The sequence below is a fragment of the Lichenostomus cassidix genome, chromosome 8 (genome assembly GCF_008360975.1).
Source record: "Lichenostomus cassidix isolate B80296 chromosome 8, HeHo_3.0, whole genome shotgun sequence".
In the NCBI taxonomy this organism is placed as follows: Eukaryota; Metazoa; Chordata; class Aves; order Passeriformes; family Meliphagidae; genus Lichenostomus; species Lichenostomus cassidix.
Window position 1 is genome coordinate 28875465 of NC_139489.1, and position 144179 is coordinate 29019643.

Below are 144179 nucleotides of genomic sequence, written 5' to 3' on the forward strand. Positions count from 1 at the left end.
AAAAAAAAATTAAAATTAACTTATGCAGACAATTATATGTTTTTCAAAAGTAAGAATATTTAAATGAAGTGGGTGAATGTCCTAAGGTGGAATTGCAGAAGTATTAGTCAGCCATAATTTCATTTGAAAAGCCTAATAACACCTCTGGATTTAAATTCCATACATCATTCTGCTTTCATTTTGCAGTTGGAAATGCCATAGCAGGAAAACACTGTACACCATTACTAGTAGTACATATTTATAGTTTTTGGCTTCTTTATGCCAAGAAATTGCCATGCACATAAAGAAAATCAATCTTTTCGATTTCCAAACTGTTTTAGAATTTATGCTCATTTTGTATTACAAGCATTTGACCTGATCTGTGGAAAGTCAGATAAAAAAGTTTCTACCGTTATGAGTCAGGAAAAACATTTTCATGAGTATTTTTAGACTGCTATGTACATGCTTTTAAAACCTGAGATATCCCTTCACATTTTATTTCCTGATGCTTAATATCTTTTCAGTTGCCCATTTGTGATAACAACTCCTCTGGGGCATAATGAGGAAAAGGCAAAGTTTGTTCCACACAAATTCTTCCTTCCATTAATAACACTGACAGGGATATAGATACTGAGGCAGTTTCTGTGCATTCAACAAAATAAAAAAAAAAGAAAAAAAAAAAAAAGAAAAAAAAGAAAAAAAAGAGAAAAAAAGAAAAAAACAACCCTGACATGAAGCTGTAGAAGCATTTCTTGTATTTATCATCAGATGTTGCAATTAAAGACTGACAAGTTTGCAAAGCAAACAAAATAGAAGTAACAATTGAGGCCACATCTCCAGGGGGAAAGTAAAAATGAGGGTATAAAATTATCACCTCTTGAACCTGGTCAGCTTGGCTTAACACAGATCTGCAGGAAAATACAGGTATATGGTATAGTTATATATGAATTTAGGTGAAATTCAGCAATTAGCCCTTTTGCTAAAGACGCAGAACTTCTGCTCTGAGGCCAGAAATCTCAAAAAGTTGTGAGTCACTACCAAAACCAGCTCAGTCTATGCAACCACTTTCCATCCTTAAAGGCTCACACGACTCAGGACTGTTTCTCTGCCCTTTCCTCTTTGTCAAAAATGCAACTACTAATTAAAATCTTGAGTAGAAGCAATAACCAACCAAAAACCAGAGTGATGCTGCCAAAATTTTTGGAAAATGGGTCATCATTTTATTATTCCATTTAGGTGGTGACCAGCTCTGAGGGTTACATTCCTGCTGAGAGTAAGGAACCAGGAGATCCTGAAACTGTTGGGTTTTCCCTCTTTTAAATTAAAAATAAAATAGAACAACCATGTCTGAGAAGATGGTGACACCATTTAACAACCAGGGGAAAACAAGGCTGGGAAGTCACCTCCTATGGTTTAAACCATTACCTTGAAAATCAAAGGTGAAATTAAACAATGCATGGCACAACTTCCGAATGGTCTGCTGGGGACTTCTCACACAGGCAGGAAGGATTCCCCTCAAAAATGCCCCCAAAATGGATAAAAGGATATGGAGGAACTGTTTTTCTGTAAAATATTTCTGTTTTTCCTATCAGCACTGAAACTCTGCACCAAGAGAATCATCTGTGAGCAAGACGAGGACAGAAAAGTCTGGAACCTCAGTTCAGGACGTGAGAGGGGAGAAGTATTTCCCCAGGATTATATTTTGCTCAAAATTTAGTGTGTTCTGGTAAAATTAAAAAGTAAAACGAGCACGTGGAGTGGCATTTTGAGAGCCTGAAGGACCTGCTGTGTGACAGGAGTAACTCAGGGAGAAGTGGCAAAATGAACACGTTGTGCCAACTCTTCCTCCTTGAGGATTCAACAGCAGAATTCTTGGAGGACACAGGAAAAATTCAAGTCCACAGTGAATTTGAGAGGCTGCAACTCTCTGCCAACAAGTGACAGTGTCATTCTCCAGTATTATGCGGGGATTTTGTTTTTTGGAAATGTATAGCTTAGCAGGAATTCCAAAACTGTGTTGCATCTCAGGGATGAAGTGAGTCAGATCTAAACTAATATAAATCAAGGTCAACATGCAAACCTAGTTAGGCAGAAAGTACAGTTTGTCTCTATCCTACTTACACATTTCTGGGACTTTCTGTGCAGTTTCAATCACTTTTATTTTTTTTTAATGAGAAGAGAGGCCAGTCTTGCAGGAATTGCACTATAATTGTGAAATTTAAAGGTTACCACGCAAGCATATTTTCATTTATCCTCTTTAGCTCTGAAATATCCTACCAAGCTGCTAATATCTAATAATCCATTTAGAGGAGCTGAATGTTATCTGTAAAAATTAAATTGTTTACATTCACCATGGCTTACCATAAATAAAAATGCTCATTCATTATTTAAAATGCAGTACAGCATGGTGAATTTTGTGTTTTCCCTGCTTGTTTTCGGCTCTCACCAACTCCATAAATACTTTAGCACCATCTTTTGGCTAAACTGGGTCCTGACCTATATTTAAACCTTTTCCTTACCAGTGGGATTGTTGCATTTCCCATTATTTCCCATTCTGTGAACATGAAGAAGAGCCAAACTGGGAAGCAAAGCTCAGGCTCTGGCTGACAACCCAACCCAAACAAGCCTTTCTTATCTACACTGAGGTGCCTTTACAATGCTGCAGCTGTAAAACTGAATTTTCAAAATTATTTTCCTTCTCCTAGAATTGTGTAAAGGTGATTTTTTGTACGAATGCAGATCACCCCCACTAATTATTAATCAGATGCTTGTTTGCATCGGCTCTTTTCCATAAAACATGGAATGTGGGCTTGCTCTGGGGATTTGCTGCTACTTTGCCATTCACTTATACATTATGTTACCTGATATAAAAGGCTCTAAATTCAGACTTAATGTGGTTTGTAAAAAGTATTTTCCCTTCCTCATTTTACCTCACATTTTTTAATGTCTTTATTGAAATGAGTTGAAAAGCGGGATGAAAATGCAGTTTCTTGTTTAGGCAAAACTCTCTCTTCCCTTGTGTATTCCCTTTACCCTTCTGACATCCCATCAGGAAAACCATCTTAGGTCTCCACCAGCTAATGGTGCCTCAACAGGATCACACCAGAGCAAGGATGCAGTGACCAGGATGGAGGGAATACATGGCAAATATGGCATAAATTCAGGACTTCAGGAGATTGAACAAACTGGGCTGCTGGAATTTGAGAAGTAAGTTAAAAAATCCTGATTTTTTTTTCCTTTTCGTTTTTTTCTTTTCTGGATCTGAAGGGATTCCAGACAGACATTTCAAATATGAGCACCAGTGGAGCATGAAGGACCTTGGAAAAGGTGGAATTGTCTCCCTGTTAGACACAGAAGGTCCTCTAGGACCAGGTTCAGCCTCACCCCAGTGAGGTGCCACAATCTGCTTCCATGGAGCTTTCTGGAGTTTGGCCAAACACCTGTGGGATTTCCTGGACCTGCAAGGAAAGAGTGATGAGGATCCTCAACTCCTTAGTCTGACCTGGAGAGAACAAACACAACTCAAGGTCACTCTGGGGATTTCCATCCCCTGAATCCACCACACACAATGGGTGTGGGTGCAAAAGAAGGGTGATTGCAGAGAAGGCAAACTGCAAAGATGGGTGATTTCAGACATAAAGGACAGAATTTGCACAACTTTTGCTGAGTTTGCATCATCCATAGACCTATTAATGCCATCAGATTCCCATCTACACCTCATTTGCAAAAAAACATCCTCCCAGGGCAAACCAGCATGAATTATTGTGTCTTTTTAGCGATGTTATCTATATTGCAGCTGGGGAATGGGATCATTTGGACACTGGGCTCTGCAAAGCTCTCACCATTCATCACCACCCTGATCTGGGAGTGCAGAAACATCAGGATTTGCCCCTGGCACTGAGTGTTGCAGCTTTGTTAATCTAGAGCAGAAAAATAATTTCCTGCATGACAGCAGCAGATAGCAGAGCAGAACCTCACGTGAGAGGGAAGCAATGAGAAATACGTGCTATGTATATTTATATATTTAACATGGGCACTTAGAAATACATCTTTGGCAGTAACACCTACTGAAGGGGGGTCAGTGAAATAAAGTCAAAGAAATTTGCCTAAAACTGGCTGGAGCTGTCCAAACAGAAGGCACTTCTCCTTTCTTCCAGTTCTTCCTTTGCATTTGTTTAGCTGCAGTAAGAAAAATTTGTAATAATTGGCTAGATTATGACTTATGGCTAATGTCAGGCAGTCCAAAAATCTCCTGTGTGATACAATATTTATCTATATAATTTGTACCTATATAACACACATGCCCACACCTAAATATATTCTTTTATCCCTGCTGATGTAATTTTGTTATCAATTTAGCCTCATTATCCAATCAGAGACGTAGATCCAATTAAAAAAATTTATTAATTAAAAGCAAGCGGATATCAGTCAAGTCAGCGCTGGACGGGCAGAGATTCAAGCATATCTCTATGCACCGCGCCTCGGGCCTGCAGAGGACTGAATTTTATAACCCTTTAGTACCCCACTCCCCCCGTATGTCTTGATTGGCGTCTCTTCATGAATCCTTGATTGGCTGTTGAGACGTCTTGGGCTGGTGTGCTCTGCGTTGGGTGATGGTTACTGGGCCTCCTGGGATGGTCTCTCCGTGGGGGTTGCACAGGGGGAGGTTTTTATGGACCCCTGAACCACATTCCTTTTGTATCTGCCTCATAGGGGCTGCACAGGGGGAGGTTTTTTATGGCCCCTGAGCCAAATTCCTTTGTATCTGCCTCATGGGGGTTGGGCAGGGTTCCTAACAAGATTCGTTTTTATAACAGCAAAAAAAAAGAAAGAAAGAAAGAAAGAAAAAAAGAAAAATAAAAGGAAAGGCAATTTTAAGACTTATCACCTTTTTCAAACAGTTCGTGAACTAAACTGATTGTAATTTATTACAATTTCAGTCCTCAGGACTGAGAAATCTGGAAAGATTGCTTGGACTGGATGATCTGAGAGGTTCTCCACCTTGATGATTTTATTGTTCTGTGATTCTAAAAGAACATGTGTGTGAACAGGAATGTTTTAAGGCCACATGGAACAACAGCTGGAAATAGGAGGCAGATTATAGTGTCTTAAAGATAAAACTGCTGGAACTGAAAAATTAGGAATATGAGTTTCTCTTTTCACTTTGAAAGTCTCATCACATACCTAGTTGCATGAGGAAGTTTAAGTTCAGGAAGATGTCTTGGATAAATAAAAAGAGAAACTAAAACCTGTGAGTTCCTTTAAAGGTACTACCCCAACTTGTTCCAATTATTTAAAATCAATTCAGAAAGCATTTGAAACACACCAAAAACTAGTTTCTAAATAGAAATATGCTGAAATAAGGGGGAGTGAAGGGTTTGAACTTGCAGGAAGGATTTTTCTCCTTGTTGCACTGGATTTACTGGTCATTTCTTAAAACATCTCTAAGGCTTCTAAATCTACAGTTCACCCTTGTTACATTTTTTAAGTGCAAAAGCTTTGAAATTTCAACCTACAAAACATACCCATGGGGTTTTTTTACCTTCCCTATTTGATAATGGGCTATGAAACCACTTATTTGAACAGAACCCAGGCAGCCTCAAGGACTTTGGGTACCTGCATTAAAAGCAGTATTGTTCTACTCTTTACAAATGGCAATTTTCCCAAGCCCAACCACACATTATTTGGAATAGTCCTTTGGCACACTGTGCATGTATGTGCTGTACCATTATCTTGGGAAATGCTTTGTCTATTGAAAAACCACTCTCTCTGAGCCACTAAGCCAGCTGAAATTCTATATTTAAAGCACTGAACACGCTGAACCCCAAGCAAGGGCTGCTGCACTGAGGTATTCAAGCACTTCATTGCAAACAGCAGAAAATCAGCTCCTGCCAGACAAATATTCTCTTTTTAAATCACTTAAGAACATCAGATGGAAACTGGCTTGTTTAGAGATTTGATGTCACTGTTAGGAGCTGTTATCTTTCTCAAGAAGAAGGTAAAGCTGAGCACTTTTGGCAGGAAAGGATCCTTTTAAACAGCCCTTGCAGTCACGTGTCACTGCTCAACACTTGGATTTTCTTACCATATAAAACCATCCTAACAAATATCAAGCAGGCCAAATTCTCCCCGGCTCTTAAAAATCAGCCTCAATGTGAAAAAAGATATCAAACTTCTCACCAGCACTAAATCAGCACACCACAGGCTAAACCATAAATGTATTCAACCAAGTCAGCCTTGAAAACTTTTCATTTAGCTCTACAAAGATAACACTAGATCAGCATTTTCATTAAAAAGAAATGTCATGGCTCATTCCTTTCTGTGATTGAAGACGAAGCAGCAACATCTTCCAAAACTCAGGAGAGAAACATATGCTGCAATAAAAAATAAATAAAACTGTGATTGTTGTTCCATCAAATATTTCAGTCTATGACTATAATTACTTCCTGATTGGGAAGAATTCCCATGTTAAAAGCCCCATGTAGTGACAGCTCAAGTAGATCAACAAAAGCTGTGGCAGAACTCACAGGATCAGCCACGGACAAAGGACAGGGACAGAAACTTTACTGGTCTTCATTTGTTGAGGTTTTATCAGAACTGTGCACCTGAAGAACCTTTCACCCCCCAACACTCTCTGTTCCCTCTCCAACACATGCAATTTACCAAAGCCCTGGAATTAAACTACTGGAATACCTTAAGCTACAGCAGATTTGGTTGTGGCAGGTCAGCAAGTCCTTACCCAGGTCCTTCCCTTTGGTATCTGCAGGTATCAGAGTGGGATGGCCCAAAGACTGGATGTGAGTGAGTCACTGTCCTCAAAGGAAGCCGCTGTCACAGAGCAGTGTCACACTGTCACTGTCCCTGTGCTGGGCAGGCACAGACCCCTCAAACTGCTATGGTCTGTGGTTAAAGGCTCCTAAGACACAGACTAAGGAGTAAACATAGAGCAAAGCAAATGGGGAGGGTTTTGGCAAAACATTCTCCTTCCCTGCAGATCATTTTATATAAAACATTTCACTGGAGGGGGGATGAGTTTCAAGGAAGGATTTGTTCAGAAATCTGGAATGAAGGGCTAATGGAGAAAATGCGGGAGTAGGAAGGGGAAAGCCTCATGAAGCAGGTGCTGAGCTCCCAACATTGTGAGTGGCATATCTGGTTCAACCATGACCCATAACTGTAAGAAATCCGTAATCTGAAAAGCAGGAGGTGCAGCAAGGGTGCCTTGGAGCAGCACAGAGCTGTTCCCCAGGGTTTGTGGCAGGAGAGCATCAATGGGATGGAGCCAAGCCAGCACACTCAGCCTCCCCTCAGGAGTGCAACACCTCCATGCCATTTCCATTGCTCCCCTCCCAGCAAATCCCTCTGCTAAAGCCTGATGCAACTCAGCATGGGAGCTGTACTTGAGTCCCAGAATCCCAGACTGGTTTGGGTTGGAAGGGATCTTAATTCTCTTGTTCCACCCCCTGCCATGGGCAGGGACACCTTCCACTATCCCAGGCTGCTCCAAGCCCCAGTGTCCAGCCCGGCCTTGGACACTTGCAGGGATCCAGGGGCAGCCACAGCTTCTCTGGGTACCCTGTGCCAGTGAGCTGCTGGGTGTCCAGGTGGAAACAAATCCTCCAGATTCTTCTGTTTAAGAGTCGGCAAAACAGACACTGATAACTGGAGAGGTGATGATGAGCAGTCTGAAGCCAAAAGCAAGTTTCTAAAGTTCACACATTTTCCCTTTTACTGAAGGCTTCATGTATAAACTCCACCAGAGAACAGCAGTAATCTTTCTGCGAGGATCCAAGCACAAATTTGCAAACCAAAGTAAAGACCTGAAAGAGTCTTCTCATTGTTTATACAGCACTGTCCTCCAGCTCTTTAGTACCACAATGTAGAGCACAAGTAATTCAACATAAATACATAAGTGTACATAAGGAGCATACACAGAGTCACTCACAAACAGCATCCCCAAAACTCACAGACAAGGAGCTGGGAACCTTTGCTGTTGATCATGACTGCTTTCTTTGTGTTAACTTTAAAATAGTAATGATTTTCTTTTATCTTAAATACAAGAACAATGAAGTAAAACAATGTCAAGTCAGATGAGAGAACCCGAAGTCACTTCAAACAATCGAGATCTGATGCTCACTGTAAGTATAGTTCTGCTTTCAACAGATTAAAGTACTCTCAGATCTATTTTTTGTTCTAGTCAAAGGCAGACACGTTGCATAAAACATCAGGGGGCTTTCTTTGATCAGATGCATAACTTTACATTTCTTGTTAAACAGTTATAAAAATAAAAAGGCCTTACAAGAGGTAAACTCAGAGGATATTTATACTTTCTGAATGACAGCTCAATCGGGGTCTTGAGTTTAGCACCACTTTCAGGATATAAAAATAATTATTTGTAGAGTAAGTTTTCAAGTTACACCTCTAGAGGAGATAAAGGAATGATCCACAGCTCTGTGCAAAACAAGTCCCACTTGGAGAGGGTCGTTGCCTTCATTGAAATAAACCTCTGCTTAATATCACTGGATTAGAATAGAGAGACTTTCTGAGCATTAATAGGGCCTTTTTGTGCCACTCTGCAAGTTCACAGGAATGATAAAACTGTCTTAAGTCTAAAGATTTTCTCAGCATAAGAGATTATCCCTGGGAGAGGCTGCCAGAGTGGTTCTTTGTCTTCAACAATTAGATCAGATCTGAGGCACAAATGGCAAAGCCCAGAACAGGAGCAGCTAAAAATAAAGAATGGCAAGGACAGGGAGGTGCTCAGCCTCAACCTATAGCCTCGTTTACTGGGAGGTTTTAAGGCTTTTCCAAAAATAAAAATGAATTTGAGCTATCAAGTTTTTATATTGATTTTCCTCTGTGTCATAAAAAAAAGAAGGTTAATCAACTGCTGAGGAATTGGAAGGAGATTAACCATAGGAAAGAACTTGTAACACACAGGAAAATGGGGCTGTTAAGAGCCTCATACTGAAGGTGAGATAAAAACCACGCTGGGCTCAAGGTTGATTTCTCCAGTTTTTTTTTTGTCTTGCAGCTCTGCAGACTTTAACACCCAGGAAAATAAATCCAACCATGCAGCAAACGGCTGCTTTTCCTGGGAGCACATTTTCTGTTGGATCACCAAGGGAGCACCAGGGATGCACAGAACAGTTTTGGTTTCTGTGTCTCCCAGACAACTTAGTTTTAGCAGTCGGAGCAAAGAGAGAAGGAATTCTTCTTCAAACATCAAAAAAATCAAATAACCTGCTGGCAGATTAAAGTAGTTTTATCCTCATTTATCTAAACTCCTCATCAACATCCTCAAACTCAGAGGTATGTAGGTCAGCTTGGCTGTCCTTTTCTGAGTCACATCTGAAACCATGACAGGGTCCAACCACTTTGAACAGCATCATCTCCATGACTGCTGCCAATCCCACTGCCCCTCTCAGGAATCAGAACTTTCATCCTCTCAGACATTGTGTTTTAAAAGTGCATTTTTTTTTCTTGCCACAGAGACATGATAGCATTTCTAAAGTCTTGTTCTTTCCAGAAAAATGCTTACTGGTTATGGTTATGGAAATGAAGGCCAGTTTGATGCTTTGATTTGAGTTAATTGACACAGAGGTAGGGATTCATACAAACAACTTTTCCAGACTGCAGAAAGCCTTTTCACCCTGATTTGCAAGACAGCAGCTCAGGATCATTAAAGCTGGAAAAGACTCTAAGATCACATAACTGCAATCCTTTAGTGGCCACTCTGCACAATCCCTCACCTGTTTCACAGTGTGTGCAGAGGCATGATGGAAATACAGCAATTAAATTCCAGCTCCTGCCACTTTAAAATGACATAAATGTACCTTTGCTGTGTGCCTGCCAATGTATTATTTATTTATTATTATTTATTGTCCTTCCCAAAACTGGGATGGATTGTGCAGTTTTCCTTGAGGAGGTGCACAAGGAGCCAGGAGCACAGCCCAGAGAGCTGACCCACAGCTGGCCAGGGGAAATTCCATACCATGGAATGTCATGCCCAGTGCATAAACTGGGGGAGCTGACTGGGAGGGAACAATCACTGCTGGGAGACTTAGATATTGGGCATTGCTCATCTTTCTTCTTGTTTTCCTCTGTCTCTCTCCCTTTCATTACAATTATTATTGTATTTTAGTTTGTTTCAGTTATGAAACTGCTACTTCCTTCCAAATCCTCCTCCCCACCTTGGGAGGAGAGGTTCTCAACAGCAGAAGGATATTTTTATTATAGCTTTGTTATTCCCAGACAAGGCCTTCGGCCAGTCTGTGCCATCCCTGGTGGGATTTTTTTCACATCATTGAGGAGAGGATCCGAGAATTCCACTGAGGTTTTCAATTCATCTTTCAACTGTATATCAAGCATTTTAGGGTAAATATCCACCTGGCAAACAAGGAACTTTGGTAGCACAGATTGGGAAAAAGAGCTCTATGACAACTTTCGATATTAGACACTGTCCTGTCCACCTCTGTGCAAAATAATTTGCAAAGAACAGATACCACGAGATGGGGCAAGTGATGAGGAAAACTCCTTCCTTCCTTCAAAGGTCTCAGTGTATTCTTTTCCAGCAGTTCAGCTGGCTCTATGTTAAAATGCTAATGCAGTCATTTGCATAATCTTCTCTGAATAATAAATAACAAGACACTGAGTAAGAATCACAGAGTGAATTCTGTGTCTACACCAACATGGAGCTGCTGTCAACCTCACCTGCTGCTTTCAGGGCATTTTTGTTTCACTTTCGTGTGAGACCTAAAGCAACATTCTGCTTTTATTTCAGTGTCTATTCCTATGATTGCTCCTTCTTTGCACTGAGCCCCCCTGTGGGTGCTGCTCCACTGCTCAGAAAACATCTCTCCACCCACCATGATTTGGTTTTCACAGTGGTTTGGACAGTTCCAGACCAGGCTGGATGGAGCTTGGACCCCGTTTTTTAAATTATAAATTAAGCTAAATGAGAAGAATATTTCCTCACAGACTTCTCTTTTTATTTTTAAATTGAGGATGTTATTTTATACATTAGATTAGAAAGAATTGTTGACATAGAGTGGCTTCCAACAAAACATGTCCAGAAACTTTCCATTATTATCCCATTATGGTCAACTCTGAGCAAATATTTTCTGCCATGGAGTGCACCTTGCTTTAAGAAATTCCAGTCTTCCATACCAGAGATGTGTCATAGCTAAAACCTGATGTTTGCAAATGCACAACCACCACCATCTAAGACAAACTCCAGTGAGGCACCAAGAATGATGTTTTCTTTGCTTTGGAAAGAATTGCACATTTTACCATGGTCCAACACTGGAAAATCGTAGCACAAATCACTATCCTTAAACTTCCCCTTTAATTCAGGAGGAGGAAACACCAAGCTGGCCAAGTCCATCAAAATGCTCCATGGTTCTAAATAACAGAGCCAATGGCTGCTGAAGTTTGCAGTCAGGGCTTTAAAATCAGGACTATCCTAAGCAGAGGCACCAGGAAAGCTCAGCATGCTCATTTCAGGTGCAAAGCGAGCTGTTCCCAAAGGATTGCAAAAAAAAATAGTGAACAAAGGCTTGGCTGGCACTCAGCTTGAACCCTGGTTAGATCACATGCACAGACACAATGTTTGAGGGAAAATAAAAGGTATTGCTGACATCAGTACATCAGAGCCAAAGCTGCACAAGTCCCAGAACTGAAGGGCTCCTTGATATTGCCCAAATGGGGGAGCAGGAATTACAAATGGCCAACACCTGCTGCATTACTGATCTGGAGTCTCTTCTGCTGAGCCTGTGGGCATAATTTGAAATTTCTGTTCTATTTGTACTAGACCAAAGATTTCTGTCAAGGCACCATCTGTAGCAATGAAATCCCCATCCAATTCCAGTTCCTGACACAAGCCAAACCGAACCAAATGGAAATTAAACTGTAAAACACCTACATGAAAACACATCCCTTCAAACTATCGGAGTCCTCACCCATCAGATTGTATTTACACCCTGTGTAAAATCCCTTCTGGGACCACTTGGAACAGCCACAGCCAGGAAAAGCCTCCGTGAAAGCAAAAGCACAACAATCTGAAAAAGGCTGTGCCTTGGGGATGTGTCTCCAGAGCTGCTCTTTTCGTTCCTCTGGGAACAATTGGGGTGTTTGGGTCAGTCCTGCAGCTGCAGGTGCTCATCCCAGGACATGCAAGGGCCACATACACAATGCAGTCAGCACAGAGGAGCAGAAAAGGGAATTCTTTCTGATATAAAATCCACCTCTGAATTGCTCCGTTTTCTTTCTTTTATTTCATGTTCTGCTGAAGGAAGAGAATGCCTGGGGATATGACGAGATCCAGCACTTTTGCATAGTTTGGTTTTTTTTTTTTTCCGCCCAGGAGCATTCAGAAGAGAACTGGATTCTCAGCCAGGTAGCAAAAATAGAAATTAGTATCTTACAAGGAGCAGAAGATGAAGGGTTTGGGTTTGGGTTTGGAAGGAGCCTTAAAACTCATCCAGTTCCACCATGGGCAGGGACACCTTCCACTATCACAGGATGCTCCAAGCCCTGATATCCATGAGCCCTGGATGACTTTCCTGGGATAAGATCCCACATTTTAACACCAGCCCATCCGGATCCTGCTGTCCCCTTCCCTGGCAGCCCCAGGAACCCGAGGCAGAGGCTGGGGCAGGACAAGCACTCCCAGGCTGCTCTCACTGCTCATCCACAGCCAGCCCTGGATCTGCCAGATCTCACCTGCCTGGGGCTCCTTACAGACTGTAAATACCTTTTCAAGAGATGCAGTTGGCTGGGTCAAGACAATTTATTGAGCTGTTGCCACAGTTAAAATTTATGATGGGCTTCATATTAACTAGATTGTATATAAACATTTTAAAATGCTTCATGCTGAAATAACTGGAGTAACTCAGAGCTAAAACCACGGGGATTTGCTTTGAAAAATTTGCATTTTTCCTCTGAAAACGTTTACATGTGACCAGGAGTTTTACACCACAGCTGTGGCTACTGAGGGGGAATTTTGTGGCTTTTGTCCAAAGTCACTTTGAAACAGCTTTGCCACACCCCTCATCCTCTGAGGGGCTGGATGGTGGGTTTGGTGCTCCTGCCTTTTCTGACCTTTGAAAAGAACAGCCAAAACTGCACACAAGCAGCTCTTCCACAGGACAATTAATTAACACTCGTGCCACACCCGGCTAAGCCATTTTCCCTGGTCACTGCAGGCACTGACAAGGAAGGGAAGTTAAAAAATCAGCCTGGAGAGGCAAGGAAAGGCTGAGGCCACCCAGCAAATTCCTGGCACAGGAATACAACCTGGGAGTTAAACGTCCTAACCCTGTGAAGGCCAGGATCTGTCTGCAAATTCTCTGAATAACCCCAGAAGCTGTTGCTGCTCCCTCATGCTTCAGTTCCAGAGTTTGCCACTGATTTGTGATCCATGGATAACCCATGCAGCATCACCTTGCTGAACCTGCAGGCAGCCTGAGGCAATTTTGGCAATATTCAGGAGGATATATGGGAGGTGTAACCTTCCCGAGAGCCCTCGGTGTGATGCTAGATTGAAAACCTCCTCCTGACTTTCTGCACTAGGATGTTTTGCTGAAGGTCTCCCAGTCAGGTGGAAGGAAAAAGAGTAGAAATCATGGCTGTGAGATAAAACTCATTTTTACAATTAAATTGAGTGTGGGAATGCCTGGAGCTGTGTCAGGGGAGGGCTAGGCTGGGATTCAGGAAGAGGCTCTTCACCCAGAGGGTGGTCAGGCAAAAACACGACAGAAGAGACACAAAGACACACAAATTCTCTTAAAAAAGATATTTTCCTGAGTGCCAATGTAACAAAAGAACAGACAAAAACATGAGACCCCAAAATTAAAATTAATGGCAAACTTCACAACATATTCCTTTAATCCCTGTACTAATAACAGAGAGTGCAAAGCTCATTAGAGATTCCTAGCAGGACTGAACTCAGACTCAGGGAAGAGTTAAAATGGGCAGCCTTACTTTTTGCTGTTTTGCTCGCCAAAGCGTTGCCATGTGCTGGATGCATTTAATGTGCTGAGAGAAAGGGCGAGAGAGGTCCCTGCAACCAGAAGATTTCGAGGGAAATTGTCACTTTCTCCTCTTAAGTGACAATTTTGTAAATTCTCGATGTGACAGGAACAATCGAGAAAGCGAATTAGGGGAGGGGAGGGAAGTTGCTGGGGCTGGGTTTGGCACAGAAGGAGCTCCTCACTCAGTTGCTTGATTTGCTCAGGAATTTGGGATCCTGCAGAGCACGAGGAGCATCTAGTGGATGTCGGGAGAACTTCCAGAGCAGGGAAAGCTCACCCTCAGGAATGGGAACAGATTAACTGAGAAAATAAGGATGTATCCTTACTCCCTCCCCATTGTTTTCAGAGCTGCTGAAACAGCCCCAGTCAAATCCCACTTTGCCAAATTTAAATGGGATGTTATGGCATTTCTGCAGACAAAAGAGGTAAATTAACAACACACACACAAATATCCCACAAACCCCACAGCAGGTGGAGAAGCATGACAGGCTGCAGGGAGGAAGAGATAGTCCAGTGGAAGGTGAAACAAGTGGGGTGGAACAAGGTGAGTTTTAAGGTCCCTCCCATCCCAAACCAGTCAGGAATTCTGTGCTTAGAGGGTGAATTTTATTTCTCCATTCTGTTAGAGTTAATAGCCAGCAGTGGGCAGGGAGTGGTCACCCACCTCAGCCACCGAAATTCTGATCTCTGATGAGCAGAGATGGAAAACATCAGCTCTTGTAACAAAATATCTGAAAACTAAATCCAAACCAGGAAACTAAAGTAATACCTGGATATTAGCAAATCTTTTTGGAAACAAACAAACAAAAAAAAAAAACCCCAGCCTTTGGGGTTTTTTTCTCCTTCGGAAGTAGCTTTGATATCAGAGTCCAGTTTTCACTAAAAGTCACCAGTGAGTTTGGCTGTGCAGTCCAACCTGTGCTTTCCTGAGCAGGAAGGATAGTTTCCTATTGCCTGAAAGCAAACAGCCTTGGCTGGGGCTGCAACCTTGTCTGAACGTCTCTGTGCTAGAAGATATCCAACACGAGCTTTGGAAGGTCACCTTCTCCTCCTTTCCTATTTTATGACGCATTTACTAAAATCAGAGCTTTTTTTTTTTCCCTACAGCTGCAAAAAACAAACAAACAAACAAAACCCAAACAAACAAACAAACAAAAACCAGCAGCAAAAATCCAGACAGATTTCAATCAATCTCTCTCTCTCTTCCTTTACTGGAAGTCCACCTAAACCTGCAGCTGTTACCCCAATTTCTGCCCAAGGAACCACTTCTTCTGTTTGTTCTGGATACAGGAATATCGAGTCCAGGAGGGCTGGTATCTCCCCCATATGTGTTTTGATAAGATTAACAGCTTCCAGCAGCTTCTCCTGAAACCTGGATGTCACTTGTGGTGTCTTATCCTAACATCAGGAATTGGGAGCTGATTTTGCTGGGGGTCAAATCGATGGAGGGATTTGTTGCTTCTTGATAGTTTCTCATTTTTGGAGAGGTCAAAACACCTTGGTCTGGTTTTCCCACCAGCTCAAACACATGGGGTGGCTTCTCCTTCCCTCTACTCTCTTCTTGCCATCCGTGAAAATGTATTAGAGTAGCTCTGAATAAGTGATTGCTATTAAAAAAAAAAAACCAAAAAACATTTCCCAGAGGTAAAAAAAACCCCTCATTAAGTGTCCCACTAAATTTTTACTGCAGGGAATGAACTGGAAGTGGCATTCAGAAATAGCAACCAGCGATGCCAGGGACAGAGAGGGACAGAGAACTCTCCCCTGGATGTGATGTACAAACACACATGGCTCCTGGAGACCCCAAAAAAGGGGTCAGTAACAGCAGTGAGGTTAAAGACTGCCTGGAGAGAGAGACCCCGGGAAGAGGCTGCACATGCTCCTGGCTCCCACCTTAAAATATAAATTGCATGCCACAGTGTGCTAAGCAAGCAAATTGCTAGTAAATCTATTCCTGCAGAGCTCTTCCACCACCCCAATCCCCTAGGAAAGCAGGAAAGCTTTCTATCATCACCTCGGGTAGTTCATGCAGACCGGGATAACAGCCTCGAAAGCACAATTCCCCAGCACTTCATTTCAGGGCCATCCGACTTCATTTCCAGGGTTCTCCAGCTGAAATGCCTGCAGCCCCGAGGGACAGCAGTGTCGCATTTTACTCCTCTGCCTTTAGAGACAGATATGATCTCGAGGAGAGGCTAAATTCTCTTTTGCTGCAGGAGCAATTTAGCACCATAAATGTGCAATGAGAGTTTATCCGACAGCCTCTCTGTCCCAGGATTCAGGGAAGCTTGCTGGACCCCGAAGGGACACATCAGCATCATTCCCACCTCCACCTCCCCGGCTCCCTCCCCTCAAAGAAACAGAAAGATCTGCATTAACAAGGTGTTAAGTGCCGACATTACCCACAAAAGATACATTGCTTAAGACTAATTCAGTCTGTTCTTTACTGATCTCTTGGACTATTTGGTCTCTTTCAGTGCTAATCCATTTCTCTAATTTACTGTTTGTATTAAGTAATGACCCGGGGTCAAAACTGAGGCTGAGATTACAAAGGGAAATTCACTGCATTTTCAGACTGGTTTGGACATAAAACCACATTTTTTTCCTGGGTTACTCCCTTCACAATCCAGCTTTGCCAGGTCGGATCAAAGCGCCAAGCACTCCAATTGTCCTTTGAGCAACCTGCAGATTTCCTGACCCCTCACAGGAATAAATGAGTGGCAGAAGATTCCAGTCTCTATTCAGCCCAGAATATACGCCCATGCTTCCAAAATCCCACACTGCCAAAATAATTTCCTCAGTCTGTGCCTTGACTCTCATTTGCTCAAGACAGACATCACATGGAATCACAGAAAGGTTTGGGGGCTGGAAAGACCTTGAAGCCCACACAGTTCCACCCCCTGCCATGGGCAGGGACACCTTCCACTATCCCAGGCTGCTCCAAGCCCCAGTGTCCAGCCTGGCCTTGGACACTTCCATATCATGTATTTGGCATATTGACCTGAAATTTCTATTTCAAATGAATTGTTTTTCATTCATTTATCTCCAGATAAAACTGTTAGAATTAGAGATTTTACTTCAGCTTGTTTCCATGCTCCTGCCAAATAGGAGAGAAAACAGGAACCGCTTGTCTTATTTTTAGCAAACTCAGTTTCTACCTGTTTTTCTTTTCTTTCCCTTTTTCTCCAGACACCCAGGAAAACATGGCCATATTCTAGGCAAAGAAAAAAAACAAAGGAGATTCGATGGAATAATTCCAGTTTTACTGCTTAGAACACAGGAGCTGGAGGAGGATAAACTCAAATACTCAGAAATACAGTGCAGTGTTAGAAGCCTTATGAGTATCTGGGTGGCCTGATTGATGTCCCTGAGCCTCCAGCTCTGTCTGGGCCTGCCAGCCAAGGAGAACACGGATCCCTGGGATCCCAAATGGAAAATGGGCAATGACACACACCCTAAGGGTGGCCTGTAGGGTAAACAAGGTGAGTAAGGATCCCTGAGAGCTCCTTTCTGGTGCTGGAAACCAGTCTGCAGTTCCCACCTCGGTATTCAACTCCAAGTGTAACCCATTCACAACAATTTCAGCATCATGGAACAAAGCTGGGCCCTTGAATTATGGCTGGGACGGGGCAGGGGAGAATAGGAAAAAAAAATTTTATAGAGCTGACAGTCATCATTATGCACTTAAAATCATAAAACCATCAAGGTTGGTAAGGACCTGTAAGAGCATTGAGTCAAAATCCTGTGTTTGGCTGGGGAGGAAATTCGGGTGGATAGAGACCACCACATTCTGATTTAAGAAAAAAGATAGTAACAATTTTAAAAATGAAAATAAACCCTGGCACTTTGACCTCCAGTGTTTTGCTGCTGCCCACACAGTAAGAAACCTCTGCCCTATAACACGGGGGGAACATTTACACCAGATTTTCAGTAGTGCAGCTTAATCCAGTTTCTTTTTGCTTTAATTTCACCACCTGCAGTTTCCAGCCTGCTCTTTAAATACTCATGGACCTTCCTCCATTCCTTTAAAATTTACTACTTCTTGTTAACAATTTCTTAATACCTGTTTAAGATTACTGATGTGAAAGAATATCCTTGTGCTTCCAAGCCATCCCACAGCTGCACATTGTTGTGCTGTTCTCTCTCCACTTCCTGGCAATTAATGTTGGCTCCTGTGGGACACAGTGGGTTTCACTGGAAAATCTGGCATGGGCCACATGTAGGGATTAAAACCCCCCACAAAAAAAAATGACAAAAAGTAAAACAGCAACAAAGCCCAACCATACAAACCTGATCTGACCCAAAGCATTAAAATCCATTTCAGTTCACAGCTGTGTGGTTCACAGGGGCAGGTTTGGAATTGGTTTCAGAGATGCAGGTATTTCTCATTTCCTTGGGTGATGTTTCTAAACTTCCAGCTGCTGCTGCACGGATGTTTCAAATGAGCTGCTGCCCCTCACATTCGTGGCTTTCCTCACTAAAAAGCAGAAACTGGGGACAGCACCAAACAGAGGAGCTGTCCCAGCACCAAGAGGTGGCGCCCAGAAACCACGAGATGCTGTCCTGGGACTGGTTTGTGCTGGGATGGAGCACAGGAACCTGGAGATGCTGCCCTGGGACTGGAGCAGGGCGAGCAGGGGAGGTGGAAAACACCCATCAGGAGGGTGTAGATACTACAAACAGCGGAACAGCCCTTTCCAGCCTCGATTTCCAGCTTTCCAGACTCCTAATGCTGCAAGCACTAAGCTCAGGTTGTTGCAGATGTGCACACAGCAAATCAGCAATTTCTTCTTTCCCCACACCTTTGCTGTTGATTTATTCAAGACAAACCCTTTGGCTCTTTATCCTGTCCCCAGCTCGAGTTTTGTACACACGTTAACAGAGTAAATTGCAAAATTCCATATTAAAACCCTCACTGCATTTTCATTCCCTTTTCCAGTTTCCTTAAGCTAAAATTTCCTGGGTTTAAGGTGAGAAGTGAATGTTCAATATCCACCTTTTGAGCACAAATTACTGAATGAAGAAAAACATACCTTTCAGTGTAGACATTAATCAAATTAGGGAAAAACCTCAAAGTGCAAGTCTCGATCTTTCATTCCACAAACATAAGACGATGATCAGCAAGAGAACAAAAGAGAAAGAGGGAAGATCTGGTTAAAGTTTGCCATTGAAATTCACTGTGAAGAGATTTCACTGAGGCAAGACATAAGCATTTAAAAATAACTTTTCACACACACACACACACACACACACAGAAAAAAAAAAAAAAAAACCAACCCAACAACCAAAAATTTTTACATTTTGACACACTGATAAGCCAGTACTTCAGGGTACCCAGTCTGACTGAGTGCTATTAACTTATGGGCTGAGTTTTCTATGACTGATGTATTAAAGCTTTTCTGAACACTAATGAAGGACATAACAACTAGGAGCAAGGAAAACATCCTGTAAACCCATCCCATGGTTTTATCAAGGAAAAGGAGCCAAAGCTGAAACAATCTTCTAACCACTTTATTAAATGGTATTTGTCTGGGTTTTTTCTCCTAAGCATAAGTTCCTGTAGCAGAGCACTCTCTGTCTCCTCCATCAGATTTTTAGGGAAAATGAACCTCATACCCAGCCCAGTGTGTGCTCTGTATTTATTTACATAATCTCTTGTCAGTGCCAAGCAGAGCAACAGATAAACAAATTTCTTTAAAATGGTCCCCCCCAAAAAATGACATTTGAATTTAAACACTTCACCTACTGGAATGAAAAGAGTGTACAGTGCCTGGAATCAAATATTTTCCTCCCTATGCTGCTGGATCTGCCTAATAATTTTTGTCATTCTGATTTAGAGACAACGTACAGGGGAGAGCTCAACACTTTTGGAAGGGGCAAGTGGATAGATCTTCAAGTAAACATTTTATTTAGGGGACAAGGGACAAAATAAGAGCATTGCTGCAAATGCAGGATCTAAGTTAAATTTAAAAGGGTAAACATGGAAAAAATGTTGGACTTCTGGGCCACTCCATGGATTTTGTGCCCACTGAAACCACCCCATTTCCACAGCCAGATGTCCAAGAGCCACTAACCAGTGTTGGTTTTGTGCTGGAAGGAGCTGTCATTGAAAATTTACATTCCTGTCCATTTCAGAACAGCAACAAAATGTTTCCAGGATATTTTGTTATTTTTTGTTTTACATAAAAAAAGAATATCCTGTATTAATTCTAAACCAAGGAAGTGTTAAATTCATTGTTAACATTTCTCACCATTACAAATTCATAACTTTTGGAAATATTTCCTGTCGTTTTTACACAATTCTGAAAGTTTTCTTGAATTCTAAAAAGATATTTCTAGTAGTTTTTATACAATTCTGAAAGGTTCCTTGAGTTCCAAAACATCTCTCATTGTGGACTTATCTGGTGAATTCCAGAACAAATTTAGCCACAAATTGGAGACATTGCTCTGGATAAAAATACAGATCCTGCACATTGTCCTTACTCAGAATCCCGATGGATCTGAGCCACAGTTTAATCCAATATTTGAGTGTCCTCCAGGCTCAGGGTTCTGTGATTCGTTGTCAGGAAGACAAAATAAAGCAGGTAACAATTACAAGCCAACCTGTGAAACAATCACAGCCTCATTCATTCGTGGGGGTAAATATTAACTGAGGAGGAACTAAAAGTTTGTTTAGTTCTGGGTTGAAGATTTAAAACAATGCTGTGCACGCCAGGGAAAAACCTGATGGCTCATTAGTGCTCCTGCTTGGCTGAAGGGTCAGGGAGCCTGGAAGTGCTGCCAGCCCGAGGCTATGGGAAAAGGTTGGATGACTTCCACTGGCGTTTTGATGGATGTCTGGGCTGTTAGGGATGTCCATGGCAATGTGGGGAAGAGATGCTGAAATTTATTCTATTTTTGTGGTTGGTCTCCATTTCTCCTGCTCTTCACAGAATCCCAGACTGGTTTGGGTTGGAAAGGATCCTAAAGCTCATCCCATTCCAGCCCTGCCATGGGCAGGGACACCTTCCACTATCCCAGGCTGCTCCAAGCCCCAGTGTCCAGCCTGGCCTTGGATGCTTGCAGGGATCCAGGGGCAGCCACAGCTTCTCTGGGCACCCTGTGCCAGTGCTCTTCCCCCATCCCTGCCGCTGTGTGACTCCCCTCACTATGGAATTCTGACACAGAAAATGTTTAATCTGAGATTTTCCCTTGCTGCTTACAAAATGCAAAAAGTGCCAGAGGCAGCTGTGACCCACAGGAGCTTCACAGGATCTGAAGCAGGGGAAATAAAGATGGGAGAGAAGAGTAAACAAGTTTAGAAAGTAGTGGCAGGAATTTTTGCTCCTGGTAAAAAAAAAAAAAAGGGTTTGAGATCAAAGCTCCCATGTTACTATCAGCACAGGTAAATGATCTACACTACACCTGAGTCCTTCTCTTAAACCAGCAAACCAACAGATCTTATCCACTGAAGGTGTCCCTGGCCATGGCAGAGGGTTGGAACAAGATGAGCCTAAAGGTTCCTCCCACCCAAACCAGTCTGGGATTTTTATGGATGAATGTATGGAATGTCAACCACAGCAGCTGAAGTACTGCAGCAGAGCACACCCAGAAAACATTGCCCAAGACACAACCCAAAGCTTACAAAAAGCCAGGGGTTCCTCCAAAATTTGCTGTGAAATCTGACACATCTTGAATTTTATGTTGACTCTGTCACTTCTAAAGAACAACTGCTACAAATAAATGTATGGATCTGCATCTAAATTTCTTGTAGTTTAAAATTAAGCCCAAGTAAAGAGTTTCACTTCCTTTCTTGCCTTCTCAGAGTGATACATAATAATTTATGGGCTATTTATCTGTTAGGTCTTTACAGCTGAAAATACCTAAAGGCAATAAAACCAATAAGGCACAGAGCAACATATGAGAGACACATGAGGATCCCACGCTGCAATTCCCAACAACAGTGCCAAGGTCTCTCTGGGGCACTCACTGACTCCTGCAATTCCTGCTGGCTAAGAGAAAGGGCCAGCAGCTCTCTCTTGGTTTGTCAGCACCACAAAACCATCAGAAATCACAATTTTCCTACTTTTAGATGAGGAGGTTTATTTTCTTTTTATTTTTACACGCAGTTGTCCTTGTTCATAACGTGAGCTGTGGGCTGGCAAAGGTTTTCATAGCCACAGACCCTACGAAGAGGATGGACTGATATGTAAATCACCTGGCAATTAACCATGCATTAACTAGCTAAACTGGGAGTCTTGAACAGCACTCACAGGTGGAGGGGACCAGGTGAGGCTCAGTGCAAGGAGGCAGTGACAATGTCTTCTCCATGTTTTCCTTAAACTTACCTGGAGAATCCCAAAACCACAAAGCTGCTCAACTATTCAGTCATGACTGTCTTGTGTCCATATACAGAATTCTGCTGCAAAATGAAAAGGGAGGACTTACATTATTCTTCCTGCACTACCATTGACAAGTAAAGAAAGAGGAAAATCAAGTTTTGGGGTAAGATTGCTGATGAAAACCTGATGACAAAAGGGCAGCCAGTCCTTCCTGTAAGGGACGATTGGATTCCTGTCCAGTTTTCCCCTGAAATAATTTCGGTTCCAAGGTTAATCACCTGTTTTGCAGCTCGATGAACTGACTGTGTGGTGTCCCCAGTCACTCACTCGGTGACAGAGGTTCCCCGAGGGACAACCGGCTTGCTCCGAGGCGCCTGGTGTTAATGTCCTGCAAAAAGCTGTTTGTGCATCCAGGAAGAATGTCAGGAACCATTAAACCCCATTTACTAGCCTCGTGCATCACAGCATTTAGCACCTGAGAGTGGCCTGGGAAAAGGCTTTATCACCTCTGCGGGCTCAGGGAGGCTGCAACAGCCCAGGTTTTGCCCTTCCCACTCCAGGTTATGACCATCAGCCCACAGCAGCGAGGGGTCTGGGGAGATGGGAACACCAAGGCACTTGAGCACCGTGTCCTCCTCCTGCTGGGAGGCGAAGGCTGGATCTTCAAATTCTTTTTAGTTTTCCTAAACACCCTGTGTTTGTTTAGATGGCAAAATACCGTTGCTTGGCTATTACCTCTGGATTCATGAGACCAAGTCCTGTGTTTTGCAAGAGCTTTCCTTTGTGTCCCACCACACAGGGAACTGGGAAAATATGAGCAAGGGCTGTTTGCTGCTGCGAGGATGTGCCATCACAGAGCAGTGATTCAGTTGCATCCTTTAAGCCAACAAATATTTGTTAAGTGCATCTTACAACACTTCGGGCAGTTATAAAAAACCATTTCATCCAAAACCATGGAGCTGAATTTGTCCATCTGACATTTATTGCATTTCACAACAGGGCAGAAAAGTTGGCTTTGGTCGCATTGTGGAACACAAAAGTTGGAATTTTGCATCTGAAGTTCACACTTCACTACGTTGAGATGTTCAGATGTGTTGCAGCTGCAGGGCTCCGACTCCTCGTTCTGACGTGAAAAGAAACTGAATTTAAAAGAGCAAATTCCCTTCAGGTCCATATGCAAGGCTTAAGGGAGCAACTTTCCTGTGCATAGCTCCTGGTAAATCCTTTTAAGCCAGTGGACCAAAAACAAGCTTTAAAAACAAAACATTAAATAAAAGGGAAAACAATAAGACACTAATTAAAGACCACTCGTATCCTGGGTTACAGGAAGTCAGAACTGCCTTGGTTGGGCAGAGGAAGAACTCACAGTAGAAGAACGGATGGTTGGATTTAGTGTAAACTTGTAGACTGAAGTCTGTACCTTCAAATTTTCCCTCAAATTGATGAGAATTTGGCTGACATTGTGGGCAGTTATCACTGCCTGTGTAAAAAACCATCTGTGTTAAAGCGTGTGCTGTACAAAACACCTGAGGCTACAGCCTTCAAGACAGAGAGAGGATTTCTGCCTCTGGGAGTGTGTAAAGCCCACAGCAGGCAACTCTGTGCCTCTCAGTGTTCACCTGCTTTTCACAGCCACAGTTTTTAGCCATTTTATTAAATTTAGGTCCCTTCCATCACATTTTGCTGCTTGCACATCTCTCCCTCCTTGCTGCTCATACCAAATCATTTACAAGCAAAGAGACCAACCCCAACACCAACCCTCTGCTGCCCTTTCCTGACACAGGGACCAAACAGCAGGGCAATGATTTCTGGGACTTTTAATATTTCCTTTAACTGGAAAAGTGCACTGGCCCTAGGGGTGAAGAAAAGTGGGGTGGGTTTGGTCTTGAGCAAACAGTTTCATAAGTTGAACATAAATTTTAAATACATATATTTAAATGTATAAATACCTGTGTTCTTCGTCTAGAAGATTGTATTTCCTGTATTTCAAACACTTTACACTGAAACTCTGCTCCCTCACTCCACCTGCTGCTGGATCCTCCAGCTATCCGAGCTCACAGAGCATGGTGGAGTCACCATCCCTGGCAGTACTCAAAAAACGTGTGGATGTGGCACTTGGGGACAAGGTTTAGTGCTGATCCTGGTGGTGGTGCTGGGCTGATGACTGGACTTGATGATCCGTTGTTAGGTCTTTCCCAACCATAATGATTCCATGATCCTAAGGTTCCAAAATCAAAGAAAAGGAAGTGAGCAATAGACACACAGCGGATTTCAGATGCCAAATTATTCTCTCATTTATTTTCTGGCAGCCCCTGAAAAAAGAGACAGGAAAGACACAGAGGCAATACCAGAAAAAGGCCTGCAGTCTGGAAGGGTTTTGAAACCTGCTCTGTATCACCCTGGAATAAATTTCTTTACCTAAAAATGGGGGAAAATGTGTTTTTAAACAAGGTGTTAAAAGTGGTTTGAGCTGAGGGAGAAGAGTTAATTAGGTAATGAGAATTAATTAATAAGCAAATGAGACTTAAACAGCATTACTAACTTTTGGAATTCTGCAAGGTCAAAAAAGCATCAGGTCAAAACAGCTAGTTTCTCCCAGCCTTATAAAGGGACATCCTAGACAAACTGCGGGACTGCCTACGGCACACGTTTGGATTCACACCTCCCTCCTTCCAGCCTCTGCTCCCATCCCTCATCCCACCGCAAAGCCCACAGCCAAGGGTGAGAGCCACGGAGGAGCAGAGAGACCTTCCCGTGGCAGATCCCATCGCAGCTCTGCAGGCTGTCTCTCACTGTGCTGGCAGCATCCAGGGATTAATCGGTGCCAGAAGCAGGGGCTGACCGTCACACAGAAATGTCCTCTGCTAAATCCCTGGGGTTTGATAAAACCAGAGCAGAAGGATTTGCATTGATTCCACAGCTGCAAAGCATCAGAGCCTCTGCTTCCCAAACACGCTGGCGAAACACTTCCCTCAGTCTGTTTTAAAGCCATGGCATTAATTCCGGTTTGTGTTTTCCAGCACACGCCCTTAACGAGCTGTGAGAAAACGTCTGGAAGGTGTTGAGCGCAAGCGGGATGTGGAGGGTACCTCCCACGTTCTCCTCCTCATCCCAGAATTTACAGACCTGCCTGGCACAAATCCCATCTCCCTGCTGTCAGGGCTGGCCCAGCCATCCGTCCCCCCCAGTCCATCCAAAAGGTTGGGTGAGGAGCAGAAATGCAGCTAAATTACAAAATAGTACCAAACAAATGATAAACCTTTAGAATAATAAAATTATGGGATGGTTTGGGTTTGAAGGGACTTTGAAGCCCATCCAGTGCCACCCCTGCCATGGGCATGGACACCTTCCACTGCTGCTCCAAGTCCCAGTGTCCAGCCTGGCCGTGGACACTTGCAGGGATGGAGGTGCAGCTTTACTGGTGTAGCTTGTTTTTCAATGGCAGAACTCTCACACCACAAGAAGACCGGAGCTGCCTATTTATTTTCCCTGCTCACTTTTGACGTGCCTAAAACGATACACCTGGGTGAGAATTTGGGAGAGACACAAAAGCCAAAACCACCTCAAAGTTCCCAGGTTTCTGTGGCCACTTTAGCCATGGCCTTTGAGGAGGGCACACTGTAAGAGCATTGTTCTGATGTTCTGATTAAAGATAAAATATTTTTAAAGTATAAAGCTGGTTTGATGTTAAATTCCCCAAGGTTTTTCTGGCAGGCCTGGGGAAGTCCTCACCTGCTGGCTCCAGGTGAAGATGGAGTGGCAGGGAAGGACAATGCACAATCCCCTCTGCAGACAGCAGATCCCACTCCCACCCTGGCACCAGTGACCCCATCAAATTTGGGGTTCCCCTTGCAGTGCCCCATTTGCCACCACCTCTTCTCAGACCTTGCTGGGTTTCTGGCACCCCTGAGATCCAGGTCTGTCCTGCTGCATGGGTCTCCCCATGCTCATGGCTGCCTGGGAGTTCTGTTCCCAAACCTCTCCTGACAAAACCTAAGGAAACCTGGAGTCTTTTGGCTTGGCCTTTGATCCCTACTTTCATGTTTGTGGGGCTTGGCACTCAGGGGTTAAACAGCCGCATAAGGAATTCCTTTTCCTGCTGGCCGCAGTCCTGTGGGCTTTGGTTTGTCTAAAGGTTAAGGAGTCTCGGTGTCCTCAGGCTGCCCCGCTGCTGCTGCTCCTCGCATGCACAGCAGCGCCGTGTTTGCGTTGCCATGGGGAATGCCTGGGAGCCTTCAGCGTGAGAAGGGCTGTGTAACCTCCTGGCTGAGTCACATCCCCACACGGACCTGTCCATCCCAGGTGCCAGCAGCCAGCGGGGGGTGAATTTACAGCTCCAGGAAACGTCTGCTCGGCTCTGCCTCCACTGAGCACCGGAGCGAACCCTGTGATGTCAACACAAGGCCTTGCACAACATGCTCCCGGCGTTTGATCCGCATCCTTTGCTGTGCTCGAGCGGCTCTCCTGGAAAAACAGCTCCGTGGGGCTCTGCAAACACAGAGCTGCAGTGACCACTCTCCCCGAGTGCTCAGCTTTCATCCCACAGACAAAACATGCCCAGGGCAATGGGAAAGGGCATTGCCTGCGGCCCCATTCCCTGCCAGAAGGGATTTTCTTCTCACCAACACAAACATGTGAGGTCACTGCTCTGGTGCTCCAGCGCTTCCCAGGGCAGTGGGATTTCAGTCTGAGTGTTCACTTCTGCCGGTAAAGGGAAGCAGAGATTCCCAACGCCTGGCACTGGAGCAGGCCCCAGGGTCCCAAGGAAGAGAAGCTCAGGGCCAGGCTCGGTGCCAGGTGTCCCAGAGCCCACCAGAGCTGTTTTTTGTTTTCCAGGAACTGAGCTCACCCCTAAGGCCTCACCACCAGCCCTGCAGGCAGCACTTCCATGTCCTTCAGGCATGAAGTATCTTCCATGTGCTGCCCCTACAGTAATGTTTCATGTCCGAAACTCATTCTCTAAATCCACCTTTTTCTGTCTCCTAGGGATCACAAACTGGGCTGGAATAAAATCCTGTGCATGTAAAGCAGAAGAGGCAGGACTGAAGGGAGGCAAAATGAGAAACAAAGAATTACATATTTAGCTATGGGAAAACTCTGTGTGGTTGGTGTCACACTATGTGTCAGAAGAGGGGTTTTTCTCCATTATGATTCTCCTTCCACATTATTTTAATAATGTCTAAGGAACTTCCCTGCTTTATAAGGAATCCAAGATTAAAGGCAACTAAGACCCTTCCCAGGCACTGTCAGTCTTGTGAGTTGCCCCACATCTCCTCACAAAAAACCTGAACAAAGCCCATAAATTATCAAAATAAAACTGTCTGAAAACAGCAGGTGCCAAATATAGTTTTATTTTTTATCATCTGGTAACACTGTGATAATACAAACTGTATAAAGCATGATAAAACTCTTCCAGGAAACAGAGTAGGTACATATTATAAAATAAAAAATACAAATATTACATTACTAAAAGGAAATACAACATTTAAAAGAAAATATTACAATAATATAATGGTACCGGTTCCTTTTTGTATTCCAAAATTTATGGAAAATATTTAAATTATGCAGCACTAAGATAAGTTACTTTTATTTTCTCTCTTGATTTTAAACATGCACTAACTCCAACAGAAATAAAACCTATTGATCAATACAAGAAATGTTATTTAACCACGGACCCTTGCATGTGGACTTGGAGCAACCTGGGCTAGTGGGAGATGTCCCTGCCCATGGCAGGGGGTGGAATGAGATGAACTTTAAGGTCCCTTCCATACCCAAGCATTCCAGGATTCTTTGGTGCAGTGGCTTTTAAAAGAAATGCATTGTAATTACTTCCCTTCCCAGGGACTTACAGATTTTAGTAATTAAAGTTTTCAGAGATGCAGCTGCATTTTCTGTGCCTTTGCAGAGTTACAGCAATACTTGTTGAGATGGTACTAAAATAATCTCTGTCTATGCACAGTCTTTCATTATTCAATGTACTAAGAATATATTTTTAAAATAGCCCTTACGGCTTCACATTCTGACCTGGGCACATTTTACCAATCTCCACTGCATATTGCCACTGTCCCTTTGCAGAAATGCGTTGTTTTAATCATGCTCAAATGCAAAATCACTGTCCACTTATGGACGAACATTCTGGCCAGAAACACACAAACTGACAATAATTTAACACATGGTTGCCAGCGGCTCGAGAATTCAAGCAATGTAATTTTGAGGATTAAATGAGAAAAAGAAAATATTAGATGTTTGTATTTTTGCTGAGTGGTACAGATATTCTCAAACAGTAGTAAAGTGGATTTCAATTTTTTTAATCTAATTCCATCATACCTTTTAAGATATGCCCAGTTTACATTAATTAAAAATCAACTGCACCCCAAAAGAAACCAGTGTTTACAATTTCACAAGAAACCAAAAAGACACTGAACCCAATGATCTCAAACTAATTTACCACAGTTTTTAAAAAAGAGGATCTCAGCCTACTGAAATGTTTTTAGTTTTTAAAAAAGCAGTACAAAATGCTATTGGAACGTGAACATTCCCAAGAAGACATGTTCAGGAGCATTGCATAGCCCTGTGAGGAGCAGGGATGCTCCAGCAAAGTGCTTTTGACTCCAGTTCCAAAGGCAGGAGCAGTTTCTGGAAAGGGCAGGGCGCAGCCTCTATGTGTGGTTGTTGTTGAGGTTGCTCTTGTTGAAGAACCTCCTGGCCTCTACACTGCTGAGGGACACAGAGCAGCGCGAGGGGTTCTGCTTCCTGTACTCAATGCTCTCCATCATCGCCTCCCTGATCACCTGCAGAACAACACAGCCAGCAGGAAAACTCATGTTGGAACCACTTAACCACAGACAGAAAAAGCCCCTTCTGATGGTGACAGCTGCTGCTCCGGCTTTTTAATGCTGCTCCATCACTGGACAAAGGGATTGGTGAGTTTTATTACAAATAGTATTTCTTGAGTGTATAAAACACTGATTTTAATGTGGTCAATAAAGATAGGAGGGAGGCAACCAACACCAAAGAAGTCACACAAAAATATACAGGATTTAAACAGCCCGAGTTTAAACAATGAAACTCAGAAGGGTAAATCCAAACATTGAGAAAAATCCGTATTTCAAGGACGTAGGAAGTAATTATTATACTGAAAAAGATTAGATCTTCACTTTTGCTTCCTTTGTGTTGATGTAACAAGTTTTCTTCACTATATTGATTAAAACTTCCATATCTTTATCTGGGATGATCATTACTCATCACTCCACAGATGCTGGGATCATGATGTCATGCTACGCCAACTATCAATTACAAATAATTATTACTGAGTGAGCTGATAAGGAAATTTCCTTTAGAGAAAATTTCCAGTGTCCCTTTTTTCCTGTTAGACAAAAGGCACTGAGTATAAAATGCTGCACATCATGTTTACATCCTCCACAGTCACCTTTGCTCAGTTATCCTGAATGGCTTGGGATGGTAAAATGGCAAAACCAAGGCAAGAGCCGAATGAGAAAATCAGGCAAACACTGAGGCAAAGCCCTGCACCTTCTGTAGGGCAGGTTTAGGGTTGAACTCACATCACCCACATTCCCCTTTACAGCCCAGCCCCTTTAACCCCCCATACTTACATCCATGTTATTGAGGGTGTTGAACTCCATGAGGTCATGGAGCCTCTTGAAAGCCTCATTGGGATATTGGAAGTTGAAGGTGGAGAAAGGTGTATCTTGATCATCAAAAATATCAAAGTCTGCAAAATCCTTCTCTTCCTGTGTTTCTCTGGGAACGCCTGCACAGGACAAATACAAAAGTTCCATCCATATTAGGGCTGAGGATTTATTATCTTATTTTAATTACTCTTTTGAATTCCAAAAGAACTCCAGGCAGACCTCAAAAGTTGTTTCGAGACAAAACATTCCTAGTACATAAGCACCAAGTGATTCCAGAGGAACAGGTGGATTCAGCATCAGGAATTGTGAGCTTACCTGGAGCTTTGTACTTCCTGAAGTCGATGTTGGCCAGCACAAAGTGGATGATGGTGGGACAGTCCTTCTCTGAGGAGGGGTCCTTTGGTTTGAAAACATAGCACTCCTTCAGGCCCTCCCGGTCAAACACGTTGGGGTCTATCTTGGGGAACGGAAGCTTGTTCATTTTGGCCCATTTTTCAGCCAGCAGGATTTCCTGGAAAGAGGAGAAAGACTCAGGTGCATAAAAGCCTCCACTGCAAAGCGAGGGGATTTGCAGAAAGACACAGCTCATGTTGGTTAAAGCAATTAATTATTGAGTCTCCTGCAGAGGAAGGACCTGGAGCTGCTGGAGACAGTCCAGAGGAGGCACCAGGGTGATCCAAGGGATGGAGCAGCTCTGCTGGGAGGAAAGGCTGGGACAATTGGGGTTGTTCAGCCCCCTTCTCAGGAGAGGAGAAGCTTCAGGGTGACGTAACTGTGTCCTTGCAGTGCCTGAAGGAGCTGACAGGGAACATGGAGAGAGATGGAGTGACAGGACACAGGGAATGGCTACCCACTGCCAGAGGGCAGCGTTAGATGGGATATTAGGAAGGACTTGTTCCCTGTGAGGGTGGGGAGGCCCTGGCACAGGGTGCCCAGAGAAGCTTGTCCAAGGCCAGGTTGGACAGAGCTTGGAGCACCCTGGGATAGGGGAATGTCCCTGCCAGTGCCAGGGGGTGAGATGAGGTGAATGTGCCTTCCAGCCCAAACCACCTTGTGGTTCCCAGGACTAATCAAGTGATCTCAGCACAGATGACCCAGAAGGACAAACTGAGCACCTCACTCACCCTGCCTCGGCTCCACCACCTGCCATGAGTCACAGCAAGGAATCTGGTCTGCCCCAGAAACCTGGGGTGAATTTACAGAGCTGACAGCGAGGGAAAAGCCATCCATAATTTTACCTTGCAAAGGAGTCCCAGTGCTATGGAAACCACTGAGAGTCCCTAAACACCCAGCCCCACATTGTTGTGCTCAGAGTCAATCCCAGCACACGGTGGCCTCCGAAAGCACACTGAAGAGCTCTGGAAAACAGGCTTCTTTTTCCTCATGACAACTCAGTAAACAAGGTAATTTGTAAATAATGACTCAAAAGCATGTAATGAGGGCGTGTGAGAGGGAGGAGAGGGAAGGTCAACATCTTTAATCTTGGTTTTCAATGAAAAGGACCCTTCCTTTGGCGACTGTTTTGGATACGCAAGAGATTAAGAGATGGTGTAAAATGATAAACCATGGCTCGAGTCATTGAGTTCAGCTGGCTGATTTCCCCACAGGAGTAAAATATTAGAGTGCTACCATAGATACAGGCCCACTCCTGAAGTGGCATTTGGTGTTTGCAATGCACCAGTGGGACAGAACTGGTTCCTGTTCCTGTCCCCTGCCTCTGGAACACACCTGTGTTGGCCTTGGCACACTGCTATTTGTGCTTCAGGAACAATGACCATTCCCTTCAGCTGAGGCTTCTGGAAAACCTGAGGCACCATCTAGTTTTCCCATCATTTTTTATCTTGTCAAGGAATTTTCTGCCATTTAAAATGACACTTTAGAGAAAAACCTTCAGGATGCCACTTGAGGTCCAATCAATCTCTCCATGTTCCCCAAAACAACACAGAAAATTGCAGCTGATGAAACCAGAATGCTCAGTGAGTAGGGTAAGAGTAGCAGGAGTGACCATACACAGCCTTTTGCACAGACTCCATGGGTGGAGTGTCAAAAAAGGGATGGAGAAAGATGTTTCAGAGGCAATGGCAGTGCTGCATCAGCAAATTTAGCTGCTGGGGAAAACACTCGTGACAAAAAAAAGGAGATATATTCATATGCAATTGCAGAATCATTAAGGTTGGAAAAGACCTCGAAGACCACACAGTCCAAACTTCAACCAAATCCCACCGTATCCACCAAGCCATAGCATGAAATAAAAACCTCACAGTAGTCTCTGAAGTGCTGTTTTTTCTGTACCAGTTACCAAAATGATCCATTTAAAGCCTCTGGGATCAGCTGGAGCTGTGTGGATGTGCAGATTGTACAGACTGACAGCTGTGCTTTCCACACCTGCTGCAGAAAACAGCTATGGCACTTAATCCCTGTTTTCCTGTTGCTCTTTTGCTCTGGCCTCAAGGGATTTAAGACTCCCACTTAAACCAGTGCTGGGATTATCCTGGTGAGATGTAAATGAACAGTTAGACTGCTTCCAAAAGGTTATTTATTTGGCAATACTGAGATGATGCATTTCTGCAAGATGATGACATTAAACCATCCATTTGCATCACAGCACACAGAGGAGAGCATCTGGGCAGAGTGAGAGTATGGCAGGGAAAATGACTTAATTGTTTAATTCTGACAGAAAATAAAATTCTGCAATCAGTGCCAAAGCAAAACTTCCATAAAAACAACAGAGCTCCTGCTTCAAAGGAATATCATTATCCTACTTTGCACCAGTTGCTTCATGGAAGGCATGTAAACAGGAACTGAGGCACAGGGCAATATTCTGCCTTGACGTGGACAGAAATATTCCAGAGCTGAAGACACAACAGCACCAAGGCCTGCTGGGACCATATGGAATAGAACTGAGTCACCTTAAACTCCTGAACCCAAAGGAGGGAAGAACCTGTGTTACTTACTTTGAAGGGAGGGCTGGAATCACTTGGCCTGGCTGAGAAATCAAAGGAGATGATGAGATCCACACCTCGCTGGGGCCTCAGGATGAGCGGGTAGGGCAGATTGAAGGTCAGCCCACTGTCCACAATGTGGATCTTCTTGCTCTTCACATCCAGGGGCTCATATATCCTCTCAAACTCGTCAGGATCTGCATGGAAAACAGGAAAACCAAACCAAGCAGGGACACCTGAGTCAAGAACTGAGGTTCTCATGGGCTTCCCAGTGCTTCCCCAAGTTCTGGAGAGGGCATGGAATTCAAACTGAACAGTACATCCCAGCTAAACACACCATGGACTCAAGTGTAACTTAAACTCTTAAAAACTGGAGAACGAGGGAAAAACCAGAACTGGAAGGGCCCTCAGGAGGTCAAGTGCACGAGGCAGACCCAGAGGTGGCTTGAGGCAGTACCGAAGGGGACAAATGCCCAGATTTGATCCCAGCCTTCCCACCTTCACTCCATCATCCCAAACAATCCATACACAAAGGAAAGAGCTGATGGGATGTTAAGAGACAGGTTCCTAACACATATCTGGAGGTGTCAGAGGGTGGTGCCAGACTGTTCAGTGGTGTCAGTGACAGGATGAGGAGCAATGGCCATAAACTGAAACACAGCAAGTTCCACCTCAACATGAGCAATAACCTTTTTCCTTGGAGGGTGCAGAGCCCTGGAACAGCTGACCAGGGACGGCCTGGGGTCTCCCTCTCTGGATACATTCCAATCCCCCCTGGAGGTGTCCCTGTGTCCCCTGCTCCAGGTGGCCCTGCCTGGGCAGGGGGTTGGGCTGGGTGATGCCCAGAGATTTTCCAGCCCTAATATTCTGTGATCCCCTCAGTGTCCTACAGCCCCATCCCAAACCTATTCCCCCAGGTTCCCTCCCAGCCCCATGTCCTTCCCAGCTCTCCCCAAACAAATTTGCTCAAAAAGCCTTGATGTGGTTCTGCTGTCCCATGACACTTGTCTGTGTCTGCTTCTGCCCATTAAATTGGGACTATCAGGTCTTATTTTCCAATCTGCACCAGACCTGACAACCTCACACTCACCACTCCACCAGGAACAAAGAGAAATAGTGATCCATATCCATACTTGAAATGCAAGCACTGGACAGAATTCCCTGTCAGCCACTCACTGCTGGTGCTGTCCCAGTGAGGTACCAACCACTCTCTCTCTAAACCCAACCTGATGATGTTTTCCTCTAAGCCCAACCTTCCCTTGGGTGCAGCTCAGAAAAAAACCAATCCATTTTTCCTGAATGCCTTCACACTTATCCAAGTCGCTGGACTCTACTAAACTATGCCTGCTGTACTTAAAACTTTTCCCCTGACCGTCTGTTCTTGTTCTAGACCTTACAAATATTTCCAGTGCATGGTTTTGCTGATTAACAAAAATCTAGTGCTTCTATCTGTAGAGGGCAGTGTAATCTAAGAAATGCTGGATAGAAAACTACAATTATTTCTGCTATAAATTGATTTCCTGGCACCTATTTATTGACAATGGTAGCAATCTGAAAAAAAAGGGTATTTTTAAAGTGAAGAAAATCCATAAAAAATAATTCTAACTCTTGTTCCTGTCATTTCAGGAGCAGCATGCTTTGAGCAGTAAATAAAATCATAAAACAGATGCTTTCACTTTTTATTTCTGTTGTTATTTATTAGAGGATTCTTTTCTAACTAATGAGGCACCGTGTTCCCACTATTTGCCTTGATTTCTAAAGGAGTGAGCCCTTTTAAATCATTACCTATTGCTAAAGAGCTAGAGTGTGTTTATAAACCTACCTTACAACCAGATGTATTTCATAATCATGAATTAGCATACATCAGTGAAAAGATATTGGTATTTATAAAATTCATCACAATTTTAAAAAATGTTTAAAAATTACACTGACTACAGTTTCCTTTAACACAAGTAGCCCAATTTTGTTTTCCTCTTCTTGTTTAAAGAAAACAAGTAAAACATAATTTTACCTTTGTTCCCAATAGAATTTCTAAAGAATTGCAAAACTGATTTTGTTCAAGTTTTGTTGTTTCTTATGTGACAAAAATTGAATCTGAAAGATCCTTTAACCAAGGGCAGCATCAGCTATAACAGTGTTTGTGATGGGAGTATATTTCTGCCCCACAAACTTCCTCCCAACACTGAAGAATGAGATGGATCCTATTGCTTACAGTCCTTATGACTCTTAAATAGAATTTATCAAAACAATCTTATTATATTTTAAATGAGAAAACATCTTGATGTCATCAATAAATTTATAATGACCACATAGATTGGTTTCAGTAATTACAGTCTTCATAGAGTGCCTGGGATATGAATTTTCAGCCTTTCAGGAAAGGTGCATCCCTACTACCAGCACCTTCCAGTCCATCAAACAGCAAACTGGGAGAAAATGTGTGGATGTGGCACTTGGGGACATGGTTTAGTGGTGGTGCTGGGTTGATGGATGGACTTGATGATCTCAAGGGTCTTTTCCAGCCTTAAGAACTCTGGGGTTACCAACCCAGCCCTGCCAGCTTCCCAGCAATGGGATACACAGACAGACATTTGTTTGAAAATCATAAAGAGGGCATGTCTTAGAGCCCAAATCTGCCACAGATGGTAGCTCCCATGGAAGGAGGGGAGATGAGAAGGGCATTTGCTACTGACATCCATCTACTACAACAGTTTCCATAAATACTGAAATAAGGAAGCAGAGTAGGGGTTATTTTGTCCCCATTGTTATTCACTTGGCATTTTCTCAAGTAATTTTGGTGTGTTGTAACATCAAGAAAAGAAACAGAACAACTCTGAGTTCACAATGGAATAATTCCTGATGAAATAAGAAAAGGCTCAGCATTATCTCCACAAATAGAATCAGTGGAAAAGCAGAGCCAAGGGTTTTCCTTCCAGACCAAGCAGCTGGGATCTCTGCTGCAGGCACTGCAGACCCTAAATTCAATCCTCAGTAATGACTGTAAGATTGGCTTAGGTCAGCCGCAGTTCATCCTCGGCAGAGGAGTTGGGATAACTGAAGATGGAAAGAATTATTGATGTCCTTTTTGATTCACTTATTTCTCCTTTGGAATGTCTGGCAATAAAGGAAAGTCCTAAAGCAATACAGACTTCTCTCTGCACTCAAGCTGACAGGTAAACTGCCAGGGCTAGGAATAAATATGCAAAGCTTAAATGCATCCAGTGCCATGGTAATCTAAGTATTTAAATTTTACACCAAAGTTTCTTTTCTATCTGCACCTCTGAGCTCCTCAGCTCTCCCATATATTAGGAAAAAGCACAGCATTAAAATGTGGATACACTCATCACACTGCTGAATGATTACATTTTATATTAACTACTGACATTTCAAGAGGTTTTTAACTATTTTTGACTATAATATTGCAACTACTCATAGCTGTCAGATCTGAGTTGTTACTGCAGGTTTATGAATGTGGACTTCAGCTAACAGTAAAAAACTGCAGTTATGTCAAACTTGTCCCATTTTAACCCAAAGAAGTTTCAGGCACTCCAAAGTAATTGTGTCAGAGGTGCAGACTCATTCTGTCAAATCAGCATTTTATTTCTATTGAAATTAAATCACAGGAAGTTGATAGTTGATTATGAAGACCATTCACGTGTCTTAATTATGCAAAATTCTCAACTGTCATTTTTTCCAGCCATAAATTTCCTACCCACTTTCCTGCCTCTTTTCCAAGTACTATAAATATTAAGACTACCCAGTTGTAAACACCTCTGAGATGACAGAAATATTTAGAAAGTGGAGTCCAGATGGAAATTACTCTTAAAGCCCTGCAAGGGATTTGTTACATTAACAAATACACATTAGAGCACTTCTGCTACTTAAGCTCTTAAATGACATCAGGTATTTACTGTTGCTTAATGAGCAGTTGGGACAATCTCCTTCCTCAGAACAGGAAATGAGGGCTGAAGGGAATGTTTCTGTGACTAGGGATGGTTGGTAGGGCTGTGCTGGGAGGCAGAGCATGCAAGGAACACTACCTTCAGAGAGTGAAGTTGTTCTTTGCTTGATGGATCACAGAATCATGGAATGGTTTGGGTTGGAAGAGACCTTGAAGATCACCCAGTGCCACCCCCTACCATGGGCAGGGACACCTTCCACTATCCCAGCTTGCTCCAAGCTTTGTCCAGCCTGGCCTTGGACACTTCCAGTGCCAGAAGAACACCAAGAAATTAATTGCCTTTCACTGAGCAGATTGCAGTGAACACTGTCTATGGCTAAGTTTCAAAATCCTAATCAAACACAATTATTCTTCATAGTTACTGTCCCACACACCACATCACTCATGAAGTCAGGGAAGACTTTTGAGCTTCCTTTGAAAATTAATATTTTTCTGAAATTCTTATCCTCCATCCACACTCTTGCTTAAGCCAACATGAAATACGGATGCACCTGCACATCAGCCACCCTGGAAATGGGAGTGGTTTGTCAGGTGCATCCACACTGGGAAAAACATGGTACCAGCAAAATAAGGATCTGTGAGCTGTGCCACAGCAGGGTCAGGCTAGAGATCAGGGAAAGTTCTTCCCCCAGAGGGTGCTGGCACTGCCCAGGCTCCCCAGGCAATGGGAACAGCCTGAGGCTGCCAGAGCTCCAGGAGTGTTTGGACAGCACTGCCAGGGATGCACAGGGTGGCATTGTTGGAGTGTCTGTGCAGGGCCAGGGGTTGGACTGGACGGTTCCTGTGTTCCTTCCAACACTCATGGATTCTGTGATCTTACAAGTAAAACACTGTGTTGTCCCCAGGGGTTTTTCAGAAGACAAAGACAGCAGATGAGCTACAAAGTTTTTGCAACAGGGAAGCCCTGCAGGAGAACAAAGAAAGGTTTTATTTCCACCAGCAGGTTTATCATCAATAAGAGACCAGGAAAAACTTGGACACCCTTTGGAGAAGGCCAAGAGAGTGAGAAAGGGGATGTAACAAAGGGCATCATACACCAAAGCAGTTTGGTCCCCTCTGCCAAACCTAGAGCCACTGTCCCTCCAGAAGGTACCAGCTGTGCCAGAGGACAGGACAGGGAGCAGACAGAAGTCACTGTGTGGTGCCCTTGGAGCCTCCCAGTCCCCTCACAAGCCCTGCTGTTGGTCAATCCCCACAGTGCTGTTGTAACCCTCCTGGTGCGATGTTACCACCCTGGGAACTCGCTGCCTCTGGCTTCATTAATAAACACACAGAGCCCAGCTGTTCTGGGAACTGACCTGCGACTGCTGCCGGCTCCTCCTCCTCCAGGGACTCCTGAGTGAGCAGCTCTGCCAGGGGGGACAGGGGGTAGCAGCTGTTGAGGTTCAGCCCCAGCATGAAGTTGTGCACCTTGCCAGCACGGCCCTCGCGCGTGTTGAACAGGGCGCTGTCCCCCACGAGGGCCATCAGCATGCGCTGCACCCAGCTCTCCTGGCTGCTCTCCTGCAGCCTCTCCTGGCTGCTCTCCTGCAGCTTCTCCTGGCTCTCCTGCTTTGCCTCAGTGCTCTCAGTGCCTGCACGCAGAAATGAAAATGCCTGGCAGTGATATTTAAACACAGCAAGTGTAACTCCAGCATTTCTGGGTTATGAAAGAAATGACCTACGAAAATAAAGGGAACTTCTTTCTATGAGCTGGAGGCCTAATGATGGAGCTCTTCTGCAAAGATTCCAGAGGAATGCAGAGAATCCATCCTTTCAACGTCACAGGCCAGTGAAACATTTCATCTGCACCACAGTAGTGCGGATGTGTCCATCAGGAAAATAGATTGGGAATGTGTTAGATGGCCTGAGCCAGACTTAATTGGTCTGAGGGCTTTCTCTGCAAGCTCTCCTGGGCTCAGGGATACACCTGAGCAGATAAAATCCATACTTGATGCAGATATAAATTCATCTGGATGTACACAGACAGCCTTCTCCATCTTTGCTGCCTATTAGAAATCCAGCTGTCCTCAGGAAAGCAGAGTTAATCTGCATAAAGGGTAATGCTGCAGCATGGGAATGCTAACATACCTGAAAATATCCCTGCAGTAAACTGTAGACTACAATTAATATCTGGATTTAATTAAATAAAGAGTAGAATGAAAGATCCAGACTCAGATGTCTGCAGTTGGAGTGCACAATAAAAATGACCTGCACTGGCACCACCTTACATTCATTCACCTGTCAAAACTTGACTTTTTGGGGTGTTTTGGACAAGAAAATAATTCAGGCTCAAGCTTCATACTTTACATCCAGCTTGTAAATGTGTCTCTTTAAACCAGGCTTTAAAGGAGCTGATTTTTATATAAGTAGAGAGAAAAGCTTCAAAGAGGTCCAACGTCTGTCCAATAACATTCTGTGGAAGTGAGAGGGATTTCCCAATGTTTACAATCCCAGGTAGTTCACTATGGCTACAAACTAGGAGAGAAATGTATTTCATGCTGGCTGTAGTGTTTAAACAGGAAATACACAAATAAACACAAAACCTGGCACCACCTATGATTTTACACATAAGGGGAGTTGAAGAAGCAATCACTGAGCTGAACTAATGACATAATTCCCTGTCTCACCATTTAGGATTTTCTCTTCTTCCTGTCGATCCTGAAATCACCACCAGCTGCATTCCCATCTTTGATTCACTTGTTAAAAACAAAACCAGTTTTTTGCAGGTGAAAATCACAGTTGTTTCCAAAAATATCATCAAATACAGAATACTGCCTAAGATCCCAGAAATCTCCAGGTGCTTTAGGTACTTAGAAATAATTGTCACTAGGATCTTTTCTTCCCACTGCCCAATGTTCTGTTTGTGGTTGTGCCTCTTCTGGGAACCTGGATTTGGGCATTGCTACAAACACTGTGCCAAGCACCAGGAATTTCCTGTATCAGATGTCATTTATAAAGGTGCTAGAAGACACCTGTGAATGCTGGAAACACACCATAAACCATGCTCGGGTAAGTATTTGATCAGGAAACCCTTGAAAACAATTGAGAATGTTGGTTTGGTGGGCTGGGAGCAATTCCAAGGTGCCTCTGAGCTCAGCAGCTTGCTGGAAACAGACTTCTGCAGAGCTCTGGCTCAGTAAACCACATTTTTGGGTATATGTGGAATTCTAGATGTGTATGAGAGAATCATTTGATGATCAGCTTGAGCAGGAGACATGAAGTCAAGCCCAGGACCTCCTGGGGTCTCTTGTTCTTCTTGTTTCTGAGCCACACAAAAGCTGATGGAAAAATGAAATTATGAAGTGAAATCTGAGAATTTTCTTACCTTTTGGATGCTGTGATTCATCCTCACTATCTGAGCTGTCGTTGCTTACAAGGGGCTTTAGCCTTATATTTTCTGTTGAAAGAAATATAAATTCCTTCAAACTGCTGGGGTTCAACTGTCAGAACAGTTAAGAATATCCAAACAATCTGAGTCATAAAATTCTCATAGCCTTTGTAATAGAAAATACAGCTGAAGAAACTGGATCTCCTGCGGACATTAGAATTTGAACAGCAGGTGTTGGCTTTAGCCTGACATTTTTGGGCTGGAAAAGAAAATGCAACCCTAAAGCAGTACCTTCCACTCCCCTCTGCACCACACACTTTATTCACCTTCATTAAAATGTATATGTTTAGCTTCTGTCCTCTCAGTAAGTCCTACTGAACTTGGAAAATGTTTTTGTGGGACCAAGGTGGCACTGGGCCATCTCCAGATCTGGTCACAGACGGTGGTTGAAGCCACATGAATATTTTCACATCTGATCCTACTTCAAGGAATATTTTAAAAATTTTATGTGAAATGAGTCACAGATGACAAATAACATTCTGTCTCTCACTATCTTTGAGAAGCAGACTTTTCCATGATCACATTTACTGACAGGGATCCCCCATGAGGAGGTATTAACACTGGTGAGTGGCATCAGAAATAGAAACCTGGAGGTCTCATTTTCATCCATAAATAAGGAGGTTATCAAACAGCTGAATTCCATCCATTAGGAGGCAGAGGCAGATAGAGGTTATTATTTTAAAATTATCTCAATCGACATTTTCTCTTCTTGCTCTTCAGACAAATCTGGCTGTCTAGTAAAATTTATCAGGTCAGGTCTTCCCCTGTAATATTGCCTTCTGAATAGGAAACAAAAGTGTAAGAAACCTTTCATCATTAACTGCATTCTCAGAAAACTGGATAAAGTCTATTCAAACCAAGCCACAACTCTTTCTTTACAGCCATCTTGCCATTTGTATGTCAGGAGTGAAACCAAAACCATTCAATTTGCAAGCAAAGGATCAGAAACCAACCACAGGTTGTGGTTAGAATGGAGCAATCTGACAATCCAGAGATAAGAAAGTTTAGGTGTGTTTTGCTAATCCCTTCAATAACACAGTGCAATGTCAAGAGACTACACAAGTAACTATCAAATACTTGTCAGCTTCTGCTCTCCAAAAATAAACATCAAAAGAGGATTCTATTAACTTCCAGAAAAGAGCTGGATATATGCATGTGACTTTCAGCAGCTCTGACTGACCAGAAACAAAGGTGAAAGAAAGGAAAGAACATTCCTAATGCTCTTTCCCTACCTCAGCAGCATCCAGCAGTGTCAGCAATTGAAGTTAATTAATTCAGTTTTGTAAATGACTACCAGCAGTGCCATCCTACCATACAGGGAGAGAGCACTGAATCTTGCTAATAAATTCTCTGCATAGTAGAATTATTGACTAATATTACCTAATTCTTCTTCCATGGTGGGCCCTTTATTCTGAGAATTGGAGACACCAAGGACTCTGTTGAATAATATTGAAAATGCACTGCCCCAGACACCTGAAAGAGACAAAATAAACAATGAATGGTGCTTGGCAGAAAGAAAGTAAACCCCACATATCTGAATAAGCACTATTTAAGAAGTTGGTTGCTCTCTGAACACACCTCTGAGTTTGGCAAGTTGTAAGCTCAGATGTCCAAATCAGAACATAAAACCATGGAAATAGGAAACAAATAAACAATGCCAATCCATATCTGTGAAATCTTTCAAATTATTGTCTTCCAACAAACTGAGAGCTCCACTTCTTGTCTCACACTTCATATGACTGCATTTCAAGCTCCAAGAATACTGAAATTGCTTTTATTTTTAAGCCTCTTTCCATCACATACTCACCCATCAGGAAATGCAAGGGATTTTCATTATATTTCTTCACCACTGTCCCCATAAAAAATTTGCTTCCAAACAAATCAGGAGACATGAAAGTGCCATACTTGGCCATTCCAATCTCATATGGACTGAATTCCACCCAGTCTGAAAAGTCAGAAACAAAATTGTGCTCTGTCAGAAATCTCACCCTGAATAGGAACAGAGGAGGAAAACACAGAAATGAATGAAAACTTTCTCCAAGCAAAGAAATTTTCATGAAATGGGAAGCCAAATAACTAACAGGAATATCAAATCAAGGTCAGTGATGTCTCAGCAAGGAAAAATCCTCATTCTCTCTTATCACAATAAACTTTGGGGGAAAAAAATGAGGTTGGAGAACCAGAGGTACAAAAGGAGAGATCACAAATTAGGAACACACAGTGGCATCTGGTTTTTGCCTCCAGCTTCAACACAATTCCCTGCCACATGGAATGCAAGGTAGATCTGAGCTCCAAGCTGCTTTTCTTTCACTGCAATTCCACCAAAAATATGGAGAGCAGTGATAGAGGTGGCACAACTATCACTGAATATCCCAAAGGTTCTGAAATATTCTAGGAAAGGCATTTGGATTCCACCCAAACCTAAAGTTTCTGGTGAAATTCCGTATCAAAAGGCAAAGCTGAGAGGCAGCTGATAAATTTATCCATTCAAACATTGCTAAAGGTATCTTTAAAAGTCCATTTTATTGAACAGAGAGCTCAAGAAAAATATGGAATAAAATGTTCAAATGCATCTTCTGATCTTAGCAGAAAATTTCAGAAGTGATTTGCATTCTATTGGTGTTTGCCTTTGAAAATGGACCTTAGGTGACTTGGAAACACTTTCTTTGATAGCAATAGAGTTGCCTCCATCAGAGAATCCAGCTCAAAAAGGGAGCACATAACAAACACAACATATCTTATTTCACCCTCCCTATTTTTAGCAGGGATTGATTTAACTGGAAAAAAATCAGAAGTAATTGTGAAAAAGAAAGGCAAAAGAGGAAGCTTTGAAAAATCCCCACATGTCATGGAATGCCATTCACCCTCAGGATATTCCTGCTGACATGTGGAGCACAAGGTGAACACTTGTCCTGAAAAGGAAAGGTTTCATCAGACTGCTGGGAGTTTCATTTCACAGGGTAATTCTTATCTGAGCTAAGTAAAATACAACATCCTATTTTCCAAATAAATCACCCACAGATCTTCCTATTTGCTGGAGAAGAAGGAAATTCCTTTGAAGACCCAGTTCCAGGAATTTTGTATTTCCTTTTAGCTGTATAAACGTGACTTGGCAGACATGTATTCAGAACCAGGGTGACAGCAAAGCTGAACTGAGAATTAGAATCAATTTAATCTGTTGCAGTCCACCTCCAGCTTGCATTTTCACTCAAGCACGTTCTCAAATCCCAAATCCTGCTCAGGGAAGTAAAATTTCTGCCTTAAAATCAATGTAAATTAGGAAGTATAAATATTTCTATTCAAAATGTGCTACATCTCTCACATGAGGAATAGCGAAAAGTAGGAAAAAAGCCTAAGAGAGAAGCAATGAAGATCTAGCACCCTATCAAAAGGGAAAGCCAAGATTCACTGGCACAGACATCTTTCTTTAGAGCAAAGTAAAGCCTTCAGGTGCTTCTAGTCTTGCTTAGAGAAAGACATTATTAACAAAAGATCATTTTGGTTTTAAACCAGTAACCCCCCAAAAAATTATTGAAGAACAGATGTTCATCTAAAATAAAAAATACTCCTATTTTCAAACAAAAAGATATCAGTTTCCCAAGCAGCAAAGTTAGAGACACATTTTCCCATGAAATATTTAGCCTAATTTTCAACCTCATTTTCCATTCCAACCAAAGCTTCGACAGCAATTCCTCCAAATAACTATTTTGGAAAATACAATGATGTGTAAACCTGGGGCAAACCACCTGGTATTTCCCTTTTCAGTCCTGTATGTAACCATACAGAGAGAATATAGATACAGATCTTTGTGCAGCAGCTTCTATAAGTGGATCCTCTCTTAGCTGAAGTTACCAGAGGGGATTAAAACCTATGGCATAAATAAGAGCAAAGAGTTTTTCTTGTGTTACCAGCAGCACTTTACACTGGGCAAGAAGTGAAAAAGAGGCATTTTATCTAATCTACTTGTCCAATTTTAATAATGGAATTGTTAAAGTTGGTAAAGGCCTCTAAGATCATCAAGTCTAACTGTTGATTTCACCCTTCTCTGAAAGGGAAGGTGACTGAGGACATTTTCCTTTCCCTGTCTGACACTGAGCAGCTTTTCCCTGTTGGAGTCACCAGGTTCCTTTTTGGCTTGGCACTCCTACATGAGCATGTGATCACCTATTCCTGAGTAACTTCTTATCACTCTGCTGTCAGATTCCCAGAAGGCAGATGCAATTAGTCTCAGGTGCATTAAAAAAAAGGTTTTTTTAGTCAGCCACACACCTCTCTCTCCTTGCCACAAGTGACTCAACACAGATTGGGAACACACCTGCAAACATCAGCTCTGAGACATCTGGTTTGACGTGCAGACAGGTGAAGAGTGGCAGAGCACACTGGGCATTATTGACCTTCTCTTTCATGTGGCTCAGAGTGGTGTCCATCCTCTGCAGGGAAAGAAAGACATCAGTCCCAAACACAGCTTGCTGCTGTTTATATATATAAATAGCATTTATTTATATAAAGGTCTGGGAGACTCCTTTCTCTGAAATTTGAGAAGAAAAGTGGACAAACTCAGTTACTTCTACAAAACCAAAAGAACTGGTAAAAGGAAGTAATCCACCTGGATGCCTTTTATTTGCACAATTCAGGAAGGAAGTGAAGGAGTGGGAGGTAGGAAGAGGAAACAGGCACATGTTACTCAAGCCAAAGTGATATGGCCAAAAAGCAAACAGCACTGCTGGACAAAGCCAGTGCTTTCCTTTTCTTACACTAAGAGATGAATCCAAGGAAAAACCTTGTTGGTACAATTAGGTAACGTTTTACAATTCGGGCTGTTTCTGAAAAGCCAGACACAAGATAACTAAGAACACTAAATGCACTATGAGGAGGCTTTTCTGTCTGGTAACCACCTGCATCCCCCATGGAAAATATCCTGGAGCCTGTAATCAAGGAAGGATGAAGTAATTTATGATGCAATAGCACTGAGATGTGTTCCCTGTAAATAACCAACAGCCTGAGTTCCATTTTTCACTGATGTGTCAGGTTCTGATCTAAACTAAACATCTGTGCATTTGTTTAATTCCTTGGTAAACAGGGACTTCCAATGAACCTCACACAATGGTGAACAGCCCTTCAGCATCAGAATTCTATACATTTATGCCACTAAAAGCTGTGTTCCCTCTTTTTCAGTGTTTTAAATTGTTTAAAACCTACTATCAGTGTACACTCATAACAGACCGAAGTGTATAAAACATGTCTGCAGATCTATTAACATATTTTGATCTTGCCAGAAGATCAAATCCAACTGCTGCTCACCTGACTCATTTGAAGTCTGTATGCCTGATTCAGCCAATTAGGAATTTTCAATTAAAAAAAACAGCAGTATGAAGCTCTCCTGATGTCCCTTTTCTCAAAAAAGCAAGGGGATCATTCAAGTACTTTTTAAAGCAAATGCTGTTTTTCTTATAGCAAAACGTGCACCCTTTGTTAAATGTCGCTAACATCACTTAAAAAAAATAGCAACATTATGTAAGAGTTTCCCAGCTTTAACAGCATCAAAAGTCAAGCACTCACATCATGGATCAGTGTTTCCCCTATCAGCATCCCGAAGATGTCTGCGAAGGTGACAGGCTGCCCTGAGCTCTTCTTGTTCCACAGAGCCTCGATGTAGCGCTTGACCTTCTGCGGGGTGAGCAGCAGCAGGGGGTTGTGGCTCACGGAGTTCATCAGCTCCTCATTGATCTCCTTGGGGCCCTTGGCTGGGAAATCCGGGTGGGAGTACAAAGTTGACATGTACCTGTCATGGAAAACAGGCTCTGTCAGCATCAAACCTGCTGCCCGAAAGCTACACAAAAGCTCAGAAAAAATTTGACACAATTACTGATTAGATCAGTTAATGAACTCTCCTTTAAACAGCAAATTGCCATTTCCTTTTTCTCAAGGCACAGAAAGCTGAACAATTTGTTCTAAACATAAGCATAGGATCAAACGCTCAACATGCATTTCTATAATGTGTATGAAATAAATGATCAAAGTGTCCTCATTTTTCTCTTTAAGGGATGACAGAACATCCTAAGTTGTAAGGAGCTCCTCAGGTTAGCACAGCTCAATTGGGCAAACTGCAGGTCCTAGAAGGATACATGCAGTTCTCTCCCTGTAAGATGCACCTCTCTCTGCCCTCCAGTTCATTATCACTACTCAGAAATTCCTAAAACATCTCAGTGGATCACAGAATCCCAGAACGGTTTGGCTTTGGAGGGACCATGAAGCCCATCCAGTGCCACCCCCTGCCATGGGCAGGGAAACCTTCCACTGTCCCAGGCTGCTCCAAGCCCCAGTGTCCAGCCTGGCCTTGGACGCTTGCAGGGATCCAGGGGCAGCCACAGCTTCTCTGGGCACCCTGTGCCAGGGCCTCCCCACCCTCCCAGTGAGGAATTTCCTCCCTAATATCCAATCTAAACCTTCTGTCAGTGGGAAGCCATTCCCCCTTTTCCTGGCACTCCAGGCCCTTGGGAACAGTCTCTCTCCATGTTTCCTGTTGGCTCCTTCTGGCACTGCAAGGCCACAGCTGGGTCGCCCCAAAGCTTCTCCTCTCCAGGCTGAACAATCCCAGCTCTGCCAGGCTTTCCTCCCAGCAGAGCTGCTCCATCTCTCTGATCATCCTGGTGCCTCCTCTGGACACCAGCAGCTCCAGGCCCTTCCCATGCTGGCCCCAGGGCTGGGACAGCTCTGCAGGTGGGGTCTCACCTGAGAGAGGCAGAATCCCCCCTTTCCTGCTGCCCACTCTGGGGGATCAGCCCAGGGCATGGGGGATCTGGGCTGGATATGGCCCCACTTTTCAGGTTCTTGATACTTCCATAATAAACTGAAGCACAAAAACTACAACCAGTACAGAGATTTAATTAGCTGTGAGGATTTGGAAGAGGGAAATCTTGAGTTTGTTACTGAGAAACAAGTTCAGTGTCACTGCAAGCAAAGCTCAGACACACATGCAGGCAGCCCTGGCCTGCACATGGTTGGGTTAAGCCACACCAGGACTCCAGACAGGCCCTTCTAATCAATGAGAGGCTCATTTACTATTATTTACCCAGTGACCTGGCCCAGGCACTCCTCCCTTACTTCAGGCACAGCTCTGAGACACACACAGGGTCAGGCTGGCCCTGAGGTCATGCCCAGCCATTTCTGTGACAGGATAACCAACCCTGTCCTGGCACGTGGGATGCCAGGACTTGATCCACAGACTCCACATCAGCTCCTGGGTGCAGGGAAAGGGGAATGCAGCTGGAGAAATCAGCACCAGGTTGAAGCAAGATGGCAGAAAAGCACTGCTCCAAGGTTAGGCATGCAGCTGAGGGGACAAGCAAAAACCTGCCTCTCCTGCCAGGAAAGGAATTCTCCATCCTTCAGGAAAAAAAGAAAAGAGAATTATTCCCAAGTGATAGACTGCATGGAAAAATAAGAAAGGAAAGGGAGTGCCAAATTGTTTATTTATTCAACAAGCAAAGAAAGACCAAAGGGGTGACATCAGAGAGTGAAAGCAAATTTGTTCAAATGCAACTGTCTCCAATCTCTATTTCTGACAGCAACAGTTCAGATAATCTTGCTATTTTAACTCAGATTTTATAGGTTTACATTAGATCAACTATGTATTCACCCCTGGGTTTTCCCCAAAAACAACCTCATAGCCAGCAGAGTGACGTCTGTACTGAGCAGGAACTGCAAACTCTTCCCTGGAAACACAGGGAATGTTTTACCACATTGCACCATTCCATTGCTCTTCATCCACCTTCTGCTTGTCACAACTTTGATAAAAGTGCCTCTAAGTGTCTCAAAGGACAGTGATACATCTGCCCCCACCACCAGTGATAGAAAACACAGGTTCCAACCTTTTACAGTCCAACAAGAAGGAGAAACTTACTCTAGTTTACAGACACTTCTGACATTTTAAAACCTCCTGGCATTCTGGAAGCTTCTCTCTAGTCTGGGAGGGGGGAAGCAAGCTTCACACAACAAAAAATAATTGACAAAACACCCATATAAGGAATAAAACTGATCTTTATCTCCTTCAAAAGAGTCAACTTCGGGGTTAGAATATTTGTGCAGAATTAAAATTCATGTGCTTTCTTAGAGCTAAACCAGGTGATAAAACTCATCCCAGGCATATTCCCTGCTCTTTTACATTCCAACAAGTCTTTTCCCCTCAAAGAAATGAGACATTTGTGTAATCTGAGTCTGAGGGGACCCTCAAGGTCACTGCTCCAGCCTCCTGCTCAATGCAGAGCCAGCCCAAGTCAGATGAGGCTGCTCAGGGCTGTGTTCAGTCAAGTTCAGCTTCCCCATGAGCACTGCCTGAGTCAGACTGAGAGGATGACACCATCCCCAGCCTACTCAGGTGAGGATGGCTCAACACATTCCAGTGCTTGGCTACTCTCACTGCCACATAGTTTTCCTAAAAGTTAATCCAATTAGTCCTTGTCCTTTCTCTGGGCATCTCCAAACAGAGTCTGTTTTCTTCACAGCTACTCCTCAGGAACTGAAGGTAACAGAAAGATCTCCCCATCAATACCTGTGCCTGCTCCTCAAGGCTAAATTAATCGAGTGCCCCAGTGCTTCACATCCCCTGATGGCCTCACAGTGACACTCTGATGGAATTCATCCAGTTTATCAACACCGTTCTTGTACTAGATGGGCCCTAAACCGGATTCAGATGCAGCTCCAGTTTTCAAACTGGTAAAGTTATGATAAAAACATATTTTGTGACATTTGGGATACAACCCTGCACAGTACAAAATTTACTCAAGATGCAACATCCTCTACTGCAACCTGGTCCAGTGACTTTAAAAGCAAATTTTCAAGTTAATCAAAAAGAAGTCTGCAATTTTTCACAGAATGAAAGAAGTGTAATGTTAAAGAGTTGAAGCAGTTAAGAAATTTGGATTGAATTTGTCAGATGTCTTTGGCTGATTAAAATGACACAGCTTTTAAGTATGTTACATCACTTGAAACCTCTAAACAAATAGTTCCAATGTTTGCAATAAGTTTAATTTGGGATCTTTTTTATACCAGCCAAGAAGACAAGAGGCACCAGGTTCATGGCACTGGGTGGGAGAAGAGAAACCCTCTCACTGAGGAGTGGCTGAGGCAGACACAGTTCTGAAGTTCAAAGCATTCTGCTGCCTCCAGAAGCCTTTCACACACTGACATCACTCTGATTCTCTGCTGTGGATATGGTTCCTGTCACTGGGATGAGGCACTCACTGAGTCAGACAGAAGGACATCAGACCTACCTCATTAGGGCAGCCTAATTAAGACCTCTTGAAAGATCTTCAATCCTACCTGACTTACAAACCATTTAAAAATCTGATGTATTTTCTAAGTTAAACAGTGCCAGTAGGACTGAGACAGAGTAATCCACAGTGGGATGCCCTGCAGGGTGGCAGCCAAGCCCTAGACATTCCCACTGGGAATTCATCCACTGGGAAGGAGACTACTGGGTGTAAAACAGACCAAAAGATCTTTCAGTGATTTTGAGAAGCTCTAAAAGCCCTCCCAAAGCATTCAACCCAATTTGGATTGACCAAGTCATCAGCTTCAAATCACAAGGGATTACTTTGTTTTTTCACATTTCATCAGGAAAATAAAACAACACATGATGGGTGTTGATACAGAAATATGGGTGCATATGTGTGGTACCTCTTTCCATCCATTCCTGCTCTCAAAGCTCCTAGGAAAAGCACCTGGAGCCTGAGCTGTCCTTGCCATTTGGGGCATTCTGAAACACCTCCCCCAGCAGCCTTGAATGTGTAAAATGTGCTAAGAATTAGAGCCTTAGAAATAAGTCAGCTCTCGTGACAATTCCTTCAGACCTTGCTGCAGAAAAGCAGAGGATAACCAAGGGAAGGCCTTACCAGGTGGATCCAGAGAGCCCAGCGATGTAAGTGGCACAGTCCAGGACTCCTGACTCAAAAAGTGCTTTCATGACTCCAGCAAAGCCCACCATGGCCCGGAACCCCCCTCCCGAGCCCAGCACGGCAATCACTGGCACCTGCAGGGAGCAGAACAACACAAACACCACATCAGTGACAAGGGACACGCCAGGATCACACAGTCCAACCCCTGGCCCTGCCCAGGACACCCCAAGAAGAATTACAATTTATCTGAAGAAGCCATCACTTGTGGCAAGACTTCTAAATAAAAATATACTCAGAATTTCTTTAGAATGTCTGTCCTTCTCATTCACAATCCCAAATAGAGGAGATATTAAATTTAGTTATTAAATAAATTATTCAGCAACAAGACCAGAGATTTTTAAAGCAACCCAAACACCAGCTTTAATCCAATTCATATCTTTGTGACAGAGCCAAAGGCAGTAAAAGTTACTAATCAGAAACAGAAGAGAGACAATATTTTGACTGGGAGTTTGAAAACAAGTTTTATAACAAAAACATCCAGTATTACTACACAGCATGAAGACACACTCAATTTTATTACCACTTTGCAAAAACTATCAGAGAAGTAATGGGAATTTATGTGGATCAGGACAGCTACTCAGCTAGGGAGAGAGGAGTGAGAGGAATCACTAGTGGTTATTGTGACTCCAGGTTAAAAATGTGTCCACAGGGATTAATTTATACTTCTGTCCTTCTTACTGCCCAGCTCTGATGTCCAAGCTGTTGCCCTCAACTGCACAGTTTCCTCAGGTCTCTTAAGAGAAGACAAAATAAAATAAAAATTCATTTGCTGCCACCAATCACGTGTTTTCTCTAAGCACAGGCCCATCTAGTTTCCAGTTTCCAAAACCCAGGAGATTTTTCCACTGTTCAGTGGTGACAAAGGAACCACAGCTTGGTTGTTACTGAGCAGAAAGAGAATTGCACAGCTGTGCAGAAAGCCCCTATCTGATCAAACTGCTAATCTGTCAAAAATCTCCCTGAAAGGCAATTTCAGGTGCCAATAGATGGGATTAATGATAACAAAAGATCCATGTGACGACAGAGCACTGTTCCTTTCTGCAGACTCCATGCTCCAAGCCATGAAACTCCCCTGAGGTCTGACTGTCCCAAGGAAATGCCCATGAACAATGACCAAGGCACTCGAGACATTTCTTGAGGCTTCCACTCCCCAAAACTGCTTATTCTTGATGCAGTGAGATTATTTTGTTACCTCCTTGGTAAGTGTTCAGCTTTAGTAATAGAAACCACAGCTATTCCCTGGCCCCACATTCATGGTGCAGCTCCAGAGATAGGGATCTATCCCAAAAATGACAAAGCCCAGGGACGGATTTGGGATGTGTTCTGTTAAGCCAACGCCCCATTAACAGAGCAGCTGCTTTGAAGAAAGAGCCATGTCAGTAATCACACATTTCATAACGTGGTGAGGCTTTGAAAGCTTCTCAGGAGCACTGCCCACTCAGCCTGAGCAGACACATCCCAAGAGGATGGAGATGTTACCTGCAGGTGCAGGCCTGGAGAAAGTATGTGAGAACACTTCCAGAGCAGCCCTGCTCAGCTCATCCCCTCATCAATGCAGTGGCACAGGGAAAATGGGAATATTCCTCAGGAGGCAGAGGAATTTGCTATGGAGACGGGCTGGGAATGCCCAGGAGAGTCACCAACATCCTGACTGCAAATGCTTCCTGGATCCACAGGCACTTTGGGCATCATGGACTCCTGCACTGGGAAGGGTGGATACCCTGAGGGGGTATCACAGAATCATTCAGGTTGGAAGAGACCTCCAAGATCATGATGTCCAACCATCAGCCCAGCACCACCACCATGTTCACCACTAAACCTTGTTCCCAAGTGCCACATCCACATTTTCTTTGCATACCTCCAGGGATGATGATTCCACCACCACTCTGGGCAGCCCCTGACAATGCTTTACAGCCCTTTCTGTGAAGAAATTTTCCCTAACACCCAACCTGACCCTCCCCTGGCACAGCCTGAGGCTGTTCCCTTCTCCTGCCCCTGTTCCCTGGGAGCCGAGTCTGATCCCCCCTGGCTGTCCCCTCCTGTCAGGAGTTACGCAGAGCCAGAAGTTCCCCCTGAGCCTCCTCTTCTCCAGGCTGAGCCCCACCAGTACCCATGGGCTTTGCACAGTAAATAAAGCTTTAAAATGATGACAAAAAATAACTGAAGAGAAGCATCTACTGCATATTTCTGTTCATTTATTTCAGTACAAGTTGCACTGCAGCATTAATCAAGTAAAGAAGGTTCAGAGTCCTCCTCTGCAGAGGAAGCAGGCAGCTTTTTAGCTCCAGTTCAGTTTCCAATGTGTTTAAGGGCACAAAACAGTAAAAACTGAAATTAAACACACCCATCCTGCAAGTTGCCCTGTGGGATAAAGAGGGCAGAGGCAAGGAGGGGGGAAGGAGCTGCAGCCAGAGCACCCAGGGCTAAGAATCAAGAAACCATATTCTGATGAAGAACAGAGAAAAGAGGATACCAAGGGCTGCCCACTCCTCCACTGAACCCCAAATCCTTTGTACAGAACCACCAGCACGTGAGTACACCCAAACCAAAAGGTTCTTAATCATATCTTCCAGTAATCAGGCAAGGAAAAGCTAAACCATGCTAAATCTTGTTTTGGGAATGAGTGATGCAGATGCCTTTATCCAAATGCCCTGGAAACATGGTACACAAAATCTGAATACCTGTGGTGGAAAAACAAAATGCCATAGGGCACACAAATGATTATTAAAAAATTGTTCTGCAAATCTACTTCACAGAGAACTAGATGCTTTCTTTAAAAGATTATGATAATTTTAGAAAATTGCTTGAAGCAACAAAAATTATAAAAATAAACTGAGCAATAACAGAAGTACGAGAAATCTCTTCCTCTGTGTTTCCAGAACATGCCTCAGGATCAACTAAGGAAATTTGGAACTGCTCACTTCCCCACCCAGACAAGTATAATGAATTCAGAGGTACTAAAGTCTCTCAGCATCCCTGCAATGCACAAGCTACTCACAGATGAAGCAACTTGGGTGAACTTTGAGTAAGTGACTTGTTTAAAATGAAACAACACCCATGGACAATTAAGACTACTCAATGTCTCCGAACTTCAAGTTAAGACTCCAAACATCCAATAAATCCTCCTGCTATCTTCCATCTGTAGCAATAAAGCTACAATTTAATTTGAACAAAAAGGCTTTTTCATTGCTAGAAACAGATAAAAATTCTAACCAGTCAGCTTAGAAATACACACTTGGCATATGAGAAATGGGAGGATACCTACAGTTACTGTCTGGGAAAACGCAATTTAACTGATAAAATTTCAGTATTGGAGACAGTGAGGGATACCAAGGGAAGATGATGACACAAAGGATATGGGATCTTTCCTATCCTTTACAATAACTCATGCACAGATACCACCTGCATGGAGCTGAGACCTGGGGCACTGAATATCACTCCAGTTCTAACTGGAGCTGGCAGCATATCTACATCCTTTCTGAGAAAGAGCCTATTCTGCTCCAGGTCACATCAAAGTCACATTGACAGATTCCTACTCTGGTAGGATCTGCATGTGTTAAGATTAAAATAACTGAACTGAAAATTAAGAAACCTTGAAAGTGTTCCTTCACAATACACACAATTTATCTGACTCCAAATAAAATCTGTACAATACTTGTAAAATTATTTCATCTTCCTCAGAAAGTTCACATAAGAACATTTCATGAAGCAAGACAGAGTTCAAAAGTAAACAACAAAAAAATATTTACCACCTGCTCAAAACTTAATGGAAATTTAAAATATATTCTTCAGTGTTGGTTGCAAAAGACTGTCACGTTCTGCTTATACTGAAAATGCACAAAAGGAATCAATGTCAATAGAGGAATCAACCCATATTAATTCATAGATGGTTCATTGCTTGATACCCCCACATACACAAAGTGTTCCAGTGTCACAATTCTGGGAGAAGCACAGGAGAGGGAACAGGCAAGGAAGAAACAGGAGGATGGAAAATCTACTGCAAAATAAGTAGATCTGTACCAAGTGGATTCTTAATTAACTCTAAATGATGCAGCATTTTATGAAATCACTGAAGAGCTCAGTAGGATCTGTCCCACTTCCTCACTGTGGTGTGAGGCCCTGGCACAGGGTGCCCAGAGAAGCTGTGGCTGCCCCTGGATCCCTGCAAGTGTCCAAGGCCAGGCTGGACACTGGGGCTTGGAGCAGCCTGGGATAGTGGAAGGTGTCCCTGCCCATGGCAGGGGGTGGCACTGGATGATCCTTAAGGTTCCTTCCAGCCCAAACCATTTTTCTGATTCTGTGACATGGCCCAAGCCTCCAGTGAGTCAAGGAAAGCTGCAGTTTCTCATGTCATCAAAGAAATAAAACTTCATAATTCTCATCCAGTAAAACTGGCGCAAGAAAAAGAAGGAAGGAAAGAAATCAACTAATTTCCAAGCTGACTCTAAAATTAAACCAGCTCATTTCCTGCCTACTCTTTCAGAGACAAAGGTCATGGAGCACGGGATGGGTACTGGGCATGCAGGGGCACATTCTATGCTGGGTGAGTGCCCAGAGCCACTGCAGGATTCAGCAGATATTTCACACACCCTGAGGCACTTTTCAGATGGCAATCTCCCCTCAGAGACAACACCTTAACAAAGTCTGGGATCCAAATGGGAAAAAGTTGGAGTGCTTTGGGTAAGGGGCCAGTGCCAGTGAATCCCAGAACCCCAGAGTGGTTTGGTTGGAAGGGACCTTAAAGCCCATCCAGTGCCACCCCCTGCCATGGGCAGGGACACCTTCCACTATCCCAGGCTGCTCCAAGCCCCATCCAACCTGGCCTTGGGCACTTCCAGGGGTGGGGCAGCCACAGTTTCTTTGGGTACCCTGTGCCAGGGCGTCACCACCCTCACAGGGAACAATTCCTTCCTAATATCTAATCTAAATCTCTCCTCTTATAGTTTCAAACTCTTCCTCTGGTCATAAACTTTAATCTATAACTTTAGAGCCAAGAAAAACTACTCTCCAGGCTAAATATTCTATGTTCGTAGAGAAAAAGAATTTTTATAATCTATAATCTGCTTCTACATCGAACCCTTCCACTTCGCATGCCTCATTCACTCCTCTCACAGGCAAACGAAGGATTCCAAAGGTGATGCTAATCTTGATGGGAACTCTCCAAACTTACATCACGGGAAGTGGTCAGGTTCTGGCTGTTCTCCTCCCCCAGAAATGCTCTGATGCTGTGCATGATGTTGTCTCTGCGCTGCTGCCGGAACCTCTTCTCCTCATCGCACAGGGCCATGCTGAACCGCAGGTCTGTCGAGGAGCTTTGGGCAAAGGGACAGACAGACTGTCACAAAAGGCTCAATGCCAAACAGGATCACAAACGCCATCATGGGAAGTGAGCTGACATGAGCAGAAATTCCTCATTCACTTACATAAGATGACGTGAAATTGTATTTTTCATGTGACACGACTCATCAGCTCTGGAGTGGTGGATGCAAAATGTTTTTAGGACATGCAGTTTATATAGAACTCATTAAAAGCAAATAATTAAAATCCAGCAAGTGACTTCTCCACTCACATCAGCACAAATCATACTGACACACCACAGGAAAAACTAAGCCTTTTTCCTCTGTATTTTCCCCCATACCGTGGGATAAAAATATACAGAAGGCTGTGTAAGGACCTCAATGCTATACTTAAATACAACTTTGCTGCCACTTCCCGTGGACAGCAGAGCGGAGTGGAAAAATCCACCCTGGTACCTACTCCACTGGAATTCCCATATTTAGAATCCCAGAATACCCTGAGTTGGAAGAGACCCCCAGGGATTATGGAGCCCAGCCCCTGTCCCTGCACGGACACCCCAACAATCCCACCCTATGCATCCCTGGCAGTGCTGTCCAAACACTCCCTGAGCTCTGGCAGCCTCAGGCTGTGTCCATTGCCTGGGGAGCCTGGGCAGTGCCAGCACCCTCTGGGGGAAGAACTTTCCCTGATCTCCAGCCTGACTGCCCTGACACAGCTCCAGCAATTCCCTGGGTTCTGTCGCTGTCACAGGGAGCAGAGATCAGAGCTGCCCCTTGGGAGGAGCTGCAGCCCCTGTAAGCTCTGCCCTCAGCCTCCTCTATTTACTAACTAAATAGAGTTATTTAGTCAGCTAACTATTAGCTTTACTATTACCTTTATTATTTAGTAAGACAAGCTAAAAAACCTTGTTGTGCCTACTTTGGCATGTAGGCAGCATTTTCACTGTGCTTTATGAAAAGCATACAATGGTGAAAGGGATCCATTTTGCCACAGATAATAATTCCTCAGGTTTTAAAAAATGTTTTATGTAATAAAATAATAGGATTAAGAAAAAGGGGAGAAAAAGACTACCTAGAAGCAATGTTCCATATGATATACTGTGAATCCACAAGCTGCATGGGTATCAGATAACAGCAGCAGAACTTGATAAGATCCTTTACATTTCAAAGCTTAAGAACAAAACACAGCCAAGCATCTTCTGTTTATTTAATGTCAGAGATAAGAAATACTTGTACTGTAAAAAGCCTGGATGGTTCAGGGGTGGTCCCAAGGACCACCCACAAATGCATTTTTCTGGTACAACATGATGAGCAGAAATTATCCCTGGGGGATGTTTTTAAGTCTCCAGAGTAATCAGGAAAGGGTTTGACTTTTACAGTGCTCATTGCTGCTATTTATAGTTACAAACAAAAAGACTCATTAAAATGCCTTGCTCTCAGAAAATCATTGTTAGACTTCAAATGTATTTTTCTGATTATGCTTCAATGTGATTTTTGGTCTTTCACTAGGATAGGTGAAGAATCAGGGAAAAAGACAGCCTAGAGAGGGAAAAAAAAGGGACAAATAAAGGTAGGCATCTGCTTAGCTTTTACATGGACAATTCCTGGCCCTAAATCTTCACCTTTGCCTTCAGGACTGTGTGGTATTTACATTTAAATAGATTTTAGGGGCAGCTCTGTAACAGCAGCTGGAACTTAAAGTGAGAGGCCAAGTTCCCATAGAAGGTAAAAAATGAGGATGAAGCTGAACCTTAGTGAGGTCTGTGGGCATTTTAGAGACAAAGCCCTTGAGAAGGAAAGCCCTTCACATAAACCAGGGTGAGAGATTCACTCAGGATGGCCTCGTTCCTGCAAACATGTCACACCTCTTAGTGCCATGGTGTTTAGTCAATGACAGAATTACAGCAGTGAAAATAAACCTCACTTTTTAAACCTCCTCGCTTTTACAGTACTTAGTATTTCTGTGCTACATCAGGGAATTTTTGCACTCTACCTCACACATTTTTAAGAAAATCCCGACAGGGTGAGATTCTTGGGGTGTCCTGTGCAGGGCCAGGAGTTGGGGGTTGATGATCGTTGTGGATCCCTTTCAACTCAGGATATTCTGTGATTCCATGAAAATTTTAATGAACAGTTTAAAATAAAAAAATATCTTTGCTGCTGGTATATTTTCACTTCTTGGTTTTTTTTTTTTTTAATATGAGATACTCACCATACTTCCAGAGATAATTCCAAAGTCATTTCTGTGACCTAAACAAGAAATATTTAAATATGGTTAAAGCACTTAGAGAGAGAAAAAGCACAAACACACCTGGAACATCAACTACTACTGTCAGAATTTTTCTTTAAATCACTTTTTTTAAAGGATACTTTTGGCTCGTATGAATGAGAATCTTGTCTATGGATTTTTTTAAAAACACACAATGTGGTTCCAAAATACACCACTAGCACATTTTCAGTGGAAAATGTTGGTAAGTGCTGTCATTCCTCAGATCCCATTGCCTTGCCTTTCTTGCACTGCTAATCCCTTCCTGACAGTGCAACTCATCTCTGGCCTGAAGAGATCTAACTCTCTTCACCCACTCGTGGCTGGCAGGAGAAGCAGGGATCACATCCATCTGCCACCTGTGTGAGGGAATCACTGCTCTGTGTTCCACAGGAGCCACCAAGTGTCTCTCCAGAGCTAAATATGCCTTAATTAGCAAGCAGGAAGGGTGATGTTTACAAGTTGCTGGAAGATGCAATAAATGTCACTGCATAATGGCTTCACTTGCCAGCCATACTGAACTCCCTGGCCACGAGCTATGGGCTGATCTCCTCTTTCACAGAGCACTGAAAGGGTTGCTTGCAGGCAAAAAGTTAAAAATTATGATTAAAGCACCAATTTCCTATCAGGCACAATCCAGGAGTACAAGGCTGAGGAACTAAGAGAGAATGGAGAAGTATTTTCACCCTCTCTCTGTGCAATGTTGGTGCATGAGAACCAACACTGGAGCGTGAGAGACTCAGTGCATCCTCTGCCTATCCATGGATTCTCCCCCTCACTTGGGGCATTTGAGCACCAGGGATGGAGCTACAACTCCCCAGCCTGAACACCTGCCTGACATTCGGACAGCAGTGAAGGATCTGGGATGCCGAGCTGCCTCTGGCTCCCACATCCAGGCCCAATTCCTGAAATGGGAACTGCAAATGGCGCAGGGCATGAAGGGTGGAGGGAGAAAGAAGAGGCAGAGAAACAACAAAAGGAGAACATGAACAAACAGAGTGAAGAGTCACTGAGGAAGCACTTCAAAGGCAAGGAAGCAATTACATTATTCCCCACCTGGTATTACTAATTCAGAAAGCACTCCTGCTGTGATCCAATGCTGACAAAAATAAATGCACATGAAATAAACCCTTGGAGGGAAGCATTCCAACAGGGAGATATCATGGCATTTTCTATACCTTATACAGGCTGCCACAGACATCTCAGGAATATATGCTATGTATACATTGACTACATTGGGCTCAACATGACTTCACCTTCCCTTAACTGTTTGCTTATAAATTTCAGAGTGTATTTGCCTTTTCTTCACTGTTTTTTTCCCTTATGACTCCCTACCAAGCTTTGTTGAACGCTGATGAGAAATTAAAGGCAAGGCCTTGTGTTAATGGAATGAGCTTTGTAAACTGTATTTGCAAAATTTAATCATCACATCTTTCTCACTGCCTCACCTCATGCCTGGCAGAGCCAGGACCTGCACTCAGTCCATACTCTGGAAGTCTGAGAGTTATTGAAGCACTTAGCAAAATAAATATGTAGAAACTTTAAAAAAAATGCATTTAAAAAAAAAGTTAAAGTAATGGAGGGTATCAAAATTCCAACTGCCCTAAGGCTAGGCCAAATTAAATGCTAAACCTCACATATGAAATGCTCTGATTTCCAATAAATAGGCCTTTAACCAGTTATCTGCTGTAACTACACTCTTAAAGTTTTATCCCATGGAAAACAGCAGAGTGGTGACAAATCAAGATCTCTGATCATACCATAAACTACAGCCCAAACCAGAAATGCAGATGGTATTTACACATTTTAATACATGCAGAACAAGCTCAATTCCACCCAGATTTAACAAAAATTTCCAAGAGCTACTGTGCAGGCAGACAAGCCCTGTTCAAGTGACTCCATGTGGTTTGCAGAGGTGTTTAAAGGGAATAATCCAATTACTGCATCTCTGCATGTTAACCAGGGCTGTGTTACAACAAGCCACTTACAGAAAGTGAAACATGTAATAATAAAAGAATTCCTCCAGCTTTCTGGAAGCCACAGGCAGCAGCAGGAGGGGCAATGCACTGACCAGAAAACTCTGAGTAACCTCTCACATGAGGTAAGGCCATAAAACTAAATTGCATCAAGTGGGGAAGAAACTGCTTTAGCCAGAGAAAGTTTCAAACTAGACTTTTAAAGAGGATTCTTTCAGCAGGAACACAAGGGATACAGTGGCACTGTTTTGCTCAATTCTCCTCCCAGCAGGGCTGTAAAAAGATAAATAATCAAGGTTTAACAGTGTCTTTAGGCTCTGTCTTTATCCATTGGCAACAGTGAATGCTCAGAAAACTTCTGAGTAGGGCAAAGTCATGAATGTCCAACTTACATCATTGAAAGTTAACTGGACCTCCTTCTTCTCTCCCAGTTTCAGAGAAGAGATGGGAAATGTGGATGTGCCAAGAGTCTCATCCATAACGTAGTTGGCATCCATGAGAGTAACCTGGAAGAGATACTTGGGTGTTCAATTCTATTGCAAGAAATCCCTTTTTAATTCCATCAAGCCTATGCCTGAAGTAACAAAAAAAATTATATGGAAAAGGAATGGGCCTAACCCAACCCAGTCAATAACCAATGCCAACAGACTTTTAAACCAGGATAACCTCATGGACAGTGAAGGTGGCACTTTAAGGCACTGAACTGCAGGAGTACACCAGGATTACTCCCAAAGGAGTTTTCATCCCAGTACCTTTTTGGCAGCAAATCTCACCATCTTTCTAGTAACTTCAAATTCTGCATATAAACCACAGTACCTTCAAATTTCCAGTGAGTAAAATTTCCCTATGGAGAAACTTGCACAGTTTTAACTGTGACAGGCCAAAAAACCATCCATCAGCTTTTCAGAGAAGATGGAATCCCCACACCCCAGCCTTGACTCTACAGACCAGGATTGTTCCAGCAGTGATTTGGCAAAGTGCGCAGCATGCCAAATTACACAAAGCTTTTCTCTGTATCCAGCCAGACCTTCAAGTCTCTTCTCATACCCTCCATGTTGGAGCACAGACCATTCCAAAATGTGATAATATCCTAAAGAGGATGTGAATATGGCAGAAAACCATTCCATGCTTTTGCTCTAATCCATGTGGCTCTAGGTCTAGCAGACTTTTTCCCCAGTGGCTGCCTTCCAAGTCTCTGAGTAAGATATTCAGAAAGAATTTCAAATGATCATTTACATGGTTTTTATTAAATGAGATCTCCAGACTCATTTGACTTACAGGTTTTTTTCCACTTTGTAGCATTATATCGTCTAAAATATCACATGTTCGTGGCTTGGACTGTATATTTTGTACAAAACAAAAGGAATCAAGATACAATCACTTGAATAATTAGTTGCTACATCTGGGTTCTGCCTCTTCTCAGCTATAAAGAATCTGCTTCATCCTGTGCCACAAGCAACCCTTTGAAATGATGAGTTCTCTTTATTTTAGGACAGAGCTCATTCTTTTAATGGTATTTACATTGTTCTGTTTCCTTGCAGAACTTTATGCTTATTGCTGCAATCTTTGAGTGCTGCCTCTTAAAACCAAAAACTTCTTAGTGGGATTTTGAAGAGCTGCTTACACTTCAGAGGGAAAACTGCACTTGGGATAGAGTTAAAGATGCAGATTAAAACAATCCAAGGAGTCACAAGGATTGTGGAGTCTGAGCTTGGGAATTCACAGAGGGTTTGGTTAGGGATATGACTTTACAGATTTCTGATGCTGTACTCCATTGCAGAATCCAAAGGCTCTTGTCTACATATCAACCAGGTTCACAATTAACCACTATTAAATGTTATCATCTGTTCTTTGCAGGCAATTTTCATGGAATTTTATTGCACTATCTCAGAACCAGCAACAGCCTTTAGTTATTGTAAAGACACATTTCCAGTTGCTACCTACAATCCATCTTGCTGTGTTTGTGACTTCAGTAATTTTATCTTTTCAAAATCCTTGAACCACATTTTGTCCTCAACAGATTCAAACACTTCTAGGGAAACTGCCTCAGTGTAAGGGAGGGGGCAGAGCAGGGCCCAGGCTCTGCTCTGTGGGGCCTAGCAATGGCACCAGAGGAACAGGCAGGAACTGATCCCAGGAAATCACTGTGAATTCCCTAATATTTTCTGTCCCTAGTGCATATTTTCTGTCCCTAGTTCTTCATGAATCACCAAGCTGACCAAGCTGTTCCTCCCCAAACTATAAAGCCTTCCCCAGGAAAATAGGGGGCTTGTAGGAAGCACAACTCCATTTTAGACCCAAGGTCTGATGCTCACAGGCTCAAGGAAAACATTCACAGGCTACAGCCTCTCTCCCAGTTGGCCAATACAGACTGAACTCTGTAGGCTTGGGTCAGAAGACAGCAGGTGTCAGGGCCATCCTCTATGAAGCATAGAGCTAACCTAAAATCCTTGCCATGCCCACTCAGAAAATACCTACACCTAACCTCTTGTGCACAGCCTGGAAGGGTTTAACACACTGAGACTAAACAGTGGCTTGGCCAACAGAGCTGCACATGGAGTGGACCCCTGAAGAGCCCTGGGTGAGCTCCAGTAAGGAGGACACAGCAGAACCAGCCTTTGGCTTTGTCTCCCTGAGCAGAGACTTGACTTAAGTCCCACCTATTCCCTGTCTGTAAGAGCTGAATCAGGGTAGGAAGCAGGCAGTAAATGCTCCATAGCAGATGTGAGGAATAACAAGCTACTATCCCTCAGAAGCTGCCCAAGAGATGACTCACAGGCATATCTTACAGTGACTCCCCAGACTACTTGAATAATTCAATTTATCCAACACCTCTTGCTTAGCACCACCGCTAAACTCAGGTTTAGCATTTTAAACAAAGAGGTGATCTTGAGACAGCAGATGCCACACACATGTAAGCCACTGTTACTCTACCCTTCATCTCCCCAGCTCAGCTGTGGGATTTACCTCCAGAACATTCTCCAGGTTGGGGTCCAGAATGAACTCAAAGGTCTCATTCCACACAGGGTTGACGTCATTGTTGAAATGCTTGGTTCTCTTCCTGCAGTCGGGGGCAGTGGGGATGAACAGCTCCACGTAGGGGTCTGGCGTGTCAACTGTGGAGCAGAACACAGGTCAGCAGAGGAAAAGCTACAGCTTGGGTTGGGATAATTGATACAATTGTGTGAAACCACAGATCGCCTCATGGTCAGGCACAGAAAAATATGCAACTCTGTAAGTTACATAAATATAATGGTACGGATGATACAATGATATCAACAATGTCCTCAAGGCTTTTAGGAGGGGAGGGGAAAAGCCTTGCACACAGAATGGCACAGGGACTGAGTAAAGTTTGTTGGGAATATGCAAACATCTGCCAGGAAGTGGTGTTTTTAAAAGCTTTTACTTCTTCCTCCCTTTCTCGCCTTTAATGGCTTTGGCTCATGTCACAGCAGCAAGTATCCCACAAAACAATGAAAACAAGCAGCTTGGTGTGAGTTTTGGATCCTACTTCACCCTTGCTGGTTTGGGAGTGATGGAGGAAATCAGTCACAGTGTGAGGAGTGCTCAGCTCTGAAACACTGCAACCACCACAGCTCTGGGGAGTCACCACAGGATCAGGACCTTATTTGCACAGCATGTTTGAACAAAAGGTGCACAGAACCCTGACTGGAAACTGAGATATGGCAATTGCAGCTGATAGGAATTACCAGTGGGGGAGAAGGAAACACAGGCAAATCCCATAGAATGTGTCTAAATATAGCCATTCCTCAGAGCAAAGAATGCAGCCCTAAAAGCACACTTTCTAACAAATTAAAGCATGCAGGCATTTTCTGGACAATGTGTCAAATGGGGCCAAGGCTCAGATGCCTCCCAGGAGAGTAGGGGAAGTAATTTCTGTGGTTGTGGTTGATCACCAAAAGCCTCCTGCTCTGCTGTGGTAAAACACCCACATCTTTCCAGCACAGAATCAAGGAATCACAGAATATCCTGAGCTGGAAGGGATGCACAAGGATCATCCAGTCCAACCCCTGGCCCTGCACAGACACCCCAACAATCCCACCCTGTGCTTCCTTGGGAGAATTATCCAACCACTCCTGAAGCTCTGGCAGCCTCAGGCTGTGCCCATTCCCTGGGGAGCCTGGGCAGTGCCCAGCACCCTCTAGGGGAAGAACTTTCCCTGATCTCCAGCCTGACCTGCCCTGGCACAGCTCCAGCTGTTCCCTGGGTCCTGTCCCTGTCACAGAGATCGGAGCTGCCCCTTGGGAGGAGCTGAATCCTGTCTTCAGAGTTTGTCCTCTGCTTTAGTGAAATGTTACCAAGCAAAGCAATACCCACTACAAACAATTCCTTAAAGGACTCTTTTTGAAACAGATGAAATCCTATTACTAGGAAAAGCAAGTCCAAACATTCCTCCTTGGACACACTTTAAGTCTAAAGATACCTTTTATCAACCAAGCCAAATTTTAGAAACTCTTGGAGTTCAATAAAACCTGATCCATGAGATTCCTGAGGCCCAGAACGACTTCACCCTCCTGCTGGAAGAAGAAGGAAAAGAGCAAACCAAATAAGTTGGATAATTTCAAATCAAATCAACTGTCCTTTGGGGAAAAAAACCCTGACCAAACAACCAAAAAACGGCTTTCGGAAATCACTCAGGAGGTTCTCAATGTGTCCCCAGGCAAATCCTATTCAATTTTATTCTAATGCAACTTCTCAAATAGTTTTCCACTGTGCTCCAGACCTGTGGGGCTCAGCTAATTGCTACACTAAGGTGGTCTCAGTGCTCCCTGAGTAATGAGCAAGCAGCTATTTAAAGCTGGGGATCAGTGTGGAAAGCCTTTAAATAGCAACCTTTATTAGCTCCTGAGGAATTATGTCTGATCTTGTCTCCTTTGTGGGCAGGGGAAATGGGGGATCAAGCCCCAAGTCTTTCCTCACTGGCAGATGTTCCAACTTGCCAACTTTTCCATTAGCTCTTTTCAGCTACTGCAAAAGCTCTGCCACAAAGAAGAAAATCAAGAGAAACAAGGCCCTTTGAAACAAAACATCCATGAAGTGACAATGTCTCATTTGCTAAATCTTGATATCCAGCAGAACGCTGGCAATAAACACCCAGGCTTTTTCTGCCAAGAGACTGAAGTTGCCTACAAAAACTTGGATTTTAGCCAAAATCCTGGGGGCTGAACAGAGTTCTGGACAAAACATCAATGCCTCCCTCTCCATTCAGATCAGGCTGTGATCAGCCCTAACTGCGTTACAGAAGTCTAATTTTTCTAATCAACACAAAGAGCAAATGGTTCCCCATCCATATTCAGAACCCCAAAGCATGTTGAAACCCCAGACCTCTGACATGCAGATCCATAACTAACTTCCTATCAGGCAAACCCTGGTAAGTGTTGAAACAGAAACTAAACCCAAGGCACAGAACAACTAAACTTTGAAAAATCAGTCTTGGTAGTTCAGTATTTCCAAGTCACCTCACTCCATCTCTTTATTAGCTCTTTAACCCAAGGCAAAGATTTAATCACCTGCCCTTTCATGTTTGAAAGTTTATTTGGAGCTGGTTTTAGTTAAGAAAATGAAAATATATTATTTTTTAACTTCCTTCTTCAGATGAAGAGAAAATATACTGGAATACTGCTTGCTCTGATTAAGATATTGCTACAAGCGATACTAAATACTTTTTAAAGCTATACTATATTAATTAAACCCTCAATCCCTGGATGGAAACCAAAAACTACCAGTAACCTGGCAAGTAACACAGAAGTATTCACTTAATATATTTCAAAACATTCAAGTTATAAAATGCAGATTATAAAGCCATTGTGAACCCTTGGTATGGATGTTTTTATTCCTGCTTGGGCTTCTGCTAATTGATTTGCCAGATAATGTTAAAAAAACTAAGCTGAAAATGTAAGTAAAAGTAGGTTGATCATCACTGTTATCACAGAACCCCAGACTGGTTTGCCTTGGGAGGGACCTTGAAGCCCATCCAGTGCCACCCCCTGTCATGGGCAGGGACACCTTCCACTATCCCAGGCTGCTCCAAGCCCCAGTGTCCAGCCTGGCCTTGGACACTTGCAGGGATCCAGGGGCAGCCACAGCTTCTCTGGGCACCCTGTGCCAGGGCCTCCCCACCAGGGGAGGATTTCTCCCCAATATCCCATCTATCCTTGCCCTCCATCATGGTGAAGCCATTCCCCCTTTTCCTGTCACTCCACCCCTTGTCCAAAGTCCCTCTCCAGCTCTCCCGGAGCCCCTTCAGGCATGGAAGGCTGCCATCCCTATTTTGATTTTGAAGGGCAGCACTTTTATGGTGTATGGGTCAAAAGCTGATGTTTTGCGAGTTTAATCACAAGAGAATTCTCTCCATCTGAGAATTACCTGTATCTGAGAATTAGCTCTATCTGGATCTGATGACCCTAAAGGTCTTTTCCATCCTTAAGGATTCTGGACAGAGGCAGCACTGTCAGGGAATTGCTGTTTTGTTGCAGCAGCTGCCTGAGACACCAAGCACAGCCTCCTCAGCAGCAGCTCTCTGGGGAAATTTGCTCCCCAGGACACTTCTGTGGAAAGCAGAGTTTCTGTGCAGTTCAGCCCTGCTCGGGGCTGTTCCTTATGAAAACACTGCTGCTCCATCACCATTTCTCAAGAACAAGGCAGGCTGAACCAACAATTAACAAGTACCTCCAACCCCACCTGCACACTAAGAAATACAGCTAAGGCTTTCAGCACTGATGCCAACAAGGGTCCTGCAATTAGCAGCTTAGAGCTGGATGAACTCTCAGGGTAATTAACAAAACGTTGGTGATAATTCATATTTACAGCCGCCACCCCACAAGCTTCAGGGGCTGAAGACACAAAAACAGAGTCAGCATCTCCACTGCAATTTTTAAACTGCTGCCTTAGGAATGGCTGAGAGGCAGAAAGTAAGGATTCACTGACTTTTCCTCATTTGATATATCTCCTGGTTAAGTTATGGCTATAGGATTTTCCCTTTAAATTACATTATGAATCACCAAGTGAAACACACAGTGGACAGTAATTTGGGTCAAACATTTTCACAGTGAAAAATGAGTAATGCTTTAAGCAATCTGTCTATTAAGGAAACCTGTAAAATTTCTGCAGTGACTGGAAACCATTTGATCTTATGCTGTTAGTCTGGTGAGACAACTGTCATCAGGCCTCCATATTAATATGATTAATATTTCAGATACATTGTTTATGTTTCAGTCATTCCAATTTCAATTACTTTAACAGAATAATTGACACAAAGAAACTATAGAAAGCCTGTTCAAATATAATACTGGTGTGTGTATATATCTCTCAAAATAAAATGTGGTAATAACCTTCAATTTATCCACCATTAAGTGCAATCCCATTGATAAAAACTTACTAAGTCCCAAATGACCATTTTTGTCTACTTCCCGCCATTTTTTCTGGCTTGCTGCACTACAGTACAACTCATTTAGCCCATGCAGCTGAACAGCCTGGCCTGGGGTCAAGCCAATAATGGGAACTGCTGGATGACCTCTCTTTCCGCCAAGGGGAAGGAAGCTAAATAACAACAGAATTTCTATTCAAATCGTTAATTTTATGGGGCCTCAGTGGCACAGAAATATCAGCTGGTGTCTCTGCCATAGTCAGGAGAAAAAGTAATGAATTTTAAATCCATGGGTTTTCTCAGTTTCATTTGATTTTTCAGTTTTCAAAAAGGGAGTTCTTAAAAGCTGCACTTATCAATAATAATCCCTCCAGCCCATGGAGCAGATACTTGAGAGGCTCCAGATAAATCCACAGTCTAGCAATAGTACAGATGCCAGGAGCCCTGCCAGAAGGCCACAGCAACCCAAAAACCCCGAGAGTACACACTGCTGCCTGTGCTTAAGGTACCACAGGGAATGCCAGGCCCGGTGGCTTTGGGGATTTTGCAAAGGGATGATGCAGTGCCGGTTTCGTGAGCGGAAGGTGACTCCAAGGGAGGTAAGGCAGCTCTGAAGCAGAAGCTGTGCTTTGAGAAATCCTGGGGTTAGGTAACACCTTCATTAACAATTATTTGCGCCTTTTATGACAGTGCTTTTCATCTCTGGCATTACTTCAGTGAAGAACCAGCTCCCAGCACAGGCACTGCACTATCACCCAGTTCACTGGGGCAGGACATCACTGGTTCCACTGATCCAGCCTTGAAAGGGCAAAAAAACCCCAAACAGGTCAGCTTTTGGTCAAACCACATTTGTAGAAGTGCCAGGAGCAAAGGAACATTGCTTTCTCTAGGTTATCTGGACAGGCCCCTTTGCAGACACACACTGGAAAGTGACCGAATCATTAAGCAAAATAACATTTTTCTAGTAGTGTGCCATAGTCTAAGGGGTTGAGGGGTTTTTAATGAATTTAAATGCCTAGTTCTCAGTGTTAAACCTGTGAAACATCTCACTCCACCTCCAAAGACATGAGCAGGACAGAGGAGGCCTGGCTCAGCTCTGACTGCGGGTCCACGGAAATGCCAGACCTAGACAGGGGTAATTCAGTCTGCAGTAAGTACAGGCAGATCATCACATTCCTGCTGAATTACTGCAAACTCACAGGATGATTTTTAGTCCACATTTATGTTATCTGATGGAGTACAGATTGTTCCCTGTCTGGCATAAACTCTGCTAATACAAATTTACACTGGCACCACTTTCCAAATCCGCAGAACAAGTTTACACTGGGTCTGTGTTTGGTACCAGGAGGCTTCAGCAGTTTTGGGTCTCTCCCAGCAGCCCCAGAGCTCGATTTCCCATATTGCTGAAGTGCAGCCTCAGGGCCTATGAGGAAGAAGAGGCTCTTCCCCTGCCTTTTTAATTCAGATAACTGTCAGGAACGCTTCAAAAACCCAGCACTAAGCACACATTCCCTGGATTTCAACTGCCCTGTAACATTCTTGGCTGGATGCCTTGATAAAGCTTGTAACTAAAAACTATTCTCACAGAAGTGTTCCTTCCTGTGGTGACAAATGTGGGGAAGGCTGATCATTTTCTCCCTTCCTTTCAGAACACGTGCAGTCAGAAATTCATAGATGAACACTCTTGATTTTTTGTTTGGTCCAGATGGATCTGTGGGACAGCTGGAATCCTACAAAATGAAAGGCAGTAGCCAGATGATGAATCACAGAATGTGTAAGGTTGGAAGAGATCTCCCAAGCTCATCGAGCTCAACCATCAGTCCAGCACCACTAAACTTTGTCCCCAAGTGCCACATCCACATTTGAACACCTCCATGGATGGGGACTCCACCACTACCCTGGGCAGCCCCTTCCAGTGCCTGACTACCCTTTCAGTGAACATTTTTTTCCCAATATCCAATCTAAACCTCCCCTGGCACAGCTTGAGACCATTTCCCCTTATCCTGTCCCTCTTCCCTGGGAGGAGAGCCCAACCCACCCTGGCTGCACCCTCCTGTCAGGGAGTTGTGCAGAGCCAGAAGATCCCACTGAGCCTCTTTTTCTCCAGGCCGAGCTCTCCCAGCTGCTCCTGGGGCCCCAACCCCTTCCCCAGCTCCATTCCCTTCCCTGGACACCCTCCAGCCCCTCAAGGTGTTTCTCATTGTGAGGGGCCTCAAAGTGACCCCAAGGAAACTGAAATCTGACATTTGGTTACCTCAGTGTTAGACTGAGATCTGCAGTAGACATCTCTTGAGCAGTTGTTAGCAGCACTGTTCATTTAAGATTTTTTCTTTAATCCATCTTTTAGGGATCCATATTTCAGCCACATGAACACCTGCACATGCAGCTTGTAGCATGGGGAGGATTGGCCAACACTGACCTGCTTTTCCCAGGCTGTTTGGCTGGAAAAAGGGAGCAGTTTGGCTTGTTTTCCCCTTGCAAAAATCAGGACCTGCTCCAGAGGCTTGCAGGAAGAGTCTTATCTGATGGCACTCTGACAGGTAAGTGCACTGTAGCTAATTCAGCATGCAGAACTGGCCAGCTGTGATCCAGAGAACAGCTGGATGGCTCCTGAACGAGCTGCTGTAACAAACCATCATACGAGCAGCCTAATCTCCAATTCCACCCTTTTCAGCCAGCCCAGGTTTAAAACCCTGCTCACCCCTGCCTGGACTGCCATGACTCGAGTTTAACCAAGCCAGCTTGAACTCCAGGAGCTCTGGTTCAGCACAGGGCTGTGAGGGACAAACAGTGCCTGCTGGACATCCCTTCCTCATTCCCAGATCCCAGAGCCAGTACCAGACAGGTAAAGAGTGCTCCCATCCCACACAATGAACACCACTGCTCCTTTCTTTCAGAGAAACAGGAAGCAATGAGGAAGGACATCTCCTGGACTTGGGGGCATGTCCACAGATGGCTGCAGTGACATGGGCTGACCATGCCAAGAGCCATCCTGGCGAGCTTTGCAACCAGAGTTGAGCTCTGATGACAGGAATGCTCCCAGCACCTGTTTATCTGAGCAGCTTCACTGCAGTGGAAACGCATCCTTGATTCCAACAGGGTGGACTGCAACTGGGATAGAAGCTCAGTCCTAATGCTGCAAGCTATCAAACTTTAAACATCTTTAAGAAGGGAAATTTTTCCTTAAAATACCCAGAATTACACTGTTCATTATCACGGCATCAAAAGAAGGTGAAGCAAGGAAAAGCTGCAAGTCCCAAACAGGATTAAGCAAGATGAGTGATCGTTAAGAGCAGAGTCACACAACTGGTTTCCTTTGTAGATGCCACCATTTGTTGTGCAAGCCACTACACTTCAGTAGATCTTTAAAGAGAGAAGACAATTTTACAATGCTTCCTCTGACCCAGTTTTCCACCAAGATCCGTGAAAATCCAGAAGGGGAGAGATGCTATGCTGCAGTTTGGGACTCTACAAGTTCTTGTACTGTCATGGAAATAAGGAAAGGCTCTACAGTATGGGTGGCATCTGAGTAGACTCAAAACTACACATCTACTCTATAAGAACTCACTGGGCCACAGGCAAGGTCTTTTCCAAGAGGTCTCCAGTCAGAGAAGTGACTTTTACAAGGTCGGCAATCAGCAGCAAGCTAAGCAATTAACATAATTAAATTCTCCCCAAAGCCATGCAGATTTTGTGATATTTCACCTTGTAATAGCTTTATGTGGCAGGTTTTGTGCAGCAGGGACAAAGAATCTTAGAATGGTTTGGGTTGGAAGGGACCTTGAAGCCCATCCAGTGCCACCCCCTGCCATGGGCAGGGACACCTTCCACTATCCCAGGCTGCTCCAAGGGTCCCACTCATCCTCCCTGCCCCAGTCTGCAAGTGTCCAACCTGGCCTTGGACACTTGCAGGGATCCAGGGGCAGCCACAGCTTCTTTGGGCACCCTGTGCCAGGGCCTCCCCACCTTCACAGGGAGGAATTCCTTCCTAATGAATTTTTTGTCTTCTTTTACACTGAACTGTGTTTCTGCCAATTCAGCAGGGTCCATTGGCTGACACCAAATCCCATTGACAGCTGGTACAGGGATGCAGCAGGAAAGAAAGAAAGCTGTACAGGAGGAGGAGGTGGGTTTAGCTTTATTTCTGACTATCCTACTCTGCTACTATTAACTGGCAATAAATTAGAGTCATTTCCTCAAACTGAGCCCATTTGCCTGTGCAAGTGAGAGGTGAGAGGCCTCCCTGTCCTCATGCTGACCCTTTTGTCATGTTCTCTCCCCGTCCTGTTGACAGAGGGAGTGACAGAGCAGCCAGCCAAGGTCACCCAGCACACATCTGCTGCACTTAGCTCACAAATCTCCCAGCCTGCAAAGGAGCTGAGCACACCTACCACAGCAGCAGCCTCTAAACCAGGATTTAAACCCTTGTAAAGCCACCGCTGCATCACCTGGATGTTGACATGACAGGTGTCCAGGGCATGGGAGTCACCCTGACAGGGACACCAAAAACTGAAACAAGTGGAACCAGTAAAGGAAGGACTTCTATAGAGACAAAAGCAAATGGACAGATAACTGAAATAAGGAGGGACTTGAATGAACTCCTGGGAAGGACTGGGTCTGCACTCAAACTTCTTTTGCCCCTTCCCAACCATCCTGGGGGGGTGAGTTCTTACAGGAAATCTCATTTATCACCCACACAGATGGATTCACAGAATGATAAAATGGCCTGAGGATCATGCAACCATTTACATTTGCCTGTTCATAAAGAGCTAAGAAATCTTGGAAAACTTGCTAAAAATCCTGCTTATCTGCCCAGCCCGGGCTTCAGGAGACAGAGGTGTGGATGGCCATGCCAGAGAAGTCGGGGCCTCCATGCCACCCATGGAGTGGGGCACCACACACGCCACACCTGTCAGCTAAAACTCCTTGAGCACAGGTAAGAGCTCAGAGCCTCAGGATTAAAAACATCCCACAAAGCACTTCAGCATATTTCATAAACTTAGATTTGTTCAGATCTCTCAGGGCTGTTGTAGAAAGTCTTGGAAAGGCTGATATGGAAAAAAGAACAGCATGCCATACAAAATCCCTCATGTTCCCCCAGGCCTCCATCACCCCCACAATGTAAAATTAACTCTCTTGTTCTCAGAGCAGTCTCTGGTTCATAACCTGGAGCAACAACAACAACAGAAAAAATTAGGGGCAATTGCCCAGAAGAGTCACCAGCTTGGGAGTGCCCATGATGGGAGAGCCACACTCGGGCATTCACCCCAACCACGGCTCACACATGGTCTGTCACAGCCACCCTCCTGTCCTTCAGACAAGGAACACAATGGAAAAGTTCAGCAATTCTCTCAACAAGTTTCATTTTTGGCAAATCAAATAAAACAAATAAATACACATGGGTTGGCACAATCAACTGTAAAGGCCCTTCCCTGCTCACAGCTTCAAGCATCTCCCCATAGTAATTAACACAATCACTGATCTGATCAAATAGCTTCCAGGCTCCAACACACCAAACTTTGGATATACACAGGGAATAAAAACATTTTTCATTTCCCCAAAATAAAAACAGAAGCAACAATCTGTTTTTCTTGCTTTGGGAGATTTGCCAGGACCCCAAGGACCAGCCCTGAGTCCTTGGAAGCTCAGTCAGAGATGGCCCAGACTGCACCCAGAGGTGCCTCAGACAAGAAGCCAAGCAGGTTTCAGGGGCCCTACAGCATCATTCTGTCAGGTTTTATCAAAATAAAATGTTCTTACTGAGCAGCTTCTTGAGTTTGATGGCTTGCTAAGATAAGAGGGGTTTTTTTCCTAGAAAACAAATACAATTAGATTGCTGGATAATATTTGAAGTATATAGTAGGACCATATTTGCTCTGGTGGACAAAACAGCCATGATCTTCTGGCTTTCTTCACCCTTTCCATACTCCCTTTAATATCATATCATGGGGTCCCCACTTCAGCCTCCCTTTTTTCCCTTCCCATGTTGCCCACACTGCCTCATGACAGACACCAAGAACCTGCATCTTTCCATTTAACTCATCTTCTTACACACACACAAACCCATGGGCTCCTGTTCCACTCTTCCAGCACTTTTCCTGAGGTCTTCTTATATAAAGACTATCACATATATATACAAATATAAATATATGTATATAAATAGACATATAAATATATAATTGATATATAATATTATTATAGAGAAAATTATTATTAAATAATAATGTATACATTATATATATTAAAACATATAAATATATACATACACCCCACTGCATCTTCTCCATGTGCTCCTTTCCCTTACCCCACAGGGGATGATAAATAGATTCCCAATTCCCTCTTCTCCCCTTTGCCAGGTCTCCCCTCTCTCCCCTCATACTTGGGGCTCTTGAATATCCCCCTTCCAAGTATCCCTCCCCCAATTTCAGCATCAACAGTAGACTTTAATTATGAAAACCCCCTGAAGCAAAGCCATAGGTCAGAGCAGCTGCTGTAATTTGACCCAAAAGCAGTTTCCAGGAATTGGGAAACACTTGTACGTCCCATAAGCTTGATGGGAGAGCAGGAGCCAAGGGTCCCACTCATCCTCCCTGCCCCAATCTGCAAGCCTTGGGGAGCACTTGGAAAAGTGAGACATGGCCTGGCAGCAGAGCAGGCAGACCCAAGGAAGCAGGAATACTCTTTTTGCAGATTCAGCCAATATTCTCTCCCTCTTTCCCCCTTAAGAGCAGAGCAGAGTTGTTCTTCCTAGTGGTTTCCTGTTCAGCTGCAAAGTCTGGAGGCTCAGCAGCCTCCCAGAAAGAAGAAGTGCTGGTGTCATACCTCTCCCCACCACAAGATCTGCTGGCCAATTTGGATGGTTTTTTTTTTTAATGGCCTTACATTTTTTCAGCTTTCTGCACTGACTCAGCAGAGCTCTGGGCCCTTTCTTTCCCCCACCAAACCACAGCCCTGTGAGGCGGCAACAATTTCCAGTTTCACTGCACTCACACAGCACTTCTGACTGAGCCAAAAAGCTAATTGTAGGTGTTGCTGGCTTTTAATCGTTTACAACTCACTCAGCCTTTCTGGATCAATGGAAAGGAGCGGCAGATCTGATCTCTGAGTGAGTGAGAGAGAGAGCAGTGACATGGGGACACTGCCCTGGCTTCAGCAAGACAGACAAGCCCACCACCAGCCTCCTAGCAACCATTTAATGCACAATGTGTCATCATCTCCCCCTGCCCACAGCAACAGGCTCATGGAAGAAAGGAAAACAGAAAGAGAAATACTCACGCATGTCACCAATGGCTCCTTTGGTGACATTTGTGGCTTTCCTTACTGTCACAGTGAATATGTGTGAGTACTGGTGTTCCACCTGGAAGTCAGAGGGAGAGGTGATTAAGCTCCAGAACCAAAAAAAAACCCAAAAAAGCATCTATCAAAATAAGGTTTCATTTTGTCCAAAAACAGAGAGAGAGAAATCACCCAGTCAAAACGTAAGGGAAACTCATACTGGATAGAGCATCCTAAAGCTGAATTGCACCCTGGAGCTTTACCAAGAGGTCCCTGCACTGGGGCTGCTGGATTTTCCTGCAGCCACACCTACTAATCTCAACCAACAACACTCCCCCTCACCACAGAACCTGCTCCGAGGCATTTAGTCAGGCAGGAACCACTGGGTAGGACGAGGGAAAAATAAAAACGGGCTATTTTACAACTTGTCTTGGTAATTGCCCTCCCCTGGTTAAAAGAATGGCAGGAATTACTTCAAAGTCTGTGTTCTGGAGCAGATAAATGCACACTGTACACACAAGGGATAGAGCTAGTGCTCTACCTTCTAGTACACATCAATATTCAGTGTCAAAGAACCCTCCAGACAATGTGAGGAAGGTGCAAAGCAAGCTGTTCAAACAGTCACCAGCACATTTCATGCGGTTTTGGAGGTTCCCGTTTCCTGCAAAGCCCAAACACACAGCAGGAGCTGCCTGCCTAGGAGCAGGTGTGTCCTCAACAAACCAGGGAAGTAGGAAAAGATGTGAAATTAAGAAGCAAAAAGTTAAAGCCATAATAAAAAGAGGTCACCAACTCAGCTCTGCTGTTGCTTTACCTACATAGCACTAAGTTTAACCAACCTGCTGGACAGCACAGAGAATCACCAGTGCAGACTGCAGGGCAGCTAACACTGGCTTTACAGAGACACAGCACAGGGACTGGGGGGAAATGTGAGGTATTAATGCCAAGATAAGGTCTCAAACAATTGAATATTTTCTGTCTTTTCCTAACCACCCATTCACCTTGTGAAGTACATCAAAATAAACAAAGCCTATCAGTCACTGGGACCAAAACAACCAGGGAGAAGGGTCACCATCAGGAAATTCAGTGAAATTTATTTAAAATCATAGACAATACCCTTGCTATGGAACATGCTTATTCAGGCTCTGCCTGCTGCTTTCTTGTGATTTTTTTCAGCTGAATACTTCCTTCTTCTTCTTTTTTTTTTTTTTTCCCCAAGGCCTGGTTGTTTCGGCCAAGCCTCCTTATTTTTTATCTACAGCTCATACCCAAAGATTTAAGCCAAACTAGATCCCTCTAATACAAAGAAAGGAAAAAAAAAATCTTATAGGTTACATATAATTTTCTTTAAAAAAAGAAAGCCAAAACTAATCTTCTAAAGACAGCAAAAGTGAACTGCAAGTGAGTGCTTAAGGGGCACTTGAGCCAGGGCTGATTAAAAAGCAGCTCCAATGACACCAATGCAACTCCTGCGGAAGCCTGAGGAAGCAAAGGCACAGCCGCATCCCCACAGCAAAGGCTCCAGGAGAAAATGCCCACAGTGATACAGGGGGTGACTTCACTGCAGCCACTGCCTGACCCAGACACTGAGTTTATCACCTTTATCTGGCTGTAATCACCCCCACGCTGAGACAACTCCAGGACTGTCTGCCTGGCTCTGGAATTTTTCAGTGGCAACCAGAGGCGTTTTCTGGATCCAAGACTAAGTGAGCAGGCAGGGGGAAGCTGTGGCACTGTCAGCTGTTACCTTACCAGTGGTGCAGATAGAGTCATGGCACAGCAAGCGGTTCAGCAACCACAGAAAAAGGGGAATTCATACTCTTCCCGATACTCCCAGTGGGATGTTGCTCACCTCAAAAGCATCAGACCTAGCAGAGAGGGTTCAGCTGTGGGAACCCAAAGTTCCTAAGGAGCAACACCTACCTAACAGCCTTCCATGGGCTGACACGAAGATACCCCAATGATTTTGTGACATCCATCACCTTGGGTACTGCAGCTTCCCAGAGCAGATGCATGAAGGGGAAAGAGGATGTGACTTCTGCCTGAATAAATTTCTGCCTTTGCCACAGGGCAAAATAACCTCCAGTTTTCCTTCATATTTTAGTAATTTTTGTGGGTATCTGGGAAGGGCTGGGAACACAGCTATGTGAAGTCACCCCAGCTCTGTCATTTACCCTGCCCCAAGAATTTTTACAAGCTGTGACTCTCCAGAAACCACCAGCTCTCGCTGCCCCCTATTTTCAGTTTGCTGTCTGAAAATGCTCAAAGCTGCTTTATTATCACCCTATTATATTATCTCCCAAGTATGCCAGATTGATGAAGTTGGTTTCACAACTGGCCTCAGTTTCTTCATACAGACTGAAGCATTTCCTTTGTCATATCCAACCTTGTAATTAAAAGAAACACCCCAAAGTACAAACACACCACCCTCCTCCTTTTTTCTCAGCTGTCAAGAAAGAGCTTGTCTTCACTGGAGACCACAAATCAGAGATCACTGAGCATTTAGCAGCGAAGAGGAGTTATAATTAAGTGACAAGGATGGACATGGGCGTGCTGCGTTTAGTCCTCAGCTGATAGGTGAAATTCATGTGCAATTCTGGTGCCCCACAGCCCTGGCTGGAAAAGAGGGATACTACACGATAATCCCTGACAACAAAGCACTCTGTAAAGTAACTTTCTTCCATCTCCCAGTCTTACTCATGAAACTGATGTGCCTAAACAAAGTGTCTACCATCAGAGCAAAGCCAAACAACCACTTCCCAGTGCTTTCTCTTCCCAGCAGCACAGAGATCATTACTATTTCTACCACAAGTTGATAACTGTTCTGTTAATGCTATCACAAAAACTGCTTTTTATTAACTTAAACAGCAACCCCCACGCTTCCAGCTGTTGTACTGCCAGGAAAGTTAAGCATGGTTTAAGATCTGGGAACCTCTGAAAGGCTTGTGAGAATACAGAGGCCTGGCAAAACCGAAGAACAGTATCTTCTTTCCCTGTGCCTCACCCAAAACAACACACAGAGGATTACAATTATACACAGTTATTAATATTTGGCCATAGTCACATACTTGGGAGAAAACTGATACTGCTGAAATAAACAATCTCCCTCTGAGTAAAAAAAAGACTACAAACACAGATAGACACAGGAAGCTCCAAAGTCTAGGTATCTTCTTACACCAAAATAAATGTTTTTCATGCAAATTAAGTGCCATCAGAATTTAGGGCAATTTTCCACCTAAGGTCCAGTTTCTAAGGAGATTAAAAGGCCTAAATGTCCATATTTCAGAAGCATTTTTTTATTAGTTTTTTGGAGGGTGTCGCTGTTGAGCAGCTAGCAGAGTAATGAAGGCACCAGTTCTCAGTGGCAAGAAGGAATGACCTTTATTGTTTTGATTTCATCACATATATAGAGTTCTCTAAAGTCACCCAGATTGGTCAGTCAGAAGCCTTCCCCCAGGCCTGATTGGCCAGGCCTGCACTGCCCAAGTTCTGGGACACTGTTCCAACAACATCCAAACTTTATCTTTATTTACAAAACACAAGAAAACTTCTCATGGGAAAAACCTGTGCTAGCCACAGGAGGGAGTTCTAAAGAAGTTCCCTGAAAACACCATCGGAAATGTATTGACCATGAATACTTTTACAAATCTAGTCCTTGCTAGTTTAGATGACTAAGCTGCATTTTCTCAAGAGACTTATGCTCACCTTGACTCTTGATAAAAATCTGTACAAACTCAAGTACTTCTGAAAAACAGACGATGGTAAATAAATCACTTAAATGTTGCAACACTGAAAGGAGCGACATCTACATTCCTTTAAAAATCTAGGACAGGTTACAAATTTCAAAAGCTCACAATTAACTCCAGTGCAAGGTGTCCCTGCCCGTGGCAGTGGGGTGGGATGACATGGGCTTTAAGGTCCCATCCAACTCAAACCATTCTGGGATTCTAGGGAATTAAAAAACTAAAACCATCCAAAGTGACCTCACTTTACACGTGTGTTTCATTTAACTTCCTCTTTCTCCATGCATTTAGAGAGAAAAGGAGAAAAACCAAAAAGTTTTCACCATGCCCTGTCTGAATGTGGGTTTTCTGAGTTATGGAAATGCCTGTGGACAGTGTTCACTGCTCAATCCACAAGACTTTCCATGACTGCACAGTTGTGGTTCAGCATCTCCTGTTTCCACACCTCAGCTCAGCTCTCATCTTTTACAACTCCTCCTCCTGCCTCCTTTGTTCATCTCTCACCTTTAAGTGCTTTTCTTCCCCCAGTGAAATTTCCCTAATTATCTGCTTGGCTCTCTTTTAGATGTCTCTGCCTTTGTGAGTGCACAACCACCACCCCCTTCCCACCAGGGCTGGAGCACAGGACCAAGATCTCCGTCGGGTTTTCCCTGCCACCCTTCCGGACGTGCCCAGAAAGCCAGGGATTTGCATGTGTTCAATATCACATTTGTCATATTCCAGAAGGCTGAGTCACAGAGCGCAGCTCCACCAGGACTTCGGCATTCTTAATGCCAGACAATCAGGAAGCTCTGCCACAGGCAGACTGCACAGGTATTTAATGGTTTTACTTCCTTCATGTTAAGGGCACTTGAGCTAACAATGGGTCTGGACAAATGAAAATATTAGCTTGTTTACTTAAGTAATTGATTTTCATGGAGTCCATGCTCTTCTTTCACAGGGTATTACAATTCAGACAGACATTTCTGCACACACACACAAATTGTATCTTGAAGTGAATTTTTTCCGTTGTTACTTTATCCCCCATACCAAAGTAAATGAAGATGTATTACACACTTTAATTCTTTGCATTTTTGGTATAGACAGTTTTGTCTGCACCTGCAGCAGCTTACTTAACATCTTATTTTATACTTCAGAGTCTTTCATAAAAACAGAAGAAAAAAAATATCAGAAAACACACAACAGTTAGCACAAGGACTTTGGGAAAATGCAGAATCCTTTTGAGCCATTTAATGCCAAATATCATTAAAATCCGAGATTTTTGCATTGATGTGAGCCCACTGCCCTTGACTGCTGTAAATTTCACTAAAACTTTCCATGGGGTTTCAGCTTCCAAATTAAAGAACTTCAAAGATTCCCATTCACTTTCCAAGCAATTAAAGGATCAGCTCTTGCATGAACAGTGCTGATTCTGGAATTAGCAACTTTCCCACAGCAACAGTTCAGCCTTCCCAGAGGGCTATAACTGGATTTACTACACACACTTTTAATATTACACACTCATTCATTATATTATATATGTAGGACAGCAACATTTTGTTGATTATTGGTATCAAAAACTTCTTTTATGTGAGTGATTCAATAAAATACAACTGAGTGCCTCGGAGACCTCTCCCATAAAGGTACAGCTCATTCCAAGCAATCCATCCAGGAGAGGGCACTGATGCTGAAAGGAATTAAGTCAGTATTTTTTAAAGACAGCCATCACCCTGAGGTTTGTCCTCCCTCCCAGCAGTTCACAGGACTGGGGAGGGAGTAAAAGCCAGTTTGACATCTGCTGGCTGCACACTGGTGTGGAGGATGTGAATGCATGGGGCACAAACCACAGGACTGATAAGAGATCACTTCAAGGAAGCACAGGGAGTATTTTTAGCCATGTAAAAGCAAACCACTCTGACAAGTGTGGCAGCTATCTTTAGTACACCTCACTGTTGCTGCTGTCAGAGCCTGGTGCTGTTACGAGAAGCCCCTGATAGGAACACACCCAGCGTGGCTCCAGATTTGAGCTTGGGCAGGAATTGCCATTCCAGTGTTTGCTTTGGAAACTCACTTCCAGCACAGCTACGTGTGAACATCCCAGTGCTCAGTGGCTGCTGAGCCACGGGCTCACCCCACAAAGGGCAGCTCTGCTCCCATTTCCCTCTTCCTTCCCGTGTCCCTACTTCCACACTTCCACAGGTTGAGCTCACCCTCCCCTTGGGCCAGCTGCAACAGCACAGAATGGATTTTCTAATCCTTCCATGGAATCCCAGAATGGTTTGTGTTTCCAGTGCCACCCTCTGCCATGGGCAGGGACACCTTCCACTATCCCAGGTTGCTCCAAGCCCCAGTGTCCAGCATGGCCTTGGACGCTTGCAGGGATCCAGGGGCAGCCACAGCTTCTCTGGGCAACCTGTGCCAGGGCCTCCCCACCCTCCCAGGGAACAGTTTCTCCCTAAGAAATTTTTTAGTTTTTTCGTATTGAACTGTTTTTCTGCCCACGGAGCAGGTCAGCTGTCTCATTGCCATACCAAGGGTGTGACAGCTGGCACAAGGATGCAGCAGGAACACTGGAATAAAGCAGGAGGAAGGGAAGTAGGGGCACAGTGTGCTGCTGAGTAGCACAGAACATTTCACTCAGAACCTAGAGTTTGCACCAAATATTTTGAGGATTCTCTTTGAACCAACATTACTGATATGCACTAGTTTAAGACCTAAATATTCAAAACTGTCAAGTTATCCATACTAATGAAAAGGGAAAGAATACAAAAAACCACCCCAAAACTGCACCATAAGGAAGAAAGCTAGACATACCTACCATTTCTTGAAGGAAATAGTAACAACTCTAATACTATTGCTCATTTAGAGTAACTTCCAGCAGGATACATTATACAAGACATTATATATCAGAGAAGATAGTATATATATAAGATTCAGAGCTACTTACCACAATGTGTTGATAGGGATCTATGATAGACATTTTTGCCTTAGCTTTTATTCAAGACAACTGTCAAGTATCTATTTCAATCCCACAGAGGAGAGGCTTCCCCTTTTTTCAGAGCAGAGGTCAGTATGAAAGGTCCTTTAACTGTTAAATAAAGAAAAAGATATAATTAAAATTAATCTGTTCCTTTTAAACTGTATTTTACAGAGCAAATCAGTTGCTACTCTTTAGGAAGGTTCTCACAATTCATTTGTTTATCAAGAGCTTAATTTCACATAAGCCACGGAGATATAGATATTTACCCACCTGAGCTTGAGAAATTTCTCGTGCTTATTTCCTCTACCTCAGGGTAAGAGCAGGAATCAAATATCTTGAATTCTAGTCATCCCAGTGTTTCTAGCAGCTCTACAGATAAACAAAAGAAGAGAGGAATTATATTTATCCCTTAAATACCTTGTAGTTTTTATGCTCCCACGCATTACAATACTAACTAGGATTGTGAACTCTGCAGGAGCAGCAATACTGCCCTCTGTAAATCCGGGAAGGGAATTCCAGCTGGAGCTCTGTGTAGCCTCCTGGCCACCCCGGCTGTCTGGAGATGCTCCAGAGGCTCGGAGGGGCAAACTGCAAACCAGTTGGCAGAGTCTTAACAGGCTCTCCAGAGGCCACTGCTTTCTGAGCACTCTGTGAACATCAGGGACCACCATAGGCCTTCAGCTTCAGAACTGTTTTCAACCATCAAAGTACAGCATACTGAGAGAGGTTATTCCTTTCTGCACCTCTAGAAAATCCTGGGAACTGCTGGACCTCAGATCCAGCTGGGCCACAGTCAGACCTGAACCATCAGCAGAAATTTCAAAGTGAAAAGAGGTGAAGCACCACGTGAGGTTTGATGATTCCTAGTCCTCAATTCTGATTTGGCAGGCTAAGTCCTAAATAATGACGATTTATGTCACTTCTCAAACCTTTGCTCTTGAGCAATTACATTAAGGCATTACTATAAAAATTCAGTTTCATTATGAACACTAGAATGTTACAATATCCCTTCTTTACTCATTAAGGCTGGAAAAGCCTTCCAAGATCAGCAAGTCCAATCATGAATCCAGCACTGCCAGGTTCACCACTAAACCATGTCCCAAAGGACTACATCCACATGTTTTCTGAACACTTCCAGAAATTCCATCACTTCCCTGGTCATGTCCCTTCCCGACAGCCCTAATAACAGATTGAGGCTAGGAATCTCCCTGTGTTTATTTATTCATTTTTATCTGAGGAAGTATGAATAAGAAAAACTTCAGCATTGAAGAATCATGGTAAACGTGCCCAGCCATATCAGTTTTGGAGGAACTGCTGCCAACTTGGAAGGCAGTCCAGAAAAAGGAACAGCAGGAGCTACTGTAACGGAAATTTTTAAGTCACAAACTAGAAAATACACCTTTCCCCTAAGTGCACAGTCATCTAACACGCCCATTTTGAGAGGATACACAAAACCAAGCCGAGGATGCTGCTATGTCTGGGGAAATAAGGAAACAGGTTAGACCCAGGAGAAGCCTGGTTTGAGTTAATGTCCTGCATCCTAAAGGCACAGTTCCAGTTCCCCAGATGGGCTCTCAACTGGCTCAGACATGAGATCATGCTCTGTCTCCCTACAACCCCCCGCCTCATTTGTTTCCACATCTGCAGGAAGCGCGTTCCTGGTGCTGCAGACAACAATCTCTGACTACAGGGCTGGGATGAGTCCCCAAGCGCCATCTGCCCTCCATGCTGGATGAGGCAAGGATCATGCAGACAGACAAAAATGCAACCACGTCATCAGCAACTGCATCCCAACACCCGCGCAGAGCGCAGGCCACGGGCAGGGCTCTCAGCGGGGACAGCAGGGGCAGGGAGCAAGGAGACCTCCATGCTATACACAGCCTGGGTTCCCAGGATCCCACACGGCTCCAACCAGCAGCATGGCCCAGCCCAGCCCTGCCCAAGCCATGTTACTCCAAACGGGAGCTCCTGGCTTGCGGTGTTAAGCAGAGTCTCTCAGGATGTGATAAACACCGGCAGGTACCCGAGCACAGAGCCCTGGTGCCATTTCAGGGGCCCTGGGCTGGCAGAAGGACAGCCATCCATGCTCTGCCCAGAGCCACCAGGACATCTCAACAGGAAGCACACATTTAAGTGACTTGAATACTTATGTCCCTTACAGTGGATTTAATTCAAATCAGTTAATTACGCCACACCCTCTGGAAGCTCACACTACATTATCCATGGAGTCTGAGTCAAGCACACTAAGAGACTTCTAGATCTAAAAATCTCGGTGTGGCAGAGGAGCCAAATACAACACTACAGGAAATCCCTATTATGCTCATCAAGAACCATGAAGAAAGTCTTGAAGAATGTTTAGTGGAAACATCTGCAGCAAACAGAGCTGTGATCCCAAAATTATCTCGCTTAACACTTCCTCTGTACACTGTCCATCCCACAAAGCATAATGGAAAAGTCTTCACGGAATCATGGAATGCTCTGAGTGGGAAGGGACCCACAGGGATTATGGAGCCCAACCCCTGGCCCTGCACAGACACCCCAACAATCCCACCCTGTGCATCCCTGGCAGCGCTGTCCAACCACTCCTGCAGCTCTGGCAGCCTCAGGCTGTGCCCATTCCCTGGGGAGCCTGGGCAGTGCCCAGCACCCTCTAGGGGAAGAACTTTCCCTGATCTCCAGCCTGACCTGCCCTGGCACAGCCCCAGCTGTTCCCTGGGTCCTGTCACAGGAAGCAGAGATCGGAGCTGTCCCCTCAGGAGGAGCTGCAGGCCTTGCTGAGCTCTGCCCTCAGCCTCCTCGTCTTCAGGCTGATCGTAACTAATCCATGGCTTTACCACAAGCACATGCAAAGACCTGCACTTGAGCTGGAGCTGGTGAGCCCAGCACTTGGCAGATTCAGGGGAAGCAGTGCCTCTAAACACAACTTCAAGGACACACTGATATTACCAGCACGGATTGTTTTGTTTCCCTGATATCTGGCGGTATCACATCATCTGTGACTGTGCTGTTCCTGGGGCTGACAGCATTCCTTCCTAAAGGAAAAGCACCTCACAGGCAGCACCACCAACATTAATTAAGCTGGCGAGACTGTTTAACTGTGTATTATAGGTAATCAGAAAATAGACTAAGTTAACTGGAGAAGAGAGGGTTGTTGCGGAGAACTCCCAGCAGCCTTCCAGGATGTGAAGGGGCCTAAAAGGAAGCCAGAGGGGCTCTGCATCAGGAACTGGAGTGACAGGACAAGGGGGAATGGCTTCAAACTGGCTGAGGCAAAATTTAGGTTTGATATACAGAAGAAATCCTCTCCTGTGAGGGTGGGGAGGCCCTGGCACAGGGTGCCCAGAGAAGCTGTGGCTGCCCCTGGATCCCTGCAAGCGTCCAAGGCCAGGCTGGACACTGGGGCTTGGAGCAGCCTGGGATAGTGGAAGGTGTCCCTGTCTGTGGCAGGGGGTGGCATTGGATGAGCTTTAAGGTCCCTTCCCACCCAAACCATTCCATGACCCTCTGATTCTCGTTGTTTTATGTGACAGTGTTCAAGTTTACAAATTACACAGCAGACAGGCCACAGTTTAGCCTGCCGTGTCACAGACAGCCAGCTTTTCCCTAGGGGCCTAAATCTCAGTTTCACCCAAAAGTGATCTCTATTTCTCTCAAGCCAAGAGTGTTTGATTGCTAGGCACAGTTTCAGACCCCATCACTACCAAGCTGTCAGTGGATAGATGATCACTCGTTGAGTCAAGAGCCTTCTGTGAGCTCAGCTCATTCTTACATGAGGTGATAGACTGAAGCAGAGAAAGGATTATTATCTTGGAAGACCAACAATAACAGAGCAACTCCACAAAAAGAAGTTACACACACACATGGACAGAGATTATTACTGCAACATTTTCATTCCCAGTAAATTCCTACCAATAATTCAGTTGTACAGGGTATGTCAAAAGATAAGAAGAATAATGAGATTTTTCCCATGCTTACTCCAGGGTTAGCCTCACAGAATGGAAAAGCTCTGAAAATGAGTAAAGCACAGCACAGTAAAAATATCATCACCCGAATACATCCTCACGAGTGTAAGAAAAATCATTACAGGGAGGTTGTTTATATCAAGCTGTCCAATTCTTCTTTAAAAAGCAAAGACACGAACAATTTGAAAAATAATAAGTGAATAAGTGTGACTCACCAGCACAGTCATTAACTTTCAATCTATTATGAGAAGAGTAAGAGGTACAGAATAAGCTAAATTATGACTCAGGCTTTTTTGTATGAATGTCACCGTCTATTTCTATCAAATCAGATTACAGCATTTTATTTGGTTAGATTGATCCTGTGATTGTATAACAGAAATAACAAATACTCTTGTTTCTACATGACTTTGCCTAGCATCCTGGAAAATCACTGTAATGTTATTTCTTAATTTAGGGCTTCCCACACAAAGAGGAAGGATTACCTCTGACTCCATGAAGAGCACCCATCACTCCACTTCCACTACCCATGGAAAAGCAGTGCTCTGCTGATGTGCCAAGTGGATCCAGGGACCAAGGCCAACGGGATGAGGATCAACAAGGCCAAGTGCTGGGTCCTGCCCTTGGGTCACCCCACCCCCTGCAGCTCCAGGCTGAGGGGAAGGGCAGTGGGAAAGCTGGAAGAGGCCCTGGACGTGCTGGGGACAGAACCTGGACATGAGCCCAGGCGGGCAAGAGGCCAATGGCCCCTGGGCTGTCCCAAACATGGTGTGGCACAGCCCCAGGGCAGTGACTGTTCCCTGTGCTGGCACTGCTGAGGGACCTCCAGTGCTGTGTCCAGTTCTGGGTCTCTTATGGCCAGAGAAACCTTGAGGGGCTGGAGAGTGTCCAGGGAAGGGAACAGAGCTGGGGAAGGGGTTGGATCACTAGGAGCAGCTGAGGGAGATGGGAAAGGAGCTGAGCCTGGAGCAAAGGAGGCTCAGGGGGACCCTGTGGCTCTGCACAACTCCTGACAGGAGGGGACAGCCAGGGGGTTCAGGCTGTCCTCCCAGGGAACAGGGACAGGAGGAGAGGGAACAGCCTCAGGCTGGGCCACAGGAGGCTCAGGACATCAGGAGGAATTTCTTCATGGAAAGGGTGGTCAGACATTGGAATGGGCTGCCCATAGTGAAGTCCTCATCCCTGGAGGTGTCCAAGGAAGTGCTCTGGGCAGGGTGACAAGGTGGGGATTGGTCACAGGCATTTTCCAACCCCAATGATTCTGTAGTTCCATGACTGCCCTCCCCATGCCTTGCTAAGGAAGCATGAGTGGAAGGAAGGATTCTGAGCAGACAGGCAAAACGTTCAACCTTTGTGCCACATTTTTGGAGGACACTGTGGGGTGAAGCTAAACAAGGAAGTTGACATAGCATAGCTAGACAGGAGATTTTAAGATCTGGAAACCACATTTGACTTCCTGCTATAGGGGAGGTAATAGATGATAGATAAGGAATCTTTTTTAAAAGATGACCAATCAGCCAGTAAGCAATTACTGAAAGTACAGGTGACACAGCAACAATGGAAAGAGTGCTATAAATACTCTAGCAGGGCTGAAACTCTGGAAAAGTCCCAACAATCACCACCAACGTAAAGCAACATCTTTTCTAGTGCTGAAGGCTACTTTAGAGGCCAAAAGTGAGGAAGACAGAAGCGGCAAATCATCAGGCCACTGATATACTTCATGTTACAGGAGGCAAGGCTTAGTGAGTCAGGGGCATCAGTTTATCATGGTCGTTTAATAAAGTAAGTCAGCTGGATTCAATCCAAGACAAAAAAACATCCTCCCTATCTTCTTACATTCTGCAAGGAATGCCCTCCCCAACAGGAATATCCAAGAGGCTGGAAGCATCTCTGCCTGAATACTCACACCTGTGTCACATTGGCCAGGGAAGTTCCCTGGACAGAAAACCCAGCCAAGTACTGTAGTTTCCCCATGGACACCATCTGCAGGTCTGAGGAAGAGGCAACTGATTCAGGGCACAATGGTTTATGTTACAATTATCTTGCTTATGCGAAGGAGACTTAACAAGAACCACTTGCTGCAACAGCCTGTGAGGTTATGAGAAAAACTCATGTCGCCATATGTGAATTCACTGTATCGCAAACTCACAGAAGGATTACAAAGTGGAACTACGCAAGTTCAAAGTAAGGAGCTCCTTAATTCCAGGAATGAAAGAGATCCTCAAGTCAATACCTTTAAATAACTGTTCTCCAACATCATATTTTATTGCAACCGAAATTGCACTGGAAATAAAAAACAGCCTTGAGCTCAGCTGAGAAATGCCAAGAATATTCTTTAAAAATGGCAACAATCACCATCCTTTTCTACTGAAATCAAAGCCACAAGACAGAGTGTTTAATTGGCAGAGTCTCAAAATTGGTCAAAAAAACCTCAGGCAGCTGAACAGTAATCCCCACCGCGTGGGTCAGGCTTATGTGGGAACCAGCTCGCTTGTTTTCTAGCAAGAAGGCCAAAAAACAAAGAAGAACATGAAAAAGCTGATGGAAGTTCCATGAAAAAGACTTATTATCCTACAGACCTAAAACAGTTAGAACACACCACTCAAGTCCACCTCTCATTTATGCCATTTCCAGATCACAGTGCAATTAGGAAATGCAGATGGAAAAATGCCCATTTCTGTACATCAGGAATTCAGAATCGAGCTATTCCACAAATAAACTTTTCATCGTAAAATGTTGGAATGATGGAGGTTGGAAGGGATCTTAAAGCTCATCCAGTGCCACCCTTTGCCATGGGCAGGGACACCTTCTACTATCACAGGGTGCTCTAAGCCCCATCCAACCTGGCCTTGGACACTTCCAAGGATGTTTAACAGTTATTTCTTTAAGGGTATTTTCACTTTTGGAAGCCCAGCTTAGGGCTCACACTTGAATTTCAAGATAGTGGGTGCCCCAAGTACCTAGAGCCAGGCCATCTGAAATGGAAAAACTCACTGCCAGTGGCAGTTTCCAAAGTCTTGCCAGCAATGCAAACACTTATGCAAGAACTCCTAAAATCAAATTATAGACATCTCAACTGCAACACCTGACTGGGCAAAGCTGTTTGTTGACTATATTCCTTCAAAGCTCACCTGAAGGGGGGGAAAGGAAGGAAAAAACCTCCACTGCATTTCATTTTTACCTGGAGCATTGGCAGAACTTTCCATTTGTTCTACTGCCTTGTGGTCAAGAGCTGCTGCCTGCCATAACCGCAGGATCCCCCTTCCAAAAGCTTCAGAAAGAACTGGTGCTCTGTGGTTTAGAGCTCTAGAATCAGCCTCCAAAAAGCTCCTTCCAAATCCATCCCTGTCCCCTGGGGACAGCATTGAACTCAGCCAACTTCTAAGTATTTCTGGGCCAACACCTTTTAAAGATTCTATTAAAATCTTAGAGTTGGTTCTTACATATCTTTAATCTATCAACACCTTAATTCCCCACATTTGTATCCCTGCTGTAAAATAGGAGTGGTTCAAAAGCAACAACTTAAGGGAAAACATTAGAATAAGCTTTTATTTAAGTATTTATGGGGTTTTTGGGGAAGAAACCAACATGCAAAGGTGCCTGATGAACTCAGTCTTTAACTGCAGCTGACAATCCTTCTGCATACAGTTGTGTAGTGGTTTCACACAAAAAACCAACCAAACAACTAAAAATTGAAAGAGCTGATAAAATTAATAGCTGGCTTCTGGTCAGGAAACACATGTAAAACAAATTAACCTGACCATGAGGCCAATTATTTCCTTTCAATACCTATTCAATTATTTTTCAATTCAGTTGGTATAACTTTTATGAGATTTCTGGGAATTTTGATGCAGCTTGCACACCCAGGCAAAATATTTCCACGTTTGTAAAATTACCCAAGCACTGTTGTGTTGTTTTGGTGGGGGATTTATTTTGCATTTGTTTCTATAGTTAGTTAGTCAATTTGGTTATTTGGGATTTGTTTGGTTTTGTTTACGATTTTTTCTGGAAAGCTATTTAACTTGCTTCATTGTTAAAGTTCCTTTTGCTTCTCCAGAAAAAAAATGTCTTTATCTGCAGATTCTTATTTCCTGATTTCACTATCTTAGGTTTTCAATGGCCTGTTTTCTGAATTTCATACTTAACTGGCTGCCGTAGGCAAACTGAAGAAAAAAGTGTCAGCTGGGGTTTTCCCTGAGACAAAAAAAAGGTGAAGCTGTTGTATTTTCAAACAGAAAGCAAGCCCAACACAAGCCCAGAATAATAAATTCAACTAACTAGCCCATGGAAACTATTTTGCTATGCTCAAGACTGAACCCTTGAAAATTCTTAGGCAACAGAGTAACCCAAAGCTTTAATTTTTAAAACAAGTCAGACTGCCACATTTCAGCCATGAAAGCAAAGACTTGCGGTGGGCAGATTGCCGAAGGGGCGCTGGGTGTGGCCCTTTGTGACACCGGTGGTAGTGCCTGGTCCCTTTGTGATGCAGGACATGGTGGTGCCTAGAGACCCTTGTGACATCAGAGACCCTGCCCCAGCAGAGGGCATAGAAGGGCTGCAGGGCCCTGGTGTGCGCAGTCCGTGAGAGCCACTGCTGCAGGAGGAAGCAGCTCGCGGGATCCCCGAGTGCTACAGGAGCTCGCAGATTCAGGAGGACAAGGCCAAGCCCTACTCTTCCTGGCCACCCAGCCCCGTGGCCAGCTGGCCGCAAGACCAGGCCCTCAATGGGCACTTGGTGGGGTCGGTGGGTGGCTCAGTGTGGCCACAGCCAGAGAGTGAGGAGGAGGCCTTTGTCGTCATGGATGACGAGAGGAACCCTGCCACGGATCCTGAGCCTTCCCAGTGGAGTGATGTTCAGAGCCGAGTGGTTCGCCTGGTGGATGAGGTGACGGGCCGTGAGTTGTACCAATGCGTACGGGTGGTGTCAGTGAGGGAAGTGTCCCCATGCGGAGAGGTGTCACAGCACCAGTGGCAGGTGGCTGTGACACTGCAGTGGGAAGATGGGGCAGAGCAAGAGCTCTTCCAGAGGGAGCAAAGGGTCCAGGAGCTGCCGCAAGGGGAAAACGAGGCCAGTGACCCTAAGAAGTCCCTGCGGGGGGAAGAAAATGTGAGCAGCCAGCGGCTGTCCCAGGGCAGAGAAGGCCCCGGTGACAAGAACTGGGACAGACCCTTGCCCCCAGAGAAGGACACGGAGCCCTGTGAGCCTCTGGCTCCTGAGGGGGAAAAGGCACCAGAGCCTCCTGCCCTCAGTGAGGAGGTGCCAGGAGCAGGGGCACAGAGCCAGGTCCCTGCCCCACACAGCCCCTGCTGCCCGCCCAGCCCCTCGCCCACCCCGCTGGAAGCCCAGAGCCCCCGGGAGGAGCAGGAGGGGGATGAGGGGGGATTGTTCCTGGCAGAGAAAGGCAGCGAGGAGGGGACCTCAGCTGGGCATGGGGAAGACCGGGAATACCTAACCCAGCTCCAGCTTTCCCAAGAGCGCCGGAGTGGGGCAGACTCACAGCTCTCCCAAGGAGAGGTCAGCAACTCCAAAGAGCTCTCGGACTGGGATGAATACATAGAGCCAGAGCTGTCCCATGGAGAAGTCGGAGACTACAGAGAACCATCGGATTGGGAAGTTTCCATCGACCAAGGAGTTTCCAAAGAGGAAGACTCTGTTGGCCAAGACTCAGCCAAACACAACGGGAACAGACCCTCCGTGCAGTCAAGCTGGGAGGACGACAGTGACATCACGCGGGACACCTGGGAACAGGAGAGCCTCCTCAGCTTCGTGGGAAAGGCCTTGCTGCGCGAGGACGACGAATGGGACGAACTCAGCGTGCTGGAGTTGCGCGAAGAAGGCAGGGCCCCCAGCCTGGCAGCTCTTGCGGCAGAGGGGCTCGCAGTGCCCATCCCGCGGGAGGCCTGGGTGGAGGGCCAGGCAGCAGAGCCGCTCTGCGCCTCGCCTGCCCCGCTGCAAGGCCCCGTGGCACACGTGGCTTCTCCCGCCTTGGCCCAGCAGGGGCCCGAGGCAGGGCGGCAGAGCCCAGGGCCTGCCCCGCACAGCCCCCCCAGCCCCTCAGCTCCCCGGCCCGCAGCTCAGGCCCCCAGGCAGCAGCCGGCTCCCCCCAGGAAAAGGCCCAGCCGCCTCAGGCGGGTGCTGCGGGCACTACGGGGACTGTTCCGCTGCCCCTGCCTGGCCCCGCGGCCGCAGGAGTAGCGCCCTCACCTTTGCCAGCCCGGGCCTGCCGATGGTGGCTGGGCCAGGGCCTGTGTGGGATGTGTGCCCCAGGGAGCCATAGGCAGCCCTGGCCTGGCCATGGCTCCCAGCCCGAGCCAGCCCCGGCTGCTTTGGAGCGGCTCAGGGCATCTCCCTGGGCGCACTCCAAGGCACCACAGTGGCAGCCCCAAACAGCTCCCATGGGGACAGCTCCTGAACATCTCAGAGACAGGGAATGCACCACCTCCCTGGGCAACTTCTGCCAAAGCCTGAACCCTCTGGCTATGAAAAGTCACTTCTAATACTGGATGTTAACCTCCATTGATGGAATCAAAGGCTCTTTCCTCTCATCCTGAAAGGATTCCATGCTGGTCCTTTGGGATTATATCACTGAGGAACGGGCACAGTCAGCAGGTGTTGCTCCACAGACATGACTCACATCATTCTTCCAAAGAAAATGGAAAGTGAGTTTAAGAAACGGCAGTAGTTAAAAAACCCAAAGCCCCCATCATAAGAAAACCTCAAAAACCCTCACCCCTAAGAATAATAATAATAATAAGAAGAAGAAGCATAGGAAGAAGAAGATAATGATGAAGAAATAGTAGTAAATAAGAGGAAGAGGAAAAAGGAAAAGAATAATAAAATAATATGCTGAATAAGAAGAATAGGAAGAAGAATAGGCATAAGATGAAGAAGAAGAAATAGTAGTAAATAATAGGAATATGAAAAAGAGTAAGAATAACAATAAGCACAGCAAGAGAATAAGAATAATTAGGACAAGGATAAGAATATCATGAAGAAGAAGCAATAGGAGAAGTAGTAAGTAAGAATAATAATAAGAAGAATAAGAGTATGATGAAGATGAAGAAGAAAGAATAGCTGTTCTAATTAAAAAAAAGTAGAAGACTAAGATGAAGAAGAAGACATACTAAAAAGTAATAATAATAAGAATAGTATCAAATTAAAATACATTTCCACACATCCTCAAGAACCCCAGAATGTAGGGAAGAACCTTAAAAACCATCCAGCTCATACCAATTCCCTTCTCCCCTCTCTTTCCCTGAGACCTCTTTCCCTTTCTTTCCATCTGTCTCCCTCCCCTTTCTTGTTCAATAAACCCCACGTTCAATGAAATCTGTTTGTTGTCCTCACATGGTCTCATTTGCACCACTCCTGGGGCAGAAGCGTCTCTCCCTCATGGTACCCTAAGCCCTGGGCAGGGTCCCTTCCAGCCACAAGTATCCCGGGATTCTGTCAGGGACTCCCTTCCCCTTTCCTCCTTCCCTCTGCCTCCAGCTGAAGAATGTGCAGCAAAGCAACCTTTGCTGCCTGCTCTGGGAGCCCAGCCAGCTGCTGGAGCTTGTCCCCTGGCCCTGCACAGCTCTCTTGGGAGGCACAGCAGCACCAGCACCCTGGGAGTCTCAGCAATGCCCTCTGGGATCCGTGGCACACGTGGCAATGGGCTGGAATTCCAGGTTCCAGCAAGGAAGAGATGTTCTTGCCCTTCAAGGTCAAGCTCTGAAGGGGCCAAAAGCCCAAGTGGAGCAAGGTCTTACAAGGACATGTCTCTGCCAGCCTCCATTACTTCATCCAGGGCTGTTTTAGCTCGGGTTGGGAAAAAAGTCAGGGAAGGGTCTTTGTCTGGGAGCTGCCCTGGCTAAAGAGAGACACTGTGAGAGAAACACAGCAGGCAAAGGAACGCAGGAGAGCAAGCAGGACAAAAATGGTAATCAGCTGAGAAGGTGGCACTCTGAATACCAAACTGCAACGTATGGAAAATACATTTCAGAAATAAAGAATTCTGAAATGTTATTTACTATGCCCTCTCTGGGCAACCTGTGCCAGAACCTCACCACTGAGTCCAGTGTGTGGTGAAAATTTTTAATGTAGCTAGAGATGTAGAGGAAAAACCTGCATTTTCTATTTTTGCAGATTAAATACTCAATATATACATTACCTCAATTTGCAAAGAAAGGGATATTGCTAAGCACATTTTCCTTTGATTCTAGTCCAAGACTGATAGGAAAGAGTAAGTTATTAACAAGAATTATAATGCATATAATATATATATAATATATATATAATTGGTTAAAATATAATTGGTTATATATATTTGCCTAAGAAATTCAATATCCCAAAATGTCATTCTTGTCTCTGGAAATGAGCATGACTCTTTGGGTAACACCTGCTGCTCTTCTAAGGTCATGTCCTACATGTTGTGGCTACAAAACCACCCGAGGGCATTTAGACACATAGCTTGATCAGAGAATGGATTGTGACGGAAAAAATAAATCTAAAAATCACTGCAGAAATCACTTGGTGTCAAAGTGCTAACTACTTCTGGGTGCACCATACGAAAGACATCTTCCGTGCCTTGAAGTGCATTATAGCAAAAAAGCCATTTTAAGTCAGTTCTGCTCTTTTTTGTGGCTGACATATAATCCTGTTAAATATTTGAGCTTTGAAGGTCTTTGTGCTATCTTCTATTATATATTTATATTAGTCCCTGCTACTAGTTTTTATTATTTTTTATTTTATGTTTGTTTGCCATTTCCATTCTGAATTGTTCTCTAGCTGGTCATGTTAATACTGCTTCTAGAACAAAATTTTCAGTATAGTTTTGAGGAGATTTTGCTTCAGTAGAAACAAATGACAAGTGCTGGCTTATACTTGAATTTGTTAGGCAAAAGCTCCATTCAAACAGGAACGGAGTATCACAGAAAACCAGTAAGTGCAGGCTGCATTTTAAAACACCAGCACAACTTCAAGGCAATGATGGACACTGAGAAAAAGAAGTGGAAGTTCTGTGACTGTATTCCAAATAAATGCTACATTAGAACTGATTTACTTCTAATAAATTTGACACTTGAAGAAAAGGTTAGAGTGGGATGGTAGAAGGAATGTGTTAAAATTATATGTGCGATGATGACTGGTATTTTTCAGGAGAAAAGAAAGACAGGATTAACAGATAAAAAAAAACTTATTTGTAAATAGGCTGTATAGCTATTTATATTTTCACTTCATTCACTGTCTGCTGTGGTCACTTGTAAGGGGCATATTACACTGATAATACTTCAAGAATATTCTTGTTGCTACAAATAACTATCTGCAACACTATATTGCAGTGTATTTTGTCATCTCCCACTTGTCATGTCTGCACAACATGACTCAGCTTTCCTCTTTGGTTTTGGGCTCCTCACTCAAAACACGAGCTCTGGTCACCATCCGCAGCCAAGGGGACAAGTGTGCAGCACTTCCTTTGGGCTCTACAGTCATAGCCCTGCAAGTGTGACAAAAGTGGAGTGACTCAAGGAAATCTGTCTGGACTTTCTAGTAAAAGTAGTCATGAACCAACTTCTGACATTGACTTTCTTCAGCCTCTAAATGCTGTGAGTAAAATTCATATGGAAATATTTTATGGCTATTGACAAGCTGGAGTCTGAGTAAGTAACATAAATATATGTTTCACCCACAAAGACACAGACACCAAGGCAAATATAGACATGCCCAACGCATATATTATATTTTTGAGGGGAGAGATTAAGTACTTCCGTAACAGTGGTCTTTGTCTTGTATCCAAGCCTTGGCTGTTGAGCAAAGCCAGACCTGGAGCAAAGCCCAGCTGGCCCCACACAGCCAAACCTCTGGCCAAGCAGACCTTCAGCCCTGAATGTGAGCTGTTACACAGAATCCCAGACTGCTTTGTGTTACAATGGGCCTTAAACACCACCTAGTGAGGGATGCCACTCATGAACCCAGGTCGCTCCAGGCCCTGTCCACAGTGTCTTTGGACACTTCCAGGGATGGGGCAGCTATAACCTCTCCTGAGCAAGAAGCTCCTGAACTGCCAGCTTGTGTTTGAAGCCAATCTCATATTGGCAAAGCATTTGCTAAAGGGTTTGATTGTCTCCACAAGACTCAGCTGGGCTCTCCTCCACCCTCCTGTCCTGCTGGAGAGGGCAAGCAGTGGCACCTTCCTGCTGAGAGAGCACACTGGGAGCAGCACCTCACTGCCACTGCCTGAGCTTCCTCTTTCTGTGCCGTGGCTCTCACAACTTCCCCAAGCTCTCTGTTCCCTGGGCAGCTCTGCCAGCCCTGCCCAGCCAATCTGACCCTGCTCTTTTCTGAAGGCCTCAATTTTCTGCCCCACCATTTCCAAAGAATTCAGAGTGACAACAGCCAAAATGCCGAGTCATGGCACGAGCTCCACTGCCATCCCCACTGATTTAGGAAGAAAGCTTTGAATCAGGTGCTACTTCATTTATAAACAATTGTTATTCACACAGCCAAGCCCTGAGAGGAGGAGAGGAAAGACTGAAGCAACTACAAAGGGATGCCCAACATTCCCAAGTAAGGCTTTGCAGATAGGTTAAAACTGAAAATAATATAAATAAATTCTTGGAAAATTTTCTCTTCATCTTTTTAGCAAGAAAAAAAAAAATCATTGTCTCTTTACTGTAAAGTGATTCTACCAGTACCAGGAGGTTAACTGCACAGTCGTTACACAAAGTAGAAAAACCCCAGAGAGCTAACAAAACCCGCAGAACTAACACAAACACAGCAACTTAAACATGGCCTTCAGGAGTGTGGCTCAATAACTCTCAGTCAATAAGGAGCCACAAACGATGACTTCAGAAGCAAAAGGACAGCAATCAAAGGGAGGAAGAAACCCCAAATTTACATATCCCCTTGTTAAGAGAGCTTTGCAAAATCAGGGACACAATGGGGGACTTTCATACTTGTCTCTGAGGCACAGAGGATTGGTTCAGAAAACTTAAATGAACTATGACTACTCTCTTACCAAACTACCTAGGCTTCTAATTTAACTATTTCTTAAGACACTGAGGGCTTACTACTTCCTTGCCAACTCAAACTCTCTCTCAGATTGTTAAACACCTATGGATGTGTTGGCTGTTTGGTGAAAGAGAAATGACTGACACGTTACAGGGCAGAGTTTACACAGTGCAGGTGCTAGAGCACTTTTCAAGAAGACTTTTTGTTTAGAGAATGTCAATTTCTTAAAGCACGAAGTTGTCAGAAGAGAGCTATATCAGTTTAAATAGAACCTTTTTAGGGAGAGTTTAATCCCATTTATACTCAAAACAGCCAGTAAGTGGCCAGTGAAGGTCACTCTCAGGTGGGGGAGAACAACCTCCCCCTGCCCACACCATTCCTTTCAGATGGTGATTTTGAATCAGATTTGACTTAATGCCTCAGAAAAAGCCATTTATTTCACAGAATCATAGAAGGTTTGGGTTGGAAGGGACCTTAATGCCCATCCAGTGCCACCCCCTGTCATGGGGTGCCTTCCACTATCCCAGGCCGCTCCAAGCCCCAGTGTCCAGCCTGGCCTTGGACACTTGCAGGAATCCAGGGGCAGCCACAACTTCTCTGGGCACCCTGTGCCAGGGCCTCCCCACCCTCCCAGGGAGCAAGTCCTTCCTAACATCCAATCTAATTTTCTCTATATCAAAAACACCCTTATAAAAATTTAACATTCACTACATTCTCTAGGTCACAGGGGAATTGAAGAGCTCATTGAATAGCACATTGAATTAATGAATTTGGGATTCTTGGAAAAAGGAATTTAAGTATTAAAAAGCAAAATAACACTTGTTATTTTGCATGCCATAGTTGCATGTAATCACTCACTTACCAAGAAAGCCTGTGTCAACATGTACTATTCCAAGTGGAAAATGCCAGAGAAATGCAAGATGTTGGCAGGCTTTGCCATTAGCAAAGAGCTGGTTCTCATTACCATCAGCACAGGCTTCACAACAGCTCCTTATGGGAACTTTACAGTGCCTGGGAAAAGCAGTGACTCTGGGAGTATCATCCCTGAAACAAACACAAACCCATAAAAATACACTGGATTTAAGGAAAGCCAGGACCTGCTTCCCAGCATCCTCCTCTTAGATGTTGTACAAGCTCCTGCTCTCATTTGTCAGGTTTTTCACTTGTACTGCCCTTGAGTCACTGCTGCAGGGCTTTGATTACATGGGAAAAAGTATTTTTTCTTCATGAGACAACAGTACAAAACACCAGGTTTGCGAAAATTACAGAGTCCTGCCTTTACCAGGAGATAAAGGGGTGTTACACTCAGTGCTATGGTTAGAAACTAATTATCCATTTTGGTTCAATTAAGGAGGAAAAGGAACAGAAAAGCAGCACATGAATGGTTAGTTCTCTATTTTATAGAAATTGTCTAGGAAAAGAGATGGCCAGCACTGTGGATATTCACTTAAGCATCCATCCACATTTATGAAATTAAAGAACAGATGTGCCACAAAAGTCTTTTAAAATTCTCCATTATCGGCTAGTTATGAAAGACAGAACACAAGAGGATCAACCAGAAAGTTTCTAATTAGGTGTATTCCACAGGTCTACAACCACATTCTCACCAAAGTGTAGTTTTGTGATGTTCCTCCCAGCTCTGCCAGGTCAGGCAACAGCTGCTGACTTTGCAAAGAGCTCCAGTTTTGCATGTGGGCTCCAAAGGCATAGTTTTTTGGGCTGGAGCATGCAAAGTGATGGTGCATCCCACAGCCAGAGCTGCTCCCTGTTCAGTGGAAACACCCACAGGCGCTGTTTGTCATGCCCTGGGATGGGACAGAATGAAACCTCTGCCTGAGGGATTTATTTTTAGCATCTGTTTGACAATGCAGTAAGTTAAATGCATGAGAAACACAGTTTTAGGAATTAAACCCTATTTATAATCCCTACCCTTGAGACACAGGCATGGTAATGGGGGGGGGGGGGTGGACCACCACCAAATCAAAAGTAACTCCACACTTACCTATAAGGCCAGATGTCTCTATTCAATAGTCTGGCCAATGCCATGGAGCAGACAGATGAGACAACCTGCACATGTATATCCAAATCTTACTCCATCAGCTCCATCTATCCCAACATCCCACTTATCAGCCTTGTCCAGCATGCATGTTTAATAAAATGCAATCCCTTGGGGGCTGGGACTGCCATTTACTGCAAGAAATACATTTGTACAGATCTTATAATAAGATCTCTGTGTGTGCACAAATAGGGGCCTTTATAAACCCAGTAAATATAAAAGAATAATTTATTGTAAAAGTGCACATTCCTACACATCTTGGCAAAGGATATGATAATATTAGCAGGAAAAGAAATTAGAGTCTTACTGATTTATGCTGAAATCATTCTAAGGAAAATACCAGATGAATATCAAAGATGAGTCAGTTCAACAGCTCTACTATCAGGTAACCACAAAAAAAAACGCAGATGTGACTGATACATCTCAAATAGTTCAGACCTTGTATATGTGGAAATTTTTTACCCTGTATATTCTGTCTCCTTCTAAGTGTGCATATTTGGGGAAGCTGAAAAGCTGGAAAGACAAAGAATTTTGTTTGCAGGCTATTTTGAAAAATATGCTTTCAGCATCCTAAGATGAAGTAATGTTGTTATCAGGATACAAGAGCAGCTCTGTATCCTTCTCTCCAAGTTGCCAGTGCTAGCACTCATCTGGAAGGAGATGAAACACCACAATTACAGAGGCCTTGCCAGCAGAGCTGTGCAGCCTGGACAGCAGCCCAGTGCTCAGAGACACCACAAGCAGGATTCACCTCACTACAGCTCCAATACCAACACCAGGGACACTGATTTTATCATGGAAGCACCTGTTTTTCCTCCAGGGATCACTTAAAGAGTCTGGGACACTCCTACACTGACTCCTACTCCGGCTGTGTTTGTCAGTCCAGATCCCAAAAACATCCTTCTCTACACATGCTGAGAGTATTGGAATTCTCTGAAGTATGAGCTGAGAGTGAAAGTATCATCTCCACAACCCACTCTCTGGGAAAGGAAAATGTTCTGGGAGAAAAGCTGCAGTGTCTGTGTCTGCTGGCAGAGCTGCCAGCTGAGACAGGACCCACACAGGCTGAAGAAGCACCACCAATGACAGCCCATTATAACACAAGAGAAAATGAATAAAATCTGCACATCTATCAATATATGGCTGATATTTTCCTCTCACCAACACTGTGGGCTTATTTTTTACAGAAACTGTGTCATTCTATAAAACATCACAGAATCCCAGATTGGGTTGGGTTGGAAGGGACCTTAAATCCCCATCCAGTCCCATCCTCTGCCACGGGCAGGGACACCTTCCACTATCCCAGGTTGCTCCAAGCCCTGTCCAGCCTGGCCTTGGACACCGCCACAATGTGTTCACACTGCAGAAATGATATTTCTAAGAAAAGTCCATGAATTCTCACTTGCAGTATCACCACAATATTCCATTTAAAAAAATTAGACTGAAGTTTAAATGTTCACTAGTTCCTTTTACTTGCCCCCCAGTCTGTTTAAAAAATAGAAGAAAATAATATTGGGGGATTCCTGGTACTTTGTTTGGTCCTGCTTTGGGGACCACCTTCCCCTGTCCTAGAGCCCACCTCCCATCCAGGCCTCATGGGCTGAGTAACTCTGCTCCAGACGTTGACACACAGGCTACTGGAAATTGGTACAGTCAGGAAATTTGGGTCATCTCTCTGAGGTAAACAGTAAATGAAAACCCTCAGGAAAGTCTGAATACCAAGGTGGTGAGGGGCTGTTTTTTTTTTGGTTTTTTTTTTAAAGGAAGCATTCTTTTGAAAGTATTCTGTTACTACATCCCATTATTATAACCTAGGGCAGTGATGAGGTTATTTCCATTACCAAGACAGGTTCTGGGATTTGTTTTTCAGACGACTGAGAAAGGCACAGTTATATCACAGTGCCACAGCAAACACAGACAAGAGTTCATCACCTCACAGGTGCCCCTGCCCATGAAATCAAAGAGAAATCCTTCCATAAATTATGTGGAGCTTCTGTATAGAGAGAGACAAATGAAATAAAACCAGACCAGTTGCAAACTCAGTTTAAATGTGTGTCTCCTGACTGGCCCCCAGGCTTTAACTGGAAGTTGAACCAGAGCTGTAGGGAAGGACTTGCTTTTATTGCTTACGTTGTGTCCAGACTGTAAGGCACCAATACTTTTGACATGTACTTGCCCATCAATGTCAACTAAACAATTAGTTACAAATTCAGTTTTTCCTCCCTCAAGGCCACTTCCTTTCCTCAGATACTGCCCTGAAGGATAGACACTCTGCTCCACAGCAGTGTTATGTGTCTGTCAGATAAAAAGTAAATCTGAATTCAATCTCCCATCTCTCAACTCTGTGCATTAACCACGAGTCATACTCTGAACTTTCTCCTCTTGAGCCTGAAATTTTCCATGGAAAACAAAGTATTTTCCCATATTTTGTAGTCAGTTTTCATATACACGAACTCCTAGGTATAAGGGGGAGACACCTCCTTCTCTGGCTGCTACTTGCTACTACCCCTGGAATTCTCCAGCCCAAGCCATTCAATTGATTTCATGTGATTTGAATTCACAGTTCCCAAGCCTCCAGTTCCACTGCCAATGCTGTCCTCTTTCAACCTACATGGAAGTCACCAAAGTTGCCACATCGCTGAATATTGCACATCAATTCAAACACTCCAACTGAGCCATTTCCATTATTCCTGAAGCAATGTGCACTTGGAAGGTCATTGCTGCACTGCACTGGGTTCAGCTCTTGGCATTGTTAGGAAAAACAGAAGTTATTCAAATTGTCAGTGACATTTGCTCAATCGCTTTGCAGGAATATCTCTGAAGGAAATACTCAGGGCTGACCCCATACTTGTTATTTTTCCCCTTTTTATGAAGAAAAGTCACAAACTGAAGGGAAAAACTATGGCAAAACCAAAAATATTTCCCATTTTAGCTGGCTGAGACAAGCTGGCAAAAGCAGGCTATTCAAAATGCCATGAAAATTGTAGTTATATGATAACAATGTTCAATGGAACATATTCAAGTAAAAATGAAATCAAGTATGCAATCTTAGTGATGCAGCACCATTGGATGAGTTTTTTTTTCTTTTTTTTTTTGGCTTTTCTTTCTAATTTTTTAAGAAAAACAAGTCATAAACAGCACTTGGTGACAAGAGTCAAACCGGTGTTTTTCCAATGCAGAATAACTGGCCATGCAGGAGATTAATTTATGTGATTCAAGCCTAAATCAATATTTGCATTTCTCTTTCGTTATGGATTCCTGCCAGAGGGGAACAAGATAGCAGTGGACAGGGCCAATATGGAGATTTGGAGAGACAACAGTGCTAGAGGAACATTTATCTCTACACTGTCTATTGAAAACCTCTCACTAACAAAAAGAAAGTTAAACGAGCACATCAGTTTTAGATTCATGCTTTCTCCTTGGAATTCTTAACAGGCTGAGCAGCTCTTGGTAACCACAAGCAGCTGATCCCATGCATCAGTGGTTTCACGTGCATCTCACCCTCCTGAGGTGCACAACAGCATCTTCTTGCCAGGAACATCCACTGTAGTTACGGTCCCACCCACACCACTGTCCCTCCCTTGGGATTGGAGCTTTAACCGGGAGTCTGCATGGGAAGTTTCACACTCAGCAGTTCTGAAGGGTTTTTCCCCAAAGGGAAGGCACAAGGTGCCTGTGGACAAGCTCTGGGCAGGGGTCATACAGCCCCCGCAGCTCCAGCTCACACCAGCTCCCCAGGGAGAGGGACAAACCCCAGTGCAAACCCGTGAGCTCCTGGGGAAGCACAGCACTGGTCCCAGCACTGAGCCAGCAGGTCCTGCAGTGATGCAGCACGCCTGGCCAGCGGCCGGACAGAACAACAAATTACCTACCCGGTAAGTGAGAGCCTGGTCCTAAAGAGGCACAGGGAACCCCATGAAAACCAGGGTCTTCCAGGCCAGGTTGGACAGGACCTGAAGCAACCTGGGATGGTGGAAGTGTCCGTACACATGGCAGGGGGTGGCACTGGACGGGCTTTAAAGGCCCCCCAACCTAAACCATCCCGTGATTCTGGTCCGTGATCACACCAGTGTAAGCGAACACAAACCTGCTAAAGGCCGTGAGCAGGAATTCTTACAGGCACTTTTCTCACATCAGACGCCAGAAAAAAACTGCTCTCGCAGACATTTTGCGAAATGTTTCCCGTGCAGCCGCGCTGCCGCACTTCCCCGCGGCTCCCACGGCCGATTGCTCCACCGCCGGTGCCAGTGGCAGCCGCGGTAGCAGGGGCCGGGCTCGCACCCCGCCCCGGGACCTGTGCAGGCACCTGCGCCCCCGTCCCGTCCCGCTCCCCCGCGCTGCCGCCCCCGGCCCTGTCGGAGCCCTCGCCACGGAGCGAGCGGGACGGGCGCGGCTGGGGGGGTGTCCGCGCAGGAACAGCTCCCCGAGGGGGCTCCGCTGGCCCCGGCCCGGCCCGGGCCGTCCTGCCCCGCCACAGGGGCGGCTCCGCAACAGCCCCGCCGCTGCTCCGAGCCCGCCCTGCCCCGCTGCCTCTGCTCCCACCTCTCGCTCACGGCTGCCGGGCTCCGCCGGGCGCTCCCGCCGCCGGTCCCGCTCCCGCCGCTGGCGGCTCCGGGCGGGGTGGGGCCTGCGCCACCGCCTCTTAAGGAGGATCCAGGCGCTGGCCGGGGCCGCGGGGCTGCGGGGGACATCGGCTGTGAGGGGACAGGGGGTGTGAGAAGGGACAGCGGCTGTGAGAGGGGACAGCGGCTGTGAGAGGGGACATCGGCTGTGAGGGGACAGGGGGTGTGATAAGGGACAGGGGGTGTGATAAGGGACAGGGGGTATGATAAGGGACAGGGGGTGTGAGAGGGGACAGCGGGTGTGAGAGGAGACACGGGCTGTGAGGGGACAGCGGCTGTGAGGGACATGGGCGGGGCTGGGGCGGCTCTGTCCCTCCGAGCGCTGCGGTGACCGGGCCGAGGGGACAGAGGAGCCCTGGGCGCTACTGTGGGGAGCGGGGCGGGCGGGCAGCGCTCGGCCTGAGCCGGGGGGAGCGACCAGTTATCATGCGGTAGAAAACAGTAATCAAATAAATGGAACTTGAGTTAAAATATCCCTTGCTTTGAAAATCCCCCACTGCTGCGGCGGCGGTGGGTGTTCCGGGAGCACACCTCCCGCAAGGTGTTTGATTCAGCAGGTGTGACCACAAAACACTTTCGTTCTCTGCAAATGCCTCTCGAACAACATTTGCACGTGTAACACTTTCACTTACAGACTCCGGGTTTGGAAAGGATGGGTGTTGAAAGAGCGGTGACTGTGTCCTGTCAACCCTGGCCAGGTCCACCAAGGTGCTGCTTCATCGCTCAGTCCCCTTTGGTCTGTGTTCACACCCCCACCTAAAAAATGGGATTTTAAGTCGTTGGTAATTCTATCACTTTTGTCCTTTGTGATGATTAAAGAAGACCTTAAAATTCCATTCCATTAGTTCACACTTTTTCTGCTTTGCTTTAAGAGATTTAAAATTGAAATATACTGAAATTGGAAAATTTATTTCTAAATTATATTGTATTATTTGCTGCATCATTTCCGACTCGAGGGGGAATGGCCTTAAGCCAAAGGAGGGCAGGTTTAGACGAAGAAGGACTTGTTCCCTGGGAGGGTGGGGAGGCCCTGGCACAGGGTGCCCAGAGAAGCTGTGACTGCCCCTGGATCCCTGGAAGTGTCCAAGGCCAGGCTGGACACTGGGGCTTGGAGCAGCCTGGGATAGTGGAAGGTGTCCCTGTCTGTGGCAGGGGTAGGAACTGGATGAACTTCAGGGTCTTTTCCAACACAAACCATTCCATGATTCCATGATCCTTTGATTAACACCCAAAAAGGTGTTTCCCACCTGGGGTTTTGAAGTTCACAGTGACTCAGTGGAAGAATCTCACAGGCTCAAACCTCAGGTGCTGCTTGCCCATAACTTACATTTTCAACAAGATGCCAGTTCTTCTCCAGACACACCAAAAGATGGGACTGCATTTCACTTCAGTGTTGACGTCAAGCTCTTTCCAAAGACCCATTTTTATGCTGGGACTTTGCACATCCTCAGTACCTAAATTGGAACTCAATTCTTTGAAAAATGGTCATAAAAGTGGTCATAAAAAAGCAAAGATAAAAGGAGGAAGAAAAGGCTTAAATGACTCAATGGAGACCTCCTCAAAGTGCAGCAAACCAAAGGATACTATTCCACAAGTGAGGAGCACGTAGGTGGCATTCACATTGTATTTACAAAGTTCTTCTGTGTCTGGCAAAGTGGTAGCCACAATTAGAGGACAGCTAAGCCACTCCTCAGCACACAGCGAGCCAGAAACCTCATTTTCTCCATCCTCTTACTGGTGCCCTGCTGTGATGCACTGTGGGGCTGAGCCATACTGGCCACTACTAACAACCAAGTGGTCTGTCTCCTTGTGAGGGAAGAAAGCAGGGTGGGGAAGTGCTGCCCTGTAAGTGCTGTCACAAAGAAAGGAGAGTGTATGTTTAGAAAGCAACCCCAGGACTGCCAGCTCAGAAAGCTCTTGTTTGATGTGGCAGCCTCCTCCCCCACGTCCTCATTGTGTCCATTTGAGGGAACATTACCCAGAAGAATGCAGCAAACCCACGACAATGCCATTTTTTGGGTCCTTTTGTCTTCTGCGTCAACCACTGTCTGCAGACCACCTCGTCTCTTGGTAGGAGAGGACTCTGAAATGTGTCAGAAAAGCTCAGTTTTGGTCTGGAGACATGTAGAGATGACAAAAGCATGAATCAAATTGTTCTCATCAAGTTAGTTACCTTCTCCCCTCTCACTGGGGATTGACCTGCAAGGCTGAGGGTCTGACTGCTTTGCCTGTGCTCTAAATCCTCCTATACCCTTATTTGAAGTGCCCAAGAGATGCACTGCTGAGCACAGGAGGAGCAGAGTTCCCAGAGCTCAGTGGTGACCATAAGTGCCCAGGGCAGGTGTGAGCCATATTTCTGGGGGTCTTCTTGCTCCATCTTCTGCCTGCTCCAGCCACAAACTTATGTGAAGCCACATGCTGCTCATAGGCCTGATCAGCTGCCCCTGAACTCTGCCAAGGAGGGGGCAGAGCACACTCACAATTTATCTCTGACTCTCTCAGCATTTTAAATCTCTCCATAGCGTGATTCCCAGGGAACGGCTCTGGTTGTATTTTTTGTGGTTTTACAGATAGCAAATGCTGGGATAAGCACAACCCCCAGCAAACAGGGGAACTCCAGTATTTCCACTAAAACTCCCAGAGTTAGTTCTGATTATTAAAACTCTGATTTCTCTCTGGCCAAGGAAATAACTCAGACTCCTGATAAGGAGCTGAGTAATTAAAGGTCAAAAATTCCTCTTCCCTTCTTGTTGACGCAAGGAGAAATAAAAAGCCTTTTTTATACATTATGGCTGTTCTTGCTACTTCATATAATTATTTTTGTCTTAATCCTGTTTCTTCAAGAAAATTATGGGTAGGATTTCATGATTTGTTTTTCCTGTGACAAAGGAAGTTTAGCAGCTGCCTTCCCCCATCCCTCATTCTTCTCCACACACTGCAGGTCCTGTGTTGTGGGGTGCCTTGCCAACTAACCTTGGAATGGGTTAAGAAACCTCTTTCCACTGTCTTTTCTGTAAAGTTAGTTTTTCTAATTTCAGGCTATTTTAGCCCACTGAGAGCTGCCTGCTGCAGTGTCTCTGACCCCACGTGCCGTGTGTGTCCAGAGCTCCCAGACCTCACGCTGCCGCCTCGGCTTCCCTCCATTCCTGTGGCTGCTCCACAGTGGAAACGAGCCCTGGACTGTGGCGAGGCAATGACAGGGTGTGGGAAAGAGCCTTGTGAGGCACTGAGCACACAGAGGTCTCTTCTGAAGCAGAACTGTAAAGGAAGCCATGCCAAATTACAGGGGCCTTCTTAGTGTGCCCTCGAGGGCACAGCTTCAGGCAAACCTTGAAAAAGGGAGAGTGGGAATGTCAGGACAAACACGTAATTAAGTAAACAAAAAGGGGTATTTTGTGAGATGCTTCACGCAGACCCACTATTTTCTTCCAGACACTTCACCATGTATCAGAGAAAAAATCACTCTTTGATCAGGCTCACAAACATGAGGTGTTCCGTGGAGGGCTGACATTTGCTCTTGTCAAGATAAAATATCTCTCTTCCCATGGTGAAAACCATTTGATTCATTATCTATAACACCATGAGGTGAGGGGGAAACTGTAATCTTGCTGTTAAGATTTCTCCCTAGTGAAAAACAGCCATTTGCTTATGCTGACATGGTTTAGCTGGGGTCCTGCCTATAAAGCAGGATTTTCAGGCTCCTCTCATTGACATCTGGCAGAATAAATGCACTCCTTATTTCCAGTTTACTCCTCTTAAGACCATTTATCAGATATATCAGGGCTGCAGAAAAGTGGCATTTCCTTTAACCCAATATGCCCCTTGCTTCCCCACTCCCACATGGAAACATTTCCCCTATGACATAAAAAATAAATAATAATTCTGGAGGGCTTTCCACTGTGAATGAGAAAAATTTGCATCGGAAGGGGATTCTGAAGGGAGTTCTCAATCAGATGTCTGATTTCTTGATATTCCCTCCCTCCTTCCACCTACATGGTGGTTTTTCTGGGGCTGTGGCCAAGTCACCCATGGCACTTATGGAAACAAACATAAAGGGCTAAAATAACAGCAAGTTTCAGACACAATCCTGTGATCCTGAAATATCCCCTGAGTGCTTGAAGTGCAGCACATCAGGGAAAACCTTCATATTAAGGGAGAAGTCAATGCATGTAATTACCTGCTATTGTATCTATGGTGTCTGGCCTCATAAAATGATAGCATCACAGGAGAACTGGCTAGAAGGGACTTCATGAGGCTCAAAGCAGAGGCAGCTCTGGGTTCAGACCAGGATGCTCAGGGCTTGATATTCCCCAGCTTTTCTTGACAGGAAAGGGACATTTCACGTGACTTTGACTTGTGACTTTTCAACAAATTAGAATAATTTTACACTGAGACTGAACTTATTTGTACTAGGACATTTTAAATGGGATTAGTACAGGATAAAATATTTTATTAAATTATACCCTGGAGTGCCACTTACATTATGGCAATAAAGTTGCCTCAGTCTAAACAAAAATCAGTCACTAAAAGAGGCAATAGGCAAAAAACCCCAAACATGTTAAGACCATGAATAACATGGAGCTCATTATTCTGAAGATCTGATGTCCTCACTATCATTTCTCACCGGCCCTCTTGCCCAGTACCTTGCTGACAACTGTGCCCACCACTGGGCATGATTTCCCCTTGAAAAAATCATGTGGCTATGTTTCGGGTTAATGATAAGACTTTTTCTCTTTTGAGAGCGAAGGGCTCCGACACCCCCTCCCCCACTTACAACTGAATTTTTTAGATGGAAGTGAAGAAAAAACTATTTATTTAACAAAACTACGCAGAGTGCCCTGCAAGGCACAGGAGAAGGGGAAAAAACAAGGTGAAAAGGAGTTATTCAACCTGATTAAAAAGTTCTTTTCTCAGACGCAGCCCCTCTCCTCTTCCCCCCTCCGGGGCCGGGTGGAGCTCCCTGGAGAGCTCTGCTGTCCTCTGGCCCTCCTGGGTCTCCGGGTGGCAAAGCAGATCGAAGAGAAGGGGTCTAAACGAGGAAAAAGAAGAAGAATGGAAAAAACGGGAACAGAGCTCACTCCGACCCCCGTCCAGCACGCAGTCTCTGCCGGGCGACGAATCCTCCCCTGGAGCAAGGCTTGGAGAAAATGTTTTCAAAACAACCCGCGTTTTTCTCTGCGGCTGGGTGCAGTTAAAGAGACAGGATTACACATTTTTACACATTTTTTTCTTTCTTGGGCATATAAGCCAACGATAGGGGATAAAGGATTATCATATCATCAATCCAAGACAGGCTATCACGTATTTATAGATATAATTTAATGCTGCCTCGGAAGAAGTGAGGACTTGGAGTTCTAAAAGTCTCTGCTCTGTCCTGCAATCATTATTAGAGAAAAAGTCAGTGCAAACAAAAAGCTAGAAAAAATACAGTTCAGTTTGAAATTCAACCTAGAAATGAATAACTAATGAAGACCTTGTGATCGACACAGAAATCAAAAGAAGTTGACCCTGATTCTAAGAAGTGCAAAGAACTCCCCCAAGTATCACAAAAAAACTGCAAGGAACCCATAGATTACATTGGAGATACACTTTTGAGGAGATAAATTTCTGTTAAATAGCTGAAGGTGTTGTTTGGACAACCTTGTTTGCCCTTTTGAGAATAATGGAATCATCAACATTCACTTCACACAGTTTTTGACATCATGGGTCGCTGGTTTTATGGTTCATTCAGGCTCTTCAAAGGCAACACTCCACTTAAAGGGTAACTTGCACATTTCCTCTCCTAAATGAGGCCATTTCTGTTTAATGCCTTCCTTTTCTTTCCATGGCACCCATTACTCTTTGGCTTCTCTGTCCACTAAAATCAATCTGAGCTCTGCTGTACCCACCAGAAACTCAGTTCCACATCGGAAATTATAATGGAAATCCAGAAGGAGTGCAAAACTCCACGGGTGACAGACCAATGAGAAGCTCTGGAGAAATGTGTTTGCTGAGTTTTCCTTGTTCTGCTGACAAACTCTGTCTTCATCTCTTTGGGTTATTTTGTCCTCATTCTCCTGCCTATTACTTTCTTTGTCTGACATCCATAAACTATGTTAGACATGAAAACCCCACATCAAAGGCTGATACGAGACACTACACCAGACAGAGAGCCGGATTTATTTGAACTGTGCCCTAATGTTCAAGACAGTTTCTAGATACCATCATTTTTTCATTATTTGGAAACCTAATTCCCTAATGCCCTATTATATTGTTATGACAAAGGCAAAGCAAATGAAAACATTCCCTAAACACAAAGAAACTCTGTAAAACAAGTTAAACTCAAATAGAACATTTTTTTAACCAGTAAGAATTACAGACCCTCAGTCCTTTCCCATCACAGGAAACAAAGATATTTTTGTGTGCTGAGGCTGAATTTGAATTTTCAAAATACTTCTAGAACAGCAGAATCTCAATGAACTGATTCAGTCTGGTTCCAAGTATCAAATAATCAAAAATAAGTCTTATATGGAACAATCTCTCAAACCTGCAGTTTTTAAACTCGGGAAGAATTGAGTCCAAATTTGCAGAATATACACAGAAGTGAACAATTTTTTACATTTTCAGAATGAGGAAATTGAATCTTTTTCTGGCTTGGTCTTTGTTTGACGCTGAAGAATATACCAGCTGGAATTTCAACATGCTCAAATGTTTGCCTTAAGATAACAGGGGAATACAATGGGAAAAATCCATGGGAAGGCAGTGCTGAGGTTCCTGTTGCTGAGTGTAGCATTGAGAAAAGCAATGTGAGATTTTAATCTCAAATTTTATTTTTCCTTTTCTAGAAAAAGTTTGCAATCTCCTTACAATGACCTTACATGGCTAGCCAAATTCTTAACCTTCCCATCCTTAAACACAAAGTCATAGGATCACGGAATGATTTGGATCTTCTTGTTCCACTGCCCTGCACCGTCGTGGGCCATGGCCAGCGCTGAGAAAACTCCTTTGGACTCAAGATGGGCTCTGGACTTTTCCTGATCTCCAACAAAAATGCATCTTTAAGGGGAAGTTTATTTTGCTCCATGACACTCTGGAGTAAGAGCAAACCTCAAGATTTCTCACTGAAAGCTGAATTTGTGAGTTGATGTTCCTTATCAGATCAATCATTGGCAATCAATTTCAAGTAGTGATGAGTATTTCCATTATTTATTTCTGAAGTGGAAGATCCTTATGATTAAAGACATCTGCTCACAGAAATAGCTGAAAAACATGAGGAGAAGCAAGCATCAGCCATACCGCCCTGCCCGGCAGCAAGCCGTCACTCTCCCCAGAATAACAAACTGACAGATCATTTTGCAAGTAGAAGTTAAGGAACAGAAGTAAAACCTGGAAATATCCAAAGCCATCAACACAGAAGAGCTGATAAATACATGGGGCATGCAGAAGGATGTTTTACAGCTCCATGGACAAACCTGGGCTTTCCAATATAGCAAGAAAAAATGTGCATTTCAGGTCTCAGGACCTGACTATCCAATTAGTCTTTTTGCACAATGTTGAGTTACAGAAATACTCTGGATATTTTCCTCTACCTTCCCTCATTCTCTTAAACTTTGGCATCTGCTGGCTCTAGCCTGGCATCCCTTGTGCTGCTGCTCAAGGCTGTATGAGGCAAGGAAAGGCTTCCAACCCTGTGATCCCTGCTCTGCAGCTCCATGGACTCATGCACTGGGACAGAGGGGTCTGGGGGCATCTAAAGCAGCTAAATCACTAAGGAATTAAAATCTCTGTTGTGGATGATTCCTAAACGTGGGTTGTGTCGTGGGCTTTTTCCTCATTATCTCTCACAGTAATGAACTGGACCCTCTGTGGATCAGGTAGTTTTTTGTCACATAAAGAAAACTGAGGAGATGCCTATCATTCTGTGAATAAGGGGGCTTCTTCCCCCAGGCAGTGTCTCTTCTGGGAGGGCCTCTTTCCACAATCCTGCCTTGAAATGAAGGTCTCACTGCTTGGAGGAGAACCAAAGATCAGAGTGCAGAACACCAGAACAGGAGGGTCAGGGTGGAGATCAGGGAAAGGTTCTTCCCCCAGAGGGTGCTGGGCAATGAACAGTGAATGGGCAAAGCCCCAAGCAGCTCCAGGAGCGTTTGGACAACACTCCAAGGCACAGGGTGGGGTTGTTGGGGTGTCTGTGCAGGACCAGTGGCTGAACACCATGATCCCTGTGGGTGCACTCAGGATATTCTCTGACCTTATGATTCATGCCTTATCTATTCACCCTTTACAATATCACTATCTACTGGAAAAGGATACACAGCAATTTCCCAAATAGAACAAACCTTATACAGGAATTAGTAGAGGATGTTATTATTCGATAGAGCATAATCCTTTTTCTTAATGACTAAATGGGTGCAACAGCTTAGTCCTCAATGATTATACTTCTTTATATTCCTGGATATTCCCAAAATAAATTCTGTGAAGGGACATAACTTTGTATTTAGCATGAGTCCAACTCCTGTGGAAGTGCCAAGTAAAACAACTGAAAAAAAAATACCCACAGATTGAGGCATATATTATATTTTTGTCAGTATGTGACACTGGAACGTTTCAGTATGACAAACCAGCCTGTGAGTGGCAGAAGGACAAAGCCCTGTGCCACTTGCAGGAGCAGGCAAGAGAATGAAACACGGGAGAAAAATAGCACACAGATAATATTGGTAATTTCATAAAGGCCCCAGTTGAAGAATCATCATGGTAACAAGGAACTCAAGTATGCAAATTATTGGAAAGAGTCAAGATGTAGAAAATAAGGAGAACAAAGCAGTTCTTGTGCATGAGACATTTGCCGAATTTCTCTTTTCTTTGTTCCACCTTTTCTTTGGGGGAATTCCACCCAGCTGTCCTGGTAGAACAGCCCTGACTGCAGAGCAGGGCCTTCACCTGCAGCTGCATCCTCTTCTCTTGAGCCTGCAGACCCCAACCTTGCTTCTTTTGCTCTGCTTGCCTATTTTTTAAGCACAGAAGTACAATAAACCATTATCAGCCTTGACCAAGTGTTGCCAATGCCCAGATCTCAGCAAGCAGCCACAGCAATCCAGCCCTGACAGCAAGTTCAGCAGAGTTTACATCAGCATCCCCTCTCATTTGATGCTAAGCACACAGAGCTTATTCCAGCACTGTGCTTATCAGAACAAACCCTCATTTCCTTGCTGGCCACCTCTTCCCTTTCCACGTGGGAGAATGGCATCTCATTCAAGGAATGCAAAAATATTCCCTGCTGCTATTTCCCTAATGAGTCATCTCCCTGTATGCCCCCAAATGAGGCTTCCTGTGGGGACAAACTGTGTCAAAGCTGTATGAAATCTTGCCATCAATCCTGCAGCCAGCTGAATACTATTTGGCACTACATTTTTTGGCACTATTTTGAATATTTGAATATTTTGAATACTATTTGGCACTATTTTGCTCATATTTGCCAGTGGGATTGAACACCACATAAAAATGCATGGAGGCTTTAAGGACTTCCGTTTCAGTTCCTGTTTAAATCAGCAGAATTATGAGGTGATGGAGACTTCTCTAATCAAGACATTGCTTAAGCCCTGTTGAAGTCCCACTGACGTCAAAGAAATATAAACATATGCTTAATTTTAATTGTATGCTTAAAGGCTGGTCTGAAATGGGTCACAAATGGCCACCTTCTCCATTTGTTCTGGATCCTGTGGGATCATTTCTGACAGAGGAATTAATGTTCATGTTCACACATTGATTTTTCCAAGAAAAAATCCCTTCTGTGTTCTGGATGTGTAAACCATCCTAAGCCTAAGCAGGAGAAAATGCTAAAGCTTGAGTACATGACAATAAAAAACTGCGTTTTTTATAACAAACTGTTGAAAACAAACCATTATGGTGCTTAATGATTAATTTGCTACGTCTTTAGTTTTAAGCTTTGCCTAAGGCTGCAGGCTGCTCTTCCAGGCTGTTACTTGCTACAAACATCCAATTTCCTACGTGTGTTTCCTTAGGATTTATTATAACACTACTGATGGTAAAGGTCACCAAACAAGTCCTTCTGCCAGCAGCCTTTTCTACCCATATTCCACCTTTCCAGTTTGGTTCTCAGGGCTTCTGATTTGTGTTGCCCCTTTGGGAATATCACCCATTTAGAATAGACACGGAATGTTATCATTTATGGAATAAACAGAATCATGGAATGGTTTGGGTTTGAGGGGACTTTAAAGCCCATCCAGTGCCACCCCCTTGCCATGGGCAGGGACACCTTCCACTATCCCAGGTTGCTCCAAGCCCCATCCAGCCTGGCCTTAGACACTTGCAGGGATCCAGGGGCAGCCACAGCTTCTCTGGGCACCCTGTGCCAGGGCCTCCCCACCCTCCCAGGGAAGAAGTCCTTCCCACAACCCCATCTCTCCCTGCCCTCTGGCAGTGGGAAGCCATTCCCTGTGTCTTGTCACTACATCCCTTGTCCCAAGTCCCACTCCAGCTCTCCTGGAGCCCCTTTAGGCACTGGAAGCAGCTCTAGGGTCTCCCTGGAGCCTTCCCTTCCCCAGGCAAACACCCCCAGCTCTCCCAGGCTGTCACCTGATTGACTCCCCAGTTAGTTGGTGTCACTGTAGGCAATGGACATTCCTTGCTCTGGCTACTCTGAGTGAACACTCTGACTCCTCCTCTGTTCCCAGGCCAGCCTTGAACTCAGGCTCTCATATCACAGCTCTCTGCTGCCAACCATGTAAGAAAAGGCAATTAAAGTGTATCCTGCTACCTACAAACCCATTGTCATTGGGATGGAATGTGTGTTCCAGGCTGGGCTGGAGGGATTCTCAGGCGCTGAGATAAAACCCTAAGAGCAGCTGTGCTTGGAGAGGCTCTGGCACAGGGAACAGCCCTGCTGCTTGGCAGGATGTTGTCCTCCAGCAGCCACTCCCAGCACAGCACTGGGGGGACTGGCCCAGCATGCCTGGGAGGAGGAGAGAACAGGACAGGGTTTTCCCCCTCTCTCCTGCCTCTCACAAAGCAGTTAGTGCCTCCTTTGCTTCTTGCTACCAGACCACCCCCTCCCCATTCCTCATGTGCTGCTCAGCACCCTCGGATATTTCCACTGCTTCCAGAAGAGAGAATGGGATGATCTGCAAGACATTATTTTCTAAGGATTCCCTCCCCTGTATCCAGATAAATATTTCCTCCATTACTTTGCCTGCTATTTTTAAAGACACCTGAAACTCTTCTCTCCCTGTCCAGTATGTCCATAGAAGGTGACTTGTCTTGGAGCCAAGTTATACTGTATATTTACCTACTTTATTACCCTCTTGGAACTCCAGCCTTCCAGGCACTTACCTGGTTTATTTCTGGGTCTGAACTTCTTCCAGCTCTTCTCTGCTTGGAAGGGAATGCCAGGATCTAGATGGAATTGCACAAAAAGCCTTTACATCCCACTCTGGTACTGTCAAAATCATCCTGGGTTAAAAAGTGGGTAGTTACCTCTGTAAGGAAACCATAATTGTTGAGTATCTTTGATTTACCCATTATCAGCCTGCTGGAAATTTCAAGGAGTTTTGCACTCGAGAGGGCAGAATTTAATTTTTCTTCTTTTTGACAACGCTACACTCAAATGCTGTTTCATACTAAGCTGTCATCCCTTTAGCCAGTAGTTTTGTAAAACTCTCCTAGGGAGGGATGTTGGAATTTTGGAGGGGCACATTGCTATTCCCGGGTAGTTTTTTAGCTCAAGCTTGAACAAAACAACCTGAAGTTTTGGAATTTTGATTTACTTTTGAAGTCTTAAAAATATATCTTGGATCCAGATCTTTTCTTTTTGAAATTTTTGTTTTTCAGTTAAAAACATCCAGATGCTTTATTGTTTCTAAGAACTAAGCCATAATTCTACCATTCTTGAATGTCCCACTGGTTGCAGTTCTCACTGAACTCAGGTCATAAATTCAGGTTAATGGTGTTTAGAAAATGCCAAATAATCCAGCAGACACGGAGGGCCATTAGCAAGGAAAGATTAGGTAGAAAAAACTAACTGCTGCTTTCCTGATGGAAATTATATTTCCAGTTTAAACTCAGCACAGTGGTAAAAGCTCCACAGAACTTAAAGGATCCCAAGGAGGAGAGCCCTGCACTGAGGCTGACTTGGGAACTGTTTGTTCTAGCAAAGGACTCTGTTCCTCCTCCATGCCAACTCTAGCAGTGCCAGAACAGCTCTGTGTTTTCACTGCTGTTATGCAATCCCCAGGATTGTGCCTGGCACACAAATAGTCTTCAACTCCCTTCCCAAATACGAGAAATATCCCTGCCCATCCACAGCCTGGAGTGATCAGATGGGAATGCAGGAGCAAAGGGTGAGAAGGAAGACCAGCAGTTCCATCTGCCATCATTAATTTTACCTTCTTTGACTGCAACAGGCCCCTGGTGCAAACGGGGTGCACAAAGCATGGTGAAACTCTGAAATCATCAGCGCCACACAAAGCCTCTGCATCCATGTTATCCACTAGGGTTAGGAGCTTGAAATAATCTGCCTCTGAACCTAGTTGATTGCAATTTCCTATACAGGTTAATTAAGACTTCATCTACATTTTATCTAAAATTTTGTCTACAGGCAGGCCTTTCAGAAAGCACATGCTAGAGATTTCTTAGCCAAATTGGAATGAAGTCTAGAGATTCTGACACACCAAATAAATTGTTCACAGTGGGGTCTCAGAAAATGCTTTAAGTCCAGGTTTATGTGGCTGGATGTGCCACCTAGGTAAACTGATCCCCCCACACTGTGTATCTATATAAATGTATCTGTCCAGGATGGCAGGAGCCAGAAACAGGCACAAAAAGCAAGGCAAACACAACCTGCATCACAGTGGACAATATCCATTACTGCCTTCCAAGAAAGGCAAAAGAACCCAAAGGAGAGATACTCACCAGCTGAGGTTTCCTCTATACAACTGAACTTGCTCAGTTTAAGAAATTCACAGAATTCTGGAATGGTTTGGGTTGGAAGGGACCTTAAAGCCCTTCCAGTCCCACCCCCTGCCATGGGGCACCTTCCACTATCCCAGGCTGGTACAAGCCCCATGCAAACTGGCCTTGGACACTTCCTTGAACACAGCTTTTCTGGGCACCCTGTGCCAGGGCCTTCCCCACCTTTAAGGTAAAAGCTTCTGCCAGGAAAGCTGGAAGACTAAGAATGATGTTTTCCATCAGGATGCTTGGCACTCTCTGGCAGCTAGATGCTCTTCTGTACAGTAAGATGTTCCTGCATCCTTGTTGATTCCAGATTTAATTTCACCTTGCCAATGTTCACCAAAAGCTGCAATTCTTGAGTATTTTCACAGGACCTGTCAAGCGCTTCCCTCTGTGAAAAGACAGCTTGACTTGGTTATCAGATGTAATTCTCTACTCTTATCAGATGATTTATCTGCTGATTTATCTTGACAACTCACAGTTGTGATCCTGCTCAGCCAATCCTATGTCTCTGCTGGCTGGAAGGACTTGGAAATCTGATCTTTTGGATAGTGACAGGCACATACCTAAGACAAAAATGCCACTGTGTGGTGGTTTTTGCTAAAAGAGGTACAAGATACAGCTAAAACATTTTCTGGGAGCGAGATATTAGGTGGATGGTTAAAGATCAATAAGCAGGATCAGGATCATAAAACTTCAGCTGGATATAGGCTGGCTTTGAGAAAATTGAGGTCATACTCAGACAGCAAGAGGCCAAGCAGCTGAGAAAACATGGGCAAGAGTCATCCTGGAAGGATGGGGTCATGGATTTGTGTCTGGAAAGCCAATAAGGTGGGGCTGAGCATGGGTGTACCTAAACAAACATTAGTATAATACTTGCATATGTAAAAGACAATCATTTGCAGATCCCTCCATGGGATGGCATGGGATGGCCTGAAAATTTATCTTAACTGAAATGTATGAAGAGGGACAATTCAATAAGGATAACTCACATCTCATGACCAGTGTTTGCAATCACAAACTCTCAATCCATCTTGTTGGGGAGATTATTTGCACTTGGTGACACAGACTCCCACTGCCCCTGCATCCCAGGTATGCTGAATTTGGTGGGAACTCCAAAGGGTGCCCCTGCCCAGGGACAAGGCGGAGGTGACAAACCAGTCCTGTTCCTCTGCTCTTACACTTGGGGGTTTGGCACAGGAACCTGAGCGATTCTCACCTCATGAGAGGCTGCACATGAAATGGCAAAAGACTGATTTTAATCTCAAAGCCACTCTTCCTCTTCTAGCTCTGGGAGAGCTGGTTCATTTGTTTATTTCTCTAGGGATATCTTGGATAAAGCTTAAGGTGATAATGCAGTGCCTCGCATAAAAGGGTAAACATGGAAATTTGTGACAAACTAGAAACACGCAAATCAAATAATTACTCACTTCATAATATTCTGCTTTCTTTTAAATAAAATCCTATATTGCCCCCATGTTCTGTCAAAATAAGTGGGAAACTTGGTCACAAATACAGAAGCTTTGAGGCTGGGATTAGGTGAAGATTTGAGAGCATTCATATGATCCATAATGCCATTAACAGAGAAGACAGCAATGGGTTTGCCCTTACGAATACACACCTCCTTAAGTAATTATCTTGGAGCCTAAGGGAGAACATAAATATCTATAAGTGGTGTCTGGAAATGCACAGATGGGTCCTCACCCTTCTCTGAACGAGGCAGGTTACCTGTTGGAACAGCAGCAGAAGCATCACAGGAAAATCTGTAACACAATGCACACACCTGAATGATCTTTGTTCTGGAACTCATGTCAGCAGCTTAAACCCCCAACAACCTCCCATTCAATTCTCTCCAGGTTCAGCTATTCCTAAAGCTTTTCCAGTATGGGCCCACTTGTATTATCTCCAAATTTTTTGGAGATAATCTCCTTATAGAGATGTGTAGCTCTTCAGAGTTTAGCACATCAGAGTCCACTTTTCCTCACCATAATTCTGTGCATTAAAGCCTGGGCACAGGCTTTAATGTCGGTATTCACCAGATATCTACATGTACGAATGTAGATATTCACCAGACAGGATTAAATCAAAATCCTTCATAAACCCAACCTTATTTTGCCTCCACCTTCCCCATTTTTTAAGACAGCACAAAGAGAACCATTATTTCACTGGGTGTGTGGATAAACTTTGTGTCCTCTCCCCAAAATGTTGCTCTGTTTAATATTTTTTTTTCTTATTTACAATTTTCTATGTTTAAACGAAATTTATTATGCCTTACACATATTTATCTAGAAAAGGTCATAAAACATAAGTACAGGAAACATGGCCAGGAGAATGGTGAGGTCAGAGCAAAGTTTTTACCCTTCTTCTCTGGTCAACAAAAGAACAGCAGCAAGCCAAAAATGATGAACTAGCCATGCCCATTATTCCTTAAATCCAGTCTCTGAGCTGCACACACAATCCCAGCAACACAGGGATAGCCTGGTGTCCCAGAGCTTGCAGCTCCCTGTAATTTCCAGCTTTTCAGGAGGTTTCAGGGGTTTTTCACAAACTCAAGGCGCTGATCAGCTCCTGTAACAGGAAGGCAAACAAGGCTCACACAGCTCCCAGGCCCTGTTACGTCATGTGGACAAAAGGAGGTGGTGTGAGCTCACAGAACGACAGCAGTGGCTATCGCTCCTGCAAAATTTGTATGGATTATGTTAGGATGCACGTCAATTCAAATTTGTCATCTCATTTGCCTAATGGCACTTTATTCAGTAACTAAACAAACTATTTTTTTCTGTTAGCATTGGTTGCCTTCATGTTAATCAATACCTTTTAGTTTTGAGGGTAACAAAACAAAGTTTGTTTCCTTCTTTTTCCCCCAGAGGTTTTTATGTGGCTCTTCCTCTTAGCCACAGTACCGAGCAGATTTACTTACTCAAAATTGTGGGTGGGCAGGCACTGGAAGGGGCTGCCCAGTGCCCATCCCTGGAGATTTTCAAGGAATGACTAAATGTGGCACTCAGGGCTCTGGTCTGGCTGACAAGGTTTCATTAGGCTGAGTGCTCTGGTTGAGCTCTGGTGATGGGTCACAGGCTGGACTGGATGATCCTGGAGGTCTTTCCCAACCTGAATGATTCTGTGTCTAAAACCTCTCCAGGAAGCCACACTTCTGATCCACCCCTGGTGAATGGAAAGGGCAGAGGGGTGACTCTCTTTACCAGGCTGGACTAAAATAATTTCAGCTCTTGTCAAAACAAAGCACTTTGCATACACTCAGGAACAACCATCGTTTTTTAAACAAAAATTATGCAAATGTGGAATACATGGTTTGCCACAAACTTCAGATAAACCCTTCCAGACCTGGAAATGAATGTGGATATGCCAGGGATGACTATATTTAAAGACATTCTCTAGCAGTGCTCCTGGTTCATGAATGCCTGACCCCAGGCACAACAGGAGCTCAGGGATGAGCACTCCATCCCAAAATCAGGACCAAATCCATATGCTGGTAATTTAAAAAAGATGGTTAAAATGGCTATATCAGATGTGAAATTCAAAGTGAGAGAAAAGGATTCACCTTAAGAAAATAGCTCTATTGGTGGAAAACCTAGTTTTTAATGCACAGGAGGTGAAGACTTCATAAATATTTTGATTAAGCATCAGAGCAAAAAGAAACAGCTTAGAAAGAGTAAAATTAAAATCAACCTCCTAATTAAGTTGGAACCAGAACACCTGGGAAGGGGATGTTTTGAAATGTTCACCCGGATGAAATCCAAACAGCCTTAGGGTATGGAATGAAACACATTACCTCAATCAACGCAAGTTTTGATGGCTGCAAGCCTGAAGTCATATCAGGTTTTTGTTTTTTGGGGGTGGTTTTTTTTGTTGTGGGGTTGGGTTTTTTTTGTTGGGTGGGGGGGTGTTTTGTGTTGGTGTGTTGGGTTGGTGTTTTGGTTTTGTGGTGGTGGTTAGGTTTTTTGCTTAGGAAGTGGTTCCAAGTTAGTTAGGTAAGTGTTATCCAGCAGTGTATGAAACCACTGGAATCTGAGGAGTTCTGCAGATAGGCTCGTCTCACTTCTGTCCACCACAAACATTTTAACTGTCCAGATTCTGATGCTGTGCATAAGTTGTCTATTTCACACTGATCTTGCACTGCCTCGTGCTGAGGAGGACTTCCAGGTAATGGGCAATCACTAAAATATTCCAGCTTAAGGATAAGTGGAACATCCAAATCATTGCAATGTAGGTCTCCATGGAGCTGCAGAGACTTCTTTAGGAGCAGGTAACAAATCACCTGACACTAAAATATTGCATGCCCCGTGGATGCAGCACACAGAAAAGGATGTTACCTGGGTTACCTGGAGATTCCTGCTGTGCTTTGCATTTGTTAGGGTTTTTTCCCCCCGCTCAGCATTGCTCACAGTCCTGCCTTTACTCATTTGCATTCATTAGTGCTACAGAGCAAGCAGCAAGGAGCCTTGGGCAAGGGGCTCAGCATTCCTCCTACTCAAGTGTAACAGAAATGTTCTGTTACGTTATATGTAAATATTTCCCCTTTTTTTCCTACCCTCTGGAAAGTCTATAAACATTTAAAATCCCCAGGAGCTAAGTTACAACACTTCAGAATTATTCTGTGCGGAACAAGCCATATTTGATGGATCTAGGCAGGAGCTCCAGCCATTTCACACGAGTTCAGCCAGTGGAAGTTCACAAGGTCTCTCCTGCCACATCCATGGTTCCATTTCCAGCCACCTCACATGGGCCCGACCTCAGATCATCTGAGTTCATGGAGTCCAGGAGAGAGGGTGGAGGAGCGTGTTTGTGGTGAGAGGAGCCACGGGGAGCTATTTGCGTAGCAGCTCTGGCCCTTCGCACGGAAATCGAGGCAAGAGGAAACACAGGCGCTGCACAGTCAGGTGTTCTTCCCCCCAGGAAGCGCTGAAACTCTTACAGAGCTGCAGGTACAGAAAAGCTCCCTGGGACAAATGGGAATGGTGATTCCCACCCGCCCTGCCGCCAGCTGCTGGCCTGGGCGCCACTGATGGCCTCTCCTGAGGCTGTGACAGCCTTTGTGACGGCTGCAACCACTAAGCAGGAACTGCTGGTGCCTCAAAGAAGCACCAGCACAAAATTAGCTGCCCAGACAGAGCTCTGTTCTGGTGACACAAACCTTGCTATTTCCACCCAAACCTGGCCTCCAGCCCACTGGCCCCAGGTTGCTGGCAACTCTCTCCAAAACAATCCCCGGAAAAATGCCATGTGAAACAAAACCCCAAAATAACCCACACTGCCAGAACATGCTGCAAAGCCCTCATTTACTTAATGAACTCCCTCCAAGCAGCACACAGCCAGGCACCCAGCACAGAGTTTCCACAGCCACTGGAAACCACTGAACCAGACAAGCTGATTGTTTTCTGTTGGGCTTGTATGATTTATCTGCTCTACACTGGGTGTCAGGATGAGAAATAAATCCCAAAATATAGTCAAGACCCCCGCTGGATAAACGGGAAAATAGTGGAAGAGAGTCACGTTGATATTAAACCAAATATACAACTGCTCCTCAAAGAAACACCATCAAAATTCATGATATAGGATGAATCCTATGGAGGATAATAATAAAAACCATAAATTCACACACTTTACATGTAAAAACAGCAAGTCACCTGGACATGAGTTAGTCCCTAACCTGGACACTTCAGCACCTGGAACCAACACTCTTGTGTGAGAACACATCCACTCAGGAATCATGGTTGGACTTGATGCTCTCCAAGGTCTTTCCCAGCCTTTACTGGGGGTTCTGCAATTCCCAGCTCTGCTCTTTGCAAAGGGCTGTTCTTGCAGGCACAAGGTGCACCTGGATGGCTTCAGGTTCCCCAGGACATCCAAATGGAAACAGTAAGTGGATGGCATTCCTGAAGAGGGCTGACTGACACATCTCCAGCACCGAAAAGAGACACTGGCAGACTCTCTGGGATGTAGGTCTGATCTCTTACAGACAGTGCAGGGCTTGTAGCTCCTTAATTATTTTCTATTTTTGTAATTTTGATCATTATACATCTTCCCTAACTGCTTATTCTAGGGAAAGGAATCAAAGCCAGCAAGGCTTTATCTCCTGATGAGCATCTCCAGTTTCCCTCAGAGGCTGGATTTTAAGTCCAGAGAGGCAGCCAGGTTTTTATGCCAGTACATAATTGGCTGTCTCAAAAAGCAGAAAAGCATTTGAACAATTTCCAGATGATTTGCCTTTGCTTAGAGTCACATGTCTTGGCAAGACACAATATGATGTGATGTCTCCTTCCCAATCATCTAATTTCACTTTGAATAAAGCGGAAATTTCTCCAGATTTTCTCTCCTGAGATGTTCATTGTCTTGATCTTGTTCTGACCTCAGTAGTTTAACTCACAGTATTTCTCCAAGTGCCTCCAATTCCCACTAGTAACTACATATAATTTGAGTTTCTAGAGGCCTGTTATGGAAAAGAATCATGGGGCACAGTTTTATTCACGTTGCTGAGTCCTTGTCCCGCACCCCTAACCAGCTCATTCAATATCATTTAATCCCTTTTATTTTCTTATTTCTTCCTTTTTTTTTAATTCTGAGAGCATGTTGGAAGTGTGGCAAAGTGACAAGCCATTGGAAAACACTCCGGATTCAGTTCTGGAAGAGGAGATGAGTAGAAAGGAGCCTTGGGAGTTTGGGTATGCTGCAGTGGGCAGAGGCTGCCCCAGGAGCCTCCCCACCCCGGTGCAAGCCAGAGCTGTAATTTGTGAGGGCACTGTCCATCCCAAGGGCTGCCTTGGGATGCCATCCCAGGAGCTGTGTCATGGAACATTCTTCTCTGGCTGACACCAGATGACTCCTCCAGCCTCCAGCTGGGAAGAGCTAGAGTCAGTTTGAAGGAACTCAATTTCTCAGTAGCAATATTTGAATCCCCTGCAGTCCCCAGGAAAGAGCCTGGGGGTACCTTGGTGGCACCTTCCCTGTGGGCACCAAGGGAGGTCACAACAAGGAGCTGCAGAGTAGTGCTTCCCCCTTCTCAAAGCACTGGATGTCATTGCTCTGGGGAGCCCTTGAAGCCTCTTCCAGTGCCTAAAGGGGCTCCAGGAGAGTTGGAGAGGGACTTGGGACAAGGTATGGAGAGACAGGACACAGAGAATGTCTTCCCACTGCCAGAGGGTAGGGCTAGATGGGATATTGGGAAGGAGGGGCGGGGAGGCCCTGGCACAGGGTGCCCAGAGAAGCTGTGTCTGCCCCTGGATCCCTGCAAGTGTCCAAGGCCAGGTTGGACACTGGGGCTTGGAGCAGCCTGGGACAGTGGAAGGTGTCCCTGTTCATGGTAGGGGGTGGCACTGGATGGGCTTCAAGGTCCCTTCAAACCCAAACCATTCTGGGATTCTGTGATTCCATGAAACCATGAATTCACAGACAACCTCACCAAACCCAGCAGAGCAGAGATTACTGGGTGGAACAGCAGGTTTTGCACTGTTGTAAACTGATCTGGTAAATGCTCTTGTAGAAAAAAAAAATTCTTATTCGCAGAAGTAATGTTTCCTTTCTTTAAACAGAATGAGGAAAGGGGTTAATGAATAAAGCTAAATAAACTTTAGTACCCAAAGACAGGTTTTATGTAAGAAAGCAGTACACTGAAACAATTCTCCACTCAGGGAAACCTACTTCAGTTTATCTTACCCAGTTTAATGTCCATGTGCTGGAAGCAAAGGAAAATTCCAGATGATGGTATTTGCACAACAAAGGAGTGTGAGGCTGGATGACAGATTTCACTAGAAGTTAAGCAGGAAGTTGCTAAAAGAAAATTCCAGCATCTGCATTGAGGAACATAATGTTTGGAAATCTCTCTGAGGAGGGATTTTCTGTGCAGGTTTCCCACAGAAAGATAGCATTTAGATATACAATGCTCACTAAAAATGGCACAGCATAAGCAATTACCTTAATGTGAGTTCCAGCCAGTGACCAAAAGCAGATAAAATGTCAGCTGACGTTTCTTTATGTAAGGCAGTTACAAAATCTCAGGACGTATTTTCAGAGCTCCCTGTGATCAAATGTCCACCTTGTTTTTCCCTTGTGGGAAGAAAAAAGGGGCTCTACAAAAAATCTATTTTCCATTTTAATAGGTACAGCTTAGGAAAAAAAATCCCATAGGTAAGTGTATCCAAACAGAGTCTCTGAAAAATTATTTGAAATTTTAAAAAGTTTTAAAAATCCACAGATTTAATCCAGAGTGTGGCTGCTAAAAGCTTATGTTTATCTAATAGCTCATGTTTATGGCCTTCCCCTTTATTCACCATAAAAAGTGTTTAAAAGTGTTGTGACCTAAAAGAAAAATTGGGACAGATCGTAGTTGGAAAGAGAATTTCAGTCAGCCTCTGCCTCAAACTACCATATGGGATAAAAATGTTGTGCTTCATCCTCCATTCATCTACACTCCTTGGAAAAAGCTTGTCCTAGAGAGCTTCGAGCTGAGTTTAAGTCATTTAGGGCTTGTTTGTCAGGAACTAGTCAGGCAGGACTGAAGTTGTGACTACCAAGAGTGCCAATGAGGAAAGGAATCATCTTGTCTAATCCACTTCATCTGAGCAAACAAAGCACAGTTCTGAAAGCCATTTCTGCAGGGGCTTCATTCATTCCCTTTCATTTAAAATAATGAGAATTCAGCGTCTGGTCACCTCCAAGGAAAGAGCTCAGCCTTGCTTTGGTCAGGTGGGAACCCATATTTAAGCCGAGCAAAAAGGAGAAATTCTTGTATACTCTACCTCTCTGGTTTGGTAAAAAACCTGATGTTTATCACGTCCCAAGCAGTGTGCAGATGACCAGTAGTCATGGTATAATACAGGTATCTGGCAAAGAATTTGCAAAGCAAACAGGCTGATCTGGGAGAAACGTGGGCACCAAACAGCACTATACAGGTGTCTCATTTCACATCTCGTCTCTGCAGGTAAATCTGATGTAAAGTCACTCTCCTCACCTGTTTCATTACAGCCTTTGACCTGCAACTGAGTCTGTTAAGGATGCCAGGGGATTAAAACAAGAACTCGGAGACATTATTGAAATAGGATTATAGAAAGGATTTGTTAAGCAGGGTTTACTCTACACAGATGTTAATGATAAAAATAAAATCTATCATATTGGAAAGAATTCCTCAAAATTCTTGTTGGCTTGCAAATAAAACACAAGCTGTAGATTTATCTGATTTTCCAGCAGCTGATGGCCAAAGGGAAGCTGCTCTGCAAAGGGAAAAAAAGGGCTCAAACTTGCTCATGTCTTGCCTAAGTCAGATGTAGATTTTTGTGATGCCCACCTGTTTTTGTACTTCTAAAAAAAATAATTCTAAGAATAAAAATAACCCTACATGAAGCTGATTTGGAAAACAAGGTATGCTCCATTTCCCCAAACAATGCTCTATGTCCACAGGTACCCCCTGAGGTGAGCTCCCATTCCTTGCCAATCAGTGTCCATGATATCTCTCCTGAGTGTCAGTCAGTCCAGCTCTCAGCTCTCACACCCTCTATATTCATACACATTTTTGTCTGAAACTGATTTGTGTTCCCAACAATTCCAAAATTGCAGCAGCCTGGAAACCCCATAAAAGAGGCACCTTTTTATTGAGATTTTCCTGGGAGAAATAAGCAAACCTCCCTTGTTTCCAAACCAGGTAAGGAGTACTCTCATTTTCCAGCACAACGCAGGATGCCAATGAAAGTGGGACCCAAGTGACCGGAGTGCTCTGTGAGGACACAGCAGGAAGAGACAGAGAAGTGCAGCCCCATTGGCTGGCCAGGGTGATCCCATGAAAGCACAAAGCAATTTCATAATCAAACCCTTCTGTTAACACAGTTCTGATACTGCAAAAGGAACAAACAGGAGCTAAAAGACACTGACTTCCCCTGGAGGTCCTTCAGTTCTCAAGAACATTTTTGGAACATCCAGGATTGTTATCATATCTGTGGACGATTAGCCTCGGAGTGTGCTTGCTTCAATATCCACACTGTGATGGCAAACTTCAGATTGAGCTCCTTTTGCCATAAAAGAGCACAAAAAAGGCATGGACTGAGCAAACAAAACTGGTTTGCCTGCCAGGAAACTACTATACTATAAAACATGAGAGTGCCACTGTCACAAAGGGAGGGGAAAAAAAAAATTCAACCACGTTAAAAAGGCTCAAGGATAAATTCAGTGCTAGTTCAGCTGGGCTTTCATGAGCCAGTGCAAAATGGAGCAGTACCAGTGCCAAGGGAAAATGCTTTCCCCTGCAGCCACTGCAACTCCCCTTCTTTTGGTGGCATTACTGAGCCATGCCAATCCTTATGGGTTGCTGGATCCTCAGTCCTGAACCCTTGCCTTGGAAAGGTGAGAATCTGTGCAGTTAAACCTGAAATAGAAACAGGAACAGCTTCAGGGAATTGCCTCCTCCAGAAGTGTCAGCGAATGCAAAAAGGCTGAGGCTGACGAAGGTTCTCGCTTCCAGAGGCTCCTTTCACCTGGACCAAAGGGTACGTCAAGTAACAGAAAGGAAAATAACACTAATTTTTTGCAAAGATTGTTTATATGCTAAAATCCAAAAGTGCACTTAGTTGATTGTAAAATCTCCACCTGGTGGTGAATCCTGCCACAGCAAACTTTCATTTCTAAGAAAAATTCTCTTTCCAACATAAAACCCGTTCTTCACCCAAGACAATCCCCAAGCAACAAGTGGGGAAGGGCAGCCTTCAGAAAAGCAGCACTATTTTATCTCCATGGTTTTTCATCGTCTTGGAAAGCTGAAGAATCCCTTCAATTATACTGGAGCTGGCAGGCACACAAGTGACCTTCCGCAGACAAAATCAGACTTGAGAGAGCTCATGTCACACTCTGTGCAGGGTTGGGTGCAAGGTGGGGGGTGCTGACTGGTTTTCCAGCGACCAAAGCACTGCTTCCCAAGGGAATCATCCTCTCCAAAGCCTGGAGTTCTGCCCTGTTTCTTGGTTTACATATTGGTTAATTATAATAATTGAAAATTTTAAGCATCATCAGTTATCCCTATCTCCAGGGTCCTCCAAATCATAGCACAGTTACATTAGTATTATCATTGTGGGGTAGATTCTCTGGCTGCACACACTTAGTTCAGGTTTCCCCTTTACATTGCTAGTTTCACACCCTGGAAACATTTCCTGGATTGACATTTTCCTATGCACTTTATTAAAACACAGTGTCTCACTTGCCTGCTGTTTGCAGTAAAGTGTTATCATGTGACAGCATCCACAAAACCTTTGTGAGATGGAACAAAATCAGTGTGAGATGGACCCATGAAATGTATGGAAATGTGTGTGGACCTTAATCTGCAGTGCTGGGCATACTGCAGCCTGATCCACTGGATAACAAGCGTTCCATAATTAATTGATTTGGCTTATGGAGGAACAAAGTATCGCCTTTTTTACACTTGATAAGACTGAGCAAGGCATGGCTGTGGCCACAGACCCCAGCAGCCCCCAGTCCAGCCAGGAGCAGGCTGCTGACAGCCATTCTCTGCCTAAGTGCATGACCCAGCCCACGGTTGCTGCATGCAAATGTATAAATAAGCATTATCTGTCTCCTCTTGCTTATGCAGCCTTTCGTGCACCAGTCCTAAAACATCCAGGATAACCCACTCCCGATATATACAAATTACTCACTGACCACGATCTTTGGGGCCAAAAATAAGATTATATTTAAATTGGCCAGAATCCACTTTGTCAAGTCACTGATAGGCAATTCAAACAAGCAGTCTCTATTGAAGCAGCAATGAGGTTTTTTGATGTTCAAGGCTGACCTCGAGGGAGAAAGTGTGAGCGGAGGCAGGACGGCAGCAGCTCCTCACTGCAGGTTGCACAACCGCATGACATCCTCCCGCTTTCATCACTTTGCCTCACGCAACGGAGAGTAAAAATAGTAGTACAGCGTCCTGATTAACAACAAATAATCCATGACCAAAAGATAAAACATTCTCAGAGAAACGAGGGAAAATTACTTTCCAGTGCAACCGTGCGGAGCGGTGGGGAGGGGGAGGGGAAGGGGTATTTTAAATCAAAAGGGGGCATTTTAAAGCAAAAGCGCTGGGGAAGGGCCACTGTTTGTTCCAAAAACATCTAATAACAAGATTTGGTCTAGTCAGAAACACAACTACATAGAAATAAAAGGAAATTCCCCTCAGCATTCATTATTCCCGCCGTGTGTGGTGCTTTGCAACTCTGCAGCCGTGTGTGATCACAGCTCTCCGACCTCCCGCTGAAAGAATGAAGTCAATAACAAATGGCCAATCGGCGGCAGCCCGCGTTGCCAGCAGCTCGGTGTGGCACGGTGCCGTCCCCCGTGCCATCCCCGTGCCGTCCCCTCAGCCGGTGACAGGGCTTCCCTCCCCTCACACCTGACGGGCTGGGCCGGAGCAGGGGCGGGCCGGGGCGGGCGCCGCGGCGGCGGTGGCGGCGACGGCGGGAGGAGAAATCCCCTGCTCCCCGCGCATTTCCGCCGACTCGGGCCGTGACTCATATCTCGGCCATAAATACGGCCGTGCAACAGGGGTAGGCAGACTGAGCTGCCGAGCCAGCCCTGCGAACGCCACCCCTGCCATGGTTCCGCTTCCCCTGGCCCTGCTGGCCGCGCTGCTGGCCGCCGGCCACGCCGGTGAGTCCGCCCTGCACTCGGATTAACGCGCTCTCTGTTCTTGCGCTTTTTGTGCTCCTCGTTCTCTTGCCATTCTCTGGTGTCTGCCGTGCCAGGCTCCACGCTGGCCTGGGAGGGGTGATCTCCCCTGCTGAGGGTTTTATTGCTGTCAGCAGGCACGAGGTGAATTCCTGCGCTTTTAAAAGCTGCTGCCTGGTAGCGCAGAGGTTACCGTGGATAGATAGATGGATGGATGGATGGATGGATGGATGGTCGCTGGGATGCTTTCCTGATAAGCATTAAGCCGCAGGGCATTCTCGTTCGCTGTGTAGAGTCCCGGGAAGGTGGGAGTGTGTTGCAGAGGTGCTAACCGGAGCTCTGCTTTCCCTCAGCCAACCCCTGCTGCTCGAACCCCTGCCAGAACAGAGGCGTCTGCATGACCGCGGGGCCCGAGCGCTACGAGTGCGACTGCACCAGGACAGGCTACTACGGGCAGAACTGCACCACACGTGAGTATCCAAACCCCTCTCCATGCAAATGAAACTCATAATCCAATTCCAGCATTGCGGGTTATCTTCCATAAGCTGATTAATAATAACCTTCCCACTGTTGCTCGCAGCGGAATTCTTCACGTGGCTGAAGCTGGCACTGAAACCATCACCGAACACTGTCCACTACATCCTCACCCACTTCCAAGGAGCTTGGAATATCATCAACAACATTCCCTTCTTACGGGATGCTATTATGAGATATGTACTAACGTGTAAGTGTGAATTGTCTCTTCTAGTCCTCTTCAAACCCACTCCAGAATATTGCACTGAATTGGTCTGTGTATAAACCAAGCAGCCTAAATTACACTAAGGTCAAAACACCAACATTTAAGACTTCTGTATGATGCAGACTTGTACGAAATATGCTGAAGTGCAGCTTGATTCTACTCTCTGCAAGAATCCAGAATTTTGTTGACACAAACTTAGCACCCAATTGCTTATGTTAATAGTGAGATCCAGCTGATAAGCCAGGATCCAGTCCTGTTATTCAGTAACTGTAATCTTATTTAACATCAGTAACTGATATATATGGAATTTACAACTGCTGCCAAAAATATGGAAAAGATCTTTCTGAGATTAAAATGTGCAGTTAAAAATAACAAAATACTTATTTGTCTTTCAGCGAGATCACACTTGATTGACAGCCCACCAACTTACAATAGTGACTACAGTTACAAAAGCTGGGAAGCTTATTCCAATCTTTCCTACTACACGAGGAGCCTTCCACCAGTAGGACTTGACTGCCCAACACCAATGGGTGTTAAAGGTGAGGAATAAACCAGATATGTAATGTTGCCTTGGTCTTTTCTAAGAGGAAAAGATAAGCAGAAGTTGTTATGAGACTTGCTTGTCGGTAGCCTTTTTTCAGTGTAGTTGACTTTAAGAATAGCCATGTTTTGGATTTATTGTGTAAAGACCTAAAAAGTAATTATTCTGATTCTTGTTATTGGATTACATGTTAAAAGCAGGGAATTTAGAAATTTCTAATCAAGAAAGTGACCACAGAAAAGTAGGTAATTCCCCTTGTTTGTGTGCTGCTATCATTCAATATTCCACTGAAAATCTGAAGTGTTTTTGTTAGGAGCAAACTTCAGCATTGCATAAATGGTTGTCTCGAGTATCTCACTGTCTGTTTCTCCCAAAGGTAAAAAAGAGCTCCCAGATTCGAAGCTGATCGTGGAGAAGTTTTTGCTGAGGAGAAAGTTTATTCCCGACCCGCAAGGCACAAATGTGATGTTCACGTTCTTTGCCCAGCACTTCACCCACCAGTTCTTCAAGACAGACCACAAGAGGGGCCCTGCCTTCACCAGAGCACTGGGCCATGGGGTACGGTCACAGCTGGGGACATGGCTCGTGCTGCTTGGGAGCTGCTGAGCAGCTGGAATGGCCGGAATGGCATCTTGCAGGTTGCCAGGGGACACAAACACCTGTGCACACACTGTGCCGCAATCTCATGGGATTACCCCCTCTGCAGTTGCTCCTCAGGCCAAATTCCAGTGCTCGGCAGTGTCTCTTCCCGGGTTAGAACCACGTGCTCTGCGCAAGTGGTTCTGTTTGAAATACCTGCCCAGTGATCTCTTATTATTCCCAAAAATCTGCTTTCACCTAAAGCATGTTCGAAGTAGTGAACATCCAAAACTTCTCTGGACTCTGTGAGTTCCAAAGAGCTGTATCCAGCCGTAAAGTGTCTTGTGTACTGCTAATAGATATAGTTCAAAAAGAGCTTCAAAAGTAGACTTGGATTAAGGATCTTTACCTACAAGATAGGCAGCTTTTGGACAAAGAGTTCTTCACTATAAGTGTAACTTGTATGTCCAAACCAAAGCTATAAATTGTGTGTGTATATACAGAAAACTGTCTGCATAATAAAAAGTTGCTGACACTTTAAACAGAGTCTTTTTAAATTGTCAATGTAACAACCTCCTGTTACGCAGAGATGGCTCCAGTTGCCAGGAAATAATTTGGCTTCATCTAAAATATCAGTGCATGATACTTATAAGGTAGCAGTGATATAATTAAAAGGTAAACATCTAGGGGGTGAACTTCTATTGGCATCCATAGAAGTGGGACCTATCCTAAAATAGCAAAAAATGCAGGTTGGCTTCATGTCCCAAATGCTTCTATTTTATAGGTTGATTTGAACCACATTTATGGAGAGACTCTGGAGAGACAACTTAAACTGAGGCTTCGAAAGGATGGGAAGCTAAAATACCAGGTATGTCTGAGCTCAGAATTCCTGCCTTCTTACTGGATGACATAGATTTCCTTAATGGGTGCTGTGGGAATGATGTAGGTGATCTAAAGTGTAAGTCAGAGCTCAGAGAGGCAGCAGAGCTTAACCAAAGTGTCATAGCTCAGAGCTCTTGTTTGTCCCTTGCACAGATGATTGATGGAGAAATGTACCCTCCGACGGTGCGGGACACGCAGGCAGAGATGCTGTACCCCCCGCACGTCCCTGAGCACCTGCAGTTCTCCGTGGGGCAGGAGGTGTTCGGCCTGGTGCCAGGGCTGATGATGTACGCCACGATCTGGCTGCGCGAGCACAACCGCGTCTGCGACGTGCTCAAGGAAGAGCACCCCGAATGGGACGACGAGCAGCTCTTCCAGACCACCCGTCTCATACTGATAGGTGAGAATCCCTGCTCCTGCCTGCAGCTCCAGCTCGAGTCTGCATAGCTGGATTAAGGCAAAAGCCTCTGCGTAAATCAGGCTGGGAGCGGCTCCTTCGTGGCCCATCACTGCGGGTGCATTGAGGTGCAGCTTCCCCCCAGCTCTGCTACAGACAGAACTGAAGAAAACTCAGGGACACTCAGTTCCCGTATCTGACGGAAGCAGAACTGAAAGCAGTGAAAAGGCAGGAAGCTCAGGTTCCTTTCTCAGAGAAAGCCTGTGAGGCTGGATGACCTCAGGCTCCCAGATGCGGGGTTTTGTGGGTGTTTTCCCCTAGGGTTGGGTCAGTTCAGGTATGCTTCAAAAGAAAGGCTGTGATTAAGTCTAAAGTTCAGGAAGTTATGTAAAATGTAACTCTGCATAGTTCTCCTGTCTAGTTGTATGCCCAGTGGTATTTCATCTTATGTAAATGGTGATGTGCTTGAAGCTGGAAAAAGCCTTGCCCAAACTGAAACCATAAACCATGACAATGGTATTAGGTAGCTCAGAAGCTGAGACTTGCTTTCAGACATCAACTTTCTTCATTATCCCCTCCTTCTATCCTAGACTTATTGTGTGACTGAACACAATGTAAATACTGATGTGTGCTGTCCAGTGGAGGGGTGCAAGGAATTGTGTCTTGGGAGGGTGGGAAGGGCAGAACAGGCTGAAGAAAACACCTCACTACCCGCAGCTCAGAACTCTTGGGATCTTAAGCACTGTTCTACCCTGTAGTCACATAAAATACATCAATTGCTTTCTAGGAGAGGTTCAGAAGGTTGAAGTGTCTGTTGTCCTGATCACTGTAGTATTTTTTAGAGCAGTTCAGAAACAGAGTTTTCCCCAGCACTGAGGAAAAACAATACCAACATTCTCTCCTGTCCCTTTGTCCAACAGGAGAGACAATCAAGATTGTCATAGAGGACTATGTGCAGCACCTGAGTGGGTACCACTTCAAGCTGAAGTTTGACCCTGAGCTGCTGTTCAACCAGAGGTTCCAGTACCAGAACCGCATTGCGGCCGAGTTCAACACCCTGTACCACTGGCACCCACTGCTGCCCGACACCTTCCAGATCCACGACCAGGAGTACACCTTCCAGCAGTTCCTCTACAACAACTCCATCATGCTGGAGCATGGCCTCTCCCATATGGTCAAATCTTTCTCCAAGCAAAGTGCTGGCAGGGTAGGTCCTTTCTCAAGTTGATGGTGAGCCGACAGAGGCATGAGCTGGGGCTGGGACAAGGGAAGGGGATAAAGCTATGAAAAACTAATCTATGGAAAGGCACACCATCCTTGTGACTCTTATCAGGAGATCTTACAGCTTTTCCTCTTTCATGAACAGGTTGCTGGTGGGAAGAATGTTCCTGCTGCAGTGCAAAAAGTGGCAAAGGCTTCTATTGACCAAAGCAGGCAGATGAGGTACCAGTCCTTGAATGAGTACAGGAAACGCTTCATGCTGAAACCGTTCCGATCCTTCGAAGAACTGACAGGTAACAGTCCTCATTCTTCCCAGCAAATGAGAGACATTGTCTTAAACTGCCTATGGAATCCTGCCGGACTTGAGCAGGGCAGTCTTGCAAGGAAAATGGGATTTTTCCATGTACGGTTTTTATTCCTTGCAGGAGAAAAGGAGATGGCAGCAGAGCTGGAGGAGCTGTACGGGGACATCGATGCCATGGAGCTGTACCCAGGCCTGCTGGTGGAGAAGCCCCGGCCCGGGGCCATCTTTGGCGAGACCATGGTGGAGATGGGAGCACCGTTCTCCTTGAAGGGGCTGATGGGCAATGCCATCTGCTCGCCCGAGTACTGGAAGCCCAGCACCTTCGGGGGCCAGGTGGGCTTCGACATCGTCAACACAGCCTCCCTGCAGAAGCTCATCTGCAACAATGTGAAGGGCTGTCCCTTCACTGCCTTCCACATCCTGCCTCCCGAGCCCACCGAGGCCACGATTAACGTTAGTACCTCAAAAACTGCCATGGAAGATATCAACCCCACGCTCCTGCTGAAAGAGCGCTCTGCCGAGCTGTAGAAATCCTGCTAGCTATCTATTTATTTATTTATATGTCTTATTTATTCTATTTATGGCTTAGTATTTAAAAAACCAACTTGAGCATCTTCTTTGTGGGGGTTGCCTTAAATTCCTTACTGAGGTAAGGCTTCCATTTATGAAAGGGATTTTCTGTGTTTGAGCTCAGCAGTGGTGAATCCCTTGTTTAAAATCTTCTGTAACAGAACGATGTATTCCAAAGTGGATAAAGGATCCAACTTCGTTTTAATATTGTTTTAATACTTGATGAAGGGGAGTGGTGGTGATTCTGTCTGGCAGTTTTCATGGGTCACATAACACTACAAAAGCAACTTCTTTTCTCAGCAACTTGAAAGCAGCTGTTGACCTATAAGAAAAATCTGACTTAATGAAAACTGCCAGAAGAGATTATGGATTCCTTATGAGCACTCAAAAATTAATGAAAAAATACTTGAGACTCACTTTTTTTTAAAAGGTCAGAAAATGCATTGCATTTATTGTTGATACTACCTCTCTCTCATTGCAGATAGGGCACTTTGTATCATAACTTAAGGTCTCTTGTGTACAAATCCACTTCTGGATTGAGATGAAAGTCAATATTTTTAAAGACTTTTTTAAAATATGTAATTTTTTAAAGCAAATAGTACTTTTCTTGGATTCTACTTTTTGAAGTAAGTGTGACAGATGTGTTAGTTGTGTAAGGGGGTGAGAATGAGATACTGAGCTTAGCAATAACTGAGTCTCAGGCTGCAATGCAAGGCTGCTTGCATTTGGATGTGGATGTTTTTATTATGTAACTTTGGGGAGGTCTTAAACTTAGCCCAAGGCACTGGGATTCTTTTCATAGCTGTAGTTCTCTGGTTTACTTGATAATGTAATTTTAATGTCTGTCACCCTGAAGACAGGAGGACATCGTAGCTGGAGTTAGGGTGTGGCTGTGGCTTTGTTCTCCCAAAGCTGGGGGGCTCTGTAAATACACAGAGAACTGAACACAGAAGGGATTCAGCAGCACCTCCAGGCACAGGAGGTGGCTCTGCCTATGTGTACAAACTGTACATGCAATTTGTACTTCTATTTATTGGGGTTGGGGGAGGAGGAGGGATCGTGTTTTATTTATAATTTATAAAGAGAGGCATTTTAAAAAAGTAAGTGGCTTAAGCTTCTTTAAAACTGTCTAGCACAGAATCTCCTAGACATATTGGTCCTGATCCAGCACTAAAATATCTAGTCTCATCTGGGCATGTAGGTTACACAGGATCTTGTACCAGCACTTCAGACTTTGCATGTAAGGGTATCTTTTTTTAATTTCTAGAGAGGAAATGTAGAAGATGATCTTCCCATAAAAACAGCTGGGGAACTATAGGGAAAAAGAAAATGTCACTTCAGACTGGAATAGAGCAGCAACCTGGTATTCTGTGCCCCTGCCCAAAATTCCTTGACTACTTGTGGAAAAGGACTTGAGTTTTCTATTTCATCTGAATCTCTCTAGCACTTGTAGAGGCTTGTGTATTGTACCAGCTCTGGCAGTAGTGTAGTTTGTCTGTGGCTACTGTTTCATGGATTTGTTTAGAGCCAGCCATGCCTTGTGCTGGGTAGGTCTGTAATGGTGGCCATGAACAGCAGAACCAAGCTCTCCTGCAGCCATCGATACCAGTGACTGATCTGGGGTGGTCCTTGGTATGGATGCTGTGGGAGCAAGAAGGGCATTTGTTTTCCTTTTTCTGTTTGAAGCACGAAGAAGGGAAAACCTTCTCTCCCTTTGTATCCAAAGGCAGTCAGTACTGTGTGTGCTAATGAGTGAGCACTGCTGGGACACTGGCTCCTCATGCAATTGTCCAGCAGATCCACCTCTGGACACCCTTCAGAGCACCCCTCTGCCATTCACCCAGAAACAGGGTTTGGCCTAGAGTCAAAGGGAGGCAAGTCTGGGCAGATTGAGTTGTTTTGGGGTAGGTACAGAGGAACTCCTCAGACCATCTCACTTGAGTAAAGTTACAGGCTGCTTCAGCAAGGAATCCTGTGCACTCTGCGTTTTGTACTCCACAGCCACTGAATGTGGATGTTTGAGATTATTTATTTAAAATTCTGTGAATTGTTTTTCGCTTTATTTTTGTAGGACAACAATGTTGTTAAAATGCAAGTGTTTAAATAAAGAAATTGAAAACATTACCTTTATGGGCTCCTTTGCTTGTGTTCTCCTTCAGTAGTATTTAATATGGAGCAGTTTTTTAATTGATTTGCCACTCAAGATTACATGAAGAATTACAGGGCATTACCAGCAGCCCTGAATTCTCTGGTGTGTCAAACCCAAGATGCCTGTAGCTTAAGTTGTCCAAATGGAGTAATTTTTTCCCCTTTGGCCAAAAGTGAAAAGGGGTTTCACTGTTCCATCCCTGGAGAAGCTAGCTACTCTTACCTACAGCAGAGATGCCAGCACTGCCCTGGTAGCTTCAAAGGGAAAGTACAATATTGGAGTTACACAACACCACCTTGGTGTAACTGACTTCCCTTCCTCACTTCCCTTTTCCAAGCCTCTTCCCTGCATTTTCAGCTCTGGTGAGAAATGAGGGGAAGCTGGGAAGGAGGCGTCCCAGGGGACCATTGTACTGCTTGGCAGTCACCACCTGCACCAGCCTCTGACCCAATGTCTCCTCAGTCCCCTCCAGTCATGGAACTGCTGACTGTCCCCAGTGCTCCCCGATCCCAATACTGGTGCCCTGTCCTCTCACAGCCTCTGCCTAGAGACCAACCTCAGAGCCACAGTCCCTCACCCACCGTTACCTTTGTTCCAGCCACCCAAACTCCTCTTTGGTCCAAGTTCATCCCAATGTCCCACAGGTCAATATTCCCAACAACTCTCCAGCCCTGAGAGTGTAACACTTCTGCCTCTGATTTGGAGCTTGTTTCCATCTCCACAGGTGTGCAGCTCCTTTGCATTGCTTTTGTACTTAGGCACCTGAACACCTTCAGCAATTCTCCTCAACACTCAGTCCACTTCAGTGACCATGTTCAGCCCCAAAACCCAATGTCCTGAGGCCTCTTCCACCAGCATCCCTTCAGTGCCTCTCCTGGCCACTCTGGGCTGTGGGTGAGTGGGGGCAGGTGCAGACCATGTGTGAGGCTTTTTTTCCTTTGACACCCAGTCAGTCCATTGTCCCACAAGTGAATTGCCAAGTCCCTGTTTTGGGGGGAACCTGAGCGCGGGAGGAGTGAACATAAGGCTGGTGGTTTCAGTGGGAGAGGATGGGCAGTGATCAGGCGGCTGCAGGGGCATCCATGGAGAAGGTGTTCTGGATGACTGCTACCCTAATTAGGGAAGGGCCAGCCCGGATGGATTCGAGCACGATGGCTGAGATAGCTTGATCGAGGAGGAGCTCCTCCTTTCCCCTGAGCAGGGGCATGTCCTGATGACACAAAAGACAAGAATGTTCCCCAGAGGAAACCTGCCCTGCGAAATTCTTGATCCCCAGCCTGGGTTGAGGGAGTTGTTTCACCCAAGGCAGTGTGATAAAGGAGGGGGGCTCAGCAGGAAGTCCATCCAGGCTCACGAGAGCTCCGTGCTTTGGGAGCAGGTCACCTCCCAGCCCTGCCAAGGGCTTTCCCCAACGTCACTCACGCTCTGCCCACTGCGTAGGAATTCCTTACGTGCGCTGAGTCGGAGCCCTGTGGGCACCTGACCAGATTGGGTTCTGCATCCTCCCAGAGCTGTGCTGAGCTGACCTTTCAACAGCAGCTCCCAAGGCATCTGCTTTCCCAGATCCCAGGAGACATTCCTGTCACAAGAAAATAATCCTTTGATTTTCAGATTGATCCAGAAAAGTCAACAGGTGGCTTGGCTGGAGAGAGGGAATGAATCCATCACTTCTTCCTTGCCTGTCCACAGCTAGTGCAATAGCTCTGAAAAAGCTTATTGCAAATCTGTGCTGTTCCCTTTGAAAGACCAGGAAAGAGCACATTTTATATACAACTGAAACGTTGTAGGAATGTATACATAGGACAGAAAGGAGCAGGCAGTAGCTCTATGCTCTAAATATGGAAAAGGAGGGGAACTGAGACATGCTACCCCCTTTGATAAAAGGCATGAAAAGAACCACACAAGGCTGAAATGCAGCAATATCCCAAAGAAATATCATAGGGAAAAAACTCTCCTTGGGAAGAAATGAGTGTTCCTCTTCCTTTAATCTCAAATTTCAATTGGCCAATGACGCACTGAGGAGCAACAGGATTGGATTCAATTTGTAGCTCTTTCCTCTGATCCCCTTGTTTTTTCCTGTTAGTATAAAATCTGTGACCTCCATACTTTCTTATAGAGTAAATCCAGATATTTTCATTAATATTTGCAAGAGACTGATGACAACCAAAATCAAACCAAACCAAATTTTCCATTCTGTGATTTTCTTGTTTGAAAATCCTAAGAATCTCAGCATTCACTTCCAGCCAGAACTTGAGGAAGCAGAGTCAGAGGTGGCCTGGGCAAGTTGGAAGCTGAGCACATTTGGAAGAGGGAACCTATTAAAGCTGGTGAGATCTCACCAGTTTGCCACTGGGATAGGGCAGGGTACAGAGCACTCCGGGTTTGACTCATGCTGGTTACTTTTCAGCCAGTGGGTATTCCCCACTGGAGAGAAAGCAAAGCAGGGAAACTCTGAATCTGGGGGAAGGAGGAAAATAATGTTCAAAGTATCTGCTTTCAAATCAGCCCACCACATACCCACTGAGGATCTCTGGATCAGTCCCCCATCCCTGGAAGCATCCAAGGCCTGGTTGGACAGGGCTTGGAGCAACCTGGACACCTGGAAGTGTCAAGGGGTAGAGATGATCTTGAAGGTATCCTCCAAACCCAACCAGTCTGGGTTTCCATGATTCTGTTTAGCCCACAGCAGGGTGCATCTACAAAAAAATTGAAAATACTCTGCATCTTCTAACCCACTGCAACCCTATTTTTTTCCCCTGTAAATTGCTGGCACTTACCAGAAGGGCACTGGCAAAACACGAAGTGTCACACAACCAGGAGCATCCTGCTTGCAAGTGCCTTGGAAAAGACCCCCAAAATCAAAGTAACATCTCATGCTTCTGTCTCAGGACAAACCCCCAAATGCTTCCAAGGCAATGTGGGAGCTGCATTCCTGCTCTGTATTGTATTTTCTCGCAGTAACCAGGTGTAGCCCAGGCTCACTCCGTGGTGGATGTAGGTGTGTGCGAGCATCCCTGTCCAAACCTGCCCTGCTGACAGGGAACTTTAACACCCATTCATTTGCCCCAAAAGCACCGCGTTTGCGGTCGTCTTTCCTCTGAGAGCCTGAAACCTTTTAAACACACACACCCCCCTCCCAAAATGGCCAAAAGAGTGAAAGCAATGCCCAGGACACTGAGCACCATGGGGGGTGGGAAGGCCCATTCCCCAAATGGTCTCATCTTCCTTCCCCCTTAAGAAGATCTACCCAAAGAAATTATTCCATAGGCACTCCTCAAGGGAGCGCTGTGAAAGCCACACAGGCTTCAGCTAACAGGGATATCCCTGAATTTATGCTGGCAGGTCCTCAGAGGTGGGAGGTAAAAATTCTTTGGGGTACCAACCAAACAAAAGGATCTTTAAATATGATTTTAAGCACTGAAACTCTTCAGTGAGCCACAACAGAGCAACACAACCCAGCTGTTCTGCAGCCCTGAGACCTGACACAGCTTGGTGTCCTCGCAGTTGTGGCTTTCCAGCCTGTTGCCTAGACAAGATTAATTAGTTCTGCCTAACAAATAATGGCAGAGTTGCTAAGTAGCAGTCATAGGTGCTCATTAAAGCAAATCCTGGCTGAGCTGGCTCAGAGGTGAAGTAGCAGCACTTACACAAGGTGGGGATGTTCCATGTAGTGATGCCATCACATCCAGAGCTATTACGTTGAGAAAGGCAGGGAAGGGAGAGACCATTCCAACTAAATCAGGGCTGGGATTTTTATGGTGGAGAATTTCAGTGAAAACAGGAGAAAAGAAAACATTTTTAAATTAAAAATAGATTGAATTTTATGAGCATCCAATGAATTGGTAGAATTTCAGGAAAATTCAGGATGTGTTTCTGGTAATGGAACAATGAACCATCTTTTCACTGCTTGCTAGGTCAAGTGTTTCAGTGTTTGTCATTGTAACTGACCCAGGCTGGATGGGGAAAAAAAGATTTCCCAACCTGATCATGAAGTGGAAGATCCTGTTACAGATTAAGAAAAGTATTTAACATCATTTCAAAGGAAAGTTAGCGTTATTGTACAGTAAGAAACCTTGGATATTCTACATAATCTTTACTCTATATCAGGGATGGTTTCCATTCAATTATAAATTGGATCTCCAGCTCAGTCGGTGGAGATGGATAAAACACTGAACTGAAGTTTCCATGTGTTTTCCCTGGGTCTGAAGAAAGAAAAAGGATGCTTGCTTCATTTTGAGGAAAACCTGAGGGGCATATGAACACCCTCCATGAAATTATTTTCTCCCATAACTGCAGAACAAATATCAGAACATTCAAGGAGAAATGAGACCTTGAAGAGTGACTCTGCTTCAGCAGATGCAGGGGTTTGGTTTCTGCAACTCCTGGGCACTCCTGAAAGCATCTCTGGAAATTTTCTGTCTGACAGCGGTCTAGACCTCTCCCAGAGTGAAGGCAAGTGTTTTGGATCACTTGGTGCCAAATGTGTAAGGTTTTCAGTTAAAATATCCCTTTAAATAGAAGAAAAATTAGGGCAGGCAATGGTTTACAGCAAGCCAAGATCATTAGTGTTTCACAGCCAAATTTTTAAAAGTAGCAGCAAAGCCAAAACCATTTCTCATGTGAATAGATGTCGCTGTTGAGCCGCTAGCAGAGAAGAAAAACCCGGACTCTCAGCATAGCATAGAAAAGAGAGATTTATTATTTTGAATCCAACCTATATAGGCTTTTCAGAGGTCACCCAGATTGGTCAGTCAGAAACCTCCCCCTAGGCCTGATTGGCCAGGCCTGAACTGTCCAAATCTCGAGACACTGTTTTTGATAACATCCAAACTTCATCTTTGTTTATAAAACACAGAAGAAGTTCTCGTGGGAAAGACCTGTGCTAGCCACAAATAGAGAATTAAAGTCCCCAGTGTTCCTGATTTTTTAGGAAGTTGATTTTCTCTTTCAAGTCACTTCCTCATTCACCCTTTGTTGAAATATTTCTTGTGACCCCCTTTAAACCTTCTTTGCAAATAAGTGAACATTTGCCACTGTTTTCCTTAATATTTGTTTATTCAACAGCCAGGTCTCCAGTGCCTTTAGCTGGCACGTTTGAGGTGGCACTGGTGAAGTTTCTCATTATTTGCATGACTTCGGGCTGCTGTAAACATCATCGGTACTTCCCACTCTCTGTCTTTGGCAGATGCAATGGCAAGACAGGTGCAAAGCCCCTTCCCTGTGGAATTTGTTAGGGGACTGAAAATGTGCAGGTGTGATTCAACACCAACCAGCACGTTGGGCTGCTTGGTGCTCTGAAACAATCTGAAAAACTCTTCTGCAGCTGTGTATTGGATTTAGAGCTGAGCTCTGAAAAGCTCAGGAGCTTGTCTGCATCTCCTGACATTGCAAAAATGGACAGAGAAGCTCCCTAGGAAAGGTTCCCATGAGATTCTCTCACTTCTGATTTCAGCCAGATACTACAAGGGCCAAAATCCAAAATAGAATTTTAATTATTTTTAAAATTTTTGTCCTCTCCTTCTAGAGACTCAGAAACAGAAGACAGACTGAGGAACTATCGGCTTCAGCAATTTCATAACAATTTGTCTGAGAAAAAAATACATTGAAAGAAGGATGTGCTGCTCCCCATCACATTAAATGTCTTTGCTCATTCTCAGTAAGTACAAAATTTACTGGGGGAACTGGAAGTCATGTAAATCATCTTGAGTGACTAATAAAATTTTTATTTATTTGCCTCTAGCTCCATTTTCACAGGAAGATCCTTCCTTTAAAAACGAAGCTACATTACTCATGAATCAGTACCTGAATGGGAAGGCAACATGGGTGGTGATGAATAAGATTCTTTATTATTAAATGGCCATAAATGCACACACTTTGACAGAGCAATCCATCATTGCTTGACATGCACAAAGCCAGCCCCACCTTCCAGTTCACAGCCATGCTCCATTCTCCTCAAGTTCTTCCTACTCCACCAGTGATGTTTAATCAAAAATAAATTAATGCCTGCACACTCTGAGTCCCCTAGCAAGCCCCGTTCTCATTTCCCCTCCCTGCTTCTTGTAACCCTGATGGGGCACAGATCTCAAGATGATAAGAAGTGCATTTACTTCTAAAACAACTTCATAAAAGTAAAATTTTCTGTAAATTTTGCTTTTTAATTTTATTGAGCTGGTTTTTACTGATGTAAAATCTATCTAAAAGCCTGAAAATGTGAAAATTTGGACTTGGAGCCCACCTTTTTTTTTTTTATTCCCAGACAACACTTGTGTGTTTTATCCCCAGACCTATTTTTTTAAGGGGGAATATGGTGACCATTCCCAGGGGAAAAAGAGAGCTGCTTTGTGTTTATTGCATTTTAGGTAAGAGTTGGCATGTGCCTCCAAAACCAACATTACATAATAAACATATTTGTGGCTAGCACAGGTCTTTCCCATGAGAATTCTTTTTGTGTTTTATAAATAAAGATAAAGTTTGGATGTTATTAAAAACAGTGTCCCAAGATCTGGACGGTGCAGGCCTGGCCAATCAGGCCTAGGGGGAGGTTTCTGACTGACCAATCTGGGTGACCTTTGAAAACTCTATATATATGATGAAATCAAAACAATAAAGGTCTTTCCTTCTTGCCACTGAGAACTGAGTTCTTTACTCTGCTACCTGCTCAACAGCGACACATCTTCCAAGTTTTGATTCTCATAATTTAAAATTCTCCTCTGCAGACTCTGATAAGGTCTCCTTTAGGACTCTTCTTTAGTATTTGAACAATATGTGTTTAAAATTTAAGCAAGAATATATTATAGGAAATAGAACATTTTTGATTTAGAAAAGAATATAACACAGAAATGTTGCAATAAATGAAAGTAACGTTTGAAGGACATACAGACCTATTAAGATGAAGAATTGCATGTCAGGCAATAAACAGCTTCAGCCCTACTTCACAATGATATCAGAAGTCAGAACAGGTGAAATGAAACCCATTTCAAAATAAATAAATATATAAATTATAACAGGTGAATACAATGGGAAAAATCCATGGGAAGGCAGTGCTGAGGTTCCTGTGGCTGAGTGTAGCATTGAGAAAAGCAATGTGAGATTTTAATCTCAAATTTTATTTTTCCTTTTCTAGAAAAAGTTTGCAATCTCCTTACAATGACCTTACATGGCTAGCCAAATTCTTAACCTTCCCATCCTTAAACACAAAGTCATAGGATCACGGAATGATTTGGATCTTCTTGTTCCACTGCCCTGCACCGTTGTGGGCCATGGCCAGCACTGAGAAAACTCCTTTGGACTCAAGCTGGGCTCTGGACTTTTTCTGATCTCCAACAAAAGCATCTTTAAGGGGAAGTTTATTTTGCTCAATGACATTACGCATCTCGAGTGGGCTCAGGATGAGTAACGAGCAGACGTGTGGAGCTGCATTCACCCAGGGCTGGAATCCCTTTCTCCCCCCCGCCCTGCCATTGCAAACAGAAGTTTGTTTCCACCTCCTTTGTGTCCTGGGAAGCAAGGAAATGTCTCAGCTTGAGTCCATGGAAATTTTTGGACAAATCTCTCTTTTGCTGGAATGTAATACTTTGGAGATGAGCCACCTTCAACTAAAGCATCCTTGGGAAGAGTTTCTCAGGTCTAGCAAGGAATGTGTTGGTCAAAGCACAGCTGAGGCTTTCCCCCTCCCTTCCATCTGCCAGAGAGAGCAGCGTTTTAACCTCTCATGCAGACTCTTGGGCTGGGGTTTGGGATCAGCTTTTGTGATGCCTCAATCCTCTATGTTAAGTACATTAACTCCCAATAAAATCACTATTGCAGGGTCACTCTTTCCCCATCAACTCCTTCCTTTCATTTAAAAAATCCACAGTTATAAGTTTACATTTCTCTTCTGCTATAAAATGAGAACATTTTAGTAGGATGACAGATCTTCTTCTGCCTACCACTAGTCCTGGAAGAGAGTTATTTGGCCCAGTTGGCAGAGAGAGCATCACCTGGGCAGTGTATTCCCAGGGCCACAATGCTCTAGAAGGAAAAAAAAGCCCAAAATACAGTTGCACCACTTGGATCATATTTCTTCAATTATCACAGAAAAGAAGATGTCTAACATTGTATGCATGGGATATTTGGGGTTTGAAAGCCTAAGGAAAGATATTTAATGCTGCCCTCAAATGAACTGGGACAAGGAGAAAGGTTTTGAAATTCCCCCTATATGCAAAGTGGTGCCTTTGTCAAGCACAAAAAGTCATGCTGGAGCACGGCAAAAGTGCCTCTGGGAAGCAACCCAAATTTATTTAAATTGGGTAGGGAAAACCCTCCTTATTTGTTTGTTCTGCCTCTGATGTCAGCCTGTGAAGGCGTGCAAAGATAGAGACATCAACTCATTCATATTTTGAGCCCTACGTGGCATATCTGACGCACTCCAGGAGGGCAGGATGTGAGGGGTGCGGGCTCTGCTATGGCCCA

At 44.5% G+C, this 144179-nt stretch overlaps 2 protein-coding genes across 8 annotated transcripts; one reads left to right on the forward strand and one right to left on the reverse strand.

The window, feature by feature from the left end:
• Window positions 1–22335: 22335 nt before the first annotated feature.
• PLA2G4A (phospholipase A2 group IVA) lies at window positions 22336–102870 on the reverse strand. Of its 7 annotated transcripts, XR_014853869.1 has the most exons (21): window positions 102662–102870; window positions 81385–81483; window positions 81082–81222; window positions 74413–74494; window positions 62718–62866; window positions 60143–60256; window positions 57721–57758; window positions 55382–55523; window positions 50149–50285; window positions 45815–46037; window positions 44571–44685; window positions 42063–42200; window positions 41636–41728; window positions 40193–40264; window positions 38184–38459; window positions 32940–33124; window positions 30301–30496; window positions 29947–30104; window positions 24283–24551; window positions 22612–23456; window positions 22342–22413 (listed from the first exon to the last, which is right to left on the reverse strand). XR_014853869.1 is itself a non-coding variant. In XM_085068670.1 (19 exons), the coding sequence occupies exons 3-19, from the start codon at window positions 81112–81114 to the stop codon at window positions 28993–28995; spliced, it is 2283 nt and encodes a 760-aa protein (XP_084924796.1). In that variant the 5' UTR covers window positions 81115–81222; window positions 81385–81483; window positions 102673–102863; the 3' UTR covers window positions 27669–28992. The 7 variants fall into 7 exon arrangements, 5 of the variants coding, with proteins under 5 accessions (XP_084924796.1, XP_084924794.1, XP_084924795.1 ...); XR_014853868.1 differs by having other exon boundaries at window positions 22336–22413; window positions 22612–24551; XM_085068670.1 differs by lacking the exons at window positions 22342–22413; window positions 22612–23456; window positions 24283–24551 and adding an exon at window positions 27669–29124 and having other exon boundaries at window positions 102673–102863.
• A 25300-nt stretch (window positions 102871–128170) lies between these two features.
• PTGS2 (prostaglandin-endoperoxide synthase 2) lies at window positions 128171–135703 on the forward strand. The gene is made up of 10 exons (XM_085068673.1): window positions 128171–128328; window positions 128700–128816; window positions 128927–129070; window positions 129481–129624; window positions 130003–130184; window positions 130990–131073; window positions 131241–131487; window positions 132405–132691; window positions 132851–132998; window positions 133131–135703. The coding sequence occupies exons 1-10, from the start codon at window positions 128274–128276 to the stop codon at window positions 133535–133537; spliced, it is 1815 nt and encodes a 604-aa protein (XP_084924799.1). The 5' UTR covers window positions 128171–128273; the 3' UTR covers window positions 133538–135703.
• Window positions 135704–144179: the final 8476 nt, after the last annotated feature.

Excerpts from the sequence above, each read along its gene's own strand:
- PLA2G4A (XM_085068670.1), bottom strand. The coding sequence starts at position 81,114 with ATGTCTATCATAGATCCCTATCAACACATTGTG. Across the intron at positions 42,201-44,570 it reads CTCAGAGCTGATGTTTGCAG|ACTGGGTGGAATTCAGTCCA; the intron begins GTGTGTTCCCAA and ends CTGACTTTTCAG. Across the intron at positions 41,729-42,062 it reads TCCCTTGCATTTCCTGATGG|GTGTCTGGGGCAGTGCATTT; the intron begins GTGAGTATGTGA and ends TGTCTCTTTCAG.
- PTGS2 (XM_085068673.1), top strand. The coding sequence starts at position 128,274 with ATGGTTCCGCTTCCCCTGGCCCTGCTGGCCGCGCTGCTGGCCGCCGGC. Across the intron at positions 131,488-132,404 it reads CACCCGTCTCATACTGATAG|GAGAGACAATCAAGATTGTC; the intron begins GTGAGAATCCCT and ends TTTGTCCAACAG. Across the intron at positions 132,999-133,130 it reads ATCCTTCGAAGAACTGACAG|GAGAAAAGGAGATGGCAGCA; the intron begins GTAACAGTCCTC and ends TATTCCTTGCAG.